At 42.7% G+C, this 144,179-nt stretch overlaps 2 protein-coding genes across 3 annotated transcripts; both read left to right on the top strand.

Moving 5' to 3' along the window:
- Positions 1–64,313: 64,313 nt before the first annotated feature.
- CAPRIN1 (cell cycle associated protein 1) lies at positions 64,314–100,802 on the top strand. Its single transcript, XM_070383576.1, has 19 exons — positions 64,314–64,479; positions 65,051–65,260; positions 77,892–77,954; positions 78,059–78,145; positions 80,483–80,721; positions 80,798–80,880; positions 84,974–85,111; positions 86,343–86,395; positions 86,473–86,559; positions 87,883–88,038; positions 88,161–88,269; positions 90,145–90,206; positions 90,680–90,790; positions 90,993–91,142; positions 92,202–92,352; positions 96,204–96,398; positions 96,876–96,979; positions 97,376–97,439; positions 98,968–100,802. Exons 2-19 carry the CDS (start codon positions 65,051–65,053, stop codon positions 99,030–99,032), a joined length of 2,127 nt encoding a protein of 708 aa, XP_070239677.1. The 5' UTR covers positions 64,314–64,479; the 3' UTR covers positions 99,033–100,802.
- A 4,246-nt stretch (positions 100,803–105,048) lies between these two features.
- On the top strand, positions 105,049–143,964 carry NAT10 (N-acetyltransferase 10). Of its 2 annotated transcripts, XM_070383575.1 has the most exons (30): positions 105,049–105,222; positions 107,506–107,620; positions 107,994–108,116; positions 108,457–108,548; positions 111,632–111,803; positions 113,147–113,269; positions 114,936–114,997; positions 116,389–116,503; positions 116,599–116,706; positions 119,674–119,807; positions 121,792–121,885; positions 122,023–122,121; positions 124,855–124,991; positions 127,425–127,549; positions 128,009–128,159; positions 128,443–128,539; positions 129,419–129,535; positions 130,401–130,502; positions 130,598–130,672; positions 131,234–131,350; positions 132,189–132,322; positions 132,489–132,537; positions 135,327–135,423; positions 135,509–135,619; positions 136,643–136,815; positions 137,333–137,452; positions 137,763–137,861; positions 138,226–138,299; positions 139,244–139,327; positions 143,159–143,964. In XM_070383575.1, exons 3-30 carry the CDS (start codon positions 108,009–108,011, stop codon positions 143,268–143,270), a joined length of 3,081 nt encoding a protein of 1,026 aa, XP_070239676.1. In that variant the 5' UTR covers positions 105,049–105,222; positions 107,506–107,620; positions 107,994–108,008; the 3' UTR covers positions 143,271–143,964. The 2 variants fall into 2 exon arrangements, with proteins under 2 accessions (XP_070239676.1, XP_070239675.1); XM_070383574.1 differs by lacking the exon at positions 107,506–107,620.
- The last annotated feature ends 215 nt before the right edge of the window (positions 143,965–144,179 follow it).

The following is a 144,179-nucleotide window of genomic DNA, read 5'->3' as shown; positions in this document are numbered from 1 at the left end:
TGTAGTGAGGTACTATCTCTGCCCTAATTTAAAGATGGAAAATTAAAGGAACAGATAAGTAGACCCTGTGAAATCAGAATTTGAAGCCACTGCACCCCACATGTCATCTAGTGCACTTTCCCCAAGACAAACACACCCCATAAAAGAGAGAGGATTCTACTCCTCTGGAGACAGAGACTATTAGAGGACAACAGGGAGATAGCTTTGCTACACGCTCGTGGCTGCCCCTTATTAAATGCTTGCTGATGCCAGGAATTCTTCTAAGTGCTCTCACGGATATAAACGTCTAAACGGAACAACAGCTGGGCTCCACTGGCCCTTTAAGACCTGCCTTCTACAGCACTGTTTGGGCCATCACTCTCTCCTTTCTCTCTCATTGGCCACTGGAAGCTCCCAAAACTATTAAGCCCCCCAAAACTATTTACTGGGCAAAAGCAATTCAGCCCTCTCCAACTTCTATGGTGTATTCAGCTCCAATTTTACTGTGGATCATCCAAACACTATTCATGAAAAAGCACAAATGAAAAATGTATCTCCTTACTGACATGAGGCATGCCTACCTCCTTTAAAAAACAGAAGTGTTAATGGTCAGTTTTGGCTTATAATGCTACCTTTATTTTCTATTATATATATATATGTATATATCAGTTCAGTTCAGTTCAGTCGCTCAGTCGTGTCCGACTCTTTGCGACCCCATGAATCGCAGCACGCCAGGCCTCCCTGTCCATCACCAACTCCCGGAGTTCACTCAGACTCAGGTCCATCGAGTCAGTGATGCCATCCAGCCATCTTATCCTCTGTCGTCCCCTTCTCCTCCTGCCCCTAATCCCTCCCAGCATCAGAGTCTTTTCCAATGAGTCAACTCTTCGCATGAGGTGGCCAAAGTACTGGAGTTTCAGCTTTAGCATCATTCCTTCCAAAGAACACCCAGGACTGATATCTCATCATTGACTCAGTGGACATGAATTTGAGCAAACTCTGAAAGACTGAAGGGCAGGGAAGCCTGGTATGCTGCAGTCCATGGGGTCACAAAGAGTTGGACACAACTTAGTGACTGAACAACAATAGCATATATATGCTGACTGTGCCAGGTCTTAGCTGTGGCATGCAGGGTCTTCAATCTTCGTTGTGGCATATGAACTCTTAGTTGCAGCATGTTGGATCTAGTTCCCTGACCAGGGATCAAACCAGGACCCCTTACATTGGGAGCATGGAGTCATAGCTGGAGACTGCCAGGGAAGTTAATTCCATTCTACAGATGAGGACACTACGGTCATGTGACTTTAGTTTGTGGTTGCACCGCTCTTTGAACCAGGCCTGTTCAACTCCACATAACACCAAGATTTAGAGGAGAGTGGGGACACTCGAGGCTCCAAGACACAGAAACTGCCCCCAAACGGGCTCTTACACCCCATCAGGCTGACTCTGTTTCTTCAGTGTAAGTGAAAACAGACTGGGTAGAAAAGACTCCCGACTGAAGAAGACACACAATTCCTCACCTTCAGGTTGAGAAATCTGGTCCCACAAAGCAGTTAGAAATGATTTACTGAGCAGCTTACCTCACTGACAATGGTAGCCCTCTGATAGAAAATCCCTTTTTCTCTGCTCCCCCACCATTCTTGTTTCCTCTAGAGGAGTCAGGCAGGCAACCATCTCCATTCAAAATTTACTGCATTATGTTAATTTTTTAAATTATAAGATATACCTTCATTGGCCGTCCTTGGATCTGGAGGGAGAGGATTATTAGACCCTTTTCCTTATTGGGGCATCTTGTACCTCAGCCTGAGGTCCCAGGCTCCTGCAAAGCGGAACAAACCAGGTTTTTGTCCTTCCTCTGCCTTCCAGCTGTGCTTGCCTCTGAATTTTCCCACCAACTGAGCTTTAAAGGGCAAGCAGGGCTCAGGGCAGGAGGCATCACAAAACAATTTTGGACAATATGGGTTCTTCATTACATCTGTGAAACGCCACGAGCACCTTTGACCAAACGTTAATACTGCACAATTTCGACATCTTATGGAGTTTGAGAAATGGGGCTGAAGGTTGATTGGGGTACAAAAAATAAATCTTTTCTATTGCCACAAAGCAGTTACAGTTCCACAACTGAAATACCAGCCCTTTGGAAAAGCTATCAAACCCACTCATGCAGTTGGGTAATATCATCGTCCAAAGCACTCCTTAGATGTCTGGTGTTCACAGCACAGCTCAAGTAACTTAGGCGGACACAGTCTATTATGTGGGATGTTTCCAGGGCTGGATGTATGTTTCTGATGCTGGCAGTGAAACTGGTTCAGACAGATGCCAAAGAATCCCTCTCAGAGGCCAGCATGGTATATGATCATCATAACTAACATTTATTGGACTCCTTCATTTGCCAGGACCATGGGACAGGTCTCACTGATCTTTAGAGCAAGCTTTGCAGGAGGGGCTATTGTTACCCCTGATTTACAGAAAACGAAACACAGATGTTAGTAGTCTAAGATGTTCAGTAACATCTCCTAGATGTTAAGTAACCCCAGGACGATAGAGCTAGTAAACAATGGTTGTCGTTTTTGTTGTTGCCCTCTAGTCGTTAAGTCATGTCCAACATTTTTGCGACCCCATGGACTGTAGCCCACCAGGTTCCTCTGTCCAGTGGATTTCCCAGGCAAGAATACTGGAGTGGGTTGCCATTTCCTTCTCCAGGGGATCTTCCTGGACCAGGAATTGAACCTACGTCTCCTGCATTGCAGGTAGATTCTTTACCACTGAGCCATCAGGGAAGTTATTAAACGATGGAGCAGAATCCAAATCCAAGGCCCCCTGATGCCATGCTTCTCACACTCAATCACTGCATCATACCTGTGTGACTCACGTAGAATGGCTCCAACATGAGTCCTGGAGTTGCATACCCCTGGATGCAAATTCTGGCTTTAATACTCAATTAGACCAGGTATACAACCTCTATAAATTTTTTTCACTTCACCTGCAAAACATGGGGACTCTAATGGCTAGCTTGCCAAGAAGTAAATAAGTATTTTTATGACCAATTGCCTCCAAAGATCCACAAGGATCAGTCAGTCCCAGAATCAGAACCCTCTTCAAACGGTGGAAAAAGACTCCTATGTCAATAATTATTGTTTTTTTTTTTTTTTCATTTGTGAAGCCACTTAGCCCATGGTAGGCACTCAATAAATTGCAGCTATTGTAATTCTACATTCTATATGCTATACTGTATTGTAACTTTATATGCGTGCTGTGCTGTGCTTAGTCGCTCAGTCATGTTTGACTCTGTGACTCCATGGAGTGTAGCCCACCAGGCTCCTTTGTCCATGGGGATTCTCCAGGCAAGAATACTGGAGTGGGTAGCCTATCCCTTCTCCAGGGGATCTTCCTAACCCAGGAATTGAACCAGGGTCTCCTGCATTGCAGGTGGATTCTTTACCAGCTGAGCTACCAGGGAAGCCTGTAATTTTATATACTTTTAACTTATCTTTAAAGACTAATCCAACCCATCTATTTGAAATGCTACTTAAATGAACATACTTTTCCACACACCCTCTTACTTTTTAAAAACTAAAAACTTTAGTTCTCCTCATCCATGTTAAAACAGAATGAGGTGTGTAGCAGGAGCCCCATTTTAGCAGCTTCAAGCTGTGTTTCTCAAAATTTAGGTTCATTTTCACAGGTTTGGAAATCTGAATAAACACATTCCCAGGACCAAGCTGCTCTTGGCAAACAAATTAGTGGTGAGACCTACCTACCAGCCTGGTTTAAGTACAAGGACAACTTCAGGGTTGAAGAGGAGACATAGATATTGTACACAGATTTTCCTCTGGCCCAGCTCCTGGGACTATTTATATGATTTGACCCAGAAGTTCCTACCTCTTGACCTGAGACTTTTCCTGTAAGACTCATGTCATACTGTAGTTTATCCATCCCACAGCAGCCAGAGGGTTCTTTCTAAAGTGTATATTAGGAACTTCCCTGGTGATCCAGTGGTTAAGAATCTGCCTGTCAATACAGGCGACATGGGTTTGACCTCTGGTCCAGGAAGATTCCACATGCCTCGGGGCAACTAAATCCACGTGCAGCAACTGCTGAGCCCTAGAGCCCTTGCTCTGAAACAAGAGACGCCCCGAAGCCTGCGTTGCAACTAGAGAAAGCCCAGGCACAGCAAGGAAGACCCACTGCAGCTGTAAATAAACAGACACTTAGTTTAAAAAAATATAAATTAGATTGTGTCAACTCCTGCCCTGTTTAAAACTTTGAGTAGGTTCCCATTGCTTCGATACAATCCAAACTCTGTATCACAGCTCACAAGACACAGCATGGTATGGCCCTTGCCTCCCTCTCTAAGCTCATTTCCCTCCTCCTCTCCCTTTACTCACTGCACTCCAGCTATGATGGCCTTCTTCTGCCGTTCCTGCCATAAGGACTGGCCCTTGCTGTTCTTCCCACCTAGAACACCACCTTAGCTAAGACTGCCTCCCCTGGAACTAGCTCCCTGACCCTATCCTATGCTACCTTTCTTTGTAGCATTTACCAGCACGGGAATGTGGCTTGTTGTAATATACGCTCCCCGTATCAAGAACAGTAGCTGGTAAAATATTCTCTGTCCTCTGCACTCACTCACCCTGGTTTCCAATCCCTGCTCTGGTAGCGGTTTAGTTGCTAAGTCAAGTCCAACTCTTTGCAACCCCATAGACTGTAGCTCACCAGTCTCCTCTGTCCATGGGATATTCCAGGCAAGAATACTGGAGTGGGTTGCCAATTCCTTCTCCAGGGGATCTTCCCCACCCAGGGATTGAACGTGGGTCTCCTGTATTGCAGGAGGGTTCTTTACCAACTAAGCCACCAGGGAAGCCAGTAACCCCTGCTCTACACCCTGGATTTCAGCACAGCGTCTGTCTGTCTTTGCTTGGCCACCCATTTGAATCTCATTGTCTGGCTTTCTGACCTCAGCTCATATGCCTCTTTTGACCTCATTGAGTCTTGGTTGGGCAGATTCCTCGGATAAAAGCATCACTCACAGCTTTACTTGAGAAATACTTCCTCTACCATCCTGGGTCCCAAGCCCATTTCCTAGCCCACATGGGGGCAGCAGTCTACACAGGCTCTCAGGACTACAGTAAGGCTCCACCTGAAGAGGCCCACTTTGGCCACTGGAACTTGAAGCAGCTAAAGCAGAAACGAAATGCAGACCATTCCAAGGGAGGTGAGATCCCTTCTTAGTAATTTTCTCCATAAAAAGGCAGCCAGACCCACTGTCTGCCAGAAATTTGGATGGTCAGGATGTGACTGGCGCGTCCCGGGCCAGAGCCGTTGTCCAGATGGAAGGGTGCTTCCAGCTCCTCCTGGGGGTGGGCAGCTGAGAAAGCCCATTACACGTGGTATCACACGAAGATGACACATGCAGAAAGCAACAGTGATCAGAACCATGACTATTACTGTCATTTAATGGACTCCATAATCAGGACTAGGTGCCAGGTATTTTCTGTTCACGAGCCCACTTAATTTTCACAATAAAATTAAAGTAAGTGACTATCTCCATTTAAGAGAAAATAATCAAGGCTCAGAGACAGATAAAATTATTTGCTCAAGATCATATAACAAATGAGTGGGAGAACTCCAGAACTCATGCTTCCAATCCCTACCCTCTAAGTATTCAATGGACAGCAAGGAGATGGAACCAGTCAATCCTAAAGGAAAACAACCCTAAATATTCATTGGAAGGACTGATGCTGAAGCTGAAGCTCCAATACTCTGGCCACCTGATATAAAGAGCCAACTCATTGGAAAAGACCCTGATGCTGGGAAAAATTGAAGGGAGGAGGAGAAGGGGATGACAGGATGAAATGGTTGGATAGCATCACTGACTCAATGGACATGAGTTTGAGCAAGCTCCGGGAGATGGTGAAGGACAGGGAAGTCTGGCGTGCTGCAGTCCATGGGGTTTCGAAGAGTTGGACACAATTGAGCGACTGAACGGCAAAGTATGTTCAGTTATGGCTCTCTTCACACCTACACACACACACCCATACCAAATTATGTATTCCTCCAGAGCTAGGATTTATTTCTTGCTCAGCACCCACATAGCACAGGGGCTAATCCTTAGTGGCTGGTCAGCACATTTTTGTAAATGCATTTCTAGTGCTATTGGATTAATATTATAATTTACATATACTATAATTAATAGATCAATATAGATATTCATAACACACTACTGTTGACTTTCCTGTTCTGTACCATTGGCCATTTGAACTATTTCCAATTTTTAGTTTTAATGTGCAGTACGGTAATTGCTTTTACTGGAACACGGAATGGGAGAGAGAAGCAGAAGATGAATCTAATAAAGGAAAAATTACATTCTGCATCTTTCATGAGGCCATTCAGGGTGAATCCAATTAAGTAATATACTAATTACATAAAATAGAGAAACAATTCTGGAGTTATGATAATAAAATTATAAGCCTTTTCTAGCAAACTTAAATACCACAATTTTCACTAGAGAAGCATTTAATATATTGCAAGATACACAGTACCCTCTTATCTAGGCAAAATCCAAAATTTCTTTCAAAAGTATTAGTCTATGGATAGACGTGTTAAAACCTTATAATTAAGAAAATGATGCTGAAGCTGAAACTCCAGTACTTTGGCCACCTCACGCGAAGAGTTGACTCCTTGGAAAAGACTCTGATGCTGGGAGGGATTGGGGGCAGGAGGAGAAGGGGACGACAGAGGATGAGATGGCTGGATGGCATCACTGACTCGATGGACGTGAGTCTGAGTGAACTCCGGGAGTTGGTGATGCACAGGGAAGCCTGGCATGCTGCGATTCATGGGGTCGCAAAGAGTCGGACACGACTGAGCGACTGAACTGAACTGAACTTATGGCTATATTTTAGCAAACTGACTTTATTTAATAATGTGCCAGAAGTGTTTATATGTGTGTGTGTGTGTGTGTGTGTGTGTGTGTGTGTGTGTGTGTGTAGTACTTTAGGTCTGTAGTTTCTGGTTCAGATTTTTAATTTGGTTTTGTATTTGCTTTTGTCAAGCGACTCTCAGGTGCCCTCTAGTGGATGAACTGAAGAACAGTTTGTGCCGAGAGGCATTGGTCATCTTTTTACGTATTACATGCCTAAAAATGATCACAATTCACACTTTTAGGTTTACATGAAGGATATAAAATTAATGATTATTTTTAAAGAAATGTTTCATATATTTATGGATGGATGGATGGTTTAGTCTCTTAGCCGTGTCCGACTCTTGCGACCCCATGGACTGTAGCCTGTCAGGCTCCTCTGTCCATGGGATTCTCCAGGCAAGAATACTGGAGTGGGTTGCCATTTCCTTCTCCAGGGGATCTTCCCAACCCAGGAATCGAACCCGGGTCTCCTGCATTGCAGGCAGATGATTTACCAGCTGAGCTATGAGGGAAGCATGTATTTATAGTCATGCATAATGGTAGAGTTTAATATTTATTAATGTTAATAGGTTTTTGGCCTCAGTTTATTTTTTTAATTTTAACTGGAGGATAATTGCTCTACAATATTGTGCCAGCTTCTACCATACATCAACATAAATCAATCACAGGTATACATATGTCCCCTGTCTCTTGATCCTCCCTCCTATCCCCCACGCCATCCCACCCCTCTAGGTTGTCACAGAGCACTGGGTTGAGCTCCCTGTGTCACACAGCAAATTCCCACTGGCCTACTGCATGGAGTGAAGTCAGTCAGAAAGGAAAGACCAATATTGTATATTGTAGTAGTGGTCGTTTAGTCCCTAAGTCCTGTCCGACTCTTGTGACCCCATGGACTGTAGTCTGCCAGGCTCCTCTGTCCATGGGATTTTCTAGGCAAAAATACAGAGTGGGTTGCCATTTCCTTCTTCAGGGGATCTTCCGGACCAGGAACTGAACCCAGGTCTCCTGCAATGCAAGTGGATTCCTGCATTACAGATGGATTCTTTACTGACTGAGTTATAATGGAAGACCCTTGTATATTGGCCTCAGTTTATTTTAGATAACTGCTACCGGAAATTTAATTTATCCCACTCTCTTTTGAAACATCAGCTAAAAATTATATCATGGTTTTAATCATCATAAATAAAGCACTAAATATATTTTTTCAAAGGACCCATTGGTAGTTTACAGAAAATTATTAGTTTTCTCCCAAATACAAAGAATTTACAAAGTGACAATATAACCCAGCCATAGTTTGTTGCTTTAAGGAGACATTGAAATGACATAGGCAGAGAGGTCAACATTTTCCAAAATGTACTCTGTGAGATACTAGCTCCCTGGTGTGCTGGTGGGGGAAAGCAGGAGCTCCTAGTTGAGAGACATTTCAGAAGATTAACTCACTCCCCTTATTTTGTTTCCACACTCAGTCCATAAATTTCTTTGATATGCTTTTCTGTGCTGCTTGCTCATGGGAAGAGAATGCAGTAGATAACATGACACAAGCTTTTCAGCTGGCTCTACAGCTCAGGCTATCACTGTGAATTTAATTGTTATCATTCATATTTATGCAGAAACACATATGCATGTGTATGTGTGTGTGTGTGTGTGTGTGTGTGTGTAGTTAGCTAGCTAGCTAGCTATTTAATGAATATCGGCATAGCAAACATACCAAACTCTTAATAGTGCTTTATTTCTTGGAGGTGTAGCAGGTGGAAGTGAGCAGCAGAGGGTTTCACTTTCCAAGTTATACTTTCTCTAATATTTGAAAGTTTTACAATAGGCATGTTTAACTTTTGTTTGTTTTTTCATGTTTAACTTTTATAATCAGATATGTGTGTATGTGACACACATTGATTATCATATTCACTTGTAGAATTTGAAAGATAAAAAACATTTCCCCAAGCAATGTCCCCAAACGCACCTCTCAAGCTCCCACATGCCCAGACTAATCCAATCTCTCCTAAGGACGGCCCACCCACCAACCCACCTCTTCTCTCCAATCAGATCAGATCAGATCAGTCGCTCAGTCGTGTCCGACTCTTTGCGACCCCATGAGTCGCAGCACGCCAGGCCTTCCTGTCCATCACCAACTCCCGGAGTTCACTGAGACTCACGTCCATCGAGTCAGTGATGCCATCCAGCCATCTCATCCTCTGTCGTCCCCTTCTCCTCCTGCCCCCAACCCCTCCCAGCATCAGAGTCTTTTCCAATGAGTCAACTCTTCGCATGAGGTGGCCAAAGTACTGGAGTTTCAGCTTTAGCATCATTCCTTCCAAAGAAATCCCATGGGTGATCTCCTTCAGAATGGACTGGTTGGATCTCCTTGCAGTCCAAGAGACTCTCAAGAGTCTTCTCCAACACCACAGTTCAAAAGCCCCTGTATTTGCTTTTATCCAAAAGGCAAAACCTGGCTGGACTCCTGCCTGGTTCCTAGAGCATAAGCTTAGAGCGCCCCCTTTAGGCCTAGACTCCTCAGCACTAACCCTGTCTGTTTCAGAAGATGCAACCTCCAAAGGTAACCGTGGTGTCAGAGCTGAAACCTGCCAGCCGCTTGAGACTGTCTTATCACCGCTGCTGGTGGTTTTCCCCCAGCAACCTTCAAACTCTTTGTAGAAATAGTTTCTCTCACTGAAAAATATAAAAGTCATCCTCACAAGACTCTAAGTTTTCATTTGCCCTGTTTAATAACTTCCCTCTTCCCCTTTTCTCTCTTTCTCTACTAGCGCGTAAGCACACGCACACACGCGTAAGCACAAACACACCAGTGTCCAGTCGTGTAAGTACACCCCCCAATTATAGCTGCACTCTCAGGGTGCTTACAAAATTAGGTTTCTCAGACTCACAGAGAACAAACTTATGGTTACTGGGGAGAAGAGTAGGGTAAGGGATAGACAGGGCTTTAGGCAGTGACATGTACACATGCTATATTTTAAATAGATAACCAACAAGGACCCACTGTATAGCACAGGAAACTCTGCTCAATATTTTGAAACAACTTAAACTGGAAAAAATTTTTTCAAAAAAATAGATATACATACATGTATAACTGAATCACTTTGCTGTACGCCTGAAACTAGCATAACATTATTAATCACCTACACTCCAATTTCGGAGAAGACAATGGCACCCCACTCCAGTACTCTTGCCTGGAAAATCCCGTGGACGGAGGAGCCTGGTAGGCTGCAGTCCATGGGGCCGTGAAGAGTCGGACATGACTGAGCGACTTCACTTTCACTTTTCACTTTCATGCATTGGAGAAGGAAATGGCAACCCACTCCAGTGTTCTTGCCTGGAGAATCCCAGGGGCAGGGGAACCTGGTGGGCTGCCGTCTCTGGGGTCGCACAGAGTCGGACACGACTGATGAGACTTAGCAGCAGCAGCAGCAGCGGTAGCAGCAGCGGCATACTCCAATTTAAAAATCAGGTTTCTGCATCAATAGAATGACAACCAGACCCCAGATCAAAATGAACTTATTAGAATAAATGCTATTCCATGTCTGGGAGCTGGGCAAATTCACTTTGAGACATACTCTCTCATTGCCTGCCTTCCTCAGAGTGAAGCAAAAACCTAATCTCCAGGCTGTAATAAGATAACTTTTATTGAACACTTAACATACACAGGGGGCTTCCCTGGCAGTCCAGTGGTTAGGTTGCGGTGCTTTTCACTGCCAAGGGCCCAGGTTCAATCCTTGGTCTGAACTAAGAGCTACACAGCAAAACAAACAAAACCAAAAAATCCCATAGGAAATGGTCTCTATGTTTTGTTTTTATGTATTATCTCATTTCAACCTTACAATAACCCTCTGAAAGGGGTACTATTCTTCACCCCCATTTTATAAAAGACTGAGGTTCAGAGAGCTTAAATAATTGGTCCAGAGGGATACTACATAGGGGACATGAACTTGTGTGGGGCGATTCTTTTGAAAATGTTTAATCAAGGGCTCTGCAGTCCACACTTGGTATGGGCTAGCCCCAAGATTTTCCCACAGTGTGCATACTTCCTGGAATGGGCAGGGTGCCACGGGCTGTCAACACTATACGAACACAAGATGCATCGTCCAGGAATGCCTATATTCCTTCCAGATTTTGGGGGGAAAAATATTATTTTATCATGAGAAGAATAGATACATCAAAGAGTATAACGCAAAACTTCTGTGTATTTAGGATAAAATGCAAAAAGATAAAATCCAGCTAAAACCATCTCTCGGGTGAAAGGTTTCATCACACCACTGTGATGCTTCTCCAGCTTTAGAGCGCGTGCCTATCACCTGTGGGCAGGGCCAGCACAGGTGAGAGGCCTCTTAGTACTATACACAGTTGGCTTAATGCCCTGATGCCAAAGTCTTGAAATTCTTACTAATTTTTAAATGAGGGATTCTCATTTTCATTTTGTACCAGACCCTACCAATTATCCAGCTGGTCCTGCCTGAGAGTTTTGTTGAAATAACAGATCCTGGTTCATTGTACCTCGGGTTCTGCGGTTCTAACAAACTGCACATAAAGCTTGCTATTGGTCTAAGACCACGCTTTGAGTGGCAAGACCCAGGCTTTCACTTTCATCCACAGTTTCCAAAACTTCCTCTTCTTATAAGAACACCAGTCATATTGGATTTGGAGCCTCCGATAGGACCTCGTTTTATCTTAATCACCTCTTTAAAGGGCCTACCTCCAAACACAATCACGTTCTGAGGTCCTAGGGGTCAGGACTTCAACATATGAATTTAGAGGGTGGGGGGAACACAACTCAGCGTATCAGGTACAGACGACAAAACCAAACAGAAATAACGCGTCAGTGGGTCCATATGCAGCCCTTTTTTTTGTTTTTGCTGTTATTGTTCTTTATTTTTTTTAAAGTTTTACTGGAGTATAGTTGATTTACAGTCTTAGTTTCAGGTACATAACAAAGTGAAGCAGTTATACGTACACATATATCTACTCATTCTTAAGATTATTTTCCCATTCGGTTCACTGAAGAGTATTGAGTAGAGTTCCCTGTGCTATACACAGAGTCCTCATTATCTGTTTTATATATAGTAGTGTATATATGTCAATTTTAATCTCCCAGTTTATCCCTACCCCCCATCCTCTGGTAACCATGGTGACTACTTCTCTTTGTAAATAAGTTCATATGCTCAGTTCACCAATTCACCAATTTTATATATACAATTCAATGAATTTTGACAAGTATGTAGAGTAATGTGATCACCAACACAATCAAGATAGAACACTTCTGTTCCCCCAAAAGTAACCTCATTTTATGTGTGTGTTGCTCAGTCGTGTCCAACTCTTTGCAACCCCATGGACTGTAGCCTGCCAGGCTCCTCTGTTCATGGAATTCTCCAGACCAGAATACTGGAGGTTGCTATTCCTTTACTCCAGGGCATTTTCCTGACTCAAGGATCAAACCCGGATCTCCCGCATTGTGGGCAGATTCTTCACTGTCTGAGTCACCAGGGAAGCCCAACCTCATATATCCTTATAGTCAATCCACTGCTATAGCTAGCCCTCAGCACCCACTGATCTGATGTCAGTGCACATGCAGCCCATTCTTGATTTCATCACTGTCTGCAATGCATCCTTTCTCCTCAGGTGACTGTTCATGGAGGATGAGGAATTCTTCCAAGGCAGGCCAGCAGTGTGTGCAAGAGCTCTGGAATCTCTTCTTCGTCACTAACCACGGAGAACTTGGGCAAGTTCCTTCACGTTGTGGGCCTTAGCGTTCTTTCTTGTGGCACGAGGATAACGATAACGCCTGCTTCAGAAGATTACCATGAAGATTAAATGAGGTAACCTCGGATCTCCTCTTCCCTGTTGGGCAAAAGAAACTGTCAGCAGTTTTGTGTAGACTGCCCTTGAAGAGGTCTTTACAGCCTTCCTTCCCTAAGGAAAGGTCTAGTGGGTCTGATGCTAGCCGAGTGAAGGGCCCCTCCTTGCTTGTAGGGCTCCAGGGAGGGTGAGGAGCCAGTTTGCAGAGTGAACCCACACATGTGGGAGGGAAAAGGCTGACCCTGTCTCCATTCCCAAACCTTCTCCCTGAGAGCTGGAGTTAGAGAGATACGTGGAAATACTTGAGGGCAATTCAGAAAAGGATTAAGAAGTAGGAAAAGACAACAGGTCCAACTTGTTACCGTGTCCAGGCTTGTACTCCTCTCCGCATGGCAGGTCAACAAACCAAGGAAAGAGTTGTTGTGGCAAGAACAGCAACTGTATTTGGAAAGCCAGTAGACCTTGAAGATGGTAGACTGCTGTGCCAAAGAACTGTCTTGCCTGGTGTGGATGCTAGTTTCTTTTATGGAACAAAGAGGAAGAGGAAAGGAGGCAAAGAAAAAGAGGCAATAAGTTGTTTCACATATTCCCTGGTTCTGGCCAGACTGCAGAGGCACTGTTTGTATTCCTTCTTGCCTGGATCCACTCACAGGTGGGCCGGGTCAGGAGGTTTCCTATGAGTGAAACCAAAGGATTTTAGCTTAACACTCAGGCATGGGAGGCAGGGTTCTTAGAGATGGGCTTTTATGTATGTTAGTCTGCTCAGTCGTGTCCAACTCTTTTGCGACCCCGTGAACTGTAGCCCACCAGGCTCCTCTGTCCATGGAATTCTCCAGACAAGAATACTGGAGTAGGTAGCTATTCCCTTCTCCAGGGGATCTTCCTAACCCAGGGATGGAACCCCGGTCTCCTGCATTGCTGGCAGATTTTTTACTGTCTGAGCCACCAGACAGTAAAATATATACTTTAAGCTAGAAGTAACATCACTTTGGTGATTAACTTGTAGCAAAAGCATTAGAAGACAAAGATTAAAGTGAAAGAAACTGATCCAATATGGAGTCAGATTTGTTCTTCCCTATTACAAACTGAATCCAGAGATGTGGGACTTGTCGTCAGACTTGGCAATTTGAACTCAGAAGGGAGAGTGCAAGATGGGGATTCTGGGTCCCTTTTTAATGCTCGATGCTGTCATTGGTTCTGCCTATTCCTCAAGGCCAGTATATTTTTAAAATTTTATTTATTTATTTATTTTTGGTTATACTGGGTCTTCCTTGCTGCTCAGGGACTTCTCTCTAGTTGCTGTGTGCGGGCTTCTTGTTGCGATGGCTTCTCCTGTTACAGGCGTGCGGGCTTCCGTAGCTGCAGCACATGGCTCAGTAGTCGGGCTCCCGGGCCCTAGAGCACAGACCCAATAGTTGTGGCTTAGTTGCTCTGAGACGTGTGGGATCTTCCCAAATCAGGGATAGAACCCTTGTCTCCTGCATTGGCAGGCAGAGTCTTTACCACTGAGCCACTAGGGAATCCCAAGGCCAGTGTATTTTAAAAACAATAACCCTAAAAAAAATAAAAATCAAAAAAAATCAAAACAATAACCCTAGAGGCTCAGATCTATTAGGAATGACAAGGAGACTCTCTGATGAGCACAATCTAGAGGCATCTCCTCCCCTTGAATAACTGTTAGTGAAGAACTGGGTTGGTGAGCTGAGGCCCCACCTCTGTAGCATCTCAAGCAAGAATTGGGCTTCACGTGAGCTCTGCTGCTGCCATCTTGCAAAGTTAGTGAGAAGTTGGGCCCCATCCCCACCATCCTGGAGTAGCTTTGCTTCCAGTGGACGTGGCTATCCATTGGGGAATCAAAGAGAACTGTGGACAGCTTGTCCGAGAGCCCCTGAGGGAGAGTGGCCCTGGAGGACATAGCGTTTGTCTGTGAAGAATTCCTCTATCCCCACTGCAGCAGATTCTGCTCTAGCAAGTGGGATTATGGCAGGAGCAGAGAACTGTCGTCCAGTGCTTTGGCCACTGCCCACCATAACCGGCTCCCGCCACGCTCACTGCCCTTCCCTGCGCTCCACCAGGGACCAGACACGTGTGAATTTCTTGCCACAAGACACATGTCACAGCTCCTGGATTCAGGATACCCAAAGGAAGAGGGGTGGAGCCCTGGGGACAGGGTGATGCGACTGCTAACCTTCCAGCTCTTACCAGCAGGTGGGGCCTCAAACAATGTAATCTGAGAAGTGACTGAGAACCTTGTACCCAGGAAGAGGGAATCCTCTAGAATGTAGTACAAATAGTCTCTGCTGCTGCTGCTGCTAAGTTACTTCAGTCGTGTCCGACTCTGTGTGACCCCATAGACGTCAGCCCACCAGGCTCCCCCGCCCCTGGGATTCTCCAGGCAAGAATACTGGAGTGGGTTGCCATTTCCTTCTCCACACAGTAACTGCCTGTGGCGGTGGAGAGGGAGGAAATGGTAGTTATTATTATGGGAAAATTAATCACTCACAAAATCCCACCCCCACCCCCACTGCCATCACCACCATTTTGTTTTGACAAAATGGAAAAAAAAGAGAAGGCACTTCTCCCTATCAGCAGAAGAATGACACTCTAGTTGGGAATATAATCTTCCCTCAACATTAAAGGGTTGCGTAGAGGATATGGAAAGTCCTGAAGTTCCCTCCTCACCTCCCTCACCTGTCCTTCCACCCTTACTCCTCCAAGCTTCATCGCCTACTACAGCTTTAACCATAGCAACTGTGCTGGTAGGAAAGGATGAAAATGCCTGCTCATCCTTCCAGAGTCACGTAAGTCTTCACCTTGTCTGTGAAGCCTCTTTGGTGCTTCACTTCAGCCTCAGAGGAGACGACCTCACCCGTTATCCAACGCGGATGTCCCAGATCGCGGGCCTGCCTCACAGCACTCGTTGCATTGCTTCAGAACCCTGTTTATGTGTTTGTCTCTGTGCCGACCCCACCATCTCCTTGGGCACATCTGTACCCCTCCACGTTTGGATTAGTGCCTGGTACAAAGAGCTGCTCAGGGCATTTCCACTCGTGAATGTTGGAAGCTTAACGGAGGGGAGGAGACTGCACTGAATAGGCATGAGATGGGGTGGGAGGCAGGTTGTCCCAGAAATGGAGCTGAGCCAGAGCAGCCTCAGAGGACAGAAGTCATGTCCTCAGCCTCCAGAAAAGCTGTGCCCGGTATTCAGGCTGTTGCAGGCAGGGAAGGGAGGTAAGAAACCGCAGGAAAGCTATGGGGTCAGAAGCAGAGTCGATGGGATGAGGAGGGAGAAGCTGACATTCAGATCAGAGTGCAGCCCTGGAGGATCAGGACTAGAGGTTCAAGGCTGAGACTTGGTGAGATTTCAAGGTCTATTTTTAAAGGATGATGACTATAGAGGCAGGGGTGGCTTGCAGGACTGCTGAGTTTAGACAGAGAAAAACATCTGTGCGGTATTCTTCTTCATTGGCTTGGGGAAGTAGGAAAGGAATCCATCCAGAATGAGTACCTTACAATCACATTTTTACCTTTTAAATGGCTAAACTACACACATCATCTCACTTCAAAACAATACAGAGTGATAGCCATCAGGCCTGGTTTCAAATCTCACTTACTAGCTCTGTGAATTTAGAGAAGTCACTTTAAGTCTCCGACCTTCAATATATTCTGTCAATAATGGATATTAAAATCTTCCTCAAATGACTAATAAGAAAAATTTAAAATAATGGATGGAAAGTGTTTGGCACAGGGCCTGGCACAGGCCCTGGACATTTCATACTAATTCCACACTTCTCCATGCCAAGCAGGGATGCGTTTCTCAAATGTTTCTTTCTGAATCCATCGAAACTGCACCAAATCTTATCACAATTTGTCTTTTAAACGGGGCGTGAGTGCTCAATACAATTGCACAGTCCAAAATTGGTGCAGATGTCCCCTTGCAGGGTCTGCAGAGGACAGCATGGGTGCTTGCCAGCCTGTAAACTATATTCTTCTCCTGTCTCTCATCTGTTACCTGGGGGATGCAATCTGCCATTTTATTTTCCTGTTCTTTCACCTTTGAGTGATGAGGCAATAATCATTGCTGCAGGAGCATTTACTCAGCCGCACTATTTCACCAGCCTTTCACCCTCAAATATATTCTTTGTTCCCCAACTGAAAATTGGGCTGTCTTTCATGAACAGAGATGACACTGTGACACTCTTCACCTTCAATGGACTTTGTTCATTTTCTTAAAATAACAATAGGTGGTGGTGAGCTATCCACAAACATGTTTCATTGGGATCTCAGCCTTATTAGTAAGAAACATGGTTGGAAGACTGAAGCACGAGGCTGGAAATTTGTGCAATTACAATTCCAACCTTAGCCATAAAACTGTCCCGTATCACAGGATGGATGGGTGGACATATAGACTGACATTTCAAGTAAGGAGTCTCGAGGATGGCTCTGTTTGTATGATAACCGGCTTCCATGGGGAAGGAGGAAGTGGTCTCTTCTGTTATATCATTAATCCACTCTCAGCACATCACTTGTCATTTATCACGCCTTTATAATAACAATGAAATTCTGTAAACCCAATGGGAAACACAAGGTGCATAAAGAGTCTGTTTTCAATTTAAGGTCAAACCAAGGGCAAAACATCCATTTTATCTGGTTTACTAACCCTGGGGAAGGGAAAGGCTACCCACTGCGGTATTCGGGCCTGGAGAATTCCATGGTCTGTGTAGTGAATGGAGTCGCAAAGAGTCGAACACGACTGAGTGACGTTCACACTCACACTCACTCCATGAGAGATATTTGGAGATATCCAATAGCACTTGTCATGCCTTAAAACTAGCCATATCAAAATTAGCCATACAGTGAAATGGCCAGCACACCCCAAAGAATTCACGTCTATGGATGTTTCAGTCCCAAATGAAGGTGGGCTCTGGATGGATTTTGCCACTTGTTAAATGTATGACCGTAGGTAATAACCTGATCTTCCTGAACCTCAGTTTTCTTGTCTATAGATTATGAAAAATAATAATAATTAAAAAGAGAGTAGTTTACAAAAAAGGTAGAGCTATAATGCTAAACAACAAACACTTGGAAGATAGGTGATTGCAATTAAAATGTTTTAAGATCCTTATTTTTTATTGAAGGGAGCTAAAGCTATTGACTAACTTTAAACTATGTTAAAATAGTTATACCTTTTACTGAGTAATCAATTTAAGAATAAAAATAGAATATATTAATATAACTTTCAAACGAGTAGAAAAATGGGAGAATCCAGAAAATTCTATCAAGTAAGTAGAACTGAGTTAAAAAGAAATAAACGCAAACAAAAAGACATAAAGCATGGTAGGAAAAGTCAAAATAAGATAGTAGAAATAACCCAATATGCATCAATAAAAATAAATGAAAAGGAATTTAATTTACCTGTTGTAAGGCAAAGATTCTCAGATTTTAAAGGAAACACTCTGGTGTTTACAAGCAATATCATTTTAAAAGGATGAAAATCACCTAACTAAACCAAAACTACCTAACCCTCAGATAAAAGCTAAGTAAAAGAAATCTGATGTAGCTATGTTATTATCACACAAAATAGACTTAAGGGGAAAAAAATAAAAGTATCACTAGAAAGAGAGAGTCATTATGGAATGAGGAAAAGAGTAATTTCCAGACAGTCATAAACATCTCTGGGCTTGTGTATACCTACTAACATGTCCTTAAAATATTTATAGAAAAAATGGATGGAATTACAAAAAAGAAATTGACAATTCTCATAGTTGGGAAATTTTAACATACCACTTTCAGAACAGACAGATAAAGCAGACAAAAGTAGACAAAAAAAAAAATAAGAGAGCTTCCCTGGTGGCTCAGACAGTAAAGAATCTGCCTGCAATGCAAGAGACCCAGGTTTCATCCCTGGGTTGGGAAGATCCCCTGGAGAAGGGAATGGCTACCCACTCCAGTATTCTTGCCTGGAGAACTCCATTGTCAGAGGAGCCTGGCACACTACAGTCCATGGGGTCGCAAAGAGTCAGACCCGACTGAGCGACTAAACACCTTCGCTTTCAAAGAAAATAAATCTGAACAAATTTAATCAAATGACATATAGAATTCTGTGCTCAATAATTCAATATTATACATTTTTTCAAGTACACATGGAACATTTACAAAAGGTGACCCCAACTGGGTCACAGAGAAGTCTCGATAAATACAAAATAATTTATATCATTTAAACTGCGTTATCTAACACACAACAAAATTAAAAATACTTTAGAAAAAAAATAACCAATCCCCTCATCATACTGTACTCTAACAAAGTTAGAAAATTTTAAGTACTTTTCTAAATAAATACATTGATCAATTAAGAAATCTTATAAAATTATTAAATATTTAAGAAAAAATAACAACAAAAGAACTATATATCAAATAGCTAAGGCAGTTTTTGAAAGAAAATTTATATCCTTTAAATTACTAGAAAAAAAAAGATAACTTATTATGCAATGAAAGCAATTAGAAAAGAGCCACAGAGTGTATACCAAAAAAAGGAGAGGGGAGAGACTATAGTGAGGCATGGAAATTAATGAATAGAAAATAAGGAACCAAAATATCAACAACACCAAAATCTTGTGTTTCAAAAAGATTAATATAAAGACAACCCTCTGCTGAGATCTATTAAAAGGAGGAGACATAAGCTATACCAGAAATGAAAAGAAGAACACAATTACAGTGAATTTTAAAATAATAAGAAAATATCATAATCAACTCTATGCCAAGATATTTAAAATATAGATAAAATAAGCAGTTTTTTAAAACAACTGTAAATCATTAATACTGAGCCAAGAAGAAAAAAAAAAAACTCCACTGGACTTTGTAATAAAGAAATTGAGCCATTAATTCAAAATCTATTCATGATAAAGCAATGAGAAATGAGTTTTCAGTGAACAGACCGATAAAAATCAAAATATCTGATAATGCCAATAATTGTCAAGGACCAAGGGCCATATGAATTCTCAGACTCAAATGATGGGAATGTAAATTGGTACAACCACTTGGGAGAATCTAAAATTGTAGCTCTGTACTTACCCTATGACCTAGCAATTCTACTTCCAGGAATTCGCTCTAGAAGGCTGGCATATGTCTATAAGAATAGATGTACAACATGGGTCATTTCAGTGTCTATTGAAATTGTACAAAACAAAAATTTATATAAATTTCTATCAGTAGGAGGTTAGATAAATAAAATACGCTATCTATATGCATATAGAAAGCCAGGAAGACTATTAGGTGAAATGAATCAACATAAATGTATGTTTCAACAAAAATAAATGTTAAGAACAAAATTTTGAAAAAGCAAGTGGCTAAACAATACATATAGTATGATATTATATAGCAGTTTTAAGAACACAAAATAATATCCATTGTGGATTCACACAGATAATAATAGATACCTATAATTTTAAACGGAGAAGGCAGTGGCAACCCACTCCAGTACTCTTGCCTGGAAAATCCCATGGACAGAGGAGCCTGGTGGGCTGCAATCCATGGGGTCGCTAGAGTCAGACACGACTTCACTTTCACTTTCACGCCTTGGAGAAGGAAATGGCAACCCACTCCAGTGTTCTTGCCTGGAGAATCCCAGGGACGGGGAAGTCTGGTGGGCTGCCGTCTATGGGGTCGAAAAGAGTCGGACACGACTGAAGCAACTTAGCAGCAGCAGCAGCATGATTTTAAAACCTGGTTGGGATGATTCAAATCAATTTCAAGACAATGGGTTCTCTGGGGAAGAAGGGAGGGAAATGGAGTGGAAGAGGATTCATATTATGAATATGAATATGAATATGAATATTCATCATTATCAAATCTGCACCATTTTATTTCTTTAAGGAAAAATGTGTCAAGTCTAGACAGTGTTTATGGATGTTCCTGTTATTCAGTGTATTTCTTTGGTACACTTGAAATGTTTGTGACATTTTCAAAAAAATAGAAAAATTAATACCAGCTCTGTCTTCCTTTATAAACATTACAGGATATTTTCACAAAGTTCTGTAAACAACAAAGCTCTACACGAGTGTGAATGGGCGTGCTCTTCCACTGTCCTGACGGTGCATGTCTCGTCTTCTAGGAACCAGAGCCCAGGGCAGGGGTGTGGAGCCAAGCTGAGCCTCTCTTACATGCAGTTCCTACAAGGTCAATGTTAAGATCAGATCCAAGAGGGACTGCTGGCTCTAGTTTAAGTGACATGTCAAAAAGCATAGAGTCAGAAGTGTGGAGAGCCAGAATCGGGAGATAAGAAAGGCAACCTAAAGGAGGGAAAGTGTACTAGAGGGATGAAAACCAGGGCCCAGGGATCTACCCCAGTTGAAAGGGAAATGGCATGAACAAATTCTTCAGGTGAGGACTGAGGTCCACAGAGGTTTCCACGTGGCTTCATAAGTCAGCTCTTTGAGAAGAACGAAGTAGACGAAGGTAAAGCCGTTATGACTTCTGTTAGATGTGGTACCTTGCAGTTTCATCAAGTTGGTTCTCCTTGTTCAGGCTGCTTCTTTGATGATGCTTCTTGCTTTTGAAACGCAGGCTGCATTTCTCACGTGTTGGTTATGTTTGACCTTGTATTGTGGAGTGAAACAGTTGCATTCACTGTGAGCTAAATGCCTAGGTTTTAGGGTCAATGAGACTGGAGTTTGAATCTTGGCTTACAACTTACTAGATGTGTGCTCTTGGAAAAGTTTTTTAACTTCTCTGAGGCTTCATTTTCTCATCTGCAAAGTGGAGCTAGTGAAGGGCCTCCTCCACAGAGATGTCAAGGAATCAATTAGCAGCATGGTGCCTGGCGCATGAAACAGTTCATGAGGGTGACTATTTTTTGTAAATAATGATATTGTTTTATGAATACTGTCAGACATCTAAAAACAACAGTGTAGACTTTTGTCTTATTCCAGAGGTGTGCCAGGAGGGAGAATACTAATTACCCAATTAACAAAAGGCAGTTGATTCTTTCCATGATGAGTCCCTTTGCAAACAGCACACAAGGTTTCCAGGTAGGAAGGCCTATGTCCTCTTCTGACAGTCACAGCAGATTCCTCAACCTCGTCAAACCAGTCTGATCAGGATTCATGGCTTCTAGTAATTGATCTTCCCTGGTGGCTCAGATGCTAAAGGGTCTACCTGCAATGTGGGATACCTGGATTTGATCCCTGGGTTAGGAAGATCCCCTGGAGAAGGAAATGGCAATCCACTCCAGTACTCTTGCCTGGAAAACCCCATGGACAGAGGAGTCTGGTAGGCTACAGTTTGTAAGGTTGCAAAGAGTCGGACACAACTTAGCAACTGAACAAGTAACTGCTCTAGTACCCGCTTCAGCTAAATCCTGTAAACTGAGGTAACCAAGGAAGTTCATTCTAATATTTGGTTAAAAGAGAGAGAGAATTAAGAGAAAGTGTATTCTGGAACTAGATATGATGGTTGTACAACATTATGAGTGTACTGAATATCACTAATGACAAATTTATGTTATGTATATTTTATCAAAAAGGAGAGAGATGCAAAGGTAACTTCTGAGATCCACAGATTAATCCATCCGATGCAAAACTAGACTACATTTCCAATAAAGAACAGAGGAGACAAGCAGTCACTTTTTGAACTGACAGGATGTATAAAAGATGTGAATATACTGTACATAACAGATGAAAGTGTTCTGTGTCATACTAGTGACCTTTAGCTTGTCAAGGTGAACTGAAACCCAGATCTGTCCAACCTCTAAGAAGCAACTGCCTATGATCTGAATTCAGCTTTATGGGAAATCACCAAATGTGACAAGTTCCACTGATGCCCCTCTCTTGGTGTGGTGATGGTAGTGCGGTTCTTCATTTCTCCAAGTTGTCTGGCATAGGACTTACATTTCCTAAGAAGGACACAAAACTTACCAACAGTTCTTTTCTTTTCCCCAAATTAAAGTCAGGCATTTGTTAGCTTCATATGTTTAAAGAGGAAGTAAGAATATGTTGCTTGGGAGACTTCTGACATAGACGATCTTTTGCTACATGTTAAAGGGTTTCCTGGAGAAGGCAATGGCACCCCACTCCAGTACTCTTGCCTGGAAAATCCCATGGATGGAGGAGCCTGGTAGGCTGCAGTCCATGGGGTCGCTAAAAGTCTGACACGACTGAGCAACTTCACTTTCACTTTTAACTTTCATGCATTGGAGAAGGAAATGGCAACCCACTCCAGTGTTCTTGCCTGGAGAATCTCAGGGACGGGGGAGCCTGGTGGGCTGCTGTCTATGGGGTCACACAGAGTCGGACACGACTGAAGTGACTTAGCATAGCATAGCAAAGGGTTTCCAATCCAAGTGAAGATTAGAACCTCACTTGTGACCTTCAAGGTCCCAGCAGAGCAGGGAGCATCTCTGTGGGGGAGAGGTTCCAGGTGCATCTCAGTGCACATAGCACGCATCCCCGAGGACTTGGCTGAGCCCAGTACTTTGCTAAACTCATCACAAACATCACCACAGTTAACTATCACAACAACCCTATGAAGACAGGGACTATTATTATGCACATTTTATAGATGATGAATGTGAAGCTTGGAGATATTAACTTTCCCAAAGTTACATGGCTAGTAAGTAGCGGAGCCAGATTAGAACTCAGGGTGGTATGACTCCACGTCCTGAGCTGTTTAACCACTTAGTTCTATGAGCTCTGTTCCACCTCAGTGGAGAACTGAGTTTCACTACATTTTTTTTTTCCACCTCTTGCTCTGCTTTCGTGTAGGCTGACTTTGTCCTCAAATGGGCGTTTTCTTTTCTTTTTCAATTTTATTGGAGTAGAATTGATTTACAATGTTGTGTTAGTTTCAGCTTCACAGTAAAATGAAACTAACAATGTTGTGTTAGTTTCAAGTGTATGTATATATGTGCTTTTTTTTTTTTTCATTCTATGAAAAAGCAGGCTTTTTCTACATGGTGGCAAAGATGGTCCCAGCAGCTCTAGGTTTCCATGATTCGTGGCATCTGTGCTTTCCTGAAGGAGACTAGATATCATAATTGTCCTGGGGAGGGCTCTGTGGCAGGTTCCCTGAATATGCTCCCCCGAACAACTCTTCCCTTTCCTATGTAAGCACACCAGTCCTCCATTAAGACATGGAGTCTGTTTTCTTTCCCACTGAACCTGAGATGGTTATCCTCAGGCCAATACAAGGTGATGAAAATGACCTTCAGGAATGTCAGAGTTCAAGCCTTTAAAATACCAGCAGCCTTTGTTTTCATTCTCATGCCGTAAAGAATCTTGGGCTATACTACTGGAGAAAGACCACACGGGGCAACCCTGCAGGTTGAGATGTCATGTGGAAGGAGCCCTATGGAGGAAAATCAAGGCCCCAGAGCTGAAGGTCATCAATCACCATGGCCCAGACCTTCCAGCTCAGCCCAGCTGCCAGCTAAACCAGTTGTATGAGTAAACCCAGCCAACACCATGGGGCAGAAAAATGCCCAGTCAACCCACAGAATCATGAGAAATAGCTAATCGTGGTTGTTTAAAGGTGCCAAGTTGGGAGGCATGGTTATGCAGTGATTGGCTTGGCATGGGTGACATCACATGTCCAGGGGCACACGGGCCTCTGATTAGAAAGGTGTGCTTTTCCAGTGTCCTCCCTTGAAACCTCAGTGGCTACTCACAGAAATGCTCAGCAGCTGGGAAAAAACCTATGTCACCTGCTTCCTGTGGGTTTATATTAATGTGGCCTTCAGAAGAAGCAAGGACACTGGGGTCCAGATATTAATACTTGGATGTGAATATTTGGCTCTCTCTCTTTCCAATGAGTCACAATGAAGAAGACATATTGCCTCTCTGCGTCTCTCTAAAAACTAGAAATAAGCTGAATTTTGCATACAAGCTTCTTTTGTGGAGCTGAAGTGAGAGTTATTCCACAAACATTTACTGAGCTCTCCCAACAGACTTGACAGTACCCATTACATTGTCAGCTCATGGAGAACAAGCTCTTTGTATTGTCATGTTTTCTAAAGTTCCAAAATTACTTATTGAATGGATGGATGGTGACAGATCCTAGCGATACAAAGACAAATGGAGAAATGATGTCTGAAAAGTTCAAAGTTAATGGTAAAGAATGTGTGCAAAACTACAAAGTGGGGGAAATGAACACATTTTCAATAGGTTTCCCGTATTTTTCTACCTTTGCTTCTTTTTGTCCCCCTTCTCTACAAGGATAGTGTTTAAAAAAAATTAATACACATTTAATTTTCTTAAAAGTTTTATTTTTATTATTTTAACCTTTTAAATACAATGATTTGCTACCTCAATAATTAGATTTGCTGGATCTTCCCACCTCATTCCCAAGGAGATTTGCAGAAGCTTTAAAAAAAGAATCATCAAATGTAACAGGATAAAATGTAAGAAAATTAGGGCAAAGGGAAAATAAAGTTCAGAACAGTGATTTGTTAATCTGTAACTTAAATTACAACACACCTTGGCTTTTTTTTTTAGGCTGGTATCTTCACTTAAGGTAATTAATTTATCACTGGTGCCAAGATTTCTAGAAGCAATAAAATCCGTTAAATTAGCCACCTGTAGTTTTGCTATAAAAAGGTCCACTCAAATTTCATTCTACACATCGATTGGTAAGAAAGGTCCTGAGAACTGCCCCTCCTCCAGTTGGGCTAAGTTGACCAGTTCAGCCTAGGAATGTAACCATTGTGCATATGGTGACCAGGAAGGAAGCCGTGGAGACTAGTAGGTGAAAACTAGAAAGCGGCTAACAGCTAAGGCTTCAGGCTCATGACTCTATGACTTACCAGATATATGACCTTGAGCAGTCATCTTTCTAATCTTCAGCTTCCTTATCAGTAAAATGGCTGAATTATAGTACTAAGTGAAGTGAGTGAAAGTCGCTCAGTCGTGTCTTACTCTTTGCAACCCCATGGACTATAGAGTCCATGGAATTCTTCAGGCCAGAATACTGGAGTGGGTAGCCTTTCCCTTCTCCAGGGGATCTTCCTGACCCAGTAATCAAACCAGGGTCTCCTGCATTGCAGGCGGATTGTTTAACAACTGAGCTATGAGGGAAGCAACACATAAAAGATGCTCAGCATTGCTGATAGAGAGATGCAAATCAAAACTACAATGAGGTACCACCTCACATTGGTTGGAATGAACATCATTAAAAAGTCTACAACTAATAAATGCTGGAGAGGGTGTGGAGAAAAGAGAGTCCTCTCATGGTGTTGATAGGAATGCAAATTGGTGCAGCCACTATAGAAAACTGTATGGAGTTCTCACAAAAAACTAAAAATAGAGTTGCCATATGATCCAGTAATCCCACTTTGGGGCATATACACAGATAAAATTATAATTCAGAGAAATAATGCACCCCTATGTTCATATCACTATTCGCAATAGCCAAGACACGGAAGAAAACCTAAATGTCCATTGACAGATGAATGGATAAAGAAGATTTTATATATATATATATATATAGTTCAGCCACTGAAAAGAATGAAATAATACCATTTGCAGCAACATGGATGAACCTAGAGATTATCATTGTTGTTGTTCATTCACTAAATCGTGTCCAACTCTGTGATCCCATGGACTGTAGCACAGTAGGCTTCCCTGTCCTTCACTATCTCCCAGAGTTTGCTCAAACTCATGTCCATTGAGTTGGTGATGCCATCCAACCATTTCATCCTCTGTTGGCCCCTTCTTCTCCTGCCCTCAGTTTTTCCCAGCATCAAGGTCTTTTCCAGTGAGTTGGCTCTTTGCATGAGGTGGCCAAAGTATTGGAGCTTCAGTTTCAGTATCATCCTTCTACTGAATATTCAGGGTTGATTTCCTTTAGGATTGACTGATTTGATCTCCTTGCAGTCCAAGGGACTCTCAAGAGTCTTCTCCAACACCACAATTCAGAAGCATTTATTCTTCAGTGCTCAGCCCTTATCGTCCAATTCTCACATCCATACATGACTACTGGAAAAACCATAGCTTTGACTACATGGACCTTTGTCAGCAAAGTGATGTCTCTGCTTTTTAATACACTGTCTAGGTTTATCATAGCTTTACTTCCAAAGAGCAAGCATCTTTTAATTTCATGGCTATAGTCACCATCCACAGTGATTTTGGAACTTAAAAAAATAAAATCTGTTACTGTTAAAGATTATCATACTAAGCAAAGTAAGTCAGAAAGGGAAAGACAAATACCATATGATATCACTTATATGCGGAATCTAAAATATGACTATATGAACCTATCTACAAACCAGAAACAGACTCACAGAGAGAGCAGATTTGTGGTTGCCAAGGGGGTGGGGCCTGGGGGAGGGAAGGACTGGGAATTTGGGATTAGCAGATGCAAACTATTATATATAGAATGGATAAACAACAAGGTCCTACTGTATGGACTTCCCTGGTAGCTCAGCTGGTAAAGAATCCGCCTGCAGTGTGGGAGACCTGGGTTCGATCCCTGGGTTGGGAAGATCCCCTGGAGAAGGGAAGGGCTACCTGCTCCAGTATTCTGGCCTGGAAAATTCCATGGATTGTATAGCCCATGGGGTTGCAAAGAGTCAGCCATGACTGAATGACTTTCACTTTCACTTTCCTACTGTATACCACAGGGAACTGAATTCAATATCCTGTGATAACCATAATGAAAAAGAATATGTATATATATATATATATACACACACACATATATAACTGAGTCATTTGCTGTCCAGCAGAAATGAATGCAACATTGAAAATCAACTATACTTCAATAACATTTTAAAAAATAGTATTGAAACATAGGATTGCTGTGAGAGTTAAATGAGATAATCTGCCTAGCAGATAGTGCATTTTCTTAAGCATTAGTATTATCACCATTGTAGTAAAGAGCAGATGGATTGTGGAAGGGAGAGGGTCTCTGGATCTTGGGCAAGTGTAATTTCATTTTAAGTCTGAATGAGTGGGTATTACTTAGGACATTTTTGGTGGCAAGTGGAATGGAGGTATTATTGATAGTTTGAAAATTATTAAGGTGCTTTTATATTTAGTTTGTCAGAACACATGATATTCACCTTAGTCTTCCTGGGGCATCCTTCTGCCTAGAGAGATTGAAAGGTTCTTGTTGAATCACGCGAAGACACCGGGATTCTTGGTCCCCGGAGGAGAAGAATTCAATCCGGGGCCAGAGACGAGGCTTGATTGCTCAGAGCTTTTGTGTAATAAAGTTTTATTAAAGTATAAAGGAGATAGAGAAAGCTTCTGACATAGGCATCAGAAGGGGGCAGAAAGAGTACCCGCTTGCTAGTGTTAACAATGAGGTTATATAATCCAAAGAATGTCTGGAGGTTGTAAAGACCTCATCAGACCTACTCCCATAATTTACATTTTAAGATAACACTGTCCTCAGGCAAGATACATCCTTGTAAAGACCAGGTCTACTCCCATAATTAACATTTTAAGATAATGGAAGGTTTAATCCAAAGACTGTCCTTAGGCAGGATACATTATTGTTATATAATCCTAAGGAATGTGGAGAAAGAAAAAAAGTTTGTCCTTTCTTCCTCCTTGAGAATTCCAGACCCCTCTCTCCTTGGGGACCCCTAGACTCCCTATCAACCTGCCTAGGAAATGACTCTCTCAAGATCGAAAGTGTTACAGAGGAATGTAAAGAGGAAATCCAGGTTCTGGCACTCAAAAATGGGATTTTTCTATATTACTCTAGCTTTGCAAGTCAGACTATTATGAGAGAATTGCATATTTACCTTTATCTCCATCTTTATTTTTCAAGCTCTAGTCTTGTTGAGTTCCAAGGAAGAAGAAGGGAAAGCCTGCCCTTTTCTTGGCCCCAGAGGTGTTATAGAAGGGAGGAGAAAGAAAAAGAAGCAAACTGTGTTTAAACATGGGGTCCAATTTTCCCTCTCTGGGCTTCAGCAAGAGGCTTTTGCCCCGCTACCCATTTGGGTCTCTGGAGACACCTTGATCGCGGTTCTAAAGCAATCAGGAAAGCAGTCACATCGCGTCCACTAGATTTGGTAGCTCAGCTGGGTCAGACAGAGGCAGTCCTGAGGTTAAGGCTTTCTGAGCAGCTCTCAAGCATCGAGGGGCTGCAATAAAACTGCCGTGCTGGAGCAAAGCCATTCTCCCTGTCCCCAAAGCTGGTGGGACACCAGAGAGAGTGGACCTCTGGCTGGGGGCCAGATGGAAGCTGAGGCAGAGTTTCATGGGTCTGCAGCTGGGGATGATGAGAGAAAGCCAAGACAGCAAAGAGAACAGACTGTATCCTCACTATAATGCCTCGTCACCACCACCCCAAATAATGTTGAAAGAAACCTCTTCAGTGTGACCTCAGACCCCTTAACCACTCTGGGCATCCATTTCCTCGTCTCTAAAATGAAGAGGTAGTTGGTATAATCTCCAAAGCTCCCTCTAGTCATGAAAGTTTGTGATTCTACCATTTAAATCAATGTCAAACCTCCTAATGCATACAGTTTGCAGTATGAAGACAACCTAATTAAAGTTACAGGTACCCCAAGAGTTGCAAAGGAGTTATAAGGCCTCATACTTAATAAATTTCAGGGATACTACCTTGACAAAAACGTCCTCTGTTATCATATCAAGTAACCAATTAAACAGAATTAATGAGCTTCTACTTTATGAATTTTAAGGTCAGATATTAAAACTCTATATTCCTTACTACTCAGCAATAAAATGCAGGAAACTATTGATATATAAATCAACATGGATGAATCTCTAAATAATTATTGAGTGAAGGAAGCCAAGCACAAAAGATTATGTACTGACTGATTCCATTGTATTAAACTTTCTGTCCATCACAACAGAGGCAGATCAGTGGTTGCTTGGGAGGGCGATTTGCAGAAGGGATTACAGAAAGTGCTTGAGGAAACTTTCGGTAGTGATGGATGTATTCACTATCTTGATTATTGGTGATGGCTTCGTGAGTGTATATATATGTCACACTCAGGAAATTCTACATTTTAAATATGTGCAGCTTTGTCGTTTAGTCGCTCAGTCATGTCAGACTCTTTTGCAACCCCATGGACTGTAGCCAACGAGGCTCCTCTAGGCAGGGATTTCCCAGGACAGAATACTGGAGTGGGTTGCCATTTCCCTCCCCAGTATGTGTAGCTTACTGTATGTCATTTATACTTCAATAAGTCTGTATTTTAAAAAGTTTGCATTTTACAAAGCAAAAGAAACTTTATATATTTTTTCATTTGTCAACTTCAGTAGGAAATATGCACTGAAATAAAATTTTAACTCCGTTATTATATTGATAAAAATAAAACAGTAAGAATATATGAATATAGCATAATATAAATATACACAATACATAATATGTATGTTATATGCACGTGCTCAGTCATGTCCAACTCTTTCATGACCCCATGGACTGTAGCCTACCAGGTTCCTCTGTCCATGGGGTTTTCCAAGCAAGAGTACTGGAGTGGGTTGCCATTTCCTCCTCCAGGGGATCTTCCTGACCCAGGGTTTGAACCCTCATCTCTTGAGCCTCCTGCATTGGCAGACAGATTCTTTACCACTGTGCTAGCTGGGAAGTCATGTATGATTATATGGACTCCAAATAAATTTTGGAGCATATAATCAACATGCTTTGTGTTTTCAGGGTGCTAAGCTAGTGGGCAACAAGATTAAGGCCATATCCATTAGACTTCACGTGTCCGAGTCAAAAGTTGATTATAGATTCTAGCTATATTGTAGATTCTATTTAGATTCTTCTGCTTTAATGGGTCACAACACTGAAATCAGATTTGCTAGACTTGAGTAGAAAGTGGTCATCCTATAAAGCAACAAAATATTAAATCATGAGATGCCATACATGTCTAAAGTATATATGGTCCAAGATCCTTAAGCTTCAAGATTTAAGTAATCATATTGTCATTTGTTTAGATTTTGTTCCATCAGCACTGAGATGCTGTTTACTTCCTTTTGAATGCTTTGCCTGCAACTAAAATATAGTCATCAGTGAGCAGTTATGTCTCAGGTATCATCAACAGGTGTACATGGCAAGTCTTCCATCTCAGGTGTGGGTCACTGAAAGAGAGCAGCAGAGAGGAGCACTCGTCTTTAAAAAACTAAGCAAAAACTCTCTCTAAAATGATATTTATCAATATTGGTTATGTGCATTTGTTTTAACTTCAAAAGCAATTTTAGAAATCAGTATTGAAGTATAATGGGATTCTTGCAAATTCCTAATTGTCACACCTTTTGGTCTTCTTTGGAAAGGAAAGCTTTTTAAGAAACAGGCACTGCAACTCACAGAGAGAGCGGGAGAAAAGTGTGTCAGAGTGGCCAAAAACAAAAGTCCCTTGTTCTGAAGAAATGTGTGGATTTGAAAAGATTAGCAGAAGAACAACTCAATTCACATAATGGCATACACATTCTCCACAAGAATTCAAATGCTTTGTGTTTTCAGGGTGCTAAGCTAGGGTGCAACAGATTAAGGCCATATCTGTCAGATTTTGTGTGTGTCTGGAGTCGAAAGTTGATTTTAGATTCTAAAGTTTTCTTCTCCGTTAGGCAATGAGATTTTCAAAGATGAGTTTCAGGGCACGTGGTGACTCAATTTTTGTGGGGACAGGTTGACAATTGCAGCTATATTTTGAATTCATTGAAGGACCCTTTCATTCTGGAGTAGTTGAGAACTTGAAACTCATCAGGTCAGGACTAGCCATGTCTCATCATTCTGTTGTTAAATGAATAGCAGTGGAGAATGAGGCCAGAATACCAGCAAGGGAGAAGAGTCTGCTGCAATATGGATAAAAGAGGACAAAACACGTGAAATCATCCTGTTTGGGAAGGTGGGTGGGAAGTCTTGGGAGACCAGGACAGAGTGTTTGCAGTGGCCATTTCCTCTGCTGGTAAGAGCCCTCAGGTTTTATTTTGAGGAAAGCACCCCTCCGCCATTATCAGCTATGTGGTTTGCGTGGGATTGACCCCGGCTTCAATTCTGGGATGGACTGTAATTGGTTTAAGCCACCCTCTGCCCTTTGATCACCATCATCTTTCCAAAATAGGCACACAATGCAATCTTAGACTAGGTGCAAAGAGATACCATGATATGGGGGGTGTGAGGAGGGCTGGGTTCCTTCTATTCATTGGGAACTCTCTTCCCCTGAAGAGTGATTATAAGGAATTCCCTGGCGATCCAGTGGTTAGAATTCAGTTTTCACTGCTGTGGCCTGGGTTCAATCCCTGGTCGGGGAATGAAGATCTAATAAGCCACACGGCATTGCCAGGAAAAGAAAAAAAGAGAGAGATTATAAAAGCTAGAGGCCCGGCCCACTTGGTAGTCATTTTCTTAACTGAGTTCGGGGGTGCCCAGAGCTGCCAGGAAGGCCCTTTATGGAGGATAGAGTCAGCCCAGCAGAGGGCAGAGGGAAAACGTGAAGAAAAACAAATCCTTAAAGTCATTTGAGCTACTGGATCAAAATATCCCCAATATCAGATACCACTGTACTTTCAGTTAAATAAACCAATAAACTCCATTTATTGCCTAAATGAATTTTCTATGACTTGAAACTAAAGGGTCCTAACTAATCACTGATCATTTTATAAGGTTTGTGGATATCCCTAAAACATGCATAAGATTAAAATGGTTAAATGGTAAGTTGTATGTTGTGCTGTGCTGTGCTTAGTCAGTCAGTTGTGTCCGACTCTTTGTGACCCTATGGACTGTAGCCCCTGGGCTCCTCTGTCCGTGGGGATTCTCCAGGCAAGAATACTGGAGTGGGTTGCCAAGCCCTCCTCCAGAGGACTTTCCTAACCCAGGGATTGAACCCAGGTCTCCCACATTGCAGGCGGATTCTTTACTGTCTGAGCCACCAGAGAAGCCCAAGAATAATGGAGTGGGTACCCTATTCCTTCTCTGGGAGTTCTTCCCGACCCAGGAATCGAAATGTTATGTATATTTTAACATAATTTTTTACATGCAGCAATATCTAGAAAAAAATGCCCAAGCTTATGAGTCTAGAGCTTCTGAGTGTACCTAAAAATCCCTGGAGAGGTCACCTACTAATTGTTCAAAATTCATCTTTGCCAGAGTCCTCTAAAAAGGCTTTTTTTTTTTTTTTCCCCCAGCAGGTCTGTATAGGCATCCCTTCAATGGTAGCAGCTTTTTTTTAACCATTCTTTTTTTTTTATTGAAATATAATTTATAATGTGACAGTTTCAAGTGTACAGTAAAGGGATTCAGTTATATATACATGCATATAAATAAATTCTTTTTCAGATTCTTTTCCATTAGAGGTTATTACAAGATATAGAATATAATCCCCTGTGCTATACATTAGGCCCTTGTTGATTTATTTTATATATAGTATTGTAATATATGTTAACACTAAACTTCTCATTTATCTCTCTCCCTCCCTACAATCTCTTTGGTAACCATACATTTGTTTTCTATGTATGTGAGTCTATTTCTCTTTTGTAAATAAGTTCATTTGTATCATGTTTTTAGATTCCACTTATAAGTGATGTGAAATGATATTTATCTTCCCCTATCTGGCTTACTTCATTGAATATGATAATCTCTAGCTCCATGAATATTGCTGCAAATGGCATTATTTCATTCTTTGTTATGGCTGAGTAATATTCCATGTGTGTGTGTGTGTGTGTGTGTATGTATACTCCATTGTATATATGTACCATATTTTCTTCATTCATTCATCTGTCAAAGAATATTTGGGTTTGCTTCCATGTGCTGGTTCTTGTACATAATACTGCTATGAACATTGGGGTGCATGTATCTTTTCAAATTAGAGTTTTCTCCAGATATATATGCCCAGGAATCAGGCTGAAGGATTGTATGATAACTCTATTTTTAGTTTTTTTAAGGAACCTCCATACTATTCTCCATAGTTGTGTAGCTTGTATTCTTTTATTGTTTCCAAACCATTTGGGCCCTGTAAAAACACACACATAAACACACAACAACAACAAAATTAGGACTAGCTCTCATTCAGTTGGGTGCTTGTTCTGTACAGGTACTGTGCTGATTAATTTATGTGTATCATTCAATTTTTTAGTAACTATTATTCTTATTATCATAACTACTTTATACATGGAAAAACTGAAGACTGGAGGAATTAAGAAACATGCCATGCTTGCACAGGAAGCAAATTACAAGGCTATGACTTGAACCCTTTCAGGACCATATTGAAGAGTAAAAGCTCCCTCTAACAACGTTAGGTACCACTGGAAGAAGCCAAAGAGGCTGGTCCAAAGCCTCTGAGGCATAGAGATGCTCTAGCCCATGTTTCCTCTTCTCCAGGCAACAAAAACAGAAAAGCCAGCATTGGTTAGCAGCACACACACTTGCACATAAATTACATGAAACCCCAGGATCGTTTATTTCTGATTAGAAATTTCCCAACAAGCTCACTTTGTTCTGCTTTTGTTACTTTTGTACAGTCAGTATATGTGCTAGATTTGTGGTCAGCTGTGGGGTAAAGGAGATGAGCATGGAACAGGACAAGAGCGGGGAAGGGAGACCGAAGAGAATCTTGAAGGGTCCCGAATAGTTTGCCAAGGTTGTGGATTTTGATCACAGTAGTGACTTGGACAATTACCCAAGGACACAGGTGAATTTGAGATATTGCATGAGTTGGGCTCCAAGGATATGAGCTGAGGATGCCTCAAATTCTAAAATGGGCAGATTCTATAGCAGAGAATGGGCAGACCAGTGTCCAGATCTCCAAGTCTCGTTGTTGTTCTTTAGTCACTGAGTCGTGTCTGACTTTTTAGTGACCCCATGGACTGTATCCCACCAGGCTCCTCTGTCCATGGGGTTCTCCAGGCAAGAATACTGGAGTGGGTTGCCATTTCCTTCTCCAGGGGATCTTCCCTACCCTGGAATCGAACCCAGGTCTCCTGTGGCTCCAACATTGGCAGACAAACTCTTTACCACTGAGCCACCTGGGTAGACCCAAGTTTTACTTATCGTGTCTCATTTAATCCTCATCTATGATATAGGTATGGATGAGGAAAGTGTAATTTAGAAATCCATTTAACTCACCAAGTTAACTCAGTTAACTTACCAAGATGTCCCGTCTGTCTAGCTACAGACACCTGGTCCTTGACATAGTCTCCCTCGGTGAGGAACTGAGATGAGGCCTTGGGATTAGGAAGAGCATCTTGGCTATTGGTCTGGGGATGAAAGCTGTGGTTTTCAGTTAATGAGAATAAGTCAGACTCTGGAGGTCCTGATAATTGCTAAAGCAGAATTGATTTTTTGGGTAGTCATAACTTTCATAACTTTTATGCAGATGACACCATCCTTATGGCAGAAAGTGAAGAGGAACTAAAAAGCCTCTTGATGAAAGTGAAAGAGGAGAGTGAAAAAGTTGGCTTAAAGCTCAACATTCAAAAAACGAAGATCATGGCATCTGGTCCCACCACTTCATGGGAAATAGATGGGGAAACAGTGGAAACAGTGTCAGACTTTATTTTTGGGGGCTCCAAAATCACTGCAGATGGTGACTGCAGCCATGAAATTAAAAGATGCTTACTCCTTGGAAGCAAAGTTATGACCAACCTAGATAGCATATTAAAAAGCAGAGACATCACTTTGCCAACAAAGGTCTGTCTAGTCAAGGCTATGGTTTTTCCTGTGGTCATGTATGGATGTGAGAGTTGGACTGTGAGGAAGGCTGAGCGCCAAAGAGTTGATGCTTTTGAATTGTGGTGTCGGAAAAGACTCTTGAGAGTCCCTTGGACTGCAAGGAGATCCAACCAGTCCATTCTGAAGGACATCAGCCCTGGGATTTCTTTGGAAGGAATGATGCTAAAGCTGAAACTCCAGTACTTTGGCCACCTCACGCGAAGAGTTGACTCATTGGAAAAGACTCTGATGCTGGGAGGGATTGGGGGCAAGAGGAGAAGGGGACGACAGAGGATGAGATGTCTGGATGGCATCACTGACTCGATGGACGTGAGTCTGGGTGAACTCTGGGAGTTGGTGATGGACAGGGAGGCCTGGCGTGCTGTGATTCATGGGGTCGCAAAGAGTCGGACACGACTGAGCGACTGAACTGAACTGAACTTTCATAATTTGACCAAAAAGAAATTGCTGAGATGTATCATAGCTAATTATCATAAATTATAGTGCTTTGAAATTTTCCATCTCTTGCATCATATGTAGGTGTATTGATTCATTCAACAAAGATGCCTTGATGTCCTACTGTGTGCTGGACACTGTCCTAGGAGCTGGGGGTGTAAAGATTAACAGGATTCGGCCTCTGTTTTCAAGTTTACAGTCTATTGAAGAAAATAAATATTGTAGAAAATAAAATACTATGTGCCAAGTGCTATAATAGAGATATTTGAATAACTCTGCGGCAGAAGCTTCAAAAAGGTAATGCTAGAACTGGACCTTAAAGAATAAGCAGAAATGCTTCAATAACATTGTTGTTGTTTAGTTGCTATGTTGTACCTGATTCTGCGACCCCATGGATCATAGCTTGCCAGGCTCCTCTGTCCATGGGATTCTCCAGGTAAGAATATAGGAGTGGCTTGCCATTTCCTTCTCCAGGGGATCTTCCCAACCCAGTGATTGAACCCACATCTCTTGCATTAGCAGACGGATTCTTTACCACTGAGCCACCAGGGAAGCCCTCAAGGACATTACAGGAAGGAAAGATTCTAGGCAGAGAGGAATTGGGGTCTGCAAGGGTGTGGCAGAACAGTCTGTCTATAGATCAACATCAGAGCTTGTGATACTGGAGTATAGGTTACATCAAGAAGGATTTGCTGGGGGAAGTGGGTAGTATGGAGGAAGTAAAACCCAGCACAATTCAGAAATCAAACAGGGATTAAAATGCAGTGCATGTGTTCATCCTTTTTGAGTTGGCTGAGAGGTAAGATAGCAGGGTATAAGTTATGATTTGTACCAAGGTAAAGCAGTCTGGGTATAATCAAGGGAGATAAACCATATAGTAATTAGTAGGGAAAGCCTAATATAAAGAATTATTAACTATAACAGGAGTTTGGAGTCATGAGGATTGGCTCTAAAGAATATGGAAACAGTAGATTTACTGTATAACAGCATGTCTATTTTATAATATCTAATAGCCCTCACCCCTAGGATTGAGTTAAAGCACTGAAGGAAGACCCCCAGGGCCACCAAGGCTGAGATCCAGATCTTGTTGGAGAGGGCATGACCATGGCTCTCTGGATGGCACAGAGATACTGGGATGCTGCACCAGCAGGACTTTTCAGCTGTGTCATATCATTATGCTGGACACTTCCAACTTACACAGTGCAGGACATTGCTGAAAGAAAAAGATTAAATGGAAAAAAGATGTGTGTCTTGAAGTAAAATATAAACAGGTAGATAGATAAATAGAAGCTTCTTGAAGGCACTAATTACTTGCTGGCTAGGCCAGAAATAGAATTCTGGTTTCAAGTTTTAGTTGAATATTCTTTCTACTAAACCCTGAAGTGTTGAAGAATGGTCATTAACTCACACTGTGTGAGCTTTTAAAAATGATCAAGGAGGGTAATTTTGCTTGAAAAGGACAATTCGCAGTTATTTGGGCTTTAAATTAATATTCAATTTATTAAAATTATACATCAAAAGCAATTATCTTAGATTTTTTTAAACTTTACCTTGTAAGTGTTATTTTAGTTACAAATCTAGTAATATTTTTTGACACTCAATTACTTAAAGTTTAGCAGGTTTAATTCTCCCAAATAACTAGTTTCAAATTTACCGTGTGTTAGTCACTTAGTTGGGAGAAGACAATGGCACCTCACTCCAGTATTCTTGCCTGAAGAATCCCATGGACAGAGGGGCCTGGTGGGCTACAGTCCATGGGGTCGCACAGAGTCAAACATGACTGACGCGACCCAGCAGCAGCAGCAGCAGCAGCAGTCACTTACTTGTGTCCAACTCTTTGCCACCCCATGGACTGTAGCCCACCAGGCTCCGCTATCCATGGAATTCTCCAGGCAAGAAATACTGGAGGGGGTTGCCATGCCCTTCTCCAGGAATCTTCCTGACCCAGAGATCGAACCTCCCCAATGCAGGCAGATTCTTTACCATCTGAGCCACTGGGGGAGCACCTCAAATTTACACATGTAATAAATACTTTAAGCAGAATTTGCATAATATCTCCCCAAGCACTTCAAATAATTTATAGGTAAGACTTACAACCTTATTTGCAAAATCTTTTTAAGCACTTAAGCACTTCTTACAAATGCAATGAATAAAATGCTTTAATGTAGTAAATCATTTTCTCTTGCAAAGAGTAGTTCTGTTAATAATTATCATATCCTTCAGCTTAAAATAACAAGTCTAAAATAAGTCATATATTTCAGATAAAATAAGCTGTCTGATTCTCTGATATGCCAGATTCTCTCACTGTATGAGGCACTGTATCAGTCAGACGTTATTGCTCAGTAGGAAACAATTCCAAAAATCTTAGTGACTTAAAACAAGAATTTGATTTTTCTTTTTTTTTTTTTCTTAAGGAACATCAGTGCCTGTACCAATTTATATTCCCACCAACAGTGAAGAAGGATTCCATTTTCTCCACACCCTCTCTAGCATTTATTATTTATAGGTTTTTTCACTCATATATCATGTTCACTTTGTGTTGACTGGGGGGTCTGCTGCAGGCCCTCCTCACTCTTGGACACAGGCTGATGGAGAAGTCACTAAATGCAGTGTTGCTGGTGGCAGAGTGAGAGAAAGGGGCAAACTGTGTCCTAGTTCTTAAAGCTGTCACACCAACGTGACATGTTATTTCTGCTCACATTTGCTTTGCTAAAGAAGTTACTTGGCCACCCCGAATTCCAAAAAGGCAAGAAAGTACAATCTTTACCGTATTTCTCTGCTCTGAAGTGGAGAGCTAGAAACACTTTGTAAGGACAGCATCAGTAGTCATCATAGACACTATAAACAGGAAATGTACATGTGATCCTAATGACTAAAAGCCACAATAGTAAACGTGTTGTTACTGATTTGACTTACCCAGTGGTCTGTTGGAGAAACCAACTTGTACCCACTTTTAGAGCTGATTGTAAAATTTACAGGAAATTTGCAAACCTATAGTTAAACAATCACTATTAAAAATTATTTTTTTAATTATTTAAACTTACCATTAAATAAATTATATTTAAAACAGAAGTAATAAATACTCAAAACACTTTATTTTCAAATTATTTACATATTTTAATGTTATCTCTTTTCTTGAGGTTATTTCCATCTATTCTATCTGTAATGGTAGAAATAATTTATAATTTTGATGTTTTATGGTGCATCCTTTTCCAACTCTGCACTCAGTAACATCTCATTAGATTATAATTGGCCATGGTCGGAGTATATATACCATGGAAATCAGCAAACACTATAAATCAGGGTTTGATTTATTGTTTTGTCAATTACCTAGACTTAAGGTAGTCTAGGGAACAACTGTTAGTAACACAGTTTAAATTTCAAAGCGTATGATGTCTGTAACCATTGCACTGTGACTAGCACAAAAAACTGAAGAAATATTCCTCCAGTGTTTTAAAACCATTATCTCATTCAGTAAAGATGTTAATCATGTTATCGACATGATTAATAAGAGAAGTCCTGACACCCATCTTTTTTGTTTTGTTTTCATCCTACCAGTTCATGTGAAGGAAAATATTTACCAACATTCATGTTGAAACTGTACTTATCAGCAGCAACCAGTGGTTAGCTGTGGCTGTAAGATTTAGGTAAAAATCCAGAGCGTTTTGTGACAACCCATTGTTATATAGAATTTAAAATAAGTATTATATCTTATTATAGGTTATGTTCTAGCCTTTCATAGCCTTAAAAAATAGCAATAAAAAATATATATCTATGTATATAACATACACACATGCAATCACACACTTTCCTCCAGAGAACTGGTTGTTGATAATTCAACAGCACCATGGGGCTTATCTCATCTCAATACACCTTACTGAATTTGCAGTCTTCTGGAAAAAGTTCAAATCCTCAATTCTTTGAGTCTGACATTGGAAGTCATTAAAATTTACCAGAGGGTTTAAAAAAAAAATCTACCAGGGTGTACTTAGGTAATCCTTGGGTTCTTGTGATAGGAAATTAAAAAAAAAAATCACAGTAATAAAATTCTCCATGAAGAAAGACCCTGAACCATGGACTTGCTTCTGTGTTATGCAAAGGAAAATGAAGATACTGGGTCCGTGAGAAGGCCCTGACTCACCCTCCTAAAGAAGCAGTCTTTAAGAGAATGATGGTGTGGATGACGCTGAGTGGCTGTGGCATCGGGAATTCAGGGTGATCTTGGCCTAGAGCACCTTGGGGATAAAGACCAGCAGCCCTAGCCTTGCCTCTGCCCTGCCAGGGTTTCAGCAGGCCTAGCCCCACGGCAACAGTGTTGAGCAAAAACTTCTCCACACAGAGGGCCAGTTTTGATGCTGAAAACTTGGCCTCTGTGCACTGGTGCTGAATCGATTCTTGGAGGCAGAGTTTGGGGTGAAGTAGAAAATAATAGCTTTACTGCTTTGCCAGGCAGAGGGGGACACAGCAGCCTGGTGCCCTCAAAAACTGTGTGTCCCAACCTGGGAGGATTTGCTGAGTTTTCAGGGTGGGATTCAAGGTTCAAGGGTGGGGTTGCTGATAAAGGCCTGCACACCTTTCCTCTAGCCTCAGGTTCTCCTAATCTTGATGCTCTTCTCCGGTTCCATTAATCTTGCCTCAGGTGGTTTCTTGGCTGCTCAGTATCTCCTCCCTTCCCCAACTAGCAACTGTTCCAATCTGCCCTTTGGAACACAGGGAAGATCACGGAGGCTGAAGTCTGTTCCCTACAAACAAGAAAGATAGAAAGGTTTCTGTGCTCAGGAGCCCCACAGTTTCCCTTTTAACTGAGTGAGCAGATAGCATCCAGGAGCAAATGTAGCAAACTTGAGACTCCAGCAGGTCGTCTGACTTTCAGCTGCAAAGCTTCAGAAGCCAAGCTATGCTAATGACCCAAGGCCTGAAGGTTTTTGACTCTGACTAAAGTTTTTGTATCAGATGAGATTCTTTTTCTAGAGATGTAGCAGAAGTTTGACTCTGAGAAGGAAGAGGGGAGGAGGAAAGAGAAAGAAGAGAAAGATAAGCAGGAAAAACTTGGTCTTTAAGACCAACATGAAGTTGGGATTGAAATCCAGCACCAGGGCAAAGGGCAAGATATTCACTCTTTAAAAAAAAATTTTTTTTAATTATTTATTTATTTGGCTGTACCTGGTCTTAGTTGCAGAATGTGGGATCTAGTTCCTTGACCAGGGATCAAACCCAGGCCACCTACTTTGGGAGCATGGCGTCTTTGTTAGCCCTGGACCACCAGGGAAGTCCCAAGGACATTCACTATTAGTAGAATGGGAATGAAGGTACTCCATACATAGACAAATCGTGGTAGGTTGCCAAACGGCAATGTCCCAGCCTACAGGGGAGCTTGCTACCAAAGCCAGAAGTACAGAAATATAATGTTTCTTAAAGAAAGAAGTACTTTAAAATATATAGTCTTTTAAAAGAACTGTTTTCTTGCTCTCTAAACTTTAGGCCCAACATCAGACAAAGCCTCAGTTACTCTGACCTAAATTATAGCTCTAGATCTTGCCTGAGTGCTCAGTCATGTCTGATTCTGTGTGACACCATGGACTGTAGCCTGCCAGGCTCCTCTGTCCATGGGGTTCTCCAAGCAAGAATACTGGAGTGGTTTGTCATTTCCTACTCCAGGGGATCTTCCCAACTCAGGGATTGATCTTAGTCTCCTGCAGTGGCAGGCAGATTCTTTACCACTGAGCCACCTGGGAAGCCTAACTGTAGATCTTAGATAAGTCATTAAACTCTCTGATTCTCCATTTTCTCATATTGATAAAAGAACACCCACCTCGCTGAATTATTGTGAAGATTAAGTGAAAACACATATGAAGTGTTTGGGCATTGTTAAGTGGCCAATAATTGGTAACCATGATTATTTCTACTTAGGCCTTTCAATCAGAATTAGACTAGCAGTACTTTATACTACATATCTTTTTTAAGTCGAAGAAAGTACTGGATATTACTCAGGGCTTATTTTTTAATTATTTCCTTAAAATTTATAATTGCTTCATTAATGATTTGTAAAGAAAAATTTATTAAGAAATCTTGATTAAGGACTTCCCTGGCTGTCCAGTGGTTGGAACTTCGGTTTCCAATGAAGGGGGTGCGGGTTTGATCCCTTCTCTGGGAGCTAGGATCTCATGTCCTTGTAGCCAAATAAACCAAAACAGAAAACAGAAGCAATATTGTAGCAAATTTAATTAAGACTTTGAAAATGGTCCACATCAAAAATCTTAAAGAGGAAAAAAAAAAAATGATTAGAGGAGGTTACCTGGGACTTGGGAAAACAACCCAGTTTGACATATAGTCCTATACAGGTACCATTACATCTTTTTTATGTTACCTAAATTTCAGGTATCAGAGAAGGCAATGGCACCCCACTCCAGTACTCTTGCCTGGAAAATCCCATGGATGGAGGAGCCTGGTAGGCTGCAGTCCGTGGGGTCGATAGAGTCAGACACAACTGAGCAACTTCACTTTCACTTTTCACTTTCATGCATTGGAGAAGGAAATGGCAACCCACTCCAGTGTTCTTGCCTGGAGAATCCCAGGGACGGGAAGCCTGGTGGGCTGCCGTCTATGGGGTCGCACAGAGTTGGACACGACTGAAAAGACTTAGCAGTAGCAAATTTCAGGTATAGTGTATAAACAGAGGGTGACAGAGGATGAGATGGTTGAATGGCGTCATCAACTCAGTGGACTTGAGTTTGAGCAAAGTCTGGGAGATAGTGAAGGTCAGGGAAGCCTGGTATGCTGCAGTCCATGGAATCACAAAGAGTCGTCGGACAAGACTCAGCGACTGAACAACAATAAGAAGGAAAAAGTAGCCTCTGAAGGACTATGCAGAGCAAACTCATTAAGATGTGTGATTTTGCGGAAAAACTACTCCTGGTGATTGTGATGTGTGCTCATAAATATTAATTTGAATGAATGGATTTCCAATCCCCTAGACTCCACGGTGTAGAACCTCTGGGAGCAAAGTCAAATTCTGTTGCCAAGTTGTGCTTAGTTGCCCTCATTTCCAGTTAACTTTATCATGCCCAGAGGGTACACGGCAGACTTCAGACCTTTTAAAGACTTATCAGACAGGAAAAAAAAAAAGACTTACCAAACAGATATTTTACTTCCTGGTAGGTCCTTGCCTCTGCAAGGGCTTGTCCTGCCCTTGCCTGGAGCCAGAGTACACAAAGGTACTCCGGAGTGTCCCCTTTCTTTCCCATAGCCAATCAAAGGGAAGGGAGGGCCCCATATAAATCCAGTCTTGTCTGGAGAAGTTACACAAGTAAGCTTATTTTTTCTCTTTTCATGGAGACTAACAGACTAAGTTAGTGTAGCTTTGGGTCATCAGTCTCCTCTAAAGACCCCATGGAGGTTTTTGTTCCCCTTTAGAACACTGGTGTCAGAAGTGGGGGATTCTACCCTCCATCCCCAGAGAGTTGGTTGGGCTCTGACTCAAAATGCCACTCCTTTCTCTACTGTACTTCCTGCTCTGTGCTCAGACTGAACTTCCAGCATTAGTTTGACTCGCACTCCAGTGTTTCGGTTTGAAAGAACTCACATGACTTTTCCCTCTACCTAGCAGCAAATGATGGCCAGGAGTGATTCACAGACATGTGTGATTTTTCCCTGGGAACTTCACAAGCATTAGGAGAGAGAGGGAAATCTGAGAAGTACCATACCATCTTCATATCAACTATTAATAAGTTAGGGCTTGGAGATTCTGGAGTTTAGGATCAAAGGTGTTGCTAGAATTCAAGTCAAGTGTCAATGAGGTTACTCTTACATGAATATTCCAAATATCACGTCTCCAATCCTTCTCAGATAGTTTCAGGGAAAACATTAGAAACTATTTGGGTCCCTGCCAATCAATTAGGTAAGGTCTTGGAGCATCAAGATAACAGTTATTGGTGTAATTGTGACTCCACTTATATAATTCAGCTTGTGAAGTCTGAGATCTCAAGAGTTATCAGTAGTTCTTGGAGGTTCAGGCAATCTCAGTGCTTCTTAGTGGAGCCAGACGCCTGATTCAATCACTGCTGAGCCTTCACAATCAAAGCCCAACAATTCCACTGGGATGCGGCTTTAGGCCAGCCTCTAATTCTACTGGATGCAGTACAAATCTTTAATTCATTAGGTAGTGCTGCTCTGTGCTAGGCTCCTGAGGCAGTTGCTCCAAAATGTATTTCTGGGCTCCATAGTATATTCTCTGGAACTAAGCTGACATCATTTGAATTAAGACCAGATCCTCATACTGCCCCCATGCTGAATGTATTAAGGTCACTGGCATCAAGTTGATACCATCTAGAGTGAGTGGCACCAAGCCCTTTGTGCATTCAGTCAGAACCTGACATCCTCTGGGAGGTGGCTGGGACTAATCTACTCTGCACTTTCATCCCTGTTTTCACTGCCACATTAGTGACTGGTCTTCCATTACATCCATAGTCTGAGAGTGTGGTCCTTGGATCAAATAGCCACACCAGCTGGGAACTTGTAGTTCGAATTCTCAGCTACTCAATCAGAAACTGTGGGAGTGGAGCCTGGCAATCTGTGTTTTAACAAGCCCTCCCCCTGATTCTGATGTACTGGAAAGTTTGAGAATGACTACACTATGCCATCACCCCCATAATCCTCCCTATTTTCTTGTTCCTGTATTGGTTCCCCACTGTTCTAATACACACCTCCCCACCCAAACTTTTCAGTGTGCCCTCTGGAGCACCTGCCCTATGATCAGAAAATCCCCCTGTAGCTACTACAGTTTCCAAGAATGTTCTCCATATCTCCTGGCATCAGTTGAAACCTGCTTCCTTCTAGAGCAGCCCTCTGTGATGGTGGATCAAACTCATATCTGTTTACTCTGGGACAGGCCCTTGTCCTCCTTCTCCCCATCACCATCTCTAGGCCATTACTTCTACCCCATCCTCTTGTAAAATCTCCTATTCCTTTGAGGCTCATGCCCTGTGGTTAGTCCACCCTTCCCCTCCTCATCATTCAAGTCTTTTGTACCAGGTTCATCCTGGGCCACTTCAAAGTCCATAGTGATGGTTAACACCCAAGCCCCTCAATTTCTTGACCATCTTATCTCCAATGACCTTCTCCTTTGTCCTATACTACTGACTTCCACAGTTACACTGAGAACCTTTGCACTTTGAAATTGCTTTCCCTCTCAAATCACAAATATAAGCATCCCATTCCCCAACCACAGATTCTTGCGTTACAGTTTGCTTGGTCAGGTGTTTCCATTATGACCAGTCTCTAACCTCTTTGGGATACCTCGGCCCAAAAGCTCCCCTTTAACTCTATTTACGTTGTCAACTCCTTGGTTCCTTACCCAACTTTGATCGGATGGTCTATCACTGCAATCAGTCTCTTGCAATTATCTTCATTTGCTTTGTTTTTCTGATCTTTTATCACTACTCTGGTCAAACCCAACATGGTTATCAACCATCGATACATCACATATTGAATAAGCATCCACTTTGTGACGGGTGCTTTTATAGACACTGAAGATGCAAAATGAACAAGACAGATCATGGCCCTGACCTTGTGGAATTTATATCCTGCAGAGGTGGGGGGTGGGGGTTGCTGGTGGTGGCAGAAAATAGACATACAGAAGTTTGATGCACTTTAGCTCATGATAAGTGCTTCGAGGAAATATAAGTGCAGGGAAAGGGGACAGAAAGCAATGAGGATAGGAGGGCAGAGAGTGGATGGGCAGTGCTATTTTAGATGTAATGAAATACATTTCATTAAATGTACCACCATTCATTAAATGTTCATGAAAAGAACCACCAAAGAAGTGGCTTTTAGCAGAGAATTGCAGTGAGGTGAGAACCATGGCGAGGGAGGACATTCTCAAGAAGACTGGGTGCAAACAAAGACCTTGCAGTGGGAGTGTGCTTTGCTGTAAGAAGAGCAAGAGGACAGGTTGCCTGGAATGCAGAGAAGAGTAGAAGATGAGGTTGGAAAGACACCCAGAGCCCACATCATGAAGGCATTACAGACCCCAATGAGGACTTGGGACTTGGTTTGTCCAAAGAAGCCACTGAAAAGTTTTAAGCAGCTGATCAAAATTGTCTGACTTTTCTTTGAAAAAAATACTGTGTAGAAAATATTCTGTGGGGAAAGCATGGATGTAGCTGGGACATAGTGATGGGAATGTCACTGTGGTCCAACCCCAATTGGGAGATAAAGGTATTCAACTGTGGAGGTAACTGATGAGGCAGTCCCAGCATGGGCTGGAAAAGAATTACCAGACACAGGGCATTTCAGAAGGGAGTGAGTCAATTAAGAATAAAGAGCAGAGATAATGTGGGCACTGTGAGGGCAGTGGGCCAACCTCCTGACAGACCAGGGAGAGTCAACCATCTTTGTGAGTTAATAGTCAGTTTTTATAGCCTCAAGACAAAGAAAATTGTGCTTCAAGCTTCGCATCAGGTGCTTGGTTGGGGCACTATAGGTGTGTACTGGAGTGGGCATCTTTGCCTAATTGGGAGTCAGGAAGCTTGTTAGTGATTATCAGAGGGCTTTTGGCAACAGTTACAGAGGGGTTCAGTCAGCTTTGGAGGTGTCCTTGGTTCTGGACTCCTCTTCTGTGCTCTTGGTGCAAGGCCTCGCACCTGTGGCTGGGGCAGGACTCAGCAGTACCCATGTGCTTTCTCCGTACTGCTCTCTGAAAGTGCAGGCCCTGAACTAGTATCATCCGTATCCCGTGGAAATTTAGAAAGCAAATTCCTAAAGCACCCCCAACTCATTTACCTACATTTATTAAATTTCTGATCTCTTACCTCTCCCTTCATTCTCAGCAATTAGCCCTCACTTTCTGCTTCATGGTGGGGAGGGGGTGTGATAAAAGAATCTATCATGCAAAAATTCCTTCAATTTGTGGCTGCTGCTGCTGCTAAGTCACTTCAGTCGTGCCCGACTCTGTGCGACCCCATCCCTGGGATTCTCCAGCAAGAACACTGGAGTGGGTTGCCATTTCCTTCTCCAGTGCATGAAAGTGAAAAGTGAAAGTGAAGTTGCTCAGTCGCATCCAACTCTTGGTGACCCCATGGAGTGTAGCCTACCAGGCTCCTCCGTCCATGGGATTTTCCAGGCAAGAGTACTGGAGTGGGTCGCCATTGCCTTCTCCCAATTTGTGGCTACCATATCTATAAAATTATTTCCTTCTATTCATACTAAATAGGTATCCCTCCTTCTAACTGTAGCCTTTCCTTCTACCTGTGAATGGCATTCATGAAGCCTTGTCTGCCAGAATGTTAAAAGTAAATAATTTCCCTCACTTCGACCACCAGCCACTAGTCTATCTCAAAGCCAAATATCTTAGAACATGTACTCTCTCTATCCTACAATCACCTTACTTTCTTTTTTAAAATTTTTAAAATAATTTTATTTATTTATTTTTGGCTACACTGGGTCTTCATTGCTGCACATGGGCTTTCTCTTAGTTTCAGCAATCGGGACTACTGTCCATTGCGTAGGCTTCTGATTGCAGTGCACCTTACCTTCCTAACCTGCTTGAACCTGACTTTGATTCCCACCATTCTTCTGAAAGATCTCTCACCAGGGTCCCCAATGATCTCTTGCTGCTAGAACAATAGAGAGCATTCAGCCTTGTCCCACAAGTATGCCTGTATCTCAGATTAAATTATTAGAATAATTTTGTATCAGTTTTATAAAGAGCTGCCACCCCAACTCCACCCCAATACTTCCACACTTCTCACTCAGACCCTTCCCCTTAGTTATCATCATCTAATAACTAAGAGGTTAATGCCAGGACCAGAAAGAGTCTCCTTACCCAACTCCTACGTCAGGCTAATATGCATTCTCCTTGGTTTGTGCCCAGCCACACCAGTTGTTAAACATTTAAAAAAAAAAAAAAAAAAACTCATCCAAGTTAAAATCAACACGTTTTCAAGACCCCATCATCTTCACTGTTTAGAATTATTTAGCACAATCAACTATTTAAAACAATCTCTTCCTTTGATTTCTGTGATGCTACATTCTCCTGGTCTTCTTCCTGTGCCTCTCAGTTTCCTATTTTGACTTTCCTTGTTGACATCACCTTTATTTATTTATTTTTATTGGAGTACAGTTGCTTTACAGTGCTGAGTCAGTTTCTGCTGTATGGCAAAGTGAATCAGCCATATGATATATATATGTTAGTCACTCAATCGTGTCTGACCAACTCTTTTCAACCCCATGGGCTGTAGCCCGCCATTCTCCTCTGTCTATGGAATTCTCCAGGCAAGAATACTGGAGTGGGTAGCCATATCCTTCTCCAGGGAATCTTTCTGACCCAGGGATCAAACACAGGTCTCCTACAGTGTAGGCAGACTCTTTACTGTCTGAGCCACCAGGGAAGCCCATATGTATGTATGTATCCCCTCTTTGGGGGACTTTCTTCCCATTTAGGTCACCATGGAGCACTGAGTAGAGTTCCCTGTGCCGTACAATAGGTTCTCGTTATTTATTTTGACTGAGTGACTTCACTTTCACTTTTCACTTTCATGCATTGGAGAAGGAAATGGCAACCCACTCCAGTGTTCTTGCCTTGAGAATCCCAGGGATGGGGGAGCCTGGTGGGCTGCCGTTTATGGGGTCACACAGGGTCGGACACAACTGAAGCGACTTAGCAGCAGCAGCAGCAGTGTATATATGTCAACCCCAAACTCCCAAGTCATTCCATCCATCTTCCCCTTTGGTGTCCATATGTTTTTTCTCTACATATATGTCTCTATTTCTGCTTTGCAAATAAGATCATCTATACCATTTTTCTAGATTCCACATATATGCATTAACATTTAATATTTGTTTTTTTCTTTCTGACTCACTTCATTCTGTATGACAGTCTCCAGGTCTATCCACATCTCTGCAAATGACACAGTTTTGTTCCTTTTTATGGCTGAGTAATATTCCATTGTATATGTGTACCACAACTTTATCCATTTCTCTGTTGATAGAAATTTAGTTGCTTTCATGTCCTGGCAATTTTAAATAGTGCTGCAATGAGCACTGGAGGGCATGAATCTTTTTGAATTATGGTTTTCTCTAGGTATATGCCCAGGAATGGGATTGCTGGGTCACACGGTAGTTCTGTTTTTAGTTTTCAGAAAAACTTCAATACTGTTCTCCATATTGGCTGTATCCATTTACATTCCCACCAACAGTGTAAAAGAGTTCCCTTTTCTCCACACCCTCTCCAGCATTTACTATTTGTAGATTTTTGATGATGGCCATCCTGACTGATTGAAATTTCTCAAAAGATATGTTTGTCATTCTGATCATTCAGGCCTCCTTTATTCTAATGATACTATCCACATGAATGGGCAATTTCATAACGATTTAACCTTCCTTTCCTCTCATGCAGTGGCAGGCTGTGGAGTCATCAAGCTTTAAAGAATAGAAGAATAATACTGACTTTGTCTTACTTCTACAGGTTTACAGTATTTCTGGTGAGAAAGGGCATAGATTGTATTCCTTAGCCGCGAGACATCATCTTTAAATGTTGGTATTGTCCTGGGTTTTCTTCTCTTTCTCAATAGATCTCACTTATTCTTACCTCAGAACTTCAATTAATATCTGTACGTGAATGAACCCCACATTAAACATTTAAGACCTCTCCTCCAAGCTCCTGACCTAACTTATATATGTGCTTAGCAAGTCATTTGGTGTCTCATAAAACCTACAAATGAAATGTATGAACTTGAACTTTCTGTCTTCTGGTTTCCCATCTGGTCCTGCTGCAGAGATGGTTCTATATCCACCTAGTTGCACAAAGCAGAAACCTGGGAGTCATCTGTGACTTCTCTCCCTCACCATCCCCTCATATTCCATCAATTACCACATTCTATTTGTTCACCCTCTAAGATACATGGAATATTTATTAAATCCATTCCCCCTTTATCCACTACCAGTCTCTGGTTCAACCCATGATCACCTCTCGCCTCACTGATTAAAGTAGCCTCTTGTATTCCTACATATTTGCCTCCCTCCAAATCCATTTTCTATAAAACAGCCAGAGTGATCTTTTAAAAATGCAAATCTGATTAAACCTATATATCCGGTTTCACTTGCCTGGGGTTCAAAATACGGTCACATTCCTCTTCATGTTCAAATCAGGTGACTGGGAGCCTTCAACTTGTCTCTCTTGTGTGATAACTTCACATTCCAAAGGTTCAGATTGTCTTAAGAAATGGAACTGGAAAACCTGATCATATTCTTTTTTCAAATTTTATTTATTTATGGCTGTGCTGGATCTTTGATGCTGTGTGCAGGCTTTTCTCTAGTTGCAGTGAGCAAGGGCTACTCTGCAGTGCTTGGGCTTATTGCGGTGGCTTCCCTTGTTGAGGACCATGGGGGTCTAGGGCACATGGGCTTCAGTAATTGTGGTGAATGGGTTCAGTAGTTGCGGCTCTCAAGGCTCTAGAGCACAGGCACAGTCACGGTGCACAGGCTTACATGCTCTGTGGCATGTGGGATCTTCCTGCATCAGGGATCAAACCCATGTCTCCTGCATTGGCAGGTGGATTCTTTACCACTCAGCCGCCAGGAAAGCCCAGCTCATGTTCTTTTTGACTGCTGTGACTGTCAGTGAAACACCAGACTCCACTGGTCCTCTGTCCTTGTCTAGTCCTTATCTGTTGTTGCATGATCTGCAGTGACTAGGCACAAATGTCCACCAGATAGCCCAAGGTAAGCCTTATTCAGGAAAAGAGAGTATTTTGATGATCTAGGTTCAAAAGTATTTCAGTTCTGGAAATAGGGGAAAATATCTTTCTTTCCAAGTGTTATATTCATCTATAACAGCACAATGACATGGTGGGCCTGGGACTCAAGTGTTCAAGCTCTTCCCTCACACAGCTCATTTTGTTCACAAACATGGGTTAGAAGCGCTGCTGCTGCTGCTGCTGCTAAGTCACTTCAGTTGTGTCCGACTCTGTGCGACCCCATAGACGGCAGCCCACCAGGCTCCCCCGTTCCTGGGATTCTCCAGGCAAGAACACTGGAGTGGGTTGCCATTTCCTTCTCCAATGCATGAAAGTGAAAAGTGAAAGTGAAGTCTCTCAGTGGTGTCCAACTCTTAGTGACCCCACGGACCACAGCCTACCAGGCTGCTGGTAGGTGTCAAAAATTGCTTACATTTCCCTGGGGCAAAACGTTAATGCTTTTATGAATTGAGTTCAGTTCAGTTTAGTCACTCGGGTCTGACTCTTGGTGACCCCATGGACTGCAGCATGCCAGGCCTCCCTGTCCATCACCAACTCCCAGAGTCTACCCAAACTCATGTCCATTGAGTTGGTGATGCCATCCAACCATCTCATCCTCTGTTGTCCCCTCCTCTTCCTGCCCTCAATCTTTTCCAGCATCAGGTCTTTTCAAATAAGTCAGTTCTTCGCATTAGGTGGTCAAAGTATTGGAGTTTCAGCTTCAACATTAGTCCTTCCATTGAATATCCAGAACTGATTTTTCTTTAGGATGGACTGGTTGGATCTCCTTGCAGTCCAAGGGACTCTCAAGAGTCTTTTCCAACACCACACTTCAAAAGCATCAATTCTTCAGCGCTCAGCCTTCTTCACAGTCCAACTCTCACATTCATACATGACTACTCGAAAAACCATAGCCTTGACTAGATGGACCTTTGTTGGCAAAGTAATGTCTCTGCTTTTTAATATGCTGTCTGGATTGGTCATAACTTTCCTTCCAAGGAGTAAGCGTCTTTTAATTTCATGGCTGCAGTCACCATCTGCAGTGATTTTGGAGCCCAAACAAATAAAGTCTGTCACTGTTTCCACTGTTTCCCTATCTATTTGCCATGAAGTGATGGGATTAGATGCCATGATCTTCGTTTTCTGAATGTTGAGCTTTAAGCCAACTTTTTCACTCTCCTCTTTCGCTTTCATCAAGAGGCTCTTTAGTTTTTCACTTTCTGCCATAAGGGTGGTGTCATCTGCATATCTGAGTTATTGATATTTCCCCCAGCAATCTTGATTCCAGCTTGTGCTTCTTCCAGCCCAGCATTTCTCATGAGGTACTCTGCATATAAGTTAAATAAGCAGGGTGACAATATACAGCCTTGACGTACTCCTTTTCCTATTTGGAACCAATCTGTTGTTCCATGTCCAGTTCTAACTGTTGCTTTCTGACCTGCATACAGATTTCTCAAGAGGCAGGTCAGGTGGTCTGGTATTCCCATCTCTTTCAGAATTTGCCAGTTTATTGTGACTTATGAATTAGTGTATGCAAATTGATTTGTTCCTGCTCAAGTTTACTCCTGTAACATTTAAGGCCTAAATGCAAAGGGTGTCACCAGAGGCTGGCAGTGTGACGTCCAATGCTAATCAGGATGCACTTGAAGCTAAGGAGTTAGTTTAAGGGTCTACTTATTTCTGAGAAGTATTATATAAGTTTAAAGTGTACAGCTTAATGAGTTGGCTTACAAACATCATGAAATGATGATTTTAGTGAATAACCATCATCTCATATAGGCACAAAATTAAAGAAATAAAAGACAAATTTCTTTCCTTGTGATGAATATTCTTAGGATTTACTCTCTTTCATGGATAACATACAGAAGTGTTAATTATGTTTATCATATTGTACATTACATCCCTAGTACTTATAACTGTAAATTTGTACCTTTCAACTGCCTTCAAATAATTCCCCCTCCCCAAATCTCTGCCTCTGGTAACCACAAATTTGATGACTTTTTCTTTTCCTTTTTTTCGGCCATGCTGTGAGGCATGTGGGATCTTAGTTCCGTAACCAGGGATTGAACTCATGTCCCCTGCATTGGGAGCATGGAGTCTTAACCACTGGACCATCAGGGAAGTCCCTTTAAGTTTTTTTCTCCAAGTTTGTTTTTGAAATACAGTTGACCTACAACACTATACTAATTCTTGTATACAACATAGTGATTCGATATTTCTTTCAAATATATATATCTTTCAAATATATGATATACCTTTCAAAGTGATCAACAAGAAACTCGTTTTTAACCAAAATGTTCCTGTCACCTTCTAGTTCCTATCTTTGGTAGGCTGTCTGATAATTAACTCACAGGAGAATCCCAGAAGCTATCACTTCCTAACTCCTCATATCTCATCAGCCACTAATCCTTCCTTGATGATTCTATCTATGAATATCCTTAGAATTCAGCTCTGACATTGTTTTAGTTCAAGCCTTTATCTGTTCTCTTATCTTCTAATCAGTTCCTGCAGGTCATATTGTCTCAACTTCCAATCCAACCTCCATGCTGCATTCACTGATCTTTCTGAAACATGAATGGTCCCACCTCTGTTCTCTTTAAAACTTTTTAATTAACACCCAGTGCCTATTGCAAGGATAGGATTCTTAATCCGAGAAGCATGAAGTGAAGTCCAAATGAATGGGCATCAGAGGAACTGTGGATTATATACATATTTTATGTGTGCATTTTCCCAATGAGATGGCCCATTTTAATCAGAACTTTAGGGGAATATATTTCCATAGAAAAGCTAAGACCTACAGTTTGAGCTCAAGTTGTTTAGCTGAGATGAAAAGGTTTTTTCATGACCTGGCCAGTCTTACCATCTGTATCTCCCTCCTGCCATCTCTCCCCAGTTCTACTCCAACCATATAGAACTGCTATGATTCCTAAAACATGCTATATGACTTTATGCCTCCATGTGCTTTTGAGCAAAGGTCCGTCTAGTCAAGGCTATGGTTTTTCCAGTAGTCATGTATGGGTGTGAGAGTTGGACTGTGAAGACAGCTGAGCGCCGAAGAATTGATGCTTTTGAACTGTGGTGTTGGAGAAGACTCTTGAGAGTCCCTTGAACTGCAAGGAGATCCAACCAGTCCATCCAAAAGATCAGTCCTGAGTGTTCATTGGAATGACTGATGTTGAAGCTGAAACTCCAATACTTTGGCCACCTGATGCGAAGAGCTGACTTATTTGAAAAGACTCTGATGCTGGGAAAGATTGAAGGTGGGAGGAGAAGAGGATAACAGAGGATGAGATGGTTGGATGGCATCACCGACTCAGTGGACATGAGTTTGGGTAGACTCTGGGAGTTGGTGATGGACAGGGAGGTCTGGCATGCTGCAGTCCATGGGGTCACCAAGAGTCAGACACGACTGAGTGACTGAACCGAACTGAACTGAACTGTGCTTTTAAGCATGTCGATCTCTTTGCAATGTCTTTCCTCTTTCCTTTATCAACTTTTGTCTGCTTGTAAAATTTATCTTTCAAATCCAGCTCTGGCAACATTTCCAGACAGCCTTCCCTGGTTCACTCCTACAAAGAGTTAACCAATCCCAGTTATGAGCCACCTTTCTTTGATATACAGGCATCCAGTTTTGCCTGTATTTTTGATCATAAAAAATGGAAATATTTTAAGGAGACATTTTTTATGCTATATAACATACCTGCAGAAGTGATCAAACCATAAACATGTAGCAGCTCAATAATTTTTACAAAGTGAATTTTACCTGTGTAACTACACCTATGATCAAGAACTAGAACATTTCCAGGACCCCCAAAGCCCCTCTTTTGCTTCATCCTAGTCATTGCTGCTGCTGCTGCTAAGTTGCTTCAGCCGTGTCCAACTCTGTGTGACCCCATAGACGGCAGCCCACCAGGTTTCCCCGTCCCTGGGATTCTCCAGGCAAGAACATTGGAGTGGGGTGCCATTTCCTCTTCCAATGCATGAAAGTGAAAAGTGAAAGTGAAGTCGCTCATTTGTGTCCGACTCTTTACAACCCTATGGACTGCAGCCTACCAGGCTCCTCCATCCATAGGATTCTCCAGGCAAGAGTACTGGAGTGGGGTGCCACTGCCTTCTCCGATCTTAGTCATTACTTAACCCCAAATATAACCACTGTTCTGATTTCATCACAAATTAGCGTGCCCATTTAAAAAAGTCTCATACTCTTGTATCTAGTTTCCTTGATTCAACATTCTGGATATTAGACTGGTCCATGTTGTTTCTAATGGAGGTGGCTTGTTGATTTTCAGGGCTGTATAGCACTTCTTTGTATGAATATACCACTTATATAGCCTTTTTCATTATTGATGGACATTTGAATTGTTTCCATTTTTAGTTAGTAAGACCATTGTTGCTCTGAACATTCTTGATCATGTCTTTCAGTTACCATATATATGCATTTCTATTAGGTGTATGTCAAAAAGTGAATTTTCTCCTTTAAAGGGTATGTGAATATGCAGCATTAGGAGACACTGCCAAATACTGTTCTAAAATGGTGAGGTCAATGCATATTCCTGTTAATATTGTATAAGTATTCCAGTTTCTCTACATTCTCATCATTATTCATCCATTTCAGTTTCCAAATTTTAGCCACTTTAGTGAAAGTATAGTAGTACCATGAGATATATTACACTTTTATCTCTTTATATGTCTGTCTACACATTCCCCTTTTTTTCTGTCTATCCTTTTCAATCCTACTTTCCTTGAGGTCATGAGACTATGTCTCATTCAGCATTGTGTGTTAACATGGACGGTTTCTGGCACACGCAAAGTACTAAGGAAGTGTTTCCTGAGTGACTACACTGTTTTCTGAGAAGTAATAAGGATCTGAGAAGACTTTCAAATGCCAAAATCAAGTTTTTAGGTAACCATCCATCTACTCTGCCTAAGTTTAAGTCGAGTGCTAATCATCATACATGTTTGAGTGTCTGTCCACTGCTAGGACTATTCTTCTGGTACTTTCTCAAGGATTCCCTAGCTAGGTACTTTATAGCATTGGCCAGGAATGTAAATACCAGAACTGTGACAGTTCTAAACACAGAGTTAAAAGAGAGCTTGAAAATTGAAAATACAATTGTATTTTCCCTGCTTTCTGGCAAAATCTGAGCCAACCAAAGCAGGGAAGAAGCTCTTCTTGTTTAAAGATACCCAATGAAGCCAATCAAACCCACAATGAGATACCACTTCTCACTGAGACACATTCACTAGGATGACTATAATAAAAAGGATGGATGATAGCAAATATTGGCAAGGATTGGAGAAATTGGAAATTTCATACCAGACACGTAAGAGCGTAAAATGATGTGGCTGCTTTGGAAATCAGTTTGGTAACTTCTCAGAAAGTTAAAGGTAGAGTTACCAGAAGACCCAGAAATTGTACTCTACGTATATACCTAGAGAATTGAAAGTATGTTCACATAAAAACTTGTATGTGAATGCTCACAGCAGCATTATTCATAATAACCAAAGAGTGGAAATAAGCCAAATGTGCATCAGCTAATGAGTGATTAAACAAATTGTTATATGTACATACAATGGAAAATCATTCAGCCATTAAAAGGAATGAAATGCATGCTACAACATGAATGAATCTTGAAAATATTGTGCTAAGTGAAATAAATGAGACACAAGGCTGCATATTGTATGTGTGCTAAGTCACTTTAGTCATGTCCGACTCCTCGCGACCCCATGGACTGTAGCCTACCAGGCTTCTCTGTCCATGGGGTTTTCCAGGCAAGAATACTGGAGTGGGTTGCCATTTCCTCCTCCAGGGGATCTTCCCAACCCATGGATCAAACCAGCGTCTCTTAGTTCTCCTACATTGGCAGGCAGGTTCTTTACTACTAGCACCACCTGGGAAAGTGAAAATTGCTCAGTCATGTCTTACTCTGTGACCTCCATGGGCTGTACAGTCCATGGCATTCTCAAAGCCAGAATACTGGAGGGGGTAGCCTTTTCCTTCTCCAGGGGATCTTCCCAAGCCTGGGATCGAACCCAGGTCTCCCGCATTATAGGCAGATTCTTTAACCCAGCTGAGCCACCAGGGAAGCCCAGCACCACCCACGAAGCCCCACCTATATTGTATGGTCCCATCTATATAGAATATCCCAAAAAGGCAATCCATACAAACAAATTAGTAGTAGCCAGGGGCTGGAGGAAGGGAAAATGGGGAATGATCACTTATGAGTACATGCTACCTTTAGAGTAATACAAATATGTTAAAATTGGATAATGATGATTGCATTACTTTGTGAATACACAAAAAACTACTGAACTGTACACTTGAACAGGGTGACTTATATGGTGTTTTAATTACACCTCAATATAGCTATTATACAACACATTAAATTTTTTTGCATATTTTACTTATTTGAATCATTTGTATAAACTTCTGTAATTTAAAAACGTTTAAAAATATATTTATTTGTATTTTTCCTCTTGTGAAGATGTTGCACAAACATATTATCACATTAACACCTCTCCTTTTCCTCTCATCAACCCAGCCTAGAATCCTAAAGCACTGGTGCCTTTCTTTTGTTGGTGGTTATGTTTATAATTAACTAATTTTTGGTTGTGCTGGGTCTTTGTTGCAGTACTTGGGCTTCTCATTGCGGTGGCTACTCCTTGTTGCAGAGCACAGGCTCCATGGGCTTTAGCAGTTGTGGCTCATGGGCCCTACAACACACAGGCTCCAGAAGTTGAGGTACTGGGCTTCATTTGCTTTGAGGCATGTGGAATCTTCCCAGAACAGGGATCGAACCCATGTACCCTGCATCAGCAGGTCGATTCTTATTCACCGTACCACCAAGAAAGTCCTGGTGTCTTTTTTCTTTAGGTGAATGTTAATACTGCATTCATGAAGTGTCACCAGCTCTATCCCAGATGAATGCCAAGGAATGTGATCTTGCAGTAGGACAGTGTAGTGAGCAGCATTTGGTTTATACAAGAGCAGCCTAGGCAAAGGAGGGGCTGGTTCCTTCCCTCAGTGTCCTTTGGAACAGTGGCTTAATGGAGTTTGACTAACCTGTCCAATATCCCCATCTATTTAAAAAATTTTAAAACATTATTTAAAAAGGATTTTATTGGAGTATAGTTGATTTATAATGCTGTTAGTTTCAGGTATACAGCAAATCGAATCAGTTATACACATAACCATTCTTTTTTAGATTCTTTTCCTGCAACATCTATTTTCTTCTCTTCTGGCCTGTTAAAGAGGAAAATACAAAACAAACAGCAGCAGAAACTGTGATATTCTGATATATTAGAATATATTAGTTATCATTGATGACTTTTAAAAATTTGTTTTTCTTTGCTCCAATCTTTAAAGAAAAAATTCCTCTAATCCTGTGCTTCTCAAAATGTGGTTTCTAGACCCACAGCAGCAGCACTAGAGGACTTGTTAGAAATGAAAATCATGGGCCTGTCCCACATCTGCACCATGCTTCTGACACCGTGGGGGTGAGGCCCCATGAGCCCAGTGTTGGGAAGTCCTCCCAGTGATTCTGAAGCACAGCCCATGCTGTAGTATCACTAAATCGTGCCCCGCCTTTTTTAGCCAGCAGCTTTTCAGTATAATATACAGTAGTAGGCAGTATAGATTTGCTGAGTCACCTCCCTTTCCCTTAACCCTGAGCAGTCCATTCACCACTCTGGATTCTCTCCAGAGAATGTTTCCTCAACATTTTCTCTCCAATCTTGGAATCCGATTGCTCCTTTCTGAATAGAATTTGTGGTGCTTTCCATTGTTTCTGGGGATTGCCAACAATGCCCTACTTAAGAGATCCTCATAGCACTTCCTGGCAAGAAAGATAAGAGGATGTCATGAAAAGAGGTATTTTTGTTTGAATCTTTATGAAACGTTATGAAACATTTTTTTGTGAAAATAAGTGCTCCACTTCAATTCACAAACTTGAATGTGCAAAGGGGAATTTGATTTTTAAAATACATATCCCTAAGTCTCAGATTCTGGGATTTAGATGTACTATCTGGGGTGGAGTCCAGCCTGTCTTCACACTCACAAGTGACCCTGGTGATTCTGAAGGTGGTGGGCCTTGTTGCCTTTGAGAAACACCACACAAAGCAGGAGATTTAGGGTGGGGGTGGGGCTTCCAGAACTCTCCTCTTTGCAAAGTTGACACTCACTGGAAAATTCTACAGTTAAAAAAAAAAAAGTAACACAGGGCCTATACCTTTTCAGGACCTTTTCCATATCTTTAGTGACTTAATGTTTAAGAAATCTTTTAGTCAAGTTCTTTGACTCTTAAGATTAAAAAAAAATTAACACCTGAAAAGTAAACCATTAATGTAGCAGCTGTTTGATGTGAAAGTTATTCTTGAATAATACATATCCTGACCAGTTGTAGAAACTATCCTGAATAAAGTACCTTTATTCTATACTTATATTCTCTTAATAACTTTGAGACATGGAAAGTTATATTCCTTCTAAAGTTTGTGTGGCAGTTGTCACTGTGAAGGATATTCTTTTTCTTAGATTATTGTTCAAAGTGGATCGTATATATCAATATGAGTGGGTGAAATGAATACAGTCTGAAAGAGACCATGATTATGCCTCAATTGCTAGGATTCAAGGTGATTATCTGTTCCCAGTTTAGCGTTACATCCTTTCACACTTTCTAAGGATTTTTTTCTGCCAATGTCATTTCAATATTTTTACTTGTAAAGCACTGCAAAAACGACTGCATTTTAAGTCTCATAAAATAGAACAGAGTTGCCAACCTCCCCATTATTGGCATTTGGACTTTGATAATACTGCAGGATATTCAGAAGCATCCGTGGGCTCCACCCACTAGATGTCAGTAGCACCTCCACCTCAAGCTGTGACAACTTATACTCCAGACATTGCCAAATATCTTTAGGGGGGCAATATTACAAGTTGAGAACCATTGAAATAGAAACATCAAGTTAAAAGAATGTACAATTCACTTAAGTAGCCATACAGAATATTTTAATGCCCGTGGTCAAAGTATTTTTGCTTTTATGTTGAAAACAGTGTCGCGTCTAGGAGTGTTCAATAAGAAACAACACTATTTTGTGAAATCTGAAAAAACTATTCTGGACACATTGTACCTCTGTTAAATAAGAAGCGGATTTTGAAACATAACATTACAATTAAGAAAAAGCGGACATCAGAAAATGTAAGTGGAAAAGAAGATTATCACAATAGAAGAGGGAAAAGAGCAGTATGGACCAGTGATAGCAATGTTGCAGTGATACAATGACATACTAGTAGGCAATACTTATTGACAAAATATTTGTGCCAGGCATGCTATTGCTTCTGCAGATAGAGATGAAAATGTTTTCTTCCATTGAAAAGCTCAGAGTTCAGGGACACAGACAAATTATATTATCATAAAAAAAGAATGTACTGCAAAAATTATGATAGAAATGTCTACTTCTGACTTGTAATAAGATGACTGAAAAATAAGAATCCTAGCTGTGTGAGCAGGGTGGTTCACACTTGGCCAGGTTTCCGTCAACTTGACACAGAAAATCAGTTAAAATAATTCAGACAAAAGTTCTCTTCTGCAACAAAGAAGCTTGAAACATTAGCTTACTGGGTGATGTGAGTTGAAGCAGCTGAACTATTTTGCCAAAATGATCAGGGTAAGTGGTTCAATTATTCACTTCTCTAGACTGTGGAGATGTCAGAGTGCTATTGTCTAATGAATTAAACAAATAAACTTCAACTTGGGAGATTTGTGTTTTTAAAACATATTAATATTGGGTATAACTTTAATACCAGGGTTTTTGGAGAAAGTATTTCCATTTATAGACATATTCTGCTCTCCCACTGGCTTACTGGGAAAACCCTTTAATTTTCCTATTTCTTCAGTGATACTATAACTCCAAGTACCACGTGGCTCTTCAGCAGAAGAAAAGGCAAAAAGACAAAGTATTAAAAATTCACATAAATGTAGCTTCAGTTGCCTTTTTGGCAGGTGGGATATAGGCAAATTTGGTTTGCTGGGATGGTGGCTTTGGGCTGAGTGAGGTTAAAGACACTGCTTTATCTTTCTGGACCTGCTGACCTGAATAAACAACTACAAGAATGTCAGAAAACTAAGGACATGGGACTGGGATAACACTGTTGGAAGTGAGAACACAACAGCTATTATGTCTACCAAGTATTTCTGGTTCACCTGGCTTCCTTTTGGGCATCTGATAGGATAGCATCTCTTGGTTGGATGGGGTCTTGTGATTCTTTTTAGCTAATGAGGTGTGAGCACACAGGACCCAAGTCTACTCTCTGGGGTATCCAACTGCTTGAGAAACCCTTAAGCTCTTTCTCCTCGTGGCATGCTGCTGCTGCTGCTACTAAGTCGCTTCAGTCGTGTCCGACTCTGTGCGACCCCAGAGATGGCAGCCCACCAGGCTCCCCCGTCCCTGGGATTCTCCAGGCAAGAACACTGGAGTGGGTTGCCATTTCCTTCTCCTCGTGGCATAGTAATTAGCAATAGTTGAGACATGGTTTCTCTATCAGCTTCAATCTGAGTGCTGTGAGCAGAGCCCTCTGCTGAACCATGATGGGTATGGGTCATTTGTTTTAAGCCAGAGTTTGGAAAAGTTCTTCTGTAAAGGATGAGACAGTATTTTAGGTTTTGCACGTCATAATGTCTCTATCACTATTCCTCTACTCTGCGGTTCTGTGGCATGAGAGGCCGTAAAAAAATATGTATAAGAATGGATGTGGCTGTGTCCCCTACCTCCCCAAACTATTTACAAAAGCAGACAGAGGGCCACTTGGTTCAGGGACTATAGTTTGCAGATCCCTATTTTAAGTCACAGTTTTCAGGACTATTCAGTCAGTCAGTTCAGTCGCTTAGTCGTGTCCGACTCTTTGCGACCGCATGAATTGCAGCACGCCAGGCCTCTTTGTCCATCACCAACTCCCGGAGTTCACTCAAACTCACGTCCATCGAGTCGGTGATGCCATCCAGCCATCTCTTCCTCTGTCGTCCCCTTCTCCTCCTGCCTCCAATCCCGCCCAGCATCAGAGTCTTTTCCAATGAGTCAACTCTTCGCATGAGGTGGCCAAAGTATTCGAGTTTCAGCTTTAGCATCATTCCTTCCAAAGAACACCCAGGACTCATCTCCTTTAGAATGGACTGGTTGGATCTCCTTGCAGTCCAAGGGACTCTCAAGAGTCTTCTCAAACACCACAGTTCAAAAACATCAATTCTTCGGCGCTCAGCTTTCTTCACAGTCCAACTCTCACATCCGTACATGACTACTGGAAAAACCATAGCCTCGACTAGACGGACCTTTGTTGGCAAAGTAATGTCTCTGCTTTTGAATATGCTATCTAGGTTGGTCATAACTTTCCTTCCAAGGAGAAGCGTCTTCAGGACTGTTACTGCAGCATAATAACCTAGCCTATCATGATATCCTGTGGGCTGAGATGAATCCCCAAATGACAGTCTTTATCATGTGTTGTCATCTATCCTCTTTCAACAATCCACTTTCTCTTTTCTTGAAGCCTAATTTAACTGACCAGTCTCTTCATGTTCTTGTAACTGCTATTTCATAATGTGCCAAAGAAAAGCAGAAAAGGCGTTTCCTTCTTAATACCTAATCACAAGACTTCTTCAGCTCAAACCTGAATCACCAAATGTCTCCAAGGCACTGGTTCTCATATTTTAGCAGGTATCAGAATCACCCAGAGGGCACAGATTGCTGGGTTTTACCTTAAGTTTTTGATTTTATAGGTTTGGGAAGAATTTGTCTAGTAGTTCATGTCTGATCTTAAAGGCAACAATCAAGTTCTAATAAAGCAGTAAAAAACTTTTAGATTTCACTGGGCATACAAATTGGCTGAAAAGCTTGTTAAAATGCAGATTACCTCTGCAGATTTGGGGTGGGGCCTGAGATTTTGATAGTGATAGTGGCCAGGCTGAGGACACTAATCGCTGCAAGAAGCTAAAAGATTCTTCCTTTATAGCACTTAGCATAGTGTTTATATTAGAGCCAAGCACAGTTCTGTGCTTAAGTCTTGAATAACCTCAGGTCAACTTTGACTTCACTCACACCTAATGAATTAGCAAATCCTTTTGGTTCTGCTATCATAATGTATTTATAAAGCATCCAACCACTTGTCACCACCTTTACTGTAACACCCTGACCTTGGCCACCACCATCTCTGGACTGGATTATTTCAACAGCCTCTTAATTGGGCTCCCAGCCTCCGTTCTTGCTCCACCCTCCCTCTCACTTATCCCATTTACTGTAAATTCTTTACATAGCAGCAAGAAGGTTTCTTTAAAACCCAGGTTGATTAGGTTACTCCCTTGTTTAAGACTATGCACACAGTGACTCCCCATTTCATTCAGCAAAAGCCAAAGTGCTCAGTGGTCTATCAGACTTTACCTGCTGGCTCTCTTTTATATCTTAGACTTCATCTCCTACTCTGCTCTTGCCACTCTGGCCTCCTTGCTGTTCCTTGAACCCACCAAACACACTCCCATCTCAGACCCTGGCACATGGCTTTCCCTCTACCTGGAAAATTCTTCCTCCAAGATAAGTGAGTGACCTTTTTCCTTCAGTCTTGGCTCAAATGTCACTAACGCTTTTCCTGACCAGCTTTTTTTTCCTCTACCTCTTCACTCTGATATCTCCTCCTGACTTAGAATGAAGCTCCATGCACATAGAAATTGTTTACAATCCCTAGCGTTAAAGAGTTCCTAAGGCATAGTAAGGTGCCCTATAAATATTTGAATGAATAGACAACAGACTGCAACTAACTGGAATATCTTGAGGATGTAGGCTGCCGCTTCTCCAGGCTCCCTCAGGATACACGTTGCCAACCAGTATTACTCATTTTATTCTCCAGTAAACAGTGGGTTTGGTAGCATCCTTTCCTAAATCCTTTTCTTGGAATTTAAATAATAAACTGGGTCATTTACTGTTGTCATACATTGTGTTGCTGAATTTTCCACTGCTTAAATTCCTTTTAATACATTTTCCTCCAGCATTTGGCCTTTCTTTTGTTCACCGTCCACAACCTTATTCCAAGGCTGGAATATTTCCCTTGGAGGAAAAAAAGAATCTCATGTTCATTTAACATTCGCTTAAAGTTTTAGGTAAATCTAAAACAAAACGAAAAAAGTCTGATCCATAATACTCAGGCCTATTGGGTACATGTTATCTTAAGACAGCTGAAGATTATTTGTAACATGAGTCCAGAGTTTTATAACTTAAAACCATCCATCTTGCTCATTTCCAGCGCGTTCTACAGAGAACTCCTAGGTTACCAGGTGATTGTGTTGTAGGGGAAGCGGCAACTTCTCTTTAGACCTTTTGAGGTGTGGGTTTGCTCGCTCTGCATATAAAGGAATTCTAGAAGCTGGGATTGCACCACCCACCCCACGCACCCCTTACTTGCAGAAACCTTTTTCTCCCCCCCCGAACCCCCCCGCATAAGGGCTCTCCGTGGGGCAGTTGCCAGCTCCAGATACAGCTGCTTGACACCTATTGTCCCAGTTTGGACGTCCAGCGATTTCGCCTGAAGGACCCTAGCTTCGATTTCGCCCCAAACTCAAGCAACCGCTCCGGCAGCCTCCCTGGGGCCCTGCCGACCTGTACCGGGCGGCCGCCCCTCAGGCCAGGGCCTCGGGCAGGGCGGACCGGCGGCCAGGCGCGTCCTTCCTCGCAGGCGTTCGCGCCGGGCAGCCCGAGCGGCCACGAAGGCCCCCGCCCGCCGCTTCTCCCGCCCCCTCCGCCCCAGAGGGCTGGCTGCCTAAGTCCCTCCCGCTCCCGGCTCTCCGCCTCACTAGCAGCGGCTCTCGGTGCAGCGGGGACCGGGCGCAGAAGCCTGTGCCCACGGAGCGCACGACACTGCTCGGAACGCACCACCACCCTTGTCCCCTCAGCCGCCCACTCGGGATCTCCAGCAGCCTCCGCGCGCGCACGGTGAGCGCCACCCCGGGCGCTGAAGGGGAAGCGGGTCGCTGCCCCGAGTGTCCTTTACCTCCGGATCGTCTGGACCTGCGCAAGGGGCTTGCTCCTCAAGTCTCCTCTTCCCCACCCCCACCCCCGATCATTTCCAGTGCCCTTCACCCTACTCCGCCTCTCAGCCCCGACCTCTCTCTTCCCTCCCTTCCTCGCAGGGAGGCGAGGCCCGGGTCTCCCCAGTGGGGACCGTTGCTCTGGCCGTTGGCGGCCGGCGCTGCGAGGCCCCGCCCCCGGCGCGAGTCTTGGTGCCCCGGGGCCGGTAGGCCGAGCCGGAGGCTCGCGCGGGGGAGGGGCGGGGCGGGGCGGGGGGCGGTGCGAGGCCTGTCCGGGCGCCCCGCTGGCGGGTCGCGCGCGCGCCCGCGGCCCCTTCCTGCCCCGGCGGCGCGCGCCGGCCCCGTCCCCACCCCCACCCGCTCGCGCAGGCTCCCGCCCGCTGCGCGTTTTGTCCCGCGTCTCGCCCCGTCCGCCGATTGACTCGCCGCTCTTGTCCTTCCTCCCGCTCTTTCTTCTCTCCCCTTACGGTTTCAAGATGCCTTCGGCCACCAGCCACAGCGGAAGCGGCAGCAAGTCGTCCGGACCGCCACCGCCGTCGGGTTCCTCCGGGAATGAGGCGGGGGCCGGGGCCGCCGCGCCGGCTTCCCAACACCCCATGACCGGCACCGGGGCTGTCCAGACCGAGGCCATGAAGCAGATTCTCGGGGTGATCGACAAGAAACTTCGGAACCTGGAGAAGAAAAAGGTGCCAGGAGCTGGCGGGGAAGGGAGGGTTTGGTGCTCGGACCCTGACTTGCCGCAAGCAGGCTTTACCCTCCCAGCCTCGGACGCTTCCCCTTCGCCCAGGCCCGGCCTCCGCAGTTAAGCGGAGCTTCGAGCCCAGGAAACGGGCTCCGCGGGGAGGTGCTTGTCACCTGATGCGGACGCGGCGCTGGCCCCCAGGCCTCTTTATTACCGTCCTCCCGCAGGGGCCAGGCCTCCGGCCTCGGCAACTGGGTTGTGTGAGGGTGGGGGCCTGTCCCGTCGCCAGGCATTTAACTGTGATGCCCTGCTCTCGCTGGCGGAAGCCCTTTTTCTGTGACGGGTGTCAACGAGGGGAAAGGAAGAGGTCCCGGGGCGGGGGGCGTTCAGGGTCCAACCGACTGCCTCGTGGAGTCGGGGCGGCCTGCGTCCTGGAGCCTTGGGGCTGGTCCGCTCCGTTGCCGCGTACTTGAGGCCTGCGCAGCGGCCCCTCTGCTCCCTCGGGAGGGAAGTGCTTGGGGTTCTTAAACGAGAGTCGCTTTTCCCTCAGGCCCCTCTCAGGCAGGCTTTGGATTTGCTACCCCTGCCCCCCCTCTGACGGGCGCCCCTTCCTTCTTTGTTTCAATTGTCCGGGTGTCCCCCCGAGCCTCACGCTTCACCCGACCCCGAGAAGATTTTCTGCAGCCGCTCTTTGCCCCTTGGGGACGCACTCAAGAGGGCTGGGAGGGAGACTGCACGGGTCGAGACTCGCGGTGGGGTGGGTCCGGGTTGGACGGAGGGGCTCTCTAGGTCTCTGGGCACATGGAGAGCGCGTCTAACATGGCGGCGGCTGCGGGGAGAGGGAAGCGCTGTACGGGAGCTGCATTGTGAGCACAAAGCGAAAGAGGGGGAGGGCAGAGGCCAGGCAGTCGCCCGGCTGGCCTCCCTCGGTCCCCCCTCCAAAAGAAAAATCGAGCCACACCCACAAATTTTGGATTGAATATTTAACCATTCCTAGGTCACACTGTGAGGTTTATCTTCAAGTGGGCCTTTTGTTTTATGTTTTCAGCGCAGGACTGTGCCAGCTCTGTTTAGAGGGACACGTGTGTGTGTGTGTGTGCGCGCCTGCCTGTGTTTGTGTGTACGTGTAGAGAAAGGGTCTTAGCAGAATGAATAATTCAGCCTTCAGTAAGATTGGAGGTGGAAAGGGAAAACAAATCAGTAGTACAAAAAAAAATGGAGTAGTTACATCTGTAACTATTATGCAAACTTTTGCCTTTTACCTTAAAAAGGAAATAACTTGGTTTCAAACAGATACAATAAATCATTTAGTAGCTTTTGTTTATCTGCCTCTAGTAAAACATTTATTGTAACATCTTGAATTTTGAAGAAGTTACTTTAAAATGTTTATTTTGCCAGCCACCAAATAGTGTTAAGATGTAATAGTAACTACTTGGCTAAAATTTGGGCTGTAGGAAATAACTTGAAAACTGGTTATATTTAGGCCTTCATTATTTTGATCGCTTGTTTAATGATTCATTTTACATTTTTCGGGGGAGTTTTAAAGCATTTTTAGAGTTTTAAAGACTGTCTTCTATGTTTGGAAATTTACTTGAACTTTATTTGAAATTGAGAGATGTGCTAGTTGTGGATTTCTACCTTTTGCTGATCCTTTATTTTGATTAAATAAGTGTGATTTATTATAACTTTGAAATAATAGTTTTATCAGTGCTACCAAAGCAACAAAAGCATTTTTATTGTTAAGGAGCTACATTCAAGTATGTAATAAGATAGGCGTGCTCCAGACCAGTGTCGTTTGTCTGCCATCTTTGTAAACTGTATTTGAAATTGAGACTTAACTACATTATAAAAACCTCTTAATTCAGTAAATAACCCTGTCAATCTGGTATTTAATACCCAAATGAAGAACAGTATTAATGATGTAATATTTTAAGACATCTTAATATAGATACTTATGTTTTAATGACTGAAAAGTGATTCTTGAAAGATATAATATAAAGTCATGCACTGATTACCACATAACTTGGTTGTGAGGTAGGTTGGATTCTAGTGTTCAAGTGTATCTGAAAAAATTAGTAAGCTAGTTTTATGAACCCTGTGAGGGCCTGAGCTGTGACAGGTCTTTCCTGTGTATAGGTTTGTAGTACTATACATTGCCTACCCCCTTTCCCCCAATTATAAAGGAGAAAATAATGTAGTTATTATTACAGAGATTATAGACAAGGCTAGCAAGTAGTGAAAAATTCCCTTGTAATGATGGAGATTTAGTACACTACACAAAGCAACAAATGCTTTTCTGTCTTTTTTCCCTGTCTTCCCAGTGTTAGGGTGCTAGGTAGCAGAAAGGTCAAATTTCAGTTACGTGAGGCTTTTTGGTAACTCAGAGACTGAGCTACCTACTTGTTAAATAGTTGAGTTGGTAGTACCAATGTTGTGACTTACTATTAAAACTGTAGGTTTTAATTTTTGAGAAACTCGGGGCATTCGGGTTTTCCTCTATAATTTAATGACATCTAGTTTCTAGTTTAAATATAAATTTTCTATATCTAGATGATTACTGTATGAATGGATTTAACTAGGATCCATTTTTTAATAGTGTTTCTAATACACCTAAAGTAGGATTTACGTTACAAATCAGTTTTCAGTCTTCAGCTTCTTGAGCAAGTTAGATTTGAGTCGTATTTTAGTTTTGACCTTTTCATAGGTGCCTTCTGGACAAAATGCCTTTTTCCAGGGATTCTGAAATTAAGTATCCCGATAAAAATTAATGCTTGATAGGTAATACCACAAGACAGAGAGAATTGAAATAATTTTGTTATACTTCAATGAAAAAACAAAGTTATTTAGAGGAAAGCTAAGCATCTGTTCAGTGAGAATGCATACTTAACTTTGATGAAATATGATCCTATTATGTAATGCAACTAAGTGGCCTGGTGGTTTTTTGAAATTTGGGCTTTTAAACTATGTGAGTGTTCAGCAAAGAGAAGAAACACAGCTATAATAAACAGAATCGTGTCAAATTCCATTTACCAGTCTTTCAACTGATTAAAGCACAAGTAACAATGAACTGAGTGATTGTCTAGTTCATCAATTGGCATAGAACTGGGCCCTAGGCTATGCAAGATGATATTTTGAAACCAAGTCTTAATTTTAACTTAAGGTGGTGGGTTTAGTCACTAAGTTGTGTACAACCCTTGCAACCTCATGGACTGTAGCCTGCCAGGCTCCTCTGTTTATGAGATTTTCCAGGCAAGAATACTGGAGTGGATTGCCATTTCCTTCTTCAGGGGATCTTCCAGACCCAGGAATTGAACCCTGGTCTCCTGCATTGCAGGCAGATTCTTTACCAACTAAACTACCAGGGAAGCTGCTTTAACTCAAGGGGGAGCTCTTTTATATGGTAACAGGTAATCATTTTTGAGATAGAATAAAGGATGTTTTAATAGATGACATTTAAAATTGTTAAACTCCATTGCAAGTATAGTAAGTTTAGACAGTAGTGAGTTTGGTAGGTGAAAGATTAATCAGTGCTGTCTAGCAAAATGACCTGGCAGTTTTTAACCAATATGACCAGAAGTGATAGACAAGGATACTGTTTTTCATACCTCCTAAAGTCTTTTTGTTCTGTATTTCTTTGCAGTTCATATTATTCTGAAAAAAGGATTGCTTATTGTTAGGATAACATTTCTTTACAGAGCAATGCAGTGTGCCTCTCTTAAGGATTTTCAGTGCAGGTGTTGTACAGAATTCTCAGTCTTTTGAAATAAAAACGTTATAACTTGTATAAGCAAACCCTTTTCTTGGGGATAACATCTGAAGTTTTTCTTGACAGTTAAAATCTCTGAAGTGCTAGTTTTTCCATTGGTTGCATGGACTATTCCTCTGCAATGCAGAGAGCAAGATTACTTTGTTTTGCATTCACCTTGTCACAGAAGAAAAAGTATAATGCTTAGTTTGTTTCCCTCTGCTTGTCTGGGTGTGCTCTGTGAGTGTGTGACATAGAAAAGTATTTAAAAATTGAGTTTGAAAAGAAAATGATGTGAATTATCTCATGTGATGACGCAAATACCTTTTTCTGCAATGAGAATAGAATCCTAAGTATGATAATAAGAATGTGTTGTTTTAAGCTGGCCATATTTTATTCTAGGATAATTCCTATGTTTGTATCAGAATATTTGTATCAGATATTTATATCATAATAAGTTTTGTCTGAGTTAGAGGTTAAGCATACAGTTTGTCATAATTTTATGTAATTTCTTAGTTTACGTTTAGAACTAGACAAGGACTAACCTAGTACTACTTCATCTTTTAAAAAATTAATATTTGCAAAAGTTTAAACTTAAAAAACAGTGTGGTCTTTTATTATCATACTGTTATAGAATCTTTGAAATATGTTAAGAGCTTAAAGCCATTTTAGAATTTATTCCAGTTCATTTTACAGAGGAAGAAATTGAGGTGCTCATGTGAAATGACCTAGGTTAAAATAGGTGAACTCCAAGGTCTCTCGTAATGTTTTAGAGGGGTTAATTAGAATCTGTAATGCTTTGCAACATAGTGTAGTTTTTCAAGTTACAGCTGATCCTGTGGAACCAAGCCTTTTACTTCAAATAACTGAATTTTATTATTATTTTTAAATTTTTTATGTATTTTTTGGCCACACTGTGACATGCCAAATCTTAGTTCCCAATGGGATCGAACCCTTTCCCCTTGATTTGGGATCATGGAGTCTAAATCACTGGATTGCCAGAGAAGTCCCCCCACATACTTTATTTTATTTTATTTTTTTTCCCACATACTTTAATTTTAGAGTTTCTCTATTTAGAAAAGGTGAAAGCAAAAGAAAAAGGCTTTTTTATTCTTCTGTAGACCTATATAGTAACATCTCATTGCTAAATTTGTGTTTGTAGGCTGTCTAGGTAATGGCCTCCAGTGACTAGCAGTACAGGTGAAGTTCCATTTAAAGTCTGTCTTCATGCTTGCTTAAGCCCCAGATGCACATTTGCTAGTCTCTACTCAAGCTTGGTATGTTATAGGCCAGAAAATCTGGGGATAACATTACCAGTAGAGAGAAGTAGGAGATGTGTCAATATTTACATCTTAATTCTTGTATTCCAAGTTTCTGGATTTTTTTTTTTTTAATAATTTGTTCCTTTGGGGAGAGGAAATGAATAGTATGTATGCAGTAGAGGAGAATGAGAGGAGTAGCAAAAGAGAAAGTCAGTCAAAGTTGAAATTGTAAGGTGCTTGACTTCTCATCTTTTTATTTCTCCAAGTAGCTGTATACTGGTGCTTTAGTTGGACAGAGTATGAATATAAACACACAGATGACAGAGACCTTACTGCACCTCTGCTCAATTGCTATTTCTGAGGAAAGAGTAAGGTGTGCTTCTTGACCATGCAGTCTGTTTCCTTTAACTTCTTGTGCTACCCGTTGTCTGTACACTTTCTTTGCATTTTTATATTGTCTTATGTTCTCACCTTATGTATTTTTTCTAATAGGTAGTAAACTGCTGGAGGGCAGAGACTGTTACTAGTATCATACTGTGCCTTGTACATGGCGTATGCTAAATAAATATTTGATAGATTGACTAAATCATTACATAGCAATACTTGTATTTTCATCAATAAAATCCTGTTAAAATGGATTAATCCATGAGGGGGAAAATGCTTTTTTGTATAGAGCTGTTTACTTGCACTTTTTTTTTTTAATTGGGTTTTTTTCCTGAAGGATTTTTTTTTTTTTAAGTGAGTAGAATTGATGAATAAGCAATTAGAAAACTCCTATCTTAAAATCTAGGTAGTGTAAACAAGATTTGTTAATAGTCTTAGGAAGGAGGACAGATGATTTTTGGTATTTGAACTATTGTAGATTATTAGAAATTTCACTGCATTCCCCTTAATACTCTTATCCAAATACAGAGATAGCTGAAATATACTAATCATTGGGGAAAAAAATTTTTGGTCTCCATTTTAAATGAATTAAAAAGTTCACATCTTTCTATCAATAATTGAAGTCCCTGCTGAGTATATAAACCATTTAGTTGTACCAACTCATTGGCTGAAGCAACTAATAATTCAAAAGACACTTGTTAAGATTATCTTTGTCAATTGTTTCTTTCTTTTTTGGATCATTTGTTTTCAGGTTCACAAGCTTTATACTTTATAAGAATATAAATCAAAGTAGGTGATGTTGGAACTCTAAACTTTTTCATTTTCTTACTAAGGTTAGGTGCATTCTTTCATTCAGACTTAACTACATAATTACTGCCATGGACAAGGAATAAGTTTTTATAGGATTGTCTTTTTTCCCCCTCCAGTTGAACAAGTGAAAGTGAAAGTTGCTCAGTCATGTCCGACTCTTAGCGACCCCAAGGATTATATAGTCCATGGAATTCTCTAGGCCAGAATACTGGAGTGGGTAGACTTTCTTTTCTCCGGGGGATCTTCCCATCCCAGGGATAGAACCCAGGTCTGCTGCACTGCAGGCAGATTGTTTACCAGCAGAGCCACAAGGGAAGCCCAGTTGGACAAAAGTCTTGTCAGATTATAACTCCTGGTTAGGTACTTGCCTAAAAAATTATCTTACAACGGGACATTAGATAACAACTGATTTAGCATCCTTTTACTGTTCTTCAGTGTTAAGGATTCCTGCAGTCTTGATACTCAGTGAGCTTCTGTATTAATCAGTCTTCTAGGGCCTGGTGAAATGCTCATTTCTCAGTGAAAGTCTATTTCATTTTTGGACAACTCTTAAGTTCATGATGTTGGAGTTACATCCCTGACACCACTGTTAAATATTTTTTCTGTAACAGCTCAGACTCCTGCAACATGTGAAGGCTTCTAGCATTTGGAGAGAGCTGCTATGAATCTTCTATGAATTGTACTCTATGTTATCTATACCCTCCTTTTAAAAATTGAAGGAACTTGATTCTTGATGCCTTTCCTGTCTGCTGTGAATTTTACTAGCAACTCAGTCTCAGTTGAATTGAGGAACGTTTGTTGGAGGCAGTCAGGTGCCTACCACTATGTAGGCAAAGTCAGAACTCATGTTTCTAGATGAACAGGAATGCAGGGATTAGGGACTTGAAATGTCTAGAAAGGGCCACTGAAGATTATGGAAAGATGAGAGGAAAAGAAATCTTTGTCTTGTTGTATTTACATTATCACTCTACAAGTTCTTTCAGTACTACAGAAGTGATTTATTTGGCCTGGAGAGAAAGTAATATGAGATATAGCTAGGTATTACTACTATTTTTGTTATTTTAAGCTTCATTTTTAAGTAATCTCCCACAGTTTAGAGATTTCCTTAATTGAGAATGAGAATAACATAGTTTCCTAGGTAGTCAAGCTAAAGATGTTGTCTTTGCTAATTTTTCTTGTTGTTACTGTTTACTAGTTGTCTACTAGTAACTAGTTGTTATTGTTTACTAATTGTCTACTAGTAACTAGTTGTTACTGTTGTCTAGTTGGTAAAGAATCTGCCTGTAATGCAGGAGATCCGAGTTTGATTTCTGGGTTGGGAAGATCTCCTGGAGAAGGGAATGGCAACCCACTCCAGTATTCTTGCCTGGAGAATCCCACGGACAGAGGGACCTGGCAGGCTACAGTCCATGGGGTCACAAGAAATGGACACGACTTAGCGACTAAACCCACCCCCACACCACCACAGTTGTCTGGTTGAAGAATTAGTGGTTTTTTGAGTCTCTCATTTTTTTTACTATTTCTTTTTAACTGTCATTTTTTTCCAGTTATTCACTTACGGAATTTGTTGGTTATAACAGGAAGGAAGGGAATCTCTGGAGAACAGTCATTTTGAATATCTTATGCCGCCCTCATAGCTTCCCAGGTGATGCTACTTGTAAAGAACCCGCCTGCCAATTCAGGAGACCTAAGAGATGCAGGTTCGATTACTGGCTTGTGAAGATCCCCTGGAGGGGGTCATGGCAACCCATTCCAGTATTCTTGCCTGGAGAATCCTCAGGGACAGAGGAGCCGGGGGGCTACAGTCTATAGGGTTAGAGAGTCTAACATGACTGAGCGACTTAGCACACAGCCCTGTAGCACCTAGTGAATTTTTAAAAAAAATGTTTAGATAAAGCAGCTTTGCTGATGAAAAAAATCTTGGGGGGGGTGATGGAAGATCTGGGTGTACTGCAGTTCTGGAGGAAGGAAGAAGATAGCAGCAGAAGGGCAGAAATGAAGTGTAGCAATAGCTGGAATAGAGTGGAAATACAGTGCTGAGGCACAAGTGGTTTTTCTGGGATAGGTGACCTTCAGTTCAGTTCATTCGCTCGGATGTGTCCGACTCTGCGACCCCATGGACTGCAACACGCCAGACTTGCCTGTCTGTCTTATTATCACCAACTCCTGGAGCTTGCTCAAACTCATATCCATAGAGTTGGTGATGTCATCCAACCATCTCATCTCATAGATGACCTTAGGCAAGTTATTTAATTGCCCTTTCAGTTTCCATTTAAATGAAATGTGATTGATAATAGTGCCTGCATGATACTTTAAATTTGAATGCCTGTCATAACAAATACTCTGAACTGTTACAGGCAACAAAGAAACCGAAGAGTGGGACTGGTTTCTCGGTACTACATAACAGTATAGTCTTAGTCTTTGACATGTACTGGGTATCGTCTAATTCCATGGTTCTGCTTTAGAGATTCTGATTACGAGTAACCTGGAAAATGGCCCGATTTTTATCTTGCTCATGTGTGCTGTGCTCAGTCACTCAGTTGTGTCCAACTTGTTGGAGCCCCATGGGCTCTCTGTCCATGGAATTTTCCAGGCAAGAATACTGGAGCGGGTTGCCATTTCCTATTCCAGGGGATCTTCCTGACCAAGGGATCAAACCTCCATCTCTTATGTCTCCTGTATTGGCAGGCAAATTCTTCACCACTGTGCCATCTTGCTCATATGTGGTGCTATAAATGAATTTTTAATACATTAGGGATGCTCAGTTGAAAAAGGAACCCTGAATTGAATTTTCAAGATGGATATTTCAAGATAGAATCTAAGAGGGCAGGTTTTCAGTTATATCAGTATTGTGGTAGGCTTTCTGACGAAGATATCTAATGCTAGAAAAACAACTCCATTCTGCTGGGAAAAAAACTTAATATTCATTTTATGTGGATGATACGAATATTTAACAAATTTGTAACACTATGTTAGAAACTGTCTTGGAGCTTAGGGAATGAAAAAGCTGTGTTTGTCTAGAGTACTTTATTCCTGTCTTTGCCCCTCTGTTTTTGTGGGGGTTAATGTTGGACCTGTCAGTTTGACAAGCAAATCCTTATTTATGTAATGATCTTAGTTTGTACTGCAAATTTTAACCCCAAGTGGGCAATTTTTCTATTTGTATTTAATGCATAGATCTTTATTTTGGCTACACAGAGATCTTGTGGGTGACAGTATTTCAAGAATTTGTGTACCATGAAGCCCAGTTTGCATAGTAGCTGCTTTCTCTTGTCATTGACCTCTTAACCGTCCAGTTATTGCTGTGTGACAGATTACTCCGGGACTTACCTCATTTTATCATGCACACAGATGATGCCTGTTAGGGATTTAGGGCATACAGTGGAGCTGACCTGCTCTGTGATGCCTGGGGTCTCAGCTGGGAAGACTCAACCTTGTTTCCTCACATGTCTCATGCTTGGGCTCGGATGACGTAACGCTAGAATTGCTGACCAGAATTCTTAATTGAGACCTCTCTTCATAGCTTAGCTTCCTCATAGCATGGCAATCCCAGGGTTATTGGACGTGTTAAATGATGGCTCAGGGCTCCAAACATGATTGGTTTTAGTGACCAGCAAACAGGGCAGAGATGCATTGTTATTATGACTCAACCCTGGAAGTCACATAGGATCATTTCCACTGTTCTCTTGGTTGAAGCCCGCTCAGTACTATGGCAGAGGAATTAGACTAGTTTTTAATGAGAAGTGCCAAGGTCACGTTGTAGAACAGTACAACGTGAGTCGTCTTTAGAAAATGTAATCTGACGTAGATCTTGGGGTTGGATGAAGAGCAAATTTCCTGCTGTGTAGAAAATTGGAGCTTTTCTGCCATATCTCGTCCTAGGATAATATAGATGCATACTCAAGGATTCTTGTAGGTGAAAGTCCTGACAGTATCCTGCAATCTGACAATCTTAACATTTTTGTATAGCACAAGATTTTAATTTTTTTTTTATCACTATTATATAAGCTATGTCTTTGCAAAATAAGTGTACAAAACAGAAGGAAAAGATTCTGCCTGTAATTCTACCACTCAGGTACCATTCTTAACACCTTAAAAAATATTTATATATATGTGTACATATACACACACACATACACACACAGTTTTTAGGAGTTTTAAGTTCTCCAGACATTTAATGGTAATGCTAGGTATGTGAAACCATCCCCTGTGGATTTGTAGAGCATTCATTATGTGCTAATGTCCTGATTTAGCAACAGTTTTCTTGAAAAATGTATAATGCTATTAAAAGGGGGAGATAATAAATGTATAAGCTAACAGCAGTTTTTCTTTTGCCTAGGTGCTAGAACTTTAACTGTGTACTGGCACTAAATTTCAGGCATTCCTGTTGGCATATCTTTATTTGTATATTTCTAAGTACTGGAATACAGATTATAATGCTATTATTACATCATAAATCATAATTAAAAGCAAATCTTTAACTTGTTTAGTTTTTTTTTTAAGTAGCCTGTCCTTTTAAAAACATGAACTGTCTTTGTTCATCCTCAGTGTTTAAGGCAGTTTAACTTCTCTCTTAGGGGTTAGGTGTACCGTATCAGTGTAAAAATCTTGATTCATTTTCTTAAAGATTAAGCTTTCTTTTTAAACAGAGTAAGTACCACAAAGTCTCTCATGGTTGGAAGAAATTCAGAATAATATGGTTCACTTTCATAAAGTGTCAGATTTTTTAGGTAATACATGGACATGTATTAGTAAAGTTTTCTTTCGTCTGATTACTAAAGAAAATCTCAAATTGTTGACATTGTAATTCTAGACTTGAATTTTATATTAACTTAGTTGGAGGCTTATTTTTTTAATGTATATATTTAACGTTTTAATTATATAAACGTATTTATTTTTGGCTGTGCTGGGTCTTCATTGCTGTGCAGGGGCTTTCTCTAGTTGTGGAGAGCAAGCTTTCCTTAGTTGCTGAGAGCAGAGGCTGTCCCTAATTGTGGTGTGTAGGCTTCTCTTGTTGCAGAGCATAGGCTCTAGGGTGCAGGTTCATTGGTGTGGTGCCTAGGCTTGGTTGCCCTGGGACATGTGGGATCTTTCTGGACCAGAGATTGAACTGGTATCCCTTGCATTGCAAAGTGGATTCTTAATAACCATTGGGCCACCAGGGAAGCCCTGGGGGCTTACTGTTGTATAAATAGTTCACCTAAGTAAGATTGAATAGTTTCATCATCCATTGATGTTTTAATGATTGTACTGATTTTATTTACCTTTAGTATACCTAAAGTGTGATAAACTTTAAAGTAAAATGATTATGAAAGTTGAATACTGTTTTCTGGTACAAACAAAATGGATCATTTGAAAACAACTTTTGAACACTGCTTTTAAGCTTGTTTCTGTGCCTGAGTTTTATCAGAACCTTAGTTTGTATCTGTTTTCTTGATTTCTTTTTTTTTTTTTTTTACTGTTGCCAAGGGTAAGGAATAACTACGTATGTTTGTAATTTATTGTGATTATTTAAGGTTTTTCTTCCTTAATTTATATTTCTATTTATTTCTCCTCTGACCCTTAAAACAATTGAATTTTTGACTATACCTTATTACCTGAGTATGTTTGTGGGGGAGTTTTTTAAATTTAAGAATAGTAGCCTAGGAAACCTCCAACTTTGGGCGGGTGGAGGGATAGGAGAATGATCTTAAACCAGAGGCTTAATTTTCTTCCCCCACTCTTGCTCATTTAGTTACGTTTGTGAGAAAATAAAGAGCAAAGCTGATGACTAGTGTACTGTGACTGTAAGTGATAGCTTGAATTTACTTCATTTTTAAGGGGAATGAGTGGGGCACATCAAAGACAGTATGCACATGTCTTGAGAAAAACAAATATACAACGTACATGAATTCTTTGGCGAGGAGGGGAAGAACAAAAATTTAACACTTAGTAAAATAAGGTATCTGATACGGTCACTTGAGTGTAAGTGGACTCCTCATTGAATTGTGGCTGTCACTCATGTGGATGGGTATCATAAGCTTGGGCCATCTGGTGCACATCTTATTTGAGAAGCCCAAGGATGGGGAGGGACACACGTATACCTGTGGCTGATTCATGTTGATGTATGGCAAAAATCATCATAACATTGTAAAGTAATTACTCTCCAATTAAAATAATTTTGAAAATAAGCAGTAACGTATCATTGACTTATAATACAATATTTGGTATCAGCATGGCAGGGATATTTAAATTCATTTTTTAAATTCACAATTAAACTAATGCTATTTTACATACTAACTTAAACTGTAGTTTATCTAAAAAGTATGTAAAAAGTATGTTTAGGGCAAGATTTCAGACAAACTTAAAGAATTATATGGGTTTGTTATTTTAGCATTGTTAAGCTGGTATATACTTCCAGTATGGAATATAATTATTTTTTTCTTTTAATATAGGGCAAGCTTGATGATTATCAGGAACGAATGAACAAAGGGGAAAGGCTTAATCAAGATCAGCTGGTAAATATGTTATATTTTATTTAGATTTTATGTAACTTAATAAGATTAATTTTGTGTTTCTTTGTGTTTCCAGTAAAAGTTGGATTTCCTTTTTGTTATTTTAGGATGCCGTGTCTAAGTACCAGGAAGTCACAAATAACTTGGAGTTTGCAAAAGAATTACAGAGGAGTTTCATGGCATTAAGCCAAGATGTAAGTAAAAGGTGGCATATCTGTTTATAAAATATTAAAAATGAAGGCAGAAAATTTTGTTGTATTTTTTGAGTTTTAGTTTTTGCATTACTGTTGATAAGTTCTCTGCAAGGCGGAGAGGATTGGATCCAATTATATCTAAGTTTCTTTACAATTTTGTAAAGTTTAATGTAACACCTTGAAGATGCCCTTTAAAAGGACTGAGTTTCATATATGACGGACATGTATCATTGGTCTAAAAATTATCTGTGCAAATATATACAGTCAGCCTTCTGTATCTGCAGGGGTCTGGATCCGAGGATTGAAATCCTAGGTTGGTTGAATCCACAGATACAGAGGGTGTACTATGAGGCGCTTGGAACACCTATAGATGTTTTGGCATCCATGAGGTGTGGAGTAGTGTGTCCCGGAGTTGAGTCCCCTTGCATACCAAGAGATGGTTGTATAAACGTGATAGACTTCTGTCTTTCACGTATTCCCTTATGCCTCAGGACTATCTTACAATACTGTTAACTATCAGAAAATAAAGAGGCTTGTTTATATAATTGGTTACGACTTTCTCCATTAGGGATCTTAAGGTATGTGGCCGGCTGATATGTTGCACTTGTTTCAGCTCTTGATTCAACGAAGGGGTGTGTTTTTCCCCAACATCTTTTGATGTGACCAAAGTCTTTGGGAACAGGATAAAAAGTACGAGCAGAGTCAAATACTTTTCTTGATAGTTTAGACCAGAAAGTTAATATCCTTCTGAATTAGTGTTGGCTCCTTGGAGAAGGGCTTGCAACAACTTTGAAATATAAAGTTGCCTCTGATTTGTTGAAATAGTTTATTATGTGATGAGAGACAATGTAGTACGTAGATGAAAAGTTCTGATTCTGGAACCAAGCTGCCTGGTTTGAATCCTGATTCTGCCACTTTTACTTAATAGTTGTAAGACTTTAGAGAAAGGATTACTTAACTTTCCTATACCTATATCAGTCAGGGTTTTCCAGAGAAAGAGCCAGTAGTTTAGAAAGGAAAGGGAGAAAAAGAGGGACAAGGCTGTCACATTGCTTCAGTTTTCTTATCTGTAAAAAAAAAAACAATTAGTGCCTACCTCATTATAGGGTTGTGCTTAGAACAGTATTTGAAACGTAACTAATGGTTCATGCACTTAATATAATGGTTCATGCACTTAATATTATTGTTACTTATTAAATTTTATTGAAGGTGGGAAATATTGATGATACTCCTGAAAATGGAATGGGGTTATTTGATTTACATCCAAGTAGGGATTTGTTCCATTTAACTTAGGTCAAAGCCTCAGGCTTGAAGAACCCTGCCCAATTTCTTGTTTCTGATTTTTTTTTAATGAGTCATAGAAGTAGAATTACCATATACAATTTAATATAGAGTATCTATTTCTGAAGCTACTGTCACAGTGTAAATGAAGATACTTATATCTTCCTTTGATTTTTTTTAACACTGGTTAAAAAAGGAACTTTTCACTGGGCCCTTAACTTCCTTGGCAGTCTTTTAACTCTGATCCTTTGTTGCATTTTCCACAGTTATTAAACATGTTTTTTGTTTTTTATTCAAGAGCTTCTTTAACCTAGTTCAAGCCTACCTTTTCTAGTCTTTATAGTCTTCCCTACTTCTCATTTCATCCAAAGTGTCTTTCTTTATTGTCATACTTCTTTTGCTTTCTCAACTTATTTTCTCATTCCTGACTTTCTTCCTAGAATGGAAGTGGTGGATTATTTGGGATAAGAGGGTAGTAGTGTGTTTGACATCTCCGTTTAAGTCAGTAGTAGGCAATTGAAATTAGAATTTTGAACCATTTTCTATTAAAGATAGACATAAATTATTTTTTTTTTTAATTGTGGCTGTGGTAGGGTTTCTTTTTTAAAATTGGCTCTGAACCTTAATGAAAATTTTTAGTTTTTATACTTTTTATTATGGAAAATTTTAAGAACTAAAGACTAATGAACTTACATTTACCTATACCTAGCTTCTACAGTTAGCATCATTTCATGAGCAATTATATTTTACCTATATGCACACTTATGTCCTCATTTCCTGTCTGCTAGATTATTTTGAAGCAAATATTTGCTTCATTGGTACCATTTCCATAGTGTAATACCTTCTAGGAAAACATGTGTTTTGAATTTCTAATAAATAACTACTTAAAACAGTTCCATTTGTTAAACTTTTAAAGTTGGGAGTCATTCTTTTGTATGTCAGAGTCACATCTAACTCAGTGAGTGAAATGTGTCTTACTTACTTTGGACCTGAAATTGAAGTAAATGAGTTTTTATAAAATTTATTTCTATGTCTTATGTTTATGTCTTTATGCAGATTCAGAAAACAATAAAGAAGACAGCACGTCGGGAGCAGCTTATGAGAGAGGAAGCTGAACAGAAACGTTTAAAAACAGTACTTGAGCTGCAGTATGTTTTGGACAAACTAGGAGATGATGAAGTGAGAACTGACCTGAAGCAAGGTTTGAATGGAGTGCCAATATTGTCTGAAGAGGAGTTGTCGTTGTTAGATGAGTTCTACAAATTAGCAGACCCTGAACGAGACATGAGCTTGAGGTATAGTGGTATAACAGAAACTTCTAAATGTTGTCTTGACAACTGAAAAGTAATTAACCAGATGTTTTATTATTAGGTTGAATGAGCAGTATGAACATGCCTCCATTCACCTGTGGGACTTGCTGGAAGGAAAGGAAAAACCTGTATGTGGAACAACTTGTGAGTATCACTGACAACCTTTGATTTTTGTGACTAAGAACCTTTAAAGTTTAATTTCCTATTTAATGTTAATTGAAGAAAACTTTAGAAATATGTAAGTAATATTCATCCACTGTTTACTTTTTTACTTTTTTGGTTTGTTTCCTTTTTGTATGTTTTTATTTTTTGCAAATTTTTTTTTTGTGTATATAAATCAAAACATCAGCTCAAACAACCAAAAATTGGTAAAGATGGGAGTCCTAAATTAACATAGTTTTGTTCTTAACTTATTCTGTTTCAGGGGGACAGATTAACACCAAATTGGCTTTCATTGTTTTTGGTGTTAAATGGGGACTGGTTTTTCCTTATGGATGAAATCTTGTGAAAAACATTTACTCCACCCCATGCATTCTATTCATGGTCATTGCCTTAGTTTTTTTTTTTTTTTCTTAGACTTCTGCTAATTTCGGATATTCTTTTGTTTGTATTTTGAAAAAAGCTAATTAATTATCTAGACCAACAATCTATATATGAGCTCCTTAACTGTAAATATGTAGTTTTTTTTTTTTATATAAGATATTTTTAAGTTATACTGCTGCTGCTGTTAAGTCGCTTCAGTCGTGTCTGATTCTGTGCAACCCCATAGACGGCAGCCCACCAGGCTCCCCCATCCCTGGGATTCTCCAGGCAAGGATACTGGAGTGGGTTGCCATTTCCTTCTCCAGTGCATGAAAATGAAAAGGGAAAGTGAAGTCGCTCAGTCATGTCTGACTCTTAGCGACCCCATGGACTGCAGCCTACCAGGCTCCTCCGCCCATGGGATTCTCCAGGCAAGAGTACTGGAGTGGGGTGCCATTGCCTTCTCTTACTTCAGTAAATTAGGAATTTTAGATTTTAACCACTTAGTAAAAGGGACTGGATTGTTAGCAGTTTTTAATGTTGATTTACGGAAGTAGATATTTGAATATACTTAGGAGAAGGAAATGGCAACCCACTCCAGTATCCTTGCCTGGAGAATCCCAGGGATGGGGGAGCCTGGTGGGCTGCTGTCTATGGGGTTGCACAGAATCGGACACGACTGAAGCGACTTAGCAGCAGCAGCAAGGCAAAAGTATCTGTATGCCTTGTTTTTTAGCTATTATGATTGAAAAGAAATTACAAGAGTTTTTGGCAAAACTGTATGATATAATTTGGGATGTATTTGCTTTAAGGAAACGGGTAAATCAAATACGAGGAGCCAATGCTTGTGTATCTTTTCATGTAAGAAATCCGTTTTCTTGATTTGTTGACCCATGTTGTTTGTATTTGTTGATTAAAAAAAAAACCAACTTCTTGATTTAGTTTTGCTACAAATATGTACTGAATTCCCCACTTGATTAGAAAGTAATTGACATGGGTGTAAATTTGTTAGATTCAAAAGTAGCTTCTCGTCATGTCTGATAAAATTTTCATGAACTCTGTTGAGTAATAAGGGTTAAAGTCTAAGCCTGTCCCTTGTTTTGATGTTATTTTCTACCTAGCCTCATTCTTGCATCTTAGGAATGTACAGTTAATAGAAAGGTGTAATTTACTCAAATTAGTATGGTTTTTGCATTCAGCTTTCATAAGTTTTTAAAACAGCTCTGAGGCAGGAGATTCTGAAGGAGAGGGGGAGAGAGCACATGAAGTGTTCTGTTCAGTATTCAAAAAATCGTTAAATAGTTTATTTGGTCCCGACCAGGGATTGAACCCACGCCTTTGGCAGTGAGAGCACAGAGTCCTATCCACTGTATGGCCAGGAAATTCCTAATAGTTTTATATCAAAGGAGTATAGGATTAACTTTATACTCCTTTGATATAATGTCTCTGAAGTTTCATTTTTATGTATCAGATCAGATCAGTCGCTCAGTCGTGTCCAACTCTTTTTGACCCCATGAATCGCAGCACGCCAGGCCTCCCTGTCCATCACCAACTCCTGGAGTTCACTGAGACTCAAGTCCATCGAGTCAGTGATGCCATCCAGCCACCTCATCCTCCGTCGTCCCCTTCTCCTCCTGCCCCCAATCCCTCCCAGCATCAGAGTCTTTTCCAATGAGTCAACTCTTCGCATGAGGTGGCCAAAGTACTGGAGTTTCAGCTTTAACATCATTCCTTCCAAAGAAATCCCAGGGCTGATCTCCTTCAGAATGGACTGGTTGGATCTCCTTGCAGTCCAAGGGACTCTCAAGAGTCTTCTCCAACACCACAGTTCAAAAGCATCAATTCTTTGGCGCTCAGCCTTCTTCACAGTCCAACTCTCACAACCATACGTGACCACAGGAAAAACCATAGCCTTGACTAGACGAACCTTTGTTGGCAAAGTAATGTCTCTGCTTTTGAATATGCTATCTAGGTTGGTCATAACTTTCCTTCCAAGGAGTAAGCGTCTTTTAATTTCATGGATGCAGTCACCGTCTGCAGTGATTTTGGAGCCCCCCAAAATAAAGTCTGACACTGTTTCCACTGTTTCCCCATCTATTTCCCATGAAGTGGTGGGACCGGATGCCATGATCTTCGTTTTCTGAATGTTGAGCTTTAAGCCAACTTTTTCACTCTCCACTTTCACTTTCATCAAGAGGCTTTTTAGTTCCTCTTCACTTCTGCCATAAGGGTGATGTCATCTGCATATCTGAGGTGATATTTCTCCTGGCAATCTTGATTCCAGCTTGTGTTTCCTCCAGTCCAGCGTTTCTCATGATGTACTCTGCATATAAGTTAAATAAACAGGGTGACAATATACAGCCTTGACGAACTCCTTTTCCTATTTGGAACCAGTCTGTTGTTCCATGTCCGGTTCTAACTGTTGCTTCCTGACCTGCATACAAATTTCTCAAGAGGCAGATCAGGTGTTCTGGTATTCCCATCTCTTTCAGAATTTTCCGCAGTTTATTGTGATCCACATAGTCAAAGGCTTTGGCATAGTCAATAAAGCAGAAATAGATGTTTTTCTGGAACTCTCTTGCTTTTTCCATGATCCAGCAGATGTTGGCAATTTGATCTCTGGTTCCTCTGCCTTTTCTAAAACCAGCTTGAACGTTAATAGTTCTTGATCTACATCTACTATAGAAGGCCAGGAAATTAACTCCTGACATAGACCTTTACTTGCTGCCCTGACAGCTTTATGTACCAAGTTCTGACAGTTATATTTGCCTTTTAAATTTCTTTTGAATCTACTTCTTTCTCTATTTTTCTGCTTTTTCTCTTCTGTAATGCTCTCACCTGAATTCACCATCCATCCCTTTTTAGAATCTTTTAATGGTTTTATTTTAATTACATTTTTTATATATATAGTTTGTAAGACCTTACAAACTCTGGCCCTTAACAGTCTTTAGACATATCTTCCTTATGCTTGTTCCTTATTTCCTTTGCTTTAGCCTCAATGCATACTTAAATTGACTTGTATTTGGCACCCTTCTTTGTACAGGGCTTTGTAAATGCTGTTGCCTCTGCCTTGAAATACTTTTTCCCTCTCTACGACTCATCTTCCAGATCTCAGCTCTTGTAATCCTTACACCAGGAAAGCCTCTCATGGTCTCTGCTTGATTAGGTCCGGTGCATGTACTTCTGTGTAGTTCTTTTCACAGATGGTATTTTACAGTTTTTGTGAGTAGTTGAGAGCTCTTCTCTATTGGACTGTTAGCTTAGGGAAGGCAAATACTACGTGTTTCACACACCTTTCTGTAGCCCCAGTGCCTAGTACACTTTTTAACATATAGTTAGGTGCTAAATAAATGCTTAGTGAATGAATAAATGATAATCGGGAGGGCAGATACTGTGTCTTTTACATACCTTTCTGTAATGCCAGTGCCTAGTACATTGAGTAACGTATAGTTAGGTGCTAAATATATGGTTATTGAAAGAATTAATGATTTTATTTTGGACTTTTTTTTTGGACTAACTTATTTAAAATGCTTAAAATTTAATACAAATAATTTCTTGTTCACTTATTCTGTAATAAATTTCTTTTGGAATTTAATGTTTTAATTTTTTAAGTAACAGTTGATGGGTTTTGTTTTTTTTTTACTACTATATCTTATAGAATGTTTAATCTTTTAAGTCAGATAGTCTAAGATTATAATTCATAATGTGTTTTTAGATAAAGCTCTAAAGGAAATTGTTGAGCGTGTTTTCCAGTCAAACTACTTTGACAGCACCCACAACCACCAGAATGGTCTGTGTGAGGAAGAGGAGGCAGCCTCCGCACCTACAGTTGAAGACCAGGCAGCTGAAGCTGGTGAGTACTCAGGTGGCTATGAACTTTAGTTTAGGGTCTTGATTTTACTTTCCTTTGCCACAGGTTCAAGCTAGACATTTATTTAGTTACATTTGTACACTTAGATTTTTAGAGAAACTTGAAGCATGACCAAATATTGACAAAACACATTAAGAATAATTCCCAGAGGTATTAAATATCAGTTATTTATCTTATTGCTCTTTATCCCTGTTACAAATGTCTTTCTCTTGCTACATTATTGGTCAGTTGGAATATGGATAAGGGGGCAACTATTGTATATATGGCTTTTCAAATAGAGTTTTGACTTATGTGTGCTCATTTATTGTGGCTTATTACCATGCCAGTATTTGAGGAGAATGGTATGAGGTTTGGTTGTTGTTTTCTATGATGGAGAGTTACAACTATAAATGTCTCAGGCACCAGAGATCTATTCTAGCACCCAATGTATCACTAATATATAGGTAAACAGTTACTATGTGGACTTTTACGTTAAGTTGATGAATAAAATTTTGAGTACTATTGGAAGCATTATCTAAGGAGTATTAGTTTTGTTGTGATAGGTAAAAGCATGGATTCTAGAATCAGATTGCCTGGATAAAATCTTGGCTACAACACGTGTTAGCTGTGTAAAACTTGGGCAACTTACTGAACTTCTATAAGTTCAGTATTCTCAGGTTCTTCATTTAGGAAGTAATATGTATACAATGGTAAGCATTTCATACAAGTGTTAGCTATTAGGTTGAAACTAGACGGGAACATTGCAGATTGGTGGAATTTACGGTTGCAGATCAATATAAAGCAATTTAAGTCAGGGTTTTTTTTTTTGTTTTTGTTTGGGGGGAAGGGGCTTGCAAGATCTTGATTCCCTGAGCAGGGATTGAACCTGGGCCCTGCCAGTGAAAGCACTGAGTCCTAACCACTGGACTGCCAGGAAATTCTTCAGTAGTCTTTACCACCCCACCACCACCACTTTTACGAAGTAGATTAGTGTGGAGACTAGGGTGCTGGTTTATTGGCATCATATTTGATCCAGAATAATTACTGTTGAAATAAGCCTGGAATACATGGTAAAAAAAAGTTTTCTACTATTGTAAGAGTAATAAAATACAGAAACTTACTATTAACTATAACTTTGTAAATTCAGACTATATGATGGGGAACTGGATTTAAATGAATTGTTAACTTTTAAAAATATATTTTACACTCTTTGTATCATTTTTCAACCTTTTAGAACCTGAGCCAGTGGAAGAATATACTGAACAAAATGAGGTTGAATCAACAGAGGTATGATTTTTATTTTATGCTAGCTTTTTCTTTCTGTCTTTCAAACAGAGGTCTCAAACATTTACTTTGCTTTGCAGTATGTAAATAGACAATTTATGGCAGAAACACAGTTCAGCAGTGGTGAAAAGGAGCAGGTAGATGATTGGACAGTTGAAACAGTTGAGGTAAGAGTTCTCGATTACAAGGTTGTCTTTTGTCTTTAATTAGTACTTTTTATCTCTCCTAAGAACAAATTTAGATTTTTAAGTATTTTGCATTATAAGTACACTTATTATAATAACAGACTCATTATATAAGACTGTTCTGTTTAAAAGGTGATTTGTTTCTGTTGATATTTAATATAATCACCGCTTGACTGTTCTAATTACAAGAAAATATACAAATATCTATGTGGTTTATGTGCTCAATCTATTAAAGTACACAACCTGTTAATCAGGTTGCACCATGAAAATCTGGTCTCCATGGATAGCCTTCAGAAAGACTACCTAACGGGATACATTGAAGTGTCATCTCAGACTCTTCCTTCACCCTGATGCTGTTGATTACCAAGTTCTGTTAGCTCAGTATTGCGTATAAAGGAACTAAGGTTTTGACTTGCCCAATGGCACCCCACTCCAGTACTCTTGCCTGGAAAATCCCATGGATGGAGGAGCCTGGTGGGCCACAGTCCATGGGGTCGCTAAGAGTCGGACAAGACTCAGCGACTTCGCTTTCACTTTTCACTTTCCTGCATTGGAGAAGGCAATGGCAACCCACTCCAGTGTTCTTGCCTGGAGAATCTCAGGGACGGGGGAGCCTCGTTGGCTGCCGTCTATGGGGTCGCACAGAGTCGGACACGACTGAAGCTACTTAGCAGCAGCAGCAACAGCCAGGCAGAGAATTTTGTAAATTGGCAATAATAACAGTTAGTGAGATTTCTTAGCAGAGCAGGGAATTACTTAAAACAATAATTAGGAGAAATTATTAGGAAGATGATAGGTAGAGTGAAATTTGGCTTCTGTAGCAATTTAGACAAGGTGTGATAGAGCTTGATCCTATGGTACTGGTGGAGAGTGAAGTGATAGGAACTCAAGTTTAATGATAATAATAGCTAACATTTTCTTGAATGCTTAGTATATATCAGGTACTGAGATAGATATATATTTATATATAGATGTATAGGTTTACTTACTGTAGAAGGGTTAATAGTTTAAGCAAAATACTTGGTTTTAGGACGTAGACACGGTTTTTTTTTTTTTTTTTTAAAGCTGTTTACAAGGTAAACCTGAAATGCTATTAATATGTGGCAACCCTGTGGAATTGGGAACACTGTAGAAGTGAGAGCATTGATCAGAATGTTAACTTCAACTTAATTTGGTCAGGTTGATGACATTCAAATCTGTTACTCTGTTTATAGTATACATGGTATGTGTAATTTGGGGACCAGTCATGACGGTGATGGATGGAGCTCTGTCATTCTACCAACCTGTCTTCCTCTTCTGCTTTAGGTGGTAAATTCACTCCAGCAGCAACCTCAGGCTGCATCTCCTTCAGTACCAGAACCCCACTCTTTGACCCCAGTGGCTCAAGCCGATCCCCTCGTGAGAAGACAGCGAGTACAGGACCTTATGGCACAAATGCAGGGGCCCTATAATTTCATACAGGTAGATACTAGTCAAACACTATGATAGATAGGTTAAGTGTTTACATTAACTTAATTACATTATATCCTACCTAAACTTTATACATTATATCCTACTTAAATATGAATTGCATTATATCCTAGGATTCAATGTTGGATTTTGAAAACCAGACACTTGATCCTGCCATTGTATCTGCACAGCCGATGAATCCAGCACAGAACATGGACATACCCCAGCTGGTTTGCCCTCCAGGTTGGTAGTGACATGTTTATGTGAGAAATACAGAACCAGTGTTTTTAGGTTATGTAAAGTTTGTGAAAATTAATCTTTTTATTTTTAATGTTTACTTTCAGATCTTGTGTCTTTTAATTTGGTAAGAAATGTTAACTCTTTTTTCCTATAATAAGAACCATAAATGTAGTAGTTCCATTGTTATTAGTGGTGGGTTTTTTTTTTTGGTAACTTTATTGGCATGTGGACATACAGAAACATACATGCAAATTTAAAGTGTGATGAGTTTTTACAAATTTGAACTCACCAGCACCCAGAAGTGGAAGATTACTAATACCCCAAAAGCCTACTTGTGTTCTCTTGTAGTCTAGTTACTACCTCTTCCCTTGCCCTATAGCAGCCACATCCTGACTTGTACAACTATAGATGTGTTATACCTGGTTGTTTTTTTTTTTTTTGGTATGATGAAATTTTGCTTGGCTTTTTAAATTTCAAAATTAACCTAGGAATGGACTTCCCTAGTGGTCTAGTGGTTAAGACTCTATGTACCCAATACAGGGGGTGCGGGTTTGATCCCTGGCGAGGCAACTAGGATCCTACATGCTGTGTGACAAAAAAACGTTATCTATATTTGAAAAAAGGAAACACCAAACTACTTTTTAAAAATTAATCTATAAAAGATAGGTGTCTTTCTCTGAAGGATGATTGCAGCTTTTTAGGAGGATTTCTGAACATTTTATTACTTTTAAAAATGAGATGGAGTAGTGAGTGGGTAAGGAAATGCTTAAGAGGAAAGTGGAAGAGATGGACTAGAAGACAGCTGAAGTTTCCATTTCTCACTAGTCTTATACCATTATTTGAAACAGCACAATAAATAGCGTTGGTGCTTTTGTATTGGGTTAAGTGGAGCATCTCTTAAAGACCATTAGTAATTTTGAGTCTTGTTTTTTTCCTACAACATGTCAGCATTAAGGGCATAAACGTGGAACAATATGAAGTAACACATTTAATGTTGATCTTAAATGTTATAAAAGGAGTTGCTGGTGAAAGCAACTAGTAAACTATGTTTGATAAACATAGTTAATATGGTAAGTTAGGATTTTTCTAAAGGAAAGGGAGCTCTTATCTCTACCAAGAGTTAGAAAACAGATCAGGGACTCACAAAGTTATTAGTGTTCACTTTTTGAGCTCTACCAGAGGAAGAAAATACATAGTTTTCTTAGCTATGCCAGTCAACACATGCACCACTGATATAACCTGTAAAGCTATTTAGATTTTCAGGTGGTGGTAAGTCAACTAGACTCTCCAGTGAAAATGGATGATTTCCAAATGACTAACCAAAGATCCTGTATTTTTGATGATCTGTTTAACCATGATTTGGAAGAGTAGTGGAAGAATGATGAAAGTTGACAATAACATGCACACTGAATTGAATATAGGCTTTTTAAAGATAAATTTTTATTTTTTCCAGTGGAAGCATTTGAAATTATATTGAAAGTAGATAGTTAAAATACTTCTGAATATTATCTATCTCAAAATTTTGACTATGCTCCTTTGTAGTTAACTGCTTTAAAAAGCTCTTTTTCAGGGATAATTCTAGCATTGATTCTTATTCTGCTTTACACCTATTTGTTAGTATTGTTTCACTAACACTCCAAAAAAAAAAGTGAAAGGCATGTGGTAGTTGATTAATAATAATGAGTATCAGTTAATTGAAAATGCTCACTTGAAAGCTAAAATCCTTCCTGTACTTCCCCATTTATTTTCCTAATTGCTAAATAGTTTATTTAGGATTTGGCTATAGAAAATTGACTTTAGAGACTAAGTAAAAGATATTTATACATCTCTGAAGAAATTTTATTTTGTATGACAGTATTTTTTTGGTCAATTTTACAGTTCATTCTGAATCTAGACTTGCTCAACCTAATCAAGTTTCTGTACAGCCAGAAGCTACACAGGTAAGACTGAAATATTTTTGTAGTTTTTGTTTTTAATCTGTTCTTTGGTCTCTTTCTTAGCTAGCTTATGAAAACCAAGTGTGAGTTTGATCACTGTCAAGTCTGGCATGAGTAGCTATCAACTTTTATTTCCATGTTTACATTTATTTTTCTTTTAATAAACTAATAAAAACAATTTATTTGTTAATCCTTATGGTTTTTAATTATAATGAAGTTTTTAAATTTCAAACTGAGAATTTGAGATGACATAGTTTAGATTTCATAATTTTAAAATTTAGTGTAGATATTATCTGCATTTATAGGGAACTTCGTAATTGGGCTTGGGTTTATTAACTGAGCTTTAATAATATATGTATTTTCCCAGTTGTTAGGTTTTATAGTCTCTTTAACATGAATGTCTATTTCTTAGCCTTATATGTAATGAAGTTGGTTTATAACAGAATGAAGCTTTGATTTCTTTACTTCTTTGTTAGGTTCCTTTGGTTTCATCCACAAGTGAGGGATATACAGCATCTCAACCCTTGTACCAACCTTCTCATGCTACTGACCAACGACCACAAAAGGAACCGATTGATCAGATTCAGGCAAGTTGTGTTTCTAGGTCATATAAACTTGATGAGGCACTTGAATTGGGTGGAGGCAAATAACTGTTAATACAGTATCTCTTTATTTTGGACCTAACGCATTCACTATATTTTTATTTCATAAGATAGTTGCGTTTATTAACATACGTATGGTCTTAGTTCACTGCATCTGTTAAAGTGCATCTGTTCACTTTGTGTTTAGGCGACGATCTCTTTAAATACAGACCAGACTACAGCATCATCATCCCTTCCTGCTGCTTCTCAGCCTCAAGTGTTCCAGGCTGGGACAAGCAAACCTTTACATAGCAGTGGAATCAATGTAAATGCAGCTCCATTCCAATCCATGCAAACGGTAAGCAGATTAAGTCAGTTGACATTAAGTGCCTGGTGTGTACTATCTTCATGTAGAGTCTCAGCAAAATGTCACAAAAACTTTGTGCTTGAGTCTGCATCTACTGTAACTTTAGGTTATGTTTAATTGAACATAAAACTCATTTTTTTCTGTTCACAGAGATCAACTTGAATCTTAGGAGTTATGTGCCTACATTTTGTTTTGTAGTTTCACCCTTTAACAGAATTTTAAATTTGAAAAAAGTAGACTGATATATATCATTGGTCTTCCCTTGTGGCACAGTGGTAAAGAATCTGCCCCCCAAAACAGAAGATGTGTGGGTTCGGTCCCTGGGTCAGAAAGATCCTCTGAAGAAGGAAATGGCAAATCACTCCAGTATTCTTGCTTGGAAAATTCCACGGAAAGGAGCCTGGTGGGCTACAGTTCATAGGGTCCTAAAGAGTAGGACACGGTGGAGCATACACACAACACAGATCATTACCTAGAGATCAATTGTTTACACTTTACCATATTTACTGAATCTTTTAATTTACTGAATTATATCTCAGAGTAATAGATGTTATGATACTACTCTTTGGTTCTTCAGTGAGCATCTCTAAATTGCAAGATTTCTAGAAAATAATGATAATGAAAATCCTGTGATCAATGGAATATAGCTAAAACAGTGCTCACAGGAAAATTCATAGTCAAATGCTTAAAATACTAATTTTCGATTAAAATATAATGAAATAGTCAACTTTAAGTTCATAGATTTAATTTATCGAAGTGATAATGTCTCAGGGGTTTGCATCTTTTAAGATTTCTCATTTATAATAGCATTTCCAAGGATTCTGATTCTGTGTCTTCTCAGATTTTTAATCCCTGTTTATACTCTGCTAAAAAGTGCTGTATGACATGTGTGTGTGTGTATGAGAGAAAGAGAAATAAATATCTTTGAGACTTTTGTGATACTTGTTGTTTACATCTCAGTTAAAACCAACATTGAAATCTGCCACGTTAAAAGTAGGTAAATGATTAGCATAAAGGGAAGAACTAATCATTTACTTTATTTACTTATAGGTATTCAATATGAATGCCCCAGTTCCTCCTGTTAATGAACCAGAAACTTTAAAACAGCAAAATCAGTACCAGGCCAGTTACAACCAGAGCTTTTCCAGTCAGCCTCACCAAGTAGAACAAACAGAGCTTCAGCAAGAACAGCTTCAAACAGGTAGGAAAACCAGTGTCACTCATTGGCTTCTTGCTTTCCACTGGAGTGATTGACATTGTTAGGCGAGTTTGGATTTGACAGTGGCAGTGACCAAGAGTTTTTATTTTGGTAGTAGTCCAAAACAAATTAATTTTTCATTGCTGATTCTGAGTACAATCAAGTCCATATTTGTTGTATGTGAATTATGTGCAGGTTTTGGAGACCATATGCCCATTTTCCTTTGGTCAGTGAGTTTTCATAATAGCCTATGTCATTGGTGATTTTAGTGGAATTAAACTTGCTATTTGAATTAGGATCAACTTTGGTTTTAATTGCTAATTAATTGAAGCCTGGTAGCATGATATCTGGCAGCAAATCAGTTATACAAAGTTAAGCAGTAAAGGCATGGTAAGGCTACATTTAGTAGACTAGGTTAAAACAAAGTCCTTGCCAGCAAATAAGGTCACAATTTGGCTGGTTACCATATCTCTCACAATAGTAGGTTTTTTTATTTGTAAGACATAAATATATATATATTTTTAGGTCTTTGCTAATTCAATTCAAATAATTAGAGATTTAATTTGAATCCCACAGCAAACTAGTAAACCTGACTGATGTGAATAACTCTTCTGATTTCTCGACAGACTTGGGTCAACAATAATTTTTCTTACATATCCCTGTGGTAGTTAGCATCACTAATCAGTAGAGTTTGAATCAACCATACTCTGATAGAAATTTGGCAGTTATGCAGTCTATGCTTCTGAATGATAAAATTGGACTTCTCATTCTCAGGCTTCTTTAATTATTCAGTGCCATGTAAAGGCATACCTTGAGGTTTGGTTCCAGACCACTGCAATAAAGCAAATACCTCAAAGTGAGTCATATGAATGTTTTGGTTTCCTAGTACATATAAAAATTCTCTTAACACTATACTATAGTCTATTAAGTGTGCAGTAATAGCATCATGCCTAAAAAACAGTGTACATGCCTTAATTAAAAAATACTTTATTGCCCCAAAATGCTAACCATCCTCCAAGACCTCACTTGAGTTGTAACATCAAAGATTGCTGACTGCAGATCACCATAACTTATCTAATAATGAAACAGTTTGAAATATTGTGACAATTACCAATATATGATTTATCATATTGATAAATTTATCAATTTGATTTATCATTTGATTTGGTTAGTTTTGCCTTTCATGCCAGTTGAGTTCAAGCTATCTTATATTCTACTCAACTTCACTAATTGACTATGAAGCATTGATGCTAGATAATCTTTTTTTACCATGTCAAAATATATGTTATTAATGAAAATTAACTTCAATACATTTACAGAGATTTTCAGTACAAAATAAATCAGCCCCATATACTTTGTTCAAATACATCCACACTACCACTAGATAGCCATCAACTCTTATCTAGAATATTGCAACTCTCTCCCTCGACTCTTACGTTAGCCCAGTCTGTTTTCTACACAGTAGCTAGAGTGATTTTAAAATGTAACTCAGATGTCTCTCTTCCTATTCAGAGCCTCCCAGTGACTTTCAATTATATTTAGAAAAGAAACCCAGTCTTTACCTTAGTTTACGAGATCCGTGATCTAGGCCCCTACCTTGATCCTGTTGTATGTCCTATTTTCTTCTTTATGTGCCCAAACAGCCACAGACACACATTCTCTTCTTTCTTTAATGTAAAGAAAAAGTCGTTTATGCTTTGTTTTCTTTTTGCCTGAAATTTTATTCCACTGTTTGCATACCTTGCTTTGTGACTTTTAAGCCTGTGCTCAGATACCACCTCACAGAGACCTCCCTTCATTGCCTTGTCCAAGTATAATGTGCTTACTTTAGTTATTCACTTACCCTACTTGGTGTTTTGCTTAATCTCTTATTACCTGAAATAATATAGATGTTTTTACTTGTATGTATGTTTTATTCACTTATTATTTCCTACTATTAAAACTTCCTTATGGGCAAGAATTAGGCGTCAGAAACTATCTCATCCCTTGTGTCTAGGACCTGGCTTGGCATGTTGAGGGCGTTAAACGATATTCATTGATTAAGTCAGTGTATCCCATCGTTTTAGACATTTTTTTTTTTTTTTTATTTGGCCACACCGGGTCTTAGCTGTGGCATGTGGATCTTTAGTGGCAACATGTTGGATCCAGTTCCCTAACCAGGGGGCTGGCCCCCAACATTTGGAGCGTGGCGTCTTAGCCACTGGACCACCAGGAAAGTCCCCTATCATTCCAGAAGTTTTGGATTAGTATCTCATCAAGAATGACCTGAAAAAAAGATCTGGCAAGGATATTTGACTTTTTTTTATGGACTAAAAGTGTGTGCTTATGCTTTATGTGCACTTAACTAGGATCTTTAAAGATCACACTAATTGTTCTGCTTTGAGTTTCTTGCAGTGAGATTTGACCAAGGATAATAAAGTTCTTACTGACAAAGTCGAAAATTCACTTCTTCTGACCATTTTCTACTTGCGTATGAATGAATCTTTTTATTTAAAAAAAAAAAAAAATTTTTTTTTTTAGCCACACCATGTGGCATGGCAGGATCTCAGTTCCCCCACTAGGGATCAAACCCGTGTCCTAACTGCTGGATCGCCAGGGAATTTCCTGAGTGAATCTTTATGGATAGAAAATGTTACTGGTACTTCTGATATTTGCTTTATAATTATGTTTTGAGAATGTAGTAAAAGATAATTTATATAGAAAGATCACATTGTGCTTAGGTGTGTTTGGTCCATTACATAGTTCAAAAAAAGAGCCTTTTCTTCCTAGGCATTCTCTAGTTTTTTCATTGCAAAATAGCATTCTGAGAACTCATAAACATGGATTTCTTGAAGATACAAAGTAGGTCAGATAAATTTTCAAGACTCAAACTACCTTTTCTCTCTGCCCAAACATACGAGATTTGGGCTGACTGGAGGCTGCTGACTTTTTCTTCCTTGAGTATGGCTCTTCCTTTGGTCTATACCTTCCTTATCTCCCAAAGTTACTGTTAGCATTGTTTTTTCTCTCCTGTGAATTATGAACATTGGGGTAATACCAGGAATGTACCTTGCTATTTTATTTTTGAAGGTTTCTAGATTTTAGGCTTCTCCCCATTGTGGAAGGAGGAGGGATCTAAGAGTATGGACAACCTTCCATACTAGAATACTTCCATACTTCCAATAATAGAACCTTCACTTCAGGGGGTTAAGTGCCAGTGTGAGTACTATTTAATTCTTTTCTAAATTGGCTGTGCATTAAAGATACTTGAAATGTACTCAAGTATTATGATAGGGTATATGTTGAAGGCCTCTGCTGATTTATCTTTGTAACTGAGTATTCTAGCTATAGCTGCTTAGCTATGGGAAGGTATGTTTTTGTATGTTTTAACAAATATCAAGGGAAATTTCGAGGAATAAGAAAACTAGCGATAGGAGCTTTATTATAATGAAAAGAAATAATTAAATGGTACAGAATCTAAGTATTTCAGTACATAAAATCTTTTGATTATTGTAGGTCATTTGTGTTATACAGAGGTGCCTCTCAGAAGATGTTTAAATAATACAGCCTTTCAAGTCACTTGGAAGGGTAGAATGGTGTGCTTTCACACAACGTGTGCTCTCAGAGGTCTGGAATTATTGTTGGAGAATTTCATTCTCTTAGCTTAGTACAGGGGTAGGAGCAAGACAGGGATTTCATTAAGTGTAGTTTTCTCTGTTATTAATATGAAAATTTAAGGACAGAATTAAACTTTGAGGAGACTGTAAGACATTTCTTAAGCGAGAAAGCATATAGGAAATCAGGCAAATTGTAATGGTGTGTGTATCTGTGTGTGTGTATACATGTATATATGTATTTTTTTCTTTCTGTTATAGTGGTTGGCACTTATCATGGTTCTCAGGACCAGCCCCATCAAGTGACTGGTAACCACCAGCAGCCTCCTCAGCAGAACACTGGATTTCCACGTAGCAATCAGCCCTATTACAACAGTCGTGGTGTGTCTCGTGGAGGTTCCCGTGGTGCTAGAGGCTTGATGAACGGATACAGAGGACCTGCTAATGGATTCAGAGGTAAAGACAAAACCCCCCAAAAGAAAGTTCATATTTTCTGATTTGCACAGTATATAGAAATACGTCATGTTGTTTATGAAAAAATTGTATCTCTCTGCATTAGCTTCTTATGTACAGTGTAAACCAGTTTTTTTTTTTGTGTTGATAAGAGTTATTTAAGTTGGCAGAACTGGGACTAAGTATTTTGTATCTATTAAACCCATATCTACCACTGTCCTGTAAGGGATAGTGCTTTCTATAAATTACGAGACCTTATGGAGATTTGTTGTTTTTGTGTGTGTATGTGCAAGGATGGGTAACTAGTTTCATCTTCTAAGGCAATAGAGACAAATAGATCAGGGTAGGAAATTAGAAATTAGTTTGAATAACTAGCATGGCTTACAGGTTTCAGTTCTTCCTTGGTCAGTAGTGAGAAGGTAAAAACTCCTTAAGATAAAAAAATATATATATTCTTTTTCTTCTTGTCCTAAATTTTAGGAGGATATGATGGTTACCGCCCTTCATTCTCTACTAACACTCCAAACAGTGGTTATACACAATCTCAATTCAGTGCTCCCCGGGACTACTCTGGCTATCAGCGGGTAGGTGAAATTGTTTAAAAATATAAACCTGACCTAAGTACCGCAATGAAAGGGACTAATGTAGTTGCTTGACGAACTAGAATAAGTAATGTGGGGCTAATTTTGAACCTCTGTACAAGATACTTCTTTGTGGAGAATGATGACTTTTGCTTTCCTTAGCACTCAGTATAGGGATTCATTTAATAGAGTTTTATAAACACAATGATTTTTATGAGCAAAGAAGTGTATCTCGTTGATCTTGAAAATAAGAGAAGTACTACTACGGAATATCTTACAGCAATGCTATGTTTAAATGTCTAAAAGAATAACAGAATTTTGTATGCTATAAAAGACTGTAAGAATAGAGTAAGCATTAAAAATTACCTTTTCTTCAGTACTAACTAGCTTGTCTTTTAGGATGGATATCAGCAGAATTTCAAGCGAGGCTCTGGGCAGAGTGGACCACGGGGAGCCCCACGAGGTAATATTTTGTGGTGGTGATCCTAGCTCCTAAGTGGAGCTTCTGTTCTGGCCTTGGAAGAGCTGTTCATAGTCTGCATGTAGGTTACATGTTAGGAATACATTTATCATTTCCAGAGTTGTTGCTAGGGATTAAATGAAATGCTCTGTTTCTAAAACTTACCTTGAACCCAAATTTAATTTTTTGAATGATTATCCCTGTTACTATATAAACTGTCTTGAAAACTAGAACATTTCTCCTCCTCAGAAAGTGTTTTTCCAACTGCAAATTATTTTTCAGGTCCTAAAACCTGCTAAATGTTTTTAGGAAGTACTTAAACTGAAACATTTTTGTAAGACATTTTTGGAATGAGATTGAACATTTATATAAATTTATTATTCCTCTTTAATTTTTGAAACATGCTTATTATATTTTAGGGCCAGAAACCCTTTAATGGCCGGATAAGCCATAGTTACATTTAGAGAACCATTTAGAAGTGATAGAAAATTGAAATTTCAATGACTTTTGGGCCACTATTAGTGATATAAATGTCATTATTTCTGACTTTTAAACAAAGCCTCCAAATTCATAACCAACTTGCAGGACTATACTTAAAAATTACAGGTTTAAGAGTTTTTTGTTTTGTTTCTTAATATAGGAAACTACTTCCTATTTGGGTAGGAAGTCAATCTGTGTAACAATTAGAGGTAGCATTTCATACAATCTGAAGTTCTAAATGGTTCTCTGATTTGAGGGAAGTTGAATTGATTTCCTCTAGATATTGGCCATAATATGTATACAAATGTATATTAAGGAGGAATTACAAAATTCTTTAATTTCAATGCTAGTAGAAACTGGCCAGCAAAAAAGGTGCATTTTTTTTTTTTTAATTATGGATCACTTGGGAATTACTGACTTGAAGTATCAAAGGATATTTGCATGTGAATGTGGGTTATGTTCTTTCTCACCTTGTAGCATATTCAATGAAAGTTGAGTTGACTGGTAGCTAAAAATCTGTTTTAACAGCATGTAAAAAGTTACTTTATCTGTTACAACTCATTATACAATTTTGAATGTTATGTAGTTTCTTTATAACAGTTTAGGTAATAAGGTCTGTTTTTCATTCTGGTGCTTTTATTAATTTTGATAGTATGATGTTACCACTGAAATGTAAGCTAGCGTGTGTACTAGAATGTAAGCTCCACGAGAGCAGGTACTTTGTCTGTCTTCACTGCTGTATCTATTTCCAACGCCTGGTGACAGTGCCTGGCACATAGTAGGCACTCAATAAATACTTGTTGAATGAATGAATGAATGAGTACTGGTGGAATACTCCATTAGCTCTACTCTTCTTTTAACTAGAGAACATGAGCAAATTTGCGCATGACAACTTCCAGGACAGGTGAAACTTGAACACTGAAGAATTGACCTCTTAAACCTAATAATGTGACAAGCTGCCCACATGCTTCTTGACTTCACATGAAAATCTGCTTGAAGGCAAAACAAATAATATTTGAAAGAAAAACCAAATGCCATTTTTGTCTTCTAGGTCGTGGAGGGCCCCCAAGACCCAACAGAGGGATGCCGCAAATGAACACTCAGCAAGTGAATTAATCTGATTCACAGGATTATGTTTAATCGCCAAAAACACACTGGCCAGTGTACCATAATATGTTACCAGAAGAGTTATTATCTATTTGTTCTCCCTTTCAGGAAACTTATTGTAAAGGGACTGTTTTCATCCCATAAAGACAGGACTACAATTGTCAGCTTTATATTACCTGGATATGGAAGGAAACTATTTTTACTCTGCATGTTCTGTCCTAAGCGTCATCTTGAGCCTTGCACATGATACTCAGATTCCTCACCCTTGCTTAGGAGTAAAACATAATATACTTTAATGGGGTGATATCTCCATAGTTATTTGAAGTGGCTTGGATAAAGCAAGACTGACTTCTGACATTGGATAAAATCTACAAATCAGCCCTAGAGTCATTCAGTGGTAACTGACAAAACTAAAATATTTCCCTTGAAAGGAAGATGGAAGGAGTGGAGTGTGGTTTGGCAGAACAACTGCATTTCACAGCTTTTCCACTTAAATTGGAGCACTGAACATTTAGATGCATACTGAATTATGCATGGGCCCTAATCACACAGACAAGGCTGGTGCCAGCCTTAGGCTTGACACGGCACTGTTCACCCTCTGGCCAGACGACTGTGGTTCAAGACACATGTAAATTGCTTTTTAACAGCTGATACTGTATAAGACAAAGCCAAAATGCAAAATTAGGCTTTGATTGGCACTTTTCGAAAAATATGCAACAATTAAGGGATATAATCTGGATGGCCGCTTCTGTACTTAATGTGAAATATTTAGATACCTTTCAAACACTTAACAGTTTCTTTGACAATGAGTTTTGTAAGGATTGGTAGTAAATATCATTCCTTATGACGTACATTGTCTGTCACTAATCCTTGGATCTTGCTGTATTGTCACCTAAATTGGTACAGGTACTGATGAAAATCTAATGGATAATCATAACACTCTTGGTTACATGTTTTTCCTGCAGCCTGAAAGTTTTTATAAGAAAAAGACATCAAATGCCTGCTGCTGCCACCCTTTTAAATTGCTATCTTTTGAAAAGCACCAGTATGTGTTTTAGATTGATTTCCCTATTTTAGGGAAATGACAGTCAGTAGTTTCACTTCTGATGGTATAAGCAAACAAATAAAACATGTTTATAAAAGTTGTATCTTGAAACACTGGTGTTCAACAGTTAGCAGCTTATGTGGTTCACCCATGCAGTTTAGTGTTACAAATTTTATGGTTATCTCCAGCAGCTATTTCTACAGTACTTGCACTTAGCTTTTGTCTAACCCTAACTGAATTATCTGTTTCACATGGAGGTATTTATATTCAAAGTGGTGATCCCTCCCCTAGATGTATAGGGAGAGTCCCAAGCCTGATGACGGTGGACAGTTTAGTAATTTATGTGCGATGCTGAAATTTGTGCCAGCAGTTGGAGCACTAGTTGTGTGTGCCTGTGAACTTAATGCTGCTTGTTGTATCCCACTTTGACTTCATGGGAAATGAACCCCACCTTATATTAAGCAAAGGCTACTAAGTTAATGGTATTTTCTGTGCAGAAATTGAATTTAGTTTTCAGCCTTTAGCTAAGGACTTTTTCCAGTAGGTGCTCAGCTACTTAAACCCATAAAACTATTCTCAAACATTCATCATTAGACAACTGGAGTTTTTGCTGGTTTTGTAACCTTCTAAAATGGATAGGCTATTGAACATTCCACATTCAAAGTTTTGTAGGGTGGTGGGGAAGGGGGGAATCTTCAATGTTTATTTTAAAATAAAAGAAGTTCTTGACTTTTCTCATGTGTGGTTGTGGTACATCATATTGGAAGGGTTATCTGTTTACTTTTGCAAATAAGTATTTCTTCTGCTAGCACCTCCCCTTGTGTGCTTTAAATGACATCTGCCTGGGATGTACCACAACCATATGTTTGTTTTATTTTAGGCAGATAGATAAAATATTTGTGGTTTACTGGGTAATCCCTAGATGATGTGTGCTTACAATCTTTCTATATATAAAACTAACTTTGCTATCTGTGTAGAAAATAATTTCATGACATTTAAAATCCGAATTGAAATAAGTTCTTTATACAGTGGTCTCTCTGAATCAGTTCAGAGATGGGATGGGGGAGAAATGCTTTCTAGGTTTCAAACTTCTATGCATTAGTGCAGATGTTGTGAATGTGTAAAGATATTAGTAATTTGATTATTTCTATGTATGTTTTTAAAAGAATCGTTTGTTCTTTTTGAGATATTATACCTTTTTTTTGGCATTCTACCATTGTAGTCTAAACCTAAAACTTTTATGCCTCAATTTAGACTATATTTTTTAAAGGAGCACCTCTCTGTGGTGCAGAGAACTTTTTAAAAAGTCCCATTAAGATCTGAGTCTTGGTACTAAGTGTTCTGTATAATTTGTGGATGCTTGATGCTTGTCCTCCCTGCAGGAGGCCTTGCGTGGGCAAATGCATATTCTAGCAGAGTTGAAAAGAGATGGTTGTCACATGTGGCACTGTGGCTTGGTATAGCAAGATGCCATATATAAAGTACTTTCATTTAAATGCACAGTATCAATCATCTCATGTGGATAATGAGACTTCTGTTTTAAAGCTTTACAGTGTCATTGATTACCTTGGCTAGGGCAATTTTATTTTCAGATCTTAATATCCCTAAAGAATATTATTGAAAGAGGTTTTCTGATCATCGTTATCTTCATATTAAAACAAAATCCGTTAAGTATTTTTAATCAGCTAGCTTCTGCTGTTCTTTAACCTCCTATGTATATATATATATATATATGACTCCGTGATGTGGGAGACGTCACTTAGAGACATGAGAATGTGTATTTATTCTCAGAAAGTTAATTAACAGATGTTCTGTTAACAACCAGTTCATAAAATGTAGAAAGTAGTTGAATATTCAGCCTCCTAAGTGTCTTAGGAAATTTGTATTGTTCATTATATTTTCAATAATATATCTTAGGGGGAATTGGATACAGGTAAGCACAAAGTTAAAACCCATCGTTTCATCTCATCTGAGTTTCTGAATCTCATCCCATTTGAGTTCTTATTAAGCACTCTTTGAAGTTTTATTGACTGTAAGTTATATTAAAAAATCAGTATTGCTCTTAAGCTTATTATCCCTTCTAAAGAGTTAATGGGGGGAGGGAAAACCCTCAGGAATATGAAAATAATTTGTTAAGGCTCATTCTATACCCTTTCCCATTTTGAATTCTACAAATATACTGGAAAAGACTAGTGAATGTTTTAAATTACATTAGATTAAATCATATTAAAACCTGATACCTTAATTGTCCTTGAGTGAAGTTTGCTTTAGTTGTTTATACCACTGAGCAAAGCTCTAAGTGAAGAAGTGCTACTTGTGAGAAGAGAGGAAAAACCTTAAATTTCTGTTAGCCTCACCTTGTTAGACTACTACAATTCTTCTCAATTGGGATCGTAATACCTTAAACAGTGGTTCTGAAGCCTAATCCAGTCTCATGCAGAAGACTGGCTCCTTGAGTATGTAAGTAGTGAAAGATAACCTGATTCAGTGAAGGCAGTTTTTACTGTTCTTTTAGTACTGGTTTTCTTTAAGTACTGTATTTAGATGAGGGAGTCACTGTATTAAGTCAGTACACCAAAGCTTCATTCAGCAAATTTGGGTCCTCTTTGCCAGGTCACCATTCCAAGCACTAAGCATTCAGTGGTGATAGAATCGCTGGTTCCTGCTCTCATCAATCTGATCAAAGATGTTGATGTGATGATACTAAAATACAGCAAAAGCCATGATGCAGCAACATGGTTGATGATAGATATTAAGGCTGTGATAGGATATGACCTAGTCAAAATGATCAGGAAAGACATTTTTGATGTGAATAGTTAAGACTTGAAGGATGAGGAGTAGTAAACTGGTAAAGAACGGGAGAGAACTGCATGTCCAAGTCCAATCGCCAGTGACTGAGAAACTGGCTAGAGTGAAGTATAGGTTTGATAGAGCTAGAGAGGCTGAAGCAACAGGTAAGGACTACTCAGAACAGCTTTGTGGTTCTATTCCATGGTAAGTTTTGTTTCTTGGGAGTTGGAAACCAGTAAGTTTTAAGCTGTGTGTATAGTGGTTGGGATTGGGGGAGGAGAGGATGGTGGGTCACCTAATAAAATTGCCATTTAGTATCACTCAAGGCAGGGGATTTCCTGGCAGTCCAGTGGCAAAAGCAAAGACGACAGTGTTGAGAGCAAAATACTACGGTGCAAGAGATGATTTGGTGTAGCCCGTGTAAGAAACGATTACAACAAAGTGCAGGGTGGTTGTGAATGGGTTCTGCACATTTCTATCTAACTGGCCACTGCTCAGTATCCTTTACTGAGTTTTCCAGGACTTGGTTGCAGACTCCATCTCTAGCAAACATTCTTCCCTAGTTGATCTTAACCAATCCCATTACTGACTACAGTCATCATTTTAGTCACTCTGAAGTATTTCTAGGTCCCAAACTCCCTCAAACACACCCAAACTTCATGTCTCGATTTTGAATGTCATGAGTATTTCAGATTTATCTGTTCATGGACGTATATCCAGTGGCTCAGGGCAAATACCTTGGATATCATTGGTTTCCTTTCATACCTTGTATCTATAGTCCTTAAGCAAATGCATATGATTCTACCTTAAAAATAGGATATGTCCTAAGTCAGCGAGCACTTGTGACCACCACCACTATCAGAACAGGTAACAATAGTAGCTTATGATGGTTCTGTTTCTACTCTTGCTCTCCTGTAGTATAGTTTTCTTGCATAGCAGTCAGATTGAGCCTTAGAGGGCAAATCAGGTTTTGTCACTTCCCTGTTATTCAGACTCCAGTTTCCCTAGAAACCATGCCACACTTAGAATCCTAAATCTGGTCCATGTGCCTAATGTGTCAGGCCTAATTTCCTACCGTTTTCTATCTTGGTTACTGTACTCTGGCCACACTGAACGCTTTGCTGAGCCTTTCACCATCCTGGAAACTTCATGTGTGGAAAGCTTTCCACTCAACTGTTTAAAAGCTCATTCTCTTTAAGGTCTTTGCTCCAGGTCACCATTTCACAGTCCTTCCATGTCTTCTGTGTGTGTTAGTTTTTAGTCACTGGATACTTTTTCCTGATCACCTTTTTCTTACCTAGACTATGTTAAACTTCAAGAGGGATAGGAAAATTTTGATCACTTTCATCTCGTCTAGCATATTGACATTTTGTTGAGGGAATTATGAAATTATGGTTGTTGGACCTCATGGATGGTGCTGATTAGGTTTGTAGCTACAGAATTACATTTTGATTTGACGGAGTTTAAGGTAGAAAGGGAAATTAGTTTGGCTGATAGAGGCATCAGAGAAAAGTCGAGCAGAATGTGTTTAATTCAACCTTCTGGCCCCCAAATTCATGACTATATATGGCCTTTTAAGTGAACTGCTTGACAGTTCGCTTGGGGGTGGGGTAGAGGGAAGTAACCAAACAGCAGAACCCTAGAGCTGGTTTTCATAAGAACTCCAGCGTTTGACAGCCAGGTACAGGCCTAAAGAGCCTGCGAAGTACAGCGGCAATAATGTTGGGTAGAAAACTTACGGACTCCCAGACAAATCTACGAGGTCATGACAGGATGAGAAGGGTCAAGTGAGCTGAACGAGAAAGGTCTGCTGATTGAGACTCCCTCTCTTGTCACATTAGGACGTTATTTAAAATAAGAGGACTCCAAATTATGCGCACATCTTGGGAGCCAGTCATCTCGCATAACCAGGCTAACACTCAAAACCTAGGCCTGTCTGGGAACCCGAGCTAGCTCCACGCAGTGACAGTCCATGCGGGTGCGAACATCTACTTATTCTGCCCTCCGTAGCCACGGTATCTTAATTCTGACCTGAAGAGGCAAACGACACTCCCAGCACCACTGCTAAAGCCCGCGGAGACAAACCATACAGCCGCGGTTGCTACAGCTCCGCCCCGCGAGCTCGGACGTCATCACTCAGCGACCGGGTTGAAAAGGTCCCTTCTCGCCGTCGCCGCTCCTTTAGTGCGCCGGCGCACGCCCCGCCTTCAAGCGCCCGAGCGAGACGCGCGTCGCGGAGGGGTGATCTGTGAGAGCCGGCGGCCAGGCATCCGCTAGGTTGCGCCCGCCTCTTCCGCAAAAGTTCGGTGTCCCCACGTGCTTCCGCTTTGCTGCTGGCTGGAGTCCGCCGGGCTCGGGGCGCAGGTATCCTTCACGGGATGGCTGGGGGCGGGTGCCGAGGTCGGCGTCGGCGTCCTTTTTGGGCCCGATGAGACTGGCTCCAGGACGAAGGCTTTGCGTTAGTGCTGGTGCCCGACACATGCCGACTGCCGCTCCATCACGACTGCCGCCTCATCCGGGTGCTCGCAGAGGGTCCTGTCATCTAAGCGCTCTTGGGGGTTGCGTGACTTGATCGCTTCCCTCTAGGGGCTATAGTTGGGGTGGAGTGGGGTAGGTTGAGTGGGTGAGTGACAACACTTTTGGTTTCCGCGGAGCTTGTCCACAGTTCCTGATGGCAGCACCTGGCATTGAACAGAAACAATCTCATTTCATCCAGATCCTCCCAAGCTGGTAGCTACATCACTATGCTCATTCGTTTATACTCTGTATTCAGCAGGAACACTCAGGACTTTATTTTGTTTACCAGTGCACCTAGAATGATGCCTGGCGCATAGATAATATGTATATTTGTTTGACTGATAAATGAATACTGAAAAATAACTATCTTTCTCTGCCATCAAGGCCTTCCTCATCCATTAAGCCTTCCTTAGCAACTGCAGCCCACAGTAATCTCAGACTTTCACCTGTCTGTAACAATTAGTTTTACATCTAATTTTATCTGTCTTTAGGCAGATTATCCCTCATTTCTTTCTCTTAAATATTTTCTCTAAGGAAAATGAAAACTCTTTGAAGTCAGGACTTTATTTGGTACTACTTCGGGGACTCCCACAGTAACTAGAACAAAAAGCAATAATTGGTTGTTGGTTGGTGGTGGGGTTTTTTTGTGTGGCTGGCAACTGAGCTCACAAGCTGGTTGGTGAACTGGAAACAGTTCATACTTTGAAATCAGGAGGGCGCCTGAACGTGAATCATGTCTCCCATCATTTTTCTTCCTTGGTGGTATTTGAGTATTTATACTGGGTCCTTTCTTCATAAAATAAGAGCCATTGGTTGTGACATAGTGTTTTACAGTAAGAAAGAACTGCTAAAATCCATGTTTGGATTGAGAGTTTAGGAAGACAGTACAGGGTTAAGTTTCAGTTAATGAGCTTTGTGTGTAGAATGCAGCTAACACTGGAGAATCTAAGTAACATGTCATTTCTATTTTTAATTGTAGAAACATAATTGATATTTCTGGTGTTTTTTGGTGTGTCTATTATGGTAATGATGCAATGTTCTATCATATGTAATCACAATAACTTGAAATCTCTTTGTACAGGCTTAGGTATAGTTTTCCTTCCCCTGAGGAAGCAATTGTACACATTCCATCATAGTAATATTCATTGATTTCTTTTTCTGATTTTGTTAGTAATATATGTTAATTAGGAAAAAAAAAACAAACTCAAACTCCCCAAAAGAACAAAATAAGAATCATCCGTTATCTCACTGTCCATTAATAACTACATTTCAGTTTTTTTTAAAAATGTGTGTATAAGATATATACATATACATATCTTGCTGTGTTATCCTCTAATAAGCATCTACATCCATATCCTTAGATGAATCTTGAAAGTGATTTTGAACAAATATTTTTGAAAACTTCCTTATTTTCCCCTGGATATATCATAGGTTTTAATTCTTTTTTTTTTTTTTTTTAAACATTATTTCTGATTTTTAAAAAACTCCTCCAGAGGGGTGTGAATTATAGCTTTCCATGCCTATGGGAACATTTTCTTCACCTTTCAAGCCTAAGTGAAGTGAAAGTTGCTCAGTCGTGTCCAACTCTTTGCCACCCCATGGACTTTGGCAGTCCATGGAATTCTCTAGGTCAGAATACTGGAGTGGGTAGCCTTTCCCTTCTGCAGGGGATCTTCCCAACCCAGGGATCAAACTCAGGTCTCCTGCATTGCAGGCGGATTCTTTACCAGCTGAGCCATGAGGGAAGCCCAGGAATACTGGAGTGGGTAGCCTAACCCTTCTCCAGCGGATCTTCTGGACCCAGGAATCGAACCTGGGTTTCCTGCATTGCAGGAGGACTCTTTACCTACTGAGCTATCAGGGAAGCCCAAGGGGACATACCCTAGGTCAACTATTTGGTAATGTTTTTAAGCTAAATCTTAAATGGCTTATTATTAAGACTATCAAAACAGCTATTTCAAAACAATGTTATCAGAATGTCCTTAGCATTGTGATTAAGATTAAAAGCATGAAAATGTACAAAAGATACATAGCAAAGTCACACAGTTCTTTTAATCTATACATTTCTTGAGGTATTTTTAGAAGTTCTGTTTCCTGAATTTTTCTTCCTTCATCTCTTTTTTTTCTGAGCCTCAGTCATGCTGTGATGGAGTCAGATTACATGTTCGCAGTTCAGTCGTGTCCGACTCTGTGTGACCGCATAGACGGCAGCCCACCAGGCTCCGCCGTCCTTGGGATTCTCCAGGCAAGAACACTGGAGTGGGTTGCCATTTCCTTCTCCAATGCATGAAAGTGAAAAATGAAAGTGAAGTCGCTCAGTCGTGCCCGACTCTTAGTGACCCCATGGACTGCAGCCTACCAGGCTCCTCCATCCATGGGATTTTCCAGGCAAGAGTACTGGAGTGGGGTGCCATTGCCTTCTCCGGTTACAAGCTTAAGTTTCCTAATATAAAAAACGAGGCTGATGTCTTCCCTAGGGAGCTGTTTGAGGGTTAAAAAAATAATACTTTTAAATGTGTGTAGTTCAGCTCCTATCCCACAGGAGGCAGCCAGCTAATGGTTTTCACCCAGAACCTGGATGTTCATGTCCAGTCGTGTTTCCTTTCCTTCTGTTTTAGTGATAATTTTTCACCATGCATCGGAAGAAAGTGGATAACCGAATCCGGATTCTCATTGAGAACGGGGTAGCTGAGCGGCAAAGGTCTCTTTTTGTTGTGGTTGGAGATCGAGGGAAGGATCAGGTAAGACCTGGTAAATGCTTCCTGGCTTTGTGTCCTGTTCCGGAGAGTCAGCATGTTATGGACCATCTGGGGTTTTACACATAATGACATTAAGGTCTCTTTGGTTTTCTTTAAGTGAACTGCCTAGTGGGAACATTCCTTTGTTTCTTGAAAGTGATGAATACTCAGTATTTAGAGTTATTAGCAGATAGGTTAACAGCTTTTGATACTGAGCACAAGAGTAAGTGTATGTGATCTGGTTTCTAGTCCCAACCTGGGTGCTGCTTGCCTTGTGGTCTTGGGCCTGGCCATCCCAGAGGTCTCTTTTGTCCTTAAGATTCTGTGGCTTTTTTCTTGGCAGGTAGTCATACTCCATCACATGTTGTCCAAAGCAACTGTGAAAGCTCGGCCTTCGGTGCTGTGGTGCTATAAGAAAGAGCTGGGCTTTAGCAGGTAAGTCATGTCCCTTTTGAGTGTCCCATCCCATTTCCCATCCTTAGTTAAATGCCAGGAAATGATTCTTTGACCTAGGTTTTAAGGGATTGTTAGTAAAGGTGCTGTCTCTGAGGACACTTCCCAGTAGAGAAAATAATAGAACTGATGTTCATTCTTCATTCCTGACAATAAATTTCAAAATCTTTTCATGCTTTTTTATGTTCCCAGCCCAGTTCCTTGCTTTCTGCATGCCATTTTTCTTCCTAGTTTTCTTGGCTGATCGAGCTCATCTAATAATGCTGGTTCCACCTGATGCCTAATGCAGCAGCTTTTCTCTTCTTTTCAGAGCTCTTCTCCTAGTCTGCTGTCTGACAATTGGCTAGTTTTTTTTTTTTTATTGTTGAACTTAAGACTTCTTATAGTAAATATGAGACCTCTAACACAAACATACTTAGGCACAAATGGGATCTGTTGAAGTACAGTTGTCCCTTGAACAGTGTGGGTTTGAACTGCAGGACTCCACTTACATGTGGATGTGTTTAGTACTCTGTGGTCTGTGGTTGGTTGAATTCTCTGATACAGAGGAGCTATGGTTACAGAGGGGCCAACTCTAAGTCAGACATAGGTTAACCCTCAGTTTTTTCAAGGGTCAGCAGTATTCGGGTTAGCTCCTGAAGCCTACAGGGGTGAGATTTCAGCTTTGCCTTGGGGGTGGTGAACAGCCGCAGTGCTGACACCCTGGTCCTTGCCCTGTCCCCCGTCTTCGTGTCATCCCTCGTATCTGCTCTATTCTTTCCCACTTCGGGACAGCTCTCTGCCTTCTGTGGTCCCCATTGCAGAAATTGCCCTTGAGGTTTACATGGTTTGGGTTCAACAACACAGAAATCCATCTTTCTCCCAAATTCTTTTGGAAAGATATCCAGCCCTGGGCCAGAGGCAATGGGGTGGGCCACCGAGTAGGAGCCTGGCAGTTCTACCTACGCCCGTGTGTGGGGAGGAGTTTGGGGTGCGGGGTGCTGATCCTTGGCAGATACCCCACTATAGCACCACCTCAGAAACGCTCTCCTTTTACTCCGACCACCTTCCTAAGCGCTTCCCTCTCTCTGCTCTCATCTCCCCCCACAACCCGTTCACCTGTGTGGTTCTGTCCTTGGGCCTCTTCCCCCTCCATTATCCCCAGATGTAAAGCTTGTCTCTGGGGTGGACTCCGAGGGTGCGTCTCCAGCCCCGGCTGCTCTCTGCTCCGGTGAAACCCCCTGCCTTTGCCCCTGCTCCCTCCTCCACTTGGGGTGCCACTTCCACCTCTCTGTACTCACCTGCTGAGGTGCTCCCTTCGGGTGCGCCCCTTTGTTCAGGGCCTGTGTCCTGCGGGAAGCTCTTCCTAAGGCCCTCAGACTTAGTGCGGCCCTGCTGCCCTCTTTAGCCCTTGTCTCTTTGTACAGTGCTTGGCGCCTTACCTTCTCTCTCCCTCAAGATGTGATCACTTGCCCACTGGTAAGTAAGTTCATTTAGCGAGGAGGCCTCTCCTGCTTATCTTTATATTTTCATATTTTCAAAGGATCTGCCATGTTTTACTAGGTGCTCAGTTACTATTTGTTGAGTGTATTGTTAACAGGCTCTAACATTTTAATTTTACTTAAGTACCAAAGGCTATATTTGATTAGTTCTTATCCTTTGGTCTTTAAGAGACTTGATTCTGCTTAAAGGAAACTAGATTTTGAATTAGATAGTTTTGCTTTAAAAACATTACAAAAGCTTTATTGTAAGAATATGAAAAATACAGAAAAATCTTAAAGGTGAAAATAAAAAGCACCATATTTTCAATACTTAGGCATTGTTAGCATTTAGCTGGATATGCAGTATGTATTTTTAAGCCATAATTGGTATATTCTTTCATAATTGGGCAGGTAACCATTTTTAATACAGATTGAGAATAAGGCCTGTTGCCTCTCAGCAGAATTTTAAGTTTCTGGTGCTCTGATTCTCATTGCTGTACACTTGGTAAATGTCAGAATGGCAATTCAGGGTATTCTGGGCAGATTTGCCTTTGAACTTAACCCACCTGATCTCACTTTTAAAAAAAATCCCTCCTGTGCCTCTTGTAGCTCTCCCAGCCCTGTCTAGATGTGGCAGAGCATCAGGTTAAAGCTGATGCTAAGTCACAGGCTGAGGAACTGGAGGCCCAGGGGGAAGAAGGCCTTGGCCTTCCTCTTCAGTTAGAAAGCTGTGATAAAATTTTGGTCTGCTGTACCCCTTGGTTCTGGAGTTTTCTTGTTCTCTGTTTTCTCTGAAAGAAAGAGTTGGGACTTCCCTGGCGGTCCAGTGGTTAAGACTTTGTCTTCTAGTGCAAGGGCTGGGGGTTCACAGCCCGTGGTCCAGCAGCTAGGATCCCATGTGCCTGGAGGCCAAAAAAAACAAAATGTAAAGCAGAAGCGGTATTGTAACCGATTCAGTAAAGACTTTAAAAACGGTCCACAGCAGAAAAAGTCTTAAAGAAGTTAACTGACACTTGGGTATTAAGAGATGTTTAGGATGAGAGAGAAGTTCAGGGATGTCTAGGAGATGTCCAGATTCCACTCTAACTCATGTATCCTCTGTCGGTGTTGTCTTAGATTAGAACTGCCCTTGAGGACTTGATCCAACCACCTGGGAAGGAAGTGGATGAATTCATTTAGGAAAAATGAATAAAGTAACCCACCATCATGATGCCTCTCCGGTTCTCTGGGAAGGAGTGCCATGAAATTGAAGCATTGGCTTGAGACTGAGATAATGAGTCCACCAGGGTTTAGGTTCAAGCTCTGGCTAAATGTGGGGTTTAGGGACTCCCATTACCCTTCTTGTTAAGTGAAGTATCAAAATGGCAGGGTTCACAAACAGACTTATACTATCCTCCTCTGAAGCCCTTCTCTTCTAATGCTTCTCCAGTTTTGTTTTATTTTTTTTAGCTTTAAAGCAAGGGAATTCGCCCTACAATTTCCAAGTTCCCTTCTAGCTCTGAAAGTCTTAAGTGGGGGATTGTTGAGTCTATTCCCCTCTCCCAACTCTAGCCTCTCCAGTTAACTGACTCTCATGGGGTTGGGGGTGGGGTGGGGTGATTACAGTCATCGGAAGAAAAGAATGCGACAGCTGCAGAAAAAAATAAAGAACGGGACGCTGAACATAAAGCAAGATGACCCCTTTGAGCTCTTCGTAGCTGCCACCAACATTCGCTACTGCTACTACAGCGAGACCCACAAGATCCTGGGCAACACGTTTGGCATGTGTGTTCTCCAGGTGGGTGACTTCCCCAGCCCGCAACCGGGGGCAGAGCACTGAGGGGTGCTCGGGCCGCCTGGTGACCCACGAGAACAGATGGACAGAGAGGAGAGAAGATGCCTGTGTATTCTCCTTCCCCCAGAATTTATCATTTTCCCAAGGAACTTGGTAACTCACCACCATAAAAAGAGCATTTGTGTCTAAAGCAGCACTTGTCCAGAGATACCCAGACTGGTCGTGACGCTCCGTCACACCTGGGTCTAACCAGCTTGATAGAGCACAGAACTTTGCATGACCCTAGAACCCCAGACCTTGTTAGAACCAACTGAAGGCTTTTATTAGAACTTATTGTCTTCTTAGAACTAACTGAAGACCAGACAGGAGTCAGACTTGTTTTAATTCACTGGGTACAGACCTGAGCACTCTTATATCCTATCCAAAGTGCTTGACTGAACAACCAGCCCCCACAATCAACCGTCTAATTCTTAAACTCCCCTCACTCCACCCCCCCACCCCCAACCCCCCGCAGAAAACTCTGGTGAGTTTCTTCACTGGCATATATTTTCTCTTGCCTGGCAAGTTCATATTGTTTCACATTTTTGTTTTGAGCTCTGGTGGTCTTTGTTTTATTCTTTGATTTTTTGACACCGGTGATTTCATCCATTGCCCCCTCTCCTGCCCCCGAAAGAAAACATTCAAGCACAAATCTCCACATTTAAGCTCAGGTTCCCACTGTTTCATCATGTATTTATTATATGCATGCACTGCTATAATTACATGTATTATAAAACATACCTTATAAAACATAAATTAAGAAATGAGATGGGAAATTCTGAATAGAAGTTCTGGTTTTTCTTTCTGCAGTCCAGTGGGTTGTCCATGCATTGCTGGGTTACATCCCACCTTGGAGGCTGAGGAGAGCGTTTTGCCTGTTCTCACCCCATACTGACTGCTAGGGAGTTGCTTCTGCTCACCAGTTACCAGATGCAATGATGATGGCTCCTTTAGGCAGTGGCTCCCCCGTGTGGTACAGTAGAGTTTTGTCAGTTTCCACCTATGAACATAGCAGAAAATGAATGTGAGCTATTTCTGAAATTCATGTGAGAATTAATGAAGACTGGAGAACTTCTTTCCAAATAAGATTTTATCAGGGATGATGGGAAACACTTTGACATATAAAACCAGATACACTTGTTCTAAATAAGTCCTAAATAAGCACTGTGTGTGTGTATGGGGGTCCTGGTGAGTTGGTAGGGGGTATTATCTTGAGTTTGTACTCTAAAGCCTTCTTTGCCTCCTGGTTAAGCTTTCCCGCCATGCTCTTTGCATCATCAGCTAGTTCTAAGGTCTCCTCCTTCCAGGATTTTGAAGCTTTGACTCCAAATTTGCTGGCCAGGACTGTAGAAACAGTGGAAGGCGGTGGGTTGGTGGTTGTCCTCTTGCGGACCATGAACTCACTCAAGCAGTTGTACACAATGACCATGGTAAGTCCCTGCTTTTTTAAACTTGATTATGGGGGTTCAAGTTAATCTGTGTTTTTCTTTCTTTTAAGAATTCTTACTGAGCAACTCTAGTGGACAGTCAGCATCATCTCTGGGCTGGGAGCTCTTTAACTGCAACTAAGGAAAAAGTGACTGCAGAGATGTCTCACTGGCCCTGGGTCTGCTGGGGAATGTGAATTGTGCCTTTGCTCTCAGGCATTTGCAAATATTACACCCGCGAGATGCAGATAGGATGCGGCTGTTGTGTAGTTAAATTTCTGAAGTAGTATTCCACAGAGAGCCACGCCAGGGCCTGCACTTGTGTACTGCGGAAAGGGGACCATGTCCTGACGTCCTCCCCTGCCCTCTCCTTGGTAGGTGATGAAGGAACACTGCCATTCCACTCCCAGGTTGGCAGAAACTTCGACTCCAAGTGGTGGGGTGGGGGGAGTATTTTCTGCCCAAGCTTTGGACCTGGCTGTAAGTGAGGAAAGTGTCCCCCTGGATGCACAGCTGGTCTCTGACTCATCGGCTCTGCCACGTGGGTGTCGTGTTCTGCGCGGCAGGTTTTGAATCATGTCCATGGCCAGCTGCTCGGGAACTGTTAGGATTTGCCTCGGGGTTTCATGAGCTGCCTTCATCTGGTGAAATGGGCTTTCCTCAGATCTAGAGCCCACTTCTTGTCACCTTTCCCCACCACCGCTTCTCCTCACCCCAGCCCCTCTGGCCTCCTCAGAGGTCCTCAGATGTCCTCTCCCCTCATCACACTCTCACCCGAGGCCCTTCCCACTGGCTTTTCTCACGGGAATGTCTGCTGGCTCACTTCCTCACTGCAGTGCAGTCCCTGCTGAGATTCCACCTCCTTAGCATGGCCCTCTCTCTCACCCCCTGTAGAATATGTGTTTCTCCCATCACTCCTCAGCCTGTTTTATTTTTCTTCAAAGCATGTTACAGACCTCTAAAGTCAGACTGTACTTGCTTATCATCTGGCTTCCTGTGCTAGTCTCCAGACTTCATGGGAGCAGGGACTCAGTTTTCCTCCCTGGTATATTCCTCGACCCTGGAAGAGTACCTGGCCTTTAGTAAGCCCTCCTTAAAATATCTGTGAACAAAGGTGTCTCTTTATTCTCCCCCTGCTCTTACTTGGCCGCCTGCTTACCACCTCAGAGGGCCTTCCCTCACTACCCTGTGTGAGGAGTCCCCCTTCCCACCCCACCCCATTAGCTGTCACTATGCTCTGTTTCTCATTCGTAGCATTTGCCAAAATTTCTATTGACTTGTCTCCATCCAACCATTTCATGATAAGCTTCATGAGAGTAGGGGTCATGCTTTACCAAACTCCAGTGTGTACCCCTCATGTCTGGTGTTGGCATGTGCATTTTGTTGAGCAAATGAATATATTTTGAGATGCTAGATAAAATGTGGGAAAAGCTAAAGATAAAGTGAGGGGATGTTTGTTGTGATGAGAAACACTGCATTTAGCGTCTGATTCAAGCTCCAGCAAATTGCATTCAGCCAGGTTAGCACAGCAGGTTAGGTGGGAATGGATTTTGATTGTAGCAGCATCGCTGGTGCCTCTTATCCCAGGGTTGCTTGCTGAAACTTCTTCACATCTGGACGCTGAGCCTCAGTGCCATTAGCCTCTACTAATGGGCGTTGTCTCTCTTAGGACGTGCATTCGAGATACAGGACAGAGGCCCATCAGGATGTGGTGGGAAGATTTAATGAGAGGTTGGTCTGAACACATTTTCCACTTCCTCACCTGTGGGAGACATGGGGGTTGGGGGGTGGGCGCGTTTTTGTCTTGGATGTGGCTGAAAGCCATGCTGTATGTGAGGGAGGGTGGTACAGGAGCCCCAGACGGTGAGGTCCCCAATCACAGCGGTAGTCGTGCAGCTCACTGGAAGCAGTAGAGTGAGTGGAAGGCTGGGGCCTGGATTCTGTCTTGCTTCTGGCCCTCACCAAGTCGCTGTCCACTCTGGCTTTTCGCCTGTGCAGCTGTCAGAGAGGTAATCTGTCTGGATCCTGTTTCCCCAGATGTGTTTCACAGAACACTGGTGTTTAAGAGGGATCTTATGACAAAAGGGTTTTCTAGCCCACTATGTCTAGGAAATGGCTGATACAGTTTTTCCTTTCTGAAGAATCATGTGAGCCTGTTGTAGCCTCTGAAAAGTCTCACAGCACGAGGGACCCCAGTTTATTTGACCCAGAGCCCCGTTTAGGGAATACCAGTTAGCAACTTTTGACAGCTTTAAGAAGGAATAAGCCATGGTCTAGAGCATTGGTTCTCAACCTGAGCAGTCTTGCCCTTGGGGAGACTTGGCAGTATCTGGAGACACTTGGATAGTGGGACCTGGCTGGGCGGGGCGGGGTGGGGGGTGTTGGAAGGTACAGGCCAGTGATGCTGCTAAAAAGCTGAAAGGGGGCCAAAAAGCACCACCACCACCCCCTAAGAAAAGTGGTCTGGGCCACAGTGTCAGTACTACTGCAGTTTAGGAATTGGTCTGGGGGAATTGTGGGGCCTCGTTTCAACCCCTCTGAAGCTGCTCAGTGGAAGGTGCGGGTCTGGAAGTCACCCGGTGCTGCCGGATGGGAGTGAAGCCCTTGAAAGTAGAGCAGGAGGCCCTTTTCTTGCAGCTGTGGATTTTACAGCCAAACATGTTTTTCTACACGCAAAAATGTTTGTGCACTACAGCTAAAGGGAGCTGTCCTCTCCACCCTTTTCTTTGTTTTTCCCTCACTGTGGCAGAAGGGTGTCCATTTGTGTGTGTGTGTTTGCCTCTGTGGTTGGTGAGAATACATGGGGTGGCTTTGGGGTTCCCAGCTCAAGGAGACAGTACTAAAGGGTGAACCTGGAGGATGTGGGAAGGGCCAGGGGACCCGGAGCTGAGGGGCTCTGCACAGAAAGAGCACTCATAATCAGTCTCTCGAGAGAGCTCCCTGTAACTGGTCTCCTCTGCGTAGCATGTTCAGGTGCCTTGTAAAGGAGGCAGGAATCATCCAGCCCTGTTCTACAGACGATGGTGTAGAGACGTGGGCTGGATAATTTTCCTAAAGAAAAGCCCTTCCTTGTCGTGTTGACATTGCTCCCAGCACCTCACAACGGTGGTTTTGTTCCTCAGGTTTATTCTTTCTCTGGCCTCGTGTAAGAAGTGTCTTGTCATCGATGACCAGCTCAACATCCTGCCCATCTCCTCCCACGCCGCCAGCATTGAGGCCCTGCCTCCCCAGACGCCGGTGAGCTGCCAGGGCCCGGGAATCTGGGGGAGGCTGTGTTTCCTGGCGGACTCTCCGACGGCAGCGGTGAACCTTCTCCTCCTCCTCTCTGGCAGGATGAGAGTCTCGGTCCCTCTGATCTGGAGCTGAAGGAGCTGAAGGAGAGCTTGCAGGACACCCAGCCTGTGGGCGTGTTGGTGGACTGCTGCAAGACCCTCGACCAGGTGACATGTGTTCGGAACACCCCCATCCCTGTCTGAAGCACACAGAGGGAAAAGACAGTGAGCAGAGAACAGAAGCCAAGTTAGGATGAGGCTTGGCTGCTCTGTGGGGCAGGGCCTTTTCTGTTGCTCACACGTGGGCACGCAGCACCAGCATAGCACAGAAGTCTGGGCTTATCTGCCCCTTCCCCCTGGTTTGTTGTTTGTAGCTGTTGTTTGTTGTTTGTTCAAGGAGCTGGGGTCGGGAGGAGACGGGTTGTGTTTAAAGAGGAACCCCTCCAGCACAGGCTGATGGACCTGCATTCTTTCATTCTCACTGAGTGTTGATGACATAGGTTTTTGCTTATGCCTTGTTCTTAACTGAGGAGGGCTGGAGGCACCTAGTACTCAGCCCCGCTCCAGTGTGAGTGCTGAGGAGGGCCCTGTGATGAGGGTACCCGGTCCACCTGGTCTGTAGGTACAGACAGCAGGCTGGGAGGGAGCTTCCAGGATGCATTTCTGTGCTCCCGCAAGTGACCAGGGCTGGTAAACTTGGCTTCTCTGGTGGTTCCTGGATGGCGGTGGGAGCTGAAGAGACATGGCCCAGAGACCTGCAAGCTGTCAGGTGTGTTCAGAGTTCTGATCCAACTTGAGCAGACAAGCAGCACGGGCCTGTCAGCCCTGGGATCTTCCCTCGTGATGGAAAACAGCTGCAGTGACACCGCCCACTTGGGGCTGAATCCCAACAGGCTGATTTCCCTTTTCTTTCTGGAAATAGAATCACCAGCTATGCAGCACTCTCTGCGGCCCAGGCTGCAGGCTCCAGGTTGCTTTTCAGCTACTTCCTGGTACCTTCTTTATCATCAGAGAGGGGGAGTGAGAGAGAGGATGGGGAGAGGGCAGAAGTGACCACGACTGGCAGTGCCCCTCCCTTCTCCTGGCGCCCCTGCCCTCCGTGCTACTCTTCATGTCTCCCCATGGGCACCTTCTACATTCACGACTGGGCAGTGACACTTAGGCGCAGGCAGGAGGAAGGGGTGGGGCTTGAGGAAGCTCAAGTCTCTCCAGCTGGAAACACTCAGAGGGGATCCAGGTCCTACTCACCCTAACCTGGCCTTTGCTGAACCCTGTATCAAATCCTTTGCTTGTTGCTCTAGAATAGAGAAGTGAAGCACTCTGATAAAATGTACATGGAAAAATCCATGAACATAATAAAAGGGTATGAAATTTGGACAAAAAATGTACTCTAAAATAATATTCTAAAATAAATGAAAAAAAGCAGTCCAAAAAAGCAGAGTAATTTACAAACAAAATAGATAGCCAGTAATTATATCGATTTGAAAAAGTGCCTGCTTTCTGTCATAACTGAAGTAACACAAATTGAAACAATGATCCTACGTTCCCATTTCAGGTTGGTCAAGACTTAAAAGTTTAGCAGTACCCAGTGTTGGCAAGTGTGGGGAGAGAGCAGATTAGCCAAGATGGTGGTCATCAGACCCTCTTGCCCCACAGCCTCTCACTCTCGCCCCACGTTTTGTAAATATACAGTTATATAACTTGGCTTTTCTGGTGGTTCCTGGATGGCGATGGGAGCTGAATAGACATGGCCCAGAGACCTGCAAGCTGTCAGGTGTGTTCAGAGTTCTGATCCAGCCTGAGCAGACAAGCAGCACGGGCCTGTCAGCCCTGGGATCTTCCCTCATGATGGAAAACAGCTGCAGTGATGCCACCCACTTGGGGCTGAATCCCAACAGGCTGGTTGTGCATCATGGTGTATCTGCTTGGCGACAGGCCACTTTTGCTCTGTAAACATACATAAGCTTGGAGAACGCAATGGCACCCCACTCCACTACTCTTGCCTGGAAATCCCATGGGCGGAGGAGCCTGGTAGGCTGCAGTCCATGGGGTCGCTAAGAGTCGGACATGACTGAGTGACTTCACTTTCCCTTTTCATTTTCATGCATTGGAGAAGGAAATGGCAACCCATCCCAGGGATGGGGAGGCTTGGTGGGCTGCCATCTATGGGGTCGAAGAGAGTCGGACACGACTGAAGCGACTTAGCAGCAGTAGCATACATAAGGTCCATCTGAAAAGCCTTTGCCACTCGGTTGTGTCTGCATTATGGCTGTCTTATGGCTGTGTCCACGGGGTCAACCATGAGAGGAGAGCGTAGCGAGTCTGCTGCTACGGCTTCTGTGCCAGTCAGAAGAGAATAAACATTTGCAGTTCCTATGACTCCTTGAGTTTTCTTCCAGCTTCCCTGCTCACGCCTTGCCTACCACGGGTTCAGCAAACAATGTGCACAGTGTGAACAGGGAGACAGTTGGCATAGTTGCAGGATTATACAGCAAGACAGCAAGGCTGCAGAGAAGAAGGCCTTTCATACATGGGTGGGGGTTCCATAACTGGGCATGACACCCATTTTAATGCACACATACTCTAACTCAGCAGCTCTTCTCCTGGAAATGTATCCTAGAGATAATGCCCACTGCTGTATCTGTAGAAATGGTGGCAGGACACAGTGGTGGTGGCTTCGACCATAGTGGTGGAGGAAGAGGATAGTGAGGAATGTGGGATTTTTATGTTTTGAAGGACAGGATTTGTTGATGAGTCGGGTATGAGGAGAAAATGGAGGCAATTTTTGGCCTGAATAGTTGGACACTAGCTGAGCTGGGGAAGATGGTAGGTGGAGGAGGACTGGGGGGACGTTAGGTATTGAGTGTGAGATGGGTGGTGGACGTAGGGGGGCAGTTGGGTGTGTGGGAGAGTCTGGTGTGGGGGAGGAGGTCTGGATGGAGATGTGAACTGCGGGGTTATCAGCATCTGGTTGGTGTTAAAAGCCTGGAGACTGAGAGGACATGATCACGGGAGTAAGAGTCTAGGTGCTGGTCGGCGAGAGCGGCCCCCTGTCCCCTGCTCCCCCGCAATTCCAGTTTAAGTGGCTGAACCTCAGCCTTTCTCACAGCTCACCCAATGTTTCTCTTTCCACAGGCCAAAGCTGTCTTGAAATTCATTGAGGGGATCTCAGAAAAGACCCTGAGGAGTACTGTTGCGCTCACGGCTGCCCGAGGAAGGGGGAAATCTGCAGCCCTGGGACTGGCTATTGCTGGGGCGGTGGCTTTTGGGTAAGGGGGATCCCGGGCTTCAGGCACCCTGAGCTCTGCGGGATCTGTGTGCAGGACGAGGGGTCGGGGGGCTGTTCCTGGTGTAAGCGAGCTCCTGAGTGATTTCTCTAGATCTTGGGCACCTGTCTAGAGAGAGCAGGTGTCTCTGGGGCTCAGTGGTAAAGAATCCACTTGCCAGTGCAGGAGATGCGGGTTCAATCCCTGGGTTGGGAAGAGCCCCTGGAGAAGGAAATGGCAAACCACTCCAGTGTTCTTGCCTTCGAAATCCCAGAGGAGCCTGGCGGGCTACAGTCCATGGGGTTACAAAAGAGTTGGATACAACTTAGTGACTTGTTCAGTTGTTGTTCAGTTGCTAAGTCGTGTCCAACACTTTGCAACCCCATGGACTGCAGCACGCCAGGCTTCCCTGTCTTCACAACCTACCAGAGTTTGCTCACACCCATGTCCGTTGAGTCGATGATGCCATCCTACCATCTCATCGTCTGTTGCCACCCCCTTTTCCTCCTGCCCTCAATCTTTCCCTCAGTCTTTCCCAGCGTCAACTTAGTGATTAAACAGCAACAGCTTGAAAGAACAATGCTGTTATCCCCAGATCCCAAAGGTACGCGTATATGTGTCCTGGCATACAGATACCAGGGCCTTCGTGACAACTATTTAGAGTTGAACAAACACACAAGAGCAAAGAAATGGTGGTAAGGAACTTTAAAACTCTCAGGAAATGAGCCTGTGTATGACCAGCTTTGCTGACCGAGAAAAATACAGGTTTGTCATTTTAATGATTTGATCAATAGAAAATCTTGTTTGCATTGAGGAGCTGCCTTTGAGTGTGGCATCACTTGCCATTCTTTTGTCCTGGACAGAAGATTTATGCAGCTGCCAGGAAAGCATGTGTTTACAGCTTCGCAGATACAAATAATGGACTAGGATTTACCGTGTCCTATATACATGATCTTCCTTGGTGCTCCTGAGAGTAACGTTAGTGTTTCATAGATGGATAAACCCAGGCTCAGGGAGTTTCAGTGACTCACCCAAGGTTCCCCCAAGTCAGTGCTGGTTGTGCTGGGACTGAACTCAGCTTCTGACTCTGTTACTCTGGCTGCTCTAGTGGTACCACCTGGCCCTCTGCCTTTCGCATCCTTTATACTGAACAAGGATCCCTCAGAGGCTCACTGTGGCCTTCGCCTGCTCACGACGGAGCACTTTGGCTGCATGATTTGAAAACCTGTCAGCATAGCTAGTGATGAGCGTGAGGCCCTCTCTGGGCCAGGGGTGCAGGACTGGGGAGCCGGTGCCATCTCTGACACTGAGGGAGCGGTCCCCAGGGCACCCTCCTGCTGTTTAGTCGCTCAGTTGTGTCACACTAAGTTGTATGCGACCTCATGCACTGCAGCACACCAGGCTCCTCTGTCCTCTCCTGTCTCCTGGAGTTTGCTCAAATTCATGCCCATTGAGTCGGTGATTCTCTCTAACCATCTCATCCTCTTTTCCTTTCGCCTTCAATCTTTCCCAGCATTAGGGTCTTTTCCAGTGAGTCGGCTCTTTGCATCCGGTGGCCAAAATATTGGAGCTTCAGCATCAGTCCTTCTCATTCGTATTCAGGGTTGATTTCCTTTAGGACTGATGGGTTGGATCTCCTTGCAGTCTAGGGGACTCTCGGAAATCTTTTCCAGGACCACAGTTTGAAAGCATTGTGCCCTCAGCAGTGTGCTTTCATGGATGCTGGTAGCTAATTGCTGGGGTGTGCTCCCTTCAAATTGGCAACTTGTTTTCATTAGGTTGGGAGCAAAAATACCCTCAGGTCTGCAGTTATTTTACTTTTCCTCCTCAAAATGTGTGTCCTGATTTTTTTATCCCCCACCACTGTCTCTTGTTATCACCTGTGTAACAGGGGCAAACAAAAATATTTTCTTTTTTTAAATTCTCTTAACATTTCTTCAATTTCCTAATTACTTAAAAGCAAAAAAATCCTCCTTTTGTTCAACAGGTACTCCAATATCTTTGTTACCTCCCCGAGCCCGGATAACCTCCACACTCTGTTTGAATTTGTGTTTAAAGGATTTGATGCTCTGCAGTATCAGGTAGGAAGTTAGGATAAGAGCTTATTTTGATTCCATGCTGAGTATAAATCCAGGTGAAGTCTGTAGAATGCAAACTTATTTTCGTTTCGAAAGCTTGTTTCTGATGTTTGGCATTGGTTTGGCTTTTTCCCCGTCAGGAGCATCTGGATTACGAGATCATTCAGTCTCTCAATCCTGAATTTAACAAAGCAGTGATTAGAGTGAACGTGTTCCGGGAGCACAGGCAGACCATTCAGGTGAGGCTTGTTCCGAATCCTGCCACGTGGGGCCAGTGTGCCGCTGTGTGTAAGTGTTCTAAGATGTCTCCTTTTATAGCTGTTTTATGTGATGTGTAATTATGTATGTTTTAGACAGTGTTGTTGCTTTACGGTAAACCTATTCCATATTTTCAGCCTCTTCTAAAGAAAAACATTCAAACGAACTAACAAATGTATGTAAGCCAGATCGAAAAGTTGTAGTTTTGTCCCTTGAAAACTGAGTGAGTATGCTAATCAACTAAGAGAAATGGAATCATTTTCTCTGACGTCATTTCTAATTCTGCTTAGTTACAGCAGGTTTTGAAACCATGCATCTATAGCTAGAACAATAACCTTACCGTTTGAAAGAAGAAAAGGTCTTTGTGAGATGTACTCTGAATCTTTGTGGTTTAGCCAGTGGCCTACTTTCCTTTTTAAACAGTGTTTCCCCGAAAGCTCTATAAATCTCCTGTGCTTTGTAAGCCTGAATGGTCTGTACTTGTCCAAAGGCTACAATTTTGTTAAATCATGACAGGCTTGCAGAAGGGATGGGGCCCTATGGGCACCTAATGGAGTAGGTCTATTGAGAATTTTTTGGAGCTGGGCTGGGGTGGGAAGTGGGCCAGGTAAACGTGGCAGGTTACACCCTTGACCTTTGTGTATATGTCTGTCAAGTAGGTACACCTTTCATCAAAGATCTAGGCTATAAATAATGTTAAGTGCTCATGCCTTTTTCCTCAAGGACTGTAATTTTTTTTCTTGCTGAGTCTCTAGACTGTTCTTTCCGTAATTTCTTCCTACTTTGGTCTGGTTCTCTCAGCTTCGAGGAGGAAAGGCCAGTGTTGGGGTAGGGGTGAGGGGCAGGCTGCAGGCCGTGAGAATACAGAGATCTGTTGAAACTTGAGAGAAATACACAGACCAGAGAAGGGAAGCCTTGCCCTGAAATGCCTGGCTCAGCCCTCACTGCTCCTGGGGTCTGTCTTCAGAGACCCTCTCGTATTACCAGAGTCATTTTGTCTCTAGGCTGGAGTTGAAGTGCAGAAGAGGTGACCTGATTTTATGAGGCCACATTTATGTCCCTTTGAGGCCTCTTCTTGTTGGAAATTGAGATATAGAAGAATATTAGGTTTAAAGTCAGCTCCGCCTCTCCAGGGTCTGCTGCTTTTATGAGGTGCTTGTTTAGTTCTTCTCTGTAAAAATCCAAGACATGGGACCCCATTGAGGACATGTATCCCACTGTTGGAAATGAGAGGGGTCTCTGCCTCTTTGATCCCTCAACTTCTTGCAAAACAGTTACAAAATCTTATTTGTAATGAAATAGTTCAGACTACAGAAAAGCACAGAGACCGATGTAACATAATACCGAGGTGCCCAGCACTCAAGCCTAAGAAATGCTGGCATTTTGCTGCTTGCTGTGTTTGTTTCATATCTTAAAAGCCATTTATATTTGTGTTTTAAAGATCTAAAACCTCAGTGTGGAAGTCTCTCTTGTACCCTTCCCCATCCGTTCCCTTTTTTCGCTCCCCTTAGATAACTCTGCTCTGAGATTGCGTATCTCCTTTCAATTCATGTGTTTATATTTTCCTACGTAATTATGTATCCATAAATGGTAGCATACCGTATAGACATACTTTTTCAGCATGCCTTTTTTCACTCAACACTTGTTTTCGGGTTTGTCCACACTGAAGCTTGAGATCTGATTGATTCATTTTTAAGCACTGTGTGAGTACATTAGAGTTTATATGTGTCTAGAATTGGAATTGTTGGGTTTTAGAATATGCATAGCTTTCCATCTTTCTCGGATTTTGCCACATTCTCCTTTCAAGTGTTTGTGCGGGATTACCTTCAACCCAGCACTTTGCTGAGTTCTTGTTTCCCCATGTCCTCACAAACATTGGTGTTTTATTGCTAATTAAATTTTGCCCGCATGCATAGGAAATAGGATCTCCTTGTTGTCTTCAGCATTGTGCTAATTACCAGTGAGGTTGAATACTGTTGTTGAAGTTAATTGGCTCTTCAGGTTTCCTTTCCTGTAAAATACCTCTTCGTGGTCTTTTGCAAACTTGAAAGAAGCAGGAACCCCTGAAGGGACTGAAGAGGTTGTTGATGGGCGTAAGGGAGCCAAGTTCGTGGCGAGTTTGTGACAGGCTAATAACACAAGTGTGCGAGCAGTAAGAAGACCATGAGTCTTAGAAGTGCCCCCACCAGTGCAGGAAGAATTGGGCTTAATAGAGACGGTGTCACAGCAGGACACACAGTGCGCAGCGTGTCGGAGATGCTTGGGAACCTGAAGTCTTCCGCTTCAGCCATCGCTGGAGCCAAGCTTGCCTCTGGCCCACAGGTCAGAGTGAGGCTGGGGGAAGCATGAGAAAGAGGGGAGAGAAAGGAAGTAGAGGCATCACCTGTCACTCGCCAGGTCCTAGGCAGAGCATTGGTGCAGATTTACTTAATTTTACCTAATTTTTTTCTCAAGCAGCCATCAGTATTTCCTCCATTTTCTGGAGAGGAATCTGAGGCTCTGAGAAGAAGGGCCGCACAGTCAGTGGTTGAACTGTTAGGCCCCAGGCATCTGACTCTAAGCTGTCCCTGCTTTGTCCTACCAGGGAAGGAATGAGAGAAAGAAGACGGAGGACGGGGGAGAGGGGAAAGAGAGGGCCTTTATGGTGATTCACCAGCGACTGCAGCCATGGTATCGGTGGCCAAGCTAACAATGTACATTTTTCCTTCCTGCAGTACATACATCCTGCAGATGCTGTGAAACTGGGCCAGGCTGAGCTCGTTGTGATTGATGAAGCTGCTGCCATCCCCCTTCCCCTGGTGAAGAGTCTTCTGGGCCCCTACCTTGTTTTCATGGCATCCACCATCAATGGGTGAGCACCGGGCAGGAGCCGTTGCCTCCTTTACAGGATGTTGCCAGTTAGGTGGGATTTTATGCCTGGGTGGATAGGGCTGATACCTAAAGTTTGAGTCTTTGGGCCCGCTTCACTCTCATCGGCCTTCTCTTTTACCCTTTCATAGTAAACTACAGCTCCCTCTGGTGTGAGCTATAGCCCACCAGAACAGGCAACACCAGACAGGAATTTCATCACCCAGTTGACGAGCGTCTGCTGTCTAGGTCTGACCAGCTCCTAGGGAGCACATGGACGGCGATACCAGTGTGTTGGGCTTCCCAGGTGCCGCTAGTGGTAACGAGCCCACCTGCCAGTGCAGGAGACGTAAGAGACTTAGGTTCCATCCCTGGGTCGGGAAGATTCCCTGCAGGAGGGCATGGGCAACCCACTCTAGTATTTTTGCCTGGAGAATCCCATGGACAGTGGAGCCTGCAGTCCATAGGGGCACAAAGAGTCGGACATGACTGGAGTGACTTAGCACACACACGCACCAATGTCTTATCCCCTGGAACTATGTGAAAATGTAGTATTAAAGTAACTGTGTAATTATCATAAGAAAGCAGACTCAAGAGCTTTTTCAAAATTTTGAAATATTTAGTTGTTTGCTATGGGAAAGTGAGAAAGGGAAGGTAAGCAAAAAGAAATCCAGTGATCTGACTCTCTAGAGATAGCTTGTTAGAATTTTGGTGTACATTTATTTTACTTTTTCATTTTGAATAAGAACATAAGCATAGTTTCCATAATGTTTTGCGTTTGCTTTTTCATGTAAAAATATACTGGGAATTCCTTGGTGGTTCAGTGGTTAGGAATCTGAACTTCCTCTGCAGGTGGCCTGGGTTTGATCCCTGGTCAAGGAGCCAAGATCCCACAAACTACACAGTGTGGCCAGAAAAAAAAAAAAAGAATATACTGTGAAATCTTCCCAGGTCAACGTGTACTTGCCTTCATTGTTGATTTCTATATGGAAGTCACATTTTGAAGAAATGATTCTATATTTTAGATTTATTATTTGACTGCTTTACTTACACTGAAGATAGTTAAATAAGATGGATTTTACTTTTTCTGGTAACATCTTTATTGAGATATTATTCACACACTATACAATTTACTCATTTAAAGTGTGTAACTCAGTGATTTTTAGTATATTCATAGAGTTGTGCAGCCATCACGACAATTTAGAACATTTTCATTTTCCCGGAAAGAAACTCCATACCCTTTAATTATCATCCTCCATTCCTTCCTTTTCCTCAGTTCTAGGGAATCACTAATCAACTTCCTATATGTATGGATTCGCCTAGTCTGAACTCTTGATATAAGTGGAATCTTTGAATATGTGGTCTTTTGTGATTCTAACCATAATGTTTGCAAGGTTCTTCCATGTAGCTTATATCAGTACTTCATTCCTTTTCTTGGCCAAGTAACATTCCGGTGTGTGTTTATGCACATCTTGTTTTTCCATTCGTCTGTTGATAGTTTATTTCTCTCTCGGCTAGTACAGTGCTGCTGTGAACATTCGCGTGTAGGTTTTTGTGTAGAACGTTTTCTGTTCTCTTGAGGGTATACCTAGAAGTCAAACTAGTGGGTCAAATGGGAACTTTCTAACTGAAGAACTGCCAGCTTGTTTTCCAAAGCAACAGTGCCATTTTGCATTCCCACCAGTAGCGTGTAAGGGTTCCACGTCTTTGCTAGTATTTGTATGTCCTTTTTGACTGTGCCGTCCTAGTGAGCATGAATGGTGGCTCGTGTGACCTTCATTTGTGTGTCCCTGTTAGTTGGCTGATGTGGGGCGTCCTGTCATGTGCTTTTTGGCCACAGTGTATCTTCTTTGGAGAAGTATCTATTCAGGTCCTCTGTTCATTTTTCTAATTGAAAATTAGAAAAATTTTCTAGTTTATGTCCTCTTTCAAGGGAAAGTAGTCATGAAAAAAAAGATGGTGGATTTGTTTAATCTTGATTTTTCCAAACTGGAAATGCTCTCTGTTCATCTTTCAAGCATGCAACTTCTCGTTAATCGACCATTCATCTTTGCTGCAGTTCCATTATCCTACAGGCTTTATTCACGTCATCTTTTTGATCTTTCTCTTTTAGTTCGTAGTACAGCCCTGTGAGCTGTGTACACTAGTCCCCTTTTGAGGAGGAGGCTGAGAGAGGTTGAGTTCCTGGCCCAGAGGTACTAAACGGACATGCCAGGACTTGAGCCCAGGCCTAGATGGCTCCGAGCTGAGCCACCATGCAGCCCAGCTTCCTTTGGCCATGCACATGCCCTGCTGGAAGTTCAGAGGTGAAGGGCTGTTCTCAGCAAGCAGGAGTCTGGGGTTTCATCAGGTTGAGGACAGAGAACTACTTTCTCTGTCCCCTCCTGGAGAGGTGATTCGGCACCTCGAGCCTAACTGCCTTTGCTTTTTCTCCTAGCTACGAGGGCACTGGCCGGTCCCTGTCCCTCAAGCTAATTCAGCAGCTCCGCCAACAGAGTGCCCAGAGCCAGGTCAGCACCACCGCTGAGAACAAGACCACGGCGACGGCCAGGCTGGCATCAGGTACCCCCGGAGCTCTGGATGGGCCTGCGGTGCACAGCAAGTCACGTCACACTTTTCCTGGATCCTTCCCCTCATGACATTGTGGGTGATAGCAGACCTGATGATCAGGCAGAGAGGCTGAGTCCCCAAGAGATGAAGTTGCTTTTCTCTGAGGAACAGCAAACTAGTGACCAGACGGGAGGCTGACCTGGGCCTTCTGGTGACTGGATTCCTGTTTGTGACCATCTCGGGGCATTGGTTGCCTTGACGTAGTGAGACCTTTGGGGGTTGGTGTCCAGACAAGTTGAACATCCACCGGAACAACTTATTTATTTATTTTTTCCACCGGAACAATTTAAAACCACTCAGTTTAAATTCTTGAGCCATATTTATGTGGGTACCACGTGACAGAGATAAAGTAGAACATTTGCCTTGGTCTCCTGGACAAAACGTATTTAGTCTTGCGTGTGTTTTGAACAGTGCGAACCCTGCATGAGGTTTCCCTGCAGGAGTCGATCCGATACGCCCCTGGGGACGCCGTGGAGAAGTGGCTGAACGACCTGCTGTGCCTGGATTGCCTCAACATCACTCGGATTGTCTCTGGCTGCCCCTTGCCTGAAGCGTGTGAGCTGTATCCTCCTGGGTTCCATTCGTCCTGTGAAAGGGAGAGGAGATGATGGGAGAGTTAAACTGAAGGTTCCGGCCCTTTGCCTCATAGGCTGCTGCTCTGTGAAGAGGAGAAGGTGGAATGTTCTCGATTTTCCTTCTCTTCCTTCCCTGCTGTGTTTCTGCTTAGAACCAGGGCCTCCTCTTCCCAGGCTGAGGGAACCCACGTATCCAGGTTGTCCTTGGAAGTAGCGTGCCTTGTTCGGGGCTCTCTCTGATATGTTTTGGTTGCTTAACCTCAAATCCAGCTACTATGTTAATAGAGATACCCTCTTTTGCTACCATAAGGCCTCCGAGGTTTTCCTCCAACGGCTTATGGCTCTCTACGTGGCTTCTCATTACAAGGTAACTGAAACCAGCCCTCACGTGGACTTCAGCGGTGAATTGCAGCTCTTGGCGGTGCCTTTTACTTGACTTCTTGCATCTTTTGTTACCCAGTGGCTCAGGTGACCAATCCACTGGGACTAGAATGTCCTGATGTTGGCAGGGGCCAGGGCTTCTACTTCAGAGTTGCATTTCCCGTTGTTCAGGCTTGTCTTTTGCTCCAGCTTTGTATACGGAGCATGGGATTTCTGCATGTAGCTCTGTGTGTGGTGGCTGGAGAGGGTGGTAAGTGTTGCCCATTTTAAAAGGGGTACTTATATTTCTTGCCAGTTGGCTGAATGGATGGGCTGAGATGACATAGCAGTTGTAATCTGGGGGGTGCTCTGTGACTTGAGACCAGCCTTACACCCCCGGGCTATTTTCAGGGATCAGTGAGTGAGAATTTAGAATATTTGGAAGTCTTAAAAACTAAAAAGATAACATTGGAAAGGACACTTTGTGTGTGTCTAGGTAGCATTTTTATGAATAATAGCCTTTAATAGAAAGCTGAAGGGTTGGTGTTAGAAGCCCTGAGAGGTTTTCCTAAAATAGCAGCCTCTTATCAAGAGGACCTTTGCTTCCCAGATGTGAGGTGCGTAGTGCTAGCTAAGCAGTTGTCCGCCCCTGCTCTGCAGCCTCAGCACTCATGGTGAGGTGACCGCGAACATAGGAGGCGCCTCGCACTGAAGCCCTTGTGGAGAGTATCAGGCTGCCCAGCCGAGATGCTGGCATGTGCTTTCCTGGGCGTCAGCACTTCACTCGGCTTCGGGAAGGCAGTTCTGTAGTCATGATTCTGGAGTAGCCGCTCGAATAAGGACGGGATGAGGAGGGCTTCTCACTGACCCTGTTTGTGCTCCACAGAACTCTCCCAACGACCTTCAGATGCTTTCTGATGCCCCTGCTCACCATCTCTTCTGCCTCCTGCCTCCTGTGCCCCCCACCCAGAATGCCCTTCCAGAAGTGCTTGCCGTCATCCAGGTACAGAAGCTGAGGTGTCCTTGTAGCATCATTTTGGGAACCGCTTAGGCAATCAAGGATTAGTGGCTCAGTAACGGGAGTGCAGAAGCAGAAGCTGTTGATTCCTGGGCTGGAGCCAAGTGACTGGGTGTATCCAGGCAGGCAGTTAGGGTGCAAAGGAAACCACCACCCTAACACACACCCAAAGCTTCACTGTTCACGGATGGCTGAAAGGCAGAACTGGCTTTGCATATTTTGACTTATAGCTCCTGAAACAGAACTTTGTTTTCCTCTCTATTTCAAAAGCAATCCATGGTACTTGTAAAATTAAAAGGCAGATTGGAAACATGTTTGTAGTGCCTGGCATGTATTTATGCATTTCTTTATTGTTTTTCTTATTCACAAACATGGGATCATAGTATTTGGCAATCTTTTTTTCCAACATGTCAAATATTCATAATTTGCATAATTTTTAAGGGTTACAGTTGTATTTCATTACATGCACATACCGTGTTTAACTGTGTTTACCCATGCATGAGTCATTGTGAATTTGCACAGTTCTGTACAGAGCCATATGACCCTCCCGAGTCTTAATCGATGAGCTCACGTGTACACCGTGTGTGGAGACCCTCATCTAGTGTGGTTTTGCTTTCTGGGCCAGGAGGATGTCAGTATTCTGCCTCCTTAGGTGACGGTGTCAGGATGCCCACAGGACATAGTAATGAAACTTCCCTTAGAAACAGATGAGTTGATTACAGGGTTAAGTGTGGGTGGGAGTGGAAACAGCTGGCCTGGGCAGAGCAGGGGTAGGGCGCAGGTGAGGTTCTGTGGGTGGGCGCTCCACCTGGAGCCGGCCTCTCTCTGCACCATCCTACTTTCCCCACAGGTGTGCCTTGAGGGGGAGATTTCTCGCCAGTCCATCTTGAACAGCCTGTCTCGGGGCAAGAAGGCCTCAGGTGACCTGATTCCATGGACAGTGTCAGAACAGGTGGAGTGCTTTCCCTGGTGTGTCTCGGGGGGCTAAGCTGGTGATGCTGGAGGCTGTCTTTGTTGCTAAGTTACTGGCTTGTGCCTCCCTCACAGTTCCAAGACCCAGACTTTGGCGGTCTCTCAGGTGGAAGGGTGGTTCGCATTGCTGTTCACCCGGATTATCAAGGGGTAACGTGTCCTTGTGCCTTCAAACCTGGTGCTATTATTAGTTGCAGGCGTGTTGCTGGCCGCTCAGTGGGCCAGGTGTACTTGGTTGTTTACATAGGAAGCTGGTCAAGGAGTAGCAGACCCAGTGCTGTGGGCGGTTTGCCCGGGGCTGGATGGGCAGGCGGGATGGTTGTATATGGTTGCTGTTCCCTTTGTGAGGACAGAGGGCTGGGGAACCAGATCTTACTGTCATGACTGCCTGTCTTGGAAGCCTCCACTGAGGAGTTAGCTGGAGAGTTATCAGTTTGGGGCTGGCTGAGCCGTGGATCAGAAAGCGTGGCCGGCCGGCCTCCCACCCGGGTGGCAGATGGGCGGGCTAGATGGTGCAAGAGCAAGGGTCTTGCTACACGAGGTCTTGAGGGTCTCTGCTTTGACCTTGTTGGGGGGTTTCATTGGTTCTCTTTGCCAAGGGCGGGGTGACCCGGAGTGAGGCTTTCTAGAAGCGGTACAGGGGTGCAGAAGTGCATGGACGCTGAGGACATCTCTGCTCCCCTTGCCCGTTTCCCTCATGTGTGCTCACAGATGGGCTACGGCAGCCGAGCCCTGCAGCTGCTGCAGATGTACTACGAGGGCAGGTTCCCTTGTCTTGAGGAGAAGGTCCTGGAGACATCGCAGGAGATTCACACTGTCAGCAGTGAGGTAAGCGTCTTCTGGCTGGGCTACCGCTCCTGGTAGAGACCAGGTTTCTCTCTGGGTCTTCAGGATCATCCTCAAGAGCAGTCTCATGGTCTGGGCTACCGTGGGCTGCAGCAGCTGAGCTCCTCTCTGGCTTTGGAGATGCTTCTTTCTCTCCAGCTAACACTGAAACCGAGGCCCTCGGATCAGCATCATCAGCCTCATCTGGAGACGTGTTAAGTCTATCCCCCCTGAATCGAGGCTCTGGGGCAGGACCCAGTAATCTGGGTCTTAACAAGCTCCCAGGTGATGCTGATGCACCTTTGAGCTTGAAGCCCTAGCTCTGCAGAGTCTCCTCCCCTCAGTACTGAAGCCAGACCCAGGGAAGCTCTGTCTTTCTGGATATAACACTAGGAACTGGGGTGGCTTTTCATGCGGGTTCATTTGATTTTTCACAACATGCCTGTTCAGGAGGTGGGGAAGGCTTGTATTTAAGGTCAGGCTCAGAGGTTTGTCACTTCCAAGACACTGCAGCCATCTGGTGGCAGACCTGCGTCTTCAACCTATCTTGAGAACCCTGCCTCTGTCTTTGTGTTCGGTGTTTCTAAACATGTGGCTGTTTCCTGAATTCTGGGTTCTGAGGAGTGTGATTCCAGGCTCGTCTAGGGGTTTGGGATTCTTGGGAATGATCACTGGGCTTAGTGGTGTGTTTTCATTTTTAAAACCATGGGAACAAACCTAGAAACCCGCCCCAGTTTTTGGTGTGTTCGTCCAGAGCCTGGTGTGGCTGGGGTGCTTGGGCATGTCGCTAACCTTCCTCCTCCCCCGCTGGGTGGATATGCCCTCCCCTGGCGTCTGCCAGGCCGTCAGCTTGTTGGAAGAAGTCGTCACTCCCCGGAAGGACCTGCCTCCCTTACTTCTCAAGCTGAACGAGAGGCCTGCTGAACACCTGGACTACCTGGGGGTGTCCTACGGCCTGACCCCCAGGCTCCTCAAGTAAGTGTCCTCTGGGCCCTGGTGTCCTGAGAACTCGCGCTATATGGGCTGTGTCTGTCTGTCTTGGGGCAACAGCGATCGAAGATTCCCCATGGCCCTTCCCAGCCTTGTATGCCAGCCGCTCCCAGAATGCACACGTGGCGACCTGCTGTCTCTGTCTTTGCAGGTTCTGGAAACGAGCTGGGTTTGTTCCTGTTTATCTGCGACAGACCCCGGTGAGTGAGGCCTGTGGCAAAGAAGGGCTGGCGACAGGTGTGTCCTTGCAGAGCCCTGGTTCCTCTGGCTGCACTCTGAGCAGGCGTCCCTGAGCTGCCAGGAGGTTGGCTCTGACAGCCCCCAGGGCAGCCGGCCTCACTGAGACGCCACGTGGTCACACCCATTCCTGCCCCCATCTCCGCCTCACGCAGTCGAGCGGCTTTGTGCTTGACTGAGATGGCAGAGGTGTACATGGACTTGTTCCCCTGGTTCTGGAATCCTGTCACTGGGGGCCTTCTCGCATATGTACTTTTTAAAAAAACAGGAAGAAAGTGGTTTTAGCAGTGCTTGGGGTAAGTTGGTATCTGAAGGAGGGATGCGATTGTGTGGTCAACAGAGCCACAGAGAATAAAGTGTTAATGTGGGAGAGCTAGTGAGACAGGTTATCAGAAAAAATATGTAGCACCTGTGGTGAATCAGGCAGTGAGTAAGATAAGCCAGGAAAGCTTGTTTTCTGATGAGTGGAAATAGGCAGCACAAAGTGAGCAAACAAGAAACGCTCAGGTGGCGATGGCGTGGTCAGTGGCCAGGCTTCCGGGGTGACTTGTCACACTGCAGCCTCAACGGCCAGAGTGGGCCAGCCGTGTGACAGCCCTGCCCTCAGAGAAGAGCATTTCCAAGCAGAGGGCACAGCAAATGTGAGGACCTGAGGTGGAAAGGACATTGGTGATTTGAAGGAGATACAAGGCCAGTGTGGCTGGAGGACCCTTGAAAGGATGGTGGTTCATGGTCCCTCTTCTGGTGGAGGGAGGGGTTAGAGGGAAGGTTCTCGGGCTGCCATGTGGACAGTGGACCACAGTCGAGGTGGGGAGATGAGCGGATGAGAGGGGTGGCGTGGCTCAGGGGGACATAGGGGAGAGAAGGGGCCAGATGCCAGGGGTGTTTGGAAGGTGAACTGAGTAGAGTCGAAGGGTGGAGATGTGGAAGATGAGTGAACAGAAGGCTTGAGGGTAGTGCTTTGATTTTTGGCTTGAGAGACTGGGTGTTGGAAGTGCTGTTTGCTGAGATAAGACTCAATGGGGAGGACCAGATTTGGAGGTGGAAGTGAGAACTGTTTTGGGGTCTAATAAGACCTCCAAGTGGACATAGGGAATAGGCAGTTGACCACAGGAATCTGGAATTTGAAGAAGAGGCTAGGCCTGGAGACAGAGAGTTGAGTCATCAGTGTGTTCTTAATAGAATATACTCCTGGATAAAGGATCTTGGAGGGGGTCAGTGTCTGTTTTCTTCACAGCTGTAACCCCAGCACTTAATAGCGTCTGCTGTGTATAGCGTGTGTTCAGTACATACTTTTGTTCAGTGAGTAAGTTTTTAAAGCTGTTGAAAGTAGGGGCTAAGAATAAAGGTGAGTCCTTGGACGTTCCAGCATTTAGAGGAATGAGTTGGAAAATACATCAAGGTGGGGAGCTGAGGAGGAAGAGCTGTGATCCGTAGGAGAAGGGCAGGGTCTGTGGCTTAAAGAAGGGGAGTCATTGCCCTCAAGAGAATGAATAAGTTGAGGACATTTGACCAGTGGACTCTGGCACTGGTGGGTGGAGTGAAGGTGGCTTCTGTGGACGGGTTACCCTGACGGGAGAAGAGAAGGAGGTGAGGAGATAGACTGAGTAGGTGGTTCCTACACGAGGCAGAGGGGCCAGAGGAATAGGTCGCTGGAGGGAGATTGGAGTTGGGGTGGGCTCGTCAGCCGGGAGATTCCAGAACCTGCTCGTCGGCTGCAGGCGGTGGTCCTGCAGAGCTCATGCAGACACAGGTGAGGGGGCTGATGACAGGACTGCAGGCCCGGAAGAGGCCGGAGGGCAGGAGAGGGGCCAGCGCATCCCTCGGGCAGTGAAGAGTGTAGGCACAGAGGGCGTCGGGCGGCTGGTGGAGGTCATGCCAGGAGGGTGATGTTCTCCTGATCGCTCTGTTTGGCTGGAGAGGGGAGGCCAGCAGCTCAGAGGGAGTGTGGGAGGTGTGGTTTTGGAGAGCTCAAGGTCAGTATCCAAGGGAGATGCTCATTTGAGTGTTCAGAGCTGGACTGGTGAGGAACACTGGGTGTGTGGCTGCTTCCACGGGGCAGGGGCGGCTGTGGAGGGGCTGGGTCCTCATCAGCGAGGCTGGTCGAGGCTGGGGCGTGGCCTTGGCCGTCGACTGCAGGAAGCACACTGGAGCCAGCGAGTTCAGCACAGTCCGCGGTGCGTCCCTGTGTTCTGGTGCCGTGCATTGCTTGCTTGTGACTTGGTGGTGGCATTTTGTTACTTGAATGCCCTTCAGTTGAAATCCGTTAGATATTTTTATGGTGTTGGGCTATGTGGTTGTTGTGTAGTAAAAAATCTTAAAACCTGTGGCCACTGTTTTAGAACCTAAAGGAGCCTGCCCCTGTAAACCTGTTGCCAGCATGAGAGCCCTCGCCATCCTGTTTGCTGGCCATGGAGTCTTTGCTGTGAGCGCCCAAAACATGTTGACTGGGTCATGTGGTGTTTAAGCTGTAATGCCTCTCGGCTCATAGTCTGACCTGGTGTGAGCCAGGGGCTCACAGCAGAAGGCACGCTCCGAAGGTTTGAGCAGCTTTGCTCCATCGCAGGGGCCATCAGGACAGAGTAGCCTCTGGAAGCTGTCATGTAGGCAGTGGGCCCTGCGAGAATGAGGGTGAGGCCGCCCCTCCCTCTGGGGAGGAAGCAAGGGTCCGTAGAGCACGCTTACCCATGCGTGTTGACAGGGGCTTCATAAAAGGGGGCCTTGGTACCAGTCAGGGATCTGTGTTCCCCAGAATGACCTGACCGGAGAGCACTCGTGCATCATGCTGAAGACACTGATGGACGAGGAGGAGGCAGACCAGGGCGCCTGGCTCTCCGCCTTTTGGAAAGGTGAGTGGGGAGTGGACATAGGGGGCAGCCAGGTGACGGGCCCTGGGCCCTGCAGACCTCTGACTCCATCTGGTTGGACCCGCAGATTTCCGAAGGCGGTTCCTAGCCCTGCTGTCTTACCAGTTCAGCACCTTCTCTCCTCCCCTGGCTTTGAACATCCTTCAGAACAGAAACATCGGGAAACCTGTGCAGCCGGGTGAGCTGGCTGGGCGGCTGGAGGGGCTTGGTTGTGCGGAACGTATGGGAGGCGGGCGTGTGGTCCAGGACGCGGGCTAGACTAGGCTTGGAGGGACCAGCTGCAGGCCTGTATCCCCTGCCACCACCTCCACTTAGCAGGTCCTGCCCCATCCCAGGGCCTCTGTCATGCGCTGTGCCTGTCATCCCCACGACAGGACTAGAGGCACGTGTGACTTGGCTTCAGAGACATATGTAAGGCCTGCAGCTAGTCAGTTCTGGAACCTGTTCTAAATTCCGTGAGCTAGGGCAACTAGCTCGATTCTGAGGCTCCATTTCCTCATTCATGAAATTGTAATAAGAATCTGCTGCCAGCCTTCTGTAGCCAACACACAGAAGTGCTCTGGGCACACAGATTCTGTTTGAATACTTAAAATATAAAAAAGGTGTAAAGGATCATTAGTGCTAACAGCTGTGGGGATTTTTCCCCCTGTTGGTTGTTATGTGAATGTGTGTCTCTTTTGGGATCAATTATATTTGGGTGGAAAAATCTATTTCTGGAGCTGAGGGTGGGAGCCTGTGTGCTGCCTGCGAAGCTGGGTCCTGAAGAGAAGTGATGAAGTGGGGAAAATGCTCAGAGTCCCATGCCAACACGAGGGTCACACACCACCCACCCCGTCACACAGCCCGGGCTGCCTCCCCTCTGCATGAGGAGGTCAGGGCTTCCTGAGGCGGGGTGTTGTATGGGTGGGCAGCACTTGCGGGTGGTCCTCCCCTGCTCTGGCTGAAGGCTAGTGGAGGAACAGCTGCTGGCTGCCCCCCGGGGACCCTTGTGTGTTCCACGTGGGAGTTCCGGCAGGGGTGTCGGGCTGCGCTGACCCTTCGGGCTCTGTTGCACGCCCAGCCCTGCGCCGGGCTGCGCTGACCCTTCGGGCTCTGTTGCACGCCCAGCCCTGCGCCGGGCTGTGTTGACCCTTCGGGCTCTGTTGCACGCCCAGCCCTGCGCCGGGCTGTGCTGACCCTTCGGGCTCTGTCGCACGCCCAGCCCTGCGCCGGGAGGAGCTGGAAGCACTCTTCCTCCCCTACGATCTGAAGAGGCTGGAGATGTATTCACGGAACATGGTTGACTATCACCTCATCATGGACATGATCCCAGCCATCTCCCGGCTGTATTTCCTGAACCAGCTGGGGGACCTGGCCCTGTCTGCGGCCCAGTCGGTAGGTTACCCGCTGCTCGTGTGCTGGCTTTGTGGAGCAGTTTATATGCTGGGAGTTGATCGGCTGCTATGACATAACTTTGGGCATTTAGTTCTTCGTGGTTCTGATAGCATTTACTTCTTCATGGTTCTGATGAGGGGGTAGGGGTCCCCTTTTGCAGGTAGGGGACCCTTGGGCTCTCCAGTCAAGTCATGCATCCAGCAAAACAGTTAGTAGAAGAGCTGCTGTCTGAATCCACATTCTTCTACCCCACCATCTGCCTCGATTCTTTCTCTGCTTATCAGAGGTCCAGGAGCACCTTGTATTGTCACACAGCTGTGAAGCGGCTGTTTGCTGGGATAAGAAGTTAGTCTGGGGATTTCAGGAGGAAGGCGTGCTTCCTGGTGGATGAGTGGGAAGATTTCCCAGTAGTGCCAGTCGACGTTTTGACCAAGGGAGAGTAACTCTGGTTCTCAGTGCCATTTTAATGGATAAAAGCCTGTTCTGGCAGCCACACCAACAGATTTCCTGTCCCCAGGCTCTTCTCTTGGGGATTGGCCTGCAGCACAAGTCTGTGGACCAGCTGGAAAAGGAGATCGAGCTGCCCTCGGGCCAATTGATGGGACTTTTCAACCGGATCATCCGCAAGGTTGTGAAGGTAACCTCAGCCGAGGGCAGGGTTTTGGCCCATTTTCTGCCCAAAGATGCAGAAATGTTAACATTTGGTTCTGATTGCCTCGGATCTTCTCTCTCTCACACACACGCAGAAATAGGGGGCTTTAGCTGTAACATTCTCTCCCAGAGGCACCCCTGATTGGAGTGTGCCTTGTCTCCACTCTGTTTTCCTGCTCCTCCACGAGTGCATGGACTCCTAAACCACGCGGAGCGTGTGCTAAATGGTTTAGTAACTAGTGGCTGGGTCTCGGCTGCTCCTTCATCTTCTGCTTCTCGGCCTTGGTCTTTTGTAGCTGTTTAATGAAGTGCAGGAGAAGGCAATCGAGGAGCAGATGGTGGCAGTGAAGGATGTGGTTATGGAGCCCACGATGAAGACGCTGAGCGACGACCTGGTACAAACACCGAACCTCCTCTCTCTGCCCTGAAGAAGAGCCCTCGGCGCTGGCCCGGCTCAGGGGCGCTGGGGTCCAAGGGGTGTGAGGAGCACACTCCCCAAGTTTCCCTGCCTTTGCGTGTGCTCCCCGCCCTGGACGAGGCCTCCCGCTGAGTGTGTGTGAGAGCCGGCAGTCAGGCCGCTTCTGTTGCAATACTTGTTTGTCCTTTTAGATTTTTCAGAAGGCATGTTTTAACGTTCGTGTACACTTTAGCAAGAGCTTCCTCTGCAGGGGTGGGAGGTGGTGCGCGTGGTGAAGGAGAGGTGTGACGGTGTTCCCCCCCTCACCTCTCTGATTATCCCCTGCCTGACTCTGACCACAGGACGAAGCGGCCAAGGAGTTTCAGGAGAAACACAGGAAAGAAGTGGGGAAGCTGAAGGACATGGACCTCTCTCAGTAAGGCCCCTCGGCTGCTTGCGGGAAGCACAGAGGCTCTGCTCCTTTCTTCTAATTCACATCCTGCGTGCCCTGAAAGCTGTGTTTCATGGGATTGTTCTTAGAAGCACTAATAGCTAAAAACCTCCCCATTCACCATTTGCATAATCTTGAAAGATTTGTTTTCCCCAGATCTGCTCTGCCACTTTATAAGTCATGACTTGCAAATGGTATTGTGTCCCAGGCCCCTTAGGGGAGGGGGCTGCTGATCCATAAGCACCCACTTTCAGTGACTACTTTTTAATACTTGGCTTTTGATGTGAATTTGAAGAAAGGGTTCTATGGCCAACATTCCAACAAAACTCCCTTGCTCTCCAGCCTTCTATGCCCTGGAAGTTACAGCTTTTTTTGAGCTTCAGCTACAATGGTGGTGTCCTCCCCATAGATTGTGAATAATGCTCCAGAATTTGGTAGCCTCTGAGCCTTTTTGACCCTTAGTCCTGTTGCTGGGTCATTAGGGATGGTGGTTGGACATCAGATGGAGGCAGCCTGGAGGTCCGAGAGCAGGGTATTGAGCTTTGCCCTTGGCTTTGCAACATCAGACCCTTGACTTGCCAGGACTGCTAGATCCCAGAGGTGGGGGGGCAGGGCGCAGTCTAGGGGCTTGTGGGCTGTGGAGGTGGGGGCGAGCAGGGAGATGGTGGGGGTGACAGGAGGCTTCTCTTGGGTGGTTGCTGAGTCAGCTGGGAGAAGTCGGGTGGCTGCCTTCCGTGCCCGTGACCCCTGCTGGCCCTGCTTGCTCCGGTGACGTTCCCGTCCCCTGCTCTCTGATGTACAGACGCTGGCGTATCTCAGCCTGGCTTTCATGGCAGGACATGTGTGATGAGAACATCACCACCCTCTTACTTTCTTTTAAGCTGTCTTCTCTTCCTTTGAGCAGGCTTTGATATTTCCTATTTTTTTAGATATGTAATCCGTGGGGACGATGAAGAATGGAATGAAGTTTTGAACAAAGCCGGGCAGAATGCATCAATCGTCAGCCTGAAAAGGTGAGGGCCTGGCATCCACCAGGCAGGGGAGGCCTTCTGGCCTTCTCTCTGCTTCCCTAGTAGCTTTCACTTGGGAAAGGAGGCTGGAGCAGGTGCTTTGAGGAGTCACTGTTCTCTGCTTTGAGGGTTGCTCCTTTTGTATCGTATCTCCTACTGATCAGTTGGAGGCTTGGATCTCTGTGTCCCTCATGTTCCTAGACATGTCAGGAAGCTGGGCTTGAACAGCCCTGGAGTTGCTGCTGACTGAGCACTTCCTGGGGGCTTTAATGCTGCTTTCCCTTCATGCTCAGGACAGCAGAGGTGGCTTTGTTCTTACATAACTGCTTTTCTTGTATTGGAGTGTAATTGACTTGCAGCATTGCTGTACCGCAGTGAAATGACTCAGTCATACACACGTGTACGTTTCATGTTCTTTTCCGTTACGGTTCGTCGCAGGATGTCGCCTGTAGTTCCCTGTGCTGTATAGTGGGGCCTTACTTGTCCATCCTGTGTGTACCAGCTCGCACCTGCTAATCCCAGGCTCCCACTCCATCCCTCTGCTGCCTCCCTCCCCCTTGGCAGTCACAGTCTGTTCTGTTTCTGTGACTGTCTCAGAGAGAGGCTCATTTGTGTCACATTTTAGATTCCAGATATCGTGATGTCATATGGTATCTGTCGTTCTTCTGACTTATTTCACTTAGTGTGATGATCTCTGGTTGCATCCATGTTGCTGCCAATGGCATTATTCCATTCTCTTTGTGGCTGAGTATTGCTCACTGTGTATGCGTACCGCATCTTCTTTACCCACTCATCTCTCAGCGGGCACGTAGGCTGCTTCCATATCTCGGCTGTTGTGAGTGGTGCTGCTGTATACATAGGGGTGCATATATGTTTTTGAATTATAGTTTTATCTAGCTATGTACCCAGGAGTGGGATTGCCGGATCATTTGGTAATTTTTAATTTGCCGAGGAAACTCCACGCTGGTTTCCGTTGTTGTTCAGTCCGTCTCTTTGCGACCCCATGGACTGCAGCACTCGAGCCTTCCCTGCCTTTCGTCATCTGGTGGAGTTTGCTCAGATTCATGTCCATTGAGTCCGTGATGCCATCCAGTCATCTCATCCTCTGTTTTCTATATTGATTGCACTAACTCACATTCCCACCAACAGTGTAGGAGGCTTCTCTTTCCTCCACATTCGCTCTGGCATTTGTTAATTGTAGACTTTTTAATGATGGCCCTTCTGACCAGCATGAGGTAGTACCTCTGTGCTTTTGATTCGCGTTTCTCGAATACTTGGCAGTGTTGGGCATACTTTGGTGTGTCTGTTGGCCATTTGTACGTCTTCTTTGGAGAAAGGTCTCTAGGTCTTCTGCCCATTTATTTATTTATTTTTTATTGAGCTATATGAACTGTTTGTATATTTTGGAAATGGAAATTAAGCCCTGGTTGATTGCATCATTTGCAAATGTTTTCTCCCATTCTTTAGGTTTCTTTTTGTTTATGGTTTCCTTTGCTGTGTGGGGCGTCCCTGGTGGCTCAGAGGTTAAAGCATCTGCCTGCAATGTGGGAGACCTGGGTTCAGTCCCTGGGTCGGGAAGATCCCCTGGAGAGGGCAATGGCAACCCACTCCAGTATTCTTGCCTGGAGAATCCCATGGACGGAGGAGCCTAGTGGGCTGCAGTCCATGGGGTCACAAAGAGTCGGACATGACTGAGCGACTTCACTTTCTTTCCTTTGCTGCGTGAAGGCTTGTAAGTGCGATTAGATCCCATTTATCTATTTTCGTTTTCGTTTCTATTTGGGAGGCCAACCTATGAAAACACTGGTATGATATCTGTCACAATGTTTTGCCCGTGCTCTCTTCTAGGAGTTTCATGCTCATATCAGCGCTTTAAAGATGAAGTAACAACCAAGGCTCTCTGGTGTTAAGTGGCCTCCCAAGAAGCATATAACTCGTAAGAGACAGAGCCAGAATCAGGACCAGGTCTTTCCACTGCAAAGCCCGTAGTTTACCTGCTGTGCTCTCCTTCCTCTAAGCCAGTGGTTCCCAACGTTTTTGGTTGTGGACCCCAGATGGCTTTTGTGCATGTTGGTTGTACCTATCAATATTTCCCATTTTAGAAATGAAATACTGAGAAGTTTAAAAAAAAATTTTTCTCATTCAAAATTAACAGTCAGACTCATTATGGGTTTAAAAACTTTTTAAAAATAGTCTTTTCATAAAAACTTCAGTGAGAAGAGTGGGAATGTTTTACATTTATGTTTTGCCAAATCTCTTTAATATTTGGGAAACTAGAAAGCAGCTGGATTCTCTAGTCTGCTTCTGCTTCAATCTGCTGTGCTATCATGCGGCTGGTAGCCCCTGGAAAATAGAATAGTTGGGAGAGAATGAAAGTGGAAAAGGCACATTATGATTAGGATTGTCTTGAAAATAGTTTTGACTTTGGGGTCCACCTGGAGGGATCTTGAGCTCCAGGACTCCCTGGACAGTTTTTTGATAAACCCTTGCCCCAGCTGCTTCTCTGCAGAGCCATGTGTTTGAGGATGGCAGCAGTTCCGTGGGCCGGAACGTTCACTAGAGTTTGCCTGGGAACACGTGAGGCCTCCCCTACCCTGGGCCTCTGGAGATGAGGCTTCCAGGGTTGGCTTGGGGGTTCGTGGAGAGGGTGAATTGTTGGCATTGCCATCAACAGGGTCCACTGAAAAGTTTATTTGGAAAGAGGACATCTTGTGACTCTAGAAGCCATAGACCCCTGAAATCAGGATATCCTCTTCTGCCATCTCCATAAATCACTGTGCAGCCTGGAAGTTTCCACCATCAGTGCTGGCCTCGTTTTCATGATGGTCTCTGTCACGGCACAAAAGCCCACTGTCGGTGTGTCCTGATTTCTGGTTTGGATGAAAAAGCAGACAGCCCAGGGCTGATAGTGGCTTCCGCCTCGACTGTGGTGGCTTTGGAGTGAGGCTGGCTGAGCACACAGTGTGTGACGGCCTAGCCCTGTGCTGCGCCTCTCCTGCCTCTGGTTGGCTGTCACTGCCTGGAGGAGTCTCTGCATTACTGTGCAGCCCATGTGGCTGTTCGTGCATCCATGGTTCAGTGTTGACGTCAAAGCTTGTGCTTTTGGAGGTGAAAACACTGACTGTCATTATGTATGCATTTGAGGCATCTTTTCTTTGGTTTATTAGCAGTCATTTCATTCAGGTGATGTTAATGGTCTCCGGACAGAATTGTTCACTCTCTTCTTCTAAGGAGGTGTTTGTTTCCAGGGCAGAATGAGACTGGAGAGAAATTTGTAACCTGTAAGATGGAAGGAAGGTGGCCGTTTCTAGCTATTCTCTTGTTAATCTGTCAGGGACCAGTGGCCAGCTGAAGTGTGTCCCTATTCTTTTGGGTTTTCTTCTCACTTAGGAAAGATAACAGCACATCAAGAAGAACTGTATGTTTTTCTGGGAATTCCATGCTCTGTATTATACTGGGGACTGTCCTCACGGTCACTGGGATAATATGGCTGGTTTCCAGGGTACTCCTCAGTGGTAATTGATGGGAATGAACTCTTCTTGTGATGCCTTGGATTTTTCTTAAGTTTCAGGAGGGGAAATTTCAGGAGTTCAGGTGTAGGTTTTTTCCCCTCCACAGACTAAGCCTGGTCAGGGCGGGAGCTGGGTTGGTGCGTTGTGTCCTCAGCCCCCAGCACAGCGTCCCAGAGGCCTACAGAGAACACGTCTGTGTGACTGCACATTCTTACATCAAGTTTCAGATGACGGAAACCCTTTTTCAGACAAAGCAGAGCAGTCTGAAAGAGGTAACAGATCCAGCGTGTTTTTCTTTCGACTCTCGTTTTTTCTTTTCCAGTGACAAGAAAAGGAAGCCGGAGGCCAAACAAGAACCCAAACAGAACAAAAAGTTGAAGAAAAACAGAGAGATGAAGAACAAAAAAGATATGAAACTGAAGCGGAAGAAATAGTGGACAGACACTTGGGTGTCGGCGGCTGACTCGTAAGGAAATACCCTGACTTGTGGGACCGAGTAGCAGCTGACTGGACTATTAAAAGCAACAGGATCCCCAGGAAACCCAGAAGCTGGCCAGGAATTCAGTCTATGGGCTGAACACGGCTTAAGGCAGAGTCGCTTCCGAGGGGGTCTGCTTAGAGCGCGACGGTTGGCACACCGTCCGTGCCGTCTCTCCTCCCCGAGTCCAGGCCTGCCTTTCCCGTGCGTTCATATTTCGCTTTGGGCCCAGCTTTCTCCATTCCTTCCTGCACGTGTTGAAGCCGTGCTGGCTCTCGTCTCTTCTCAAGCATCAAGTACTCGGCTGTCTGGAGACCCCAGAGGCTGTGGGGGGAGCATCAAGGCCTGTCGTCATGAACTTGCCCAGGCTCCCTGAAGCCTGGAGTCCCAGGAGCTCTAGTCCAGCCATACGGCCGTGTCAGCCACGTTTAAGCGCCGCGACCCACACTGCCATGTTCCGACCCTTTCCTCCCCCAGCAGTGACCCAGAAAAGCTTGACTTTTCAACTTAGGGAACGATATGATATCTGAGTCCCTGAAACCTGTTATTTCATCCATTTGGGGAAAAAATGTTGGGAAAGACCCCTTTGCTAGCAGGGATGACGGGAGATAGAGAATCTATTTTTAATAAATAACATCCTAGAAAGACCAGCGGCCTGTGTGCTCGTCGATTGCACCTAGATGGGAGTTGCCTTTGCCCGTTTCTTCTGGTGGATCTTGGCTGCAGGTGCACTTGGGAGGGTGCCGGCATCGAGGCTCAGGGTGGCTGGGGCTTACCAAGCTGGGAGCCTGGGGGGAATTGACTGCGCCGACCCGTGCTTCCTGTGGTCATTCCACAGGGCTTGGTGCAGCACCTGGAGGCCGGC

The sequence above is a fragment of the Bos mutus genome, chromosome 15 (genome assembly GCF_027580195.1).
Source record: "Bos mutus isolate GX-2022 chromosome 15, NWIPB_WYAK_1.1, whole genome shotgun sequence".
In the NCBI taxonomy this organism is placed as follows: Eukaryota; Metazoa; Chordata; class Mammalia; order Artiodactyla; family Bovidae; genus Bos; species Bos mutus.
This window is presented reverse-complemented; position numbering and strand designations above follow the sequence as displayed.

Bases quoted from the DNA above. Each gene is read 5' to 3' on its own strand.
- CAPRIN1 (XM_070383576.1), top strand. From the start codon at position 65,051: ATGCCTTCGGCCACCAGCCACAGCGGAAGCGGCAGCAAGTCGTCCGGA. The intron at 90,207-90,679 runs GTAAGACTGAAA...CTTCTTTGTTAG, and splicing joins TACAGCCAGAAGCTACACAG to GTTCCTTTGGTTTCATCCAC. The intron at 96,399-96,875 runs GTAAAGACAAAA...CCTAAATTTTAG, and splicing joins ACCTGCTAATGGATTCAGAG to GAGGATATGATGGTTACCGC.
- NAT10 (XM_070383574.1), top strand. From the start codon at position 108,009: ATGCATCGGAAGAAAGTGGATAACCGAATCCGGATTCTCATTGAGAAC. The intron at 121,886-122,022 runs GTAGGAAGTTAG...TTTCCCCGTCAG, and splicing joins TTGATGCTCTGCAGTATCAG to GAGCATCTGGATTACGAGAT. The intron at 128,160-128,442 runs GTATCCTCCTGG...CCTCAAATCCAG, and splicing joins TTGCCTGAAGCGTGTGAGCT to CTACTATGTTAATAGAGATA.